This window comes from Pholis gunnellus (assembly GCF_910591455.1).
Source record: "Pholis gunnellus genome assembly, chromosome: 2".
Taxonomy (NCBI): Eukaryota; Metazoa; Chordata; class Actinopteri; order Perciformes; family Pholidae; genus Pholis; species Pholis gunnellus.
In genome coordinates this window covers 3,768,261-3,891,216 of record NC_136536.1, presented here as the reverse complement: position 1 = coordinate 3,891,216, position 122,956 = coordinate 3,768,261, and the positions used below count along the sequence as shown (strand labels likewise).

Here is a 122,956-nt window from a genome sequence, read left to right as displayed (position 1 = left end):
TAAGCAGAGCTTTTATCCAATCAGATCTCTCCCCTATGCTGTCTCTAAGTAAAACAAATCTGCCCGAGGCCTTCAGAATTACAAGTGAATCTCTTTGCAGTTTAAGTGAATGGGGACGATATTGTTGATTGTCACAGTCTTCAACCAATCAGATCTTTAGTTTGACATGTTGGGCGTGTTCTTTGACTTGTCAGAGCTTCTAGCTGACCTACAAGTACGTCATCATTAACGTGCAGCTTGATTGGTCAGTGGGCTAGCGTGACTGTTGTGAAACTAGCCAGCAGAACTTTGTAGTAGTAAGAGTTAAAGTTTAAAGATATGTAAGACGTTTTTACGTGATATTACATTTTTAGCATTTTGGCACATTTGGCGATGACAATCCCAATATCTGCTGCCTCTGTCGAGCGGACATTTTCAGCCCTCAAACGCATTGAAACGTATTCAAGAAATACAACTGGGGAGAGTCGTCTTCACTGGCGTCCATGAACCGAGAAGGACTTCTTACTGGAACTGAACCGCACCGATGTTCTGTACAACCGCGTCATTAAACTCTTTGTAATCAAAGAAAGGAGGATGGACTTTGTCTTTAAATAGTGAACAGCAGCTTTGGTAAGTGAACTGCTTTTGTTTTTTTACATCTGCATGTAAAACAAACATTTATGCATGCAATGCACACAAGGAGTTAAATACAAACACGCCGCACTATATTTGTGCATCCTGCTTTTGGAAGCTGTGAGAGACCGGTGGCTGATGGTGGTGGTTGATGCATCTGTTGTAATATTAGACTCTAATTATAGTAAAAAAAAGATAATTAAAATGGTTGGAAGACGCTGAGTTAAAGAGGATTGGGGATGTTGTGTCAGTCTTAGAAGCATTTTTAAACACACAGCTGAACCTACAAACTGCCAGATCACTGCTGTCTGCTGCATGTGTTTTGTGCAGTGTGTGTTTTCATCATGCAGTGGACAAAAGAAGGCCAAAGATTTTATTTTTACATTTTTACCAAGGTTGCCTGGAGAACTAGATCAATGGTGTAATTCATTTTTTATTAAAATATCATTTATTTTTAATTTATTTGTTCACGTCATGACATTTTTATATTGTTATCTGTTATCTGTGTCGGCCTCAATGCTGGGCCATGGCTGTGTTTGGCACATATTTAGATGTATACCTGGATATTCGAATCTGGATGCCAAAGTTGTCTCAGGTTTTGGGCGTGTGGACTCCAATTAGTAGCTTTGTGTTAGCTGAACCTGGCTGATTGACTCGTCTGGCATGGTTTAAGGAATCAGGAATACTGGATTTAAGTCAATTCTGCTACCTGGCTTCATGTGCACATCATATTAGAAAGATTCAGGTTGAAAATGGACAGCGGCCCTTGAACAGAGCACCGAAACTCAACAGTGTGACAAAAGCCAACATGCTGGGTTCAAGCCTGACCCGGGTGTTTACCCAACTATCTGACACGCTCTAGTTTACAACCCCCCAAAATCTGTGTGGCTGCTTAGCATATGAATATTGAGATATGATAAAAGGAGTTTGGAGAGGGCTGATGAATATGTGTGTGCTTTGAAGCGGTTGTTGTGCGATCGTGTGCAGATGAGAGCGTAGGAGGTGTTGTGTGTGCGAGTGTGTGTGTGTGTGTGTGTGTGTGTGTGTGTGTGTGTTTCTGGAAGTGTTTGCTGATGAGGGTGACATTTGTGCTCACAGTTAGAGGTTAAACCACCAGCATCTGGGGCTTCTTTCTGTAAACCCTCAAACATCAATCTAGGAGAGGTAAAAACCCAGCTCAGGTCCACACTATAGTCAGTATGTGTGTGTGTGTGTGTGTGTGTGTGTGTGTGTGCGCGTGTGTGTGTGTGTCAAAGGGAGGACACCGCTCTCCACACACTCCATGCACCATGGATTCATCGCCTTAGCAACCAGTCGATTGAAAGATGATGAATCATGCCAAAGAAGGCTAATTTCTTTGCAGTTGTCAAACATGAACAATGGGTGGTAAGAAGGAGTCACGGAAACGTCACCACAGACAGAATGTTGTGTGTGTGTGTGTGTGTGTGTGTGTGTGTGTGTGTGTGTGTGTGTGTGTGTGTGTGTGTGTGTGTGTGTGTGTGTGTGTGTGTGAGAACTTGAAAGATGACCATAAAGAGACAGAGGAGAATCAAGGCTAAACGGAGGATAATCAGAGAAGGAAAGAGAGGAGAGCGACTTGCTGCGTTCTGTAAATACTATAAGATCCTCATCAGCTTGTCGAGGAGGCTTTTCTTTTCTTTTTAAATTTCTCACCACACACACATGTTTAAAAGAAATACACGTCCACTCTTTTTGAAGAGGTCTATTACATGAAGATTTCCGCTGCTGCAGATTTGATTGCACACCAGGGATTTATAGCTATGCACAAATGCAAACGCACATCCAAGCAGAAACCTGCCTCAGACGCGCTGACGAACCAGTCTGACAAACACCCCCCCCCCCCTGATGATTCCAGGTGAGAGTGGATCTGATTTCCTGCTGGTCTCCATCGAATAGAGCCGGGACTAAAACATCTGACCTCATCTTCTCTGTACTTCGGAGGTGACTGAACGGGGCCCGGATGCTATTCCTGACAAATAGCAGCCTTTGAAAGGAGGGGAGGGTCTCCATCTGCGTACAGTACCTCCTGCTGAGAGCGCTGACACAGTCCCCCTCCACACAATAACAGCAGCGATGGTCTAAAAGACATTCGAGAGAAGCACTGCTGTCGCCGACAGTGTGAATAATGTGGCTTGGCACCTTCAAAATACCGCCCCGGCCTGCAAACGGTGCTACTAATTCAGCAACCAGAAGCAAATATTGCTCCAGTCGACTGCTGTAAGAAAACCAACAGTGATGCTGAACGTGAACGATCACAGTGAAGCTTAACAGCTCCCACTGCTGGCCAACATCCAGAAAGCATGTGCAGCTCCAGTAACATCCGGTGGACTGCCTTGTTTGTGTGACGCTTTGATTGGTTCACTGTCCTGTTTTCTGCTTTGAAGTGCAGGGTCTTCTAGTAGGGCTAGCAACACGTATATAATAATAATAATAATCTACCATATCCACAAACCAATAATCATCAACAGAGCACTTTGTTATTAATGCTGAAACTTTGGGGTTCAGATTACCTTATTGTCCAGTAGATTTCCATACAATAGAAATGTGGCTTTGGGACTATAAAACAACAGGCAACGGCATACAACATGAGACATCTACTCTCTTTTATGAATCACAGGGCAGCAGTGCTGTTACTCATCCCCCTCAACATACTCTACTCAGACACAAATAACCCTCACACACACACTTACACACAAACAGCTGCTCAACATAAATCACCTTAATACACAGAACAGAACTTCTGTACATCATTCTCCGTAAAATTACACAAACTGACCTAATTGTTGAGAGCAACAGTATGAACGGAATTAGTAAGCGACACCTTTTTGTTTATGTTATTATTGTGTCTTTTGTGTATCGTCGACACCCGTCAGTGCTGTTTCTGACATTCAGCTCGCGCTCATTAATCTCAGTAATTTATCAGGCAAAACTGCCCCAGATGCTGGCTGTAGCTCATTAATTTAGGATTTGTTTTGTGAGGAATTGCTGGTTTTCTTTGCCTCATGTCATAGAAAATAGAATAATTTAGATCATTGAACTGTAATTTTGACAAAAAAGAAATGTGGTTTTTGGGAATTGTTTGGGAGTTTTTTTTTTATAGACTTTTACCATCAGATTAGCGCTGTATTCTTATTATTGACAATTATTCCCTGATCAATAATTTTGTCTATGAGACGTCAGAAAATGGTAAAAATTGCCCCTTTAGACTTCCTCACAGACCAAGAGGATGTTCAGTTGTCTTGTCTTGTCCAACCAACAGTCCAAAACCCAAATATATTAAAGTTTACTGTCTTTTAAGAAGACATCAACCCTGAAGTGTGGGCCATTGAATGTTTGTCACTTTTGCTTCAAATATTCCTAAAACGATAACTTCATCGTCAAAATAGTTGACATCATTTACCTTTGATCGACTACAGATCACATGACTAATCATGGCGGCTCTACAACATATTGATCAATAAAGAAATACATTGTTAGTTATAGTCCCAAACCAAATGGCATCAAAGATTATTTTAAGCTTTGACAAGAGTTTTCACTGTTTGGACGGTGAAAACTCAAAAGGAATCTTGACATCCGCGACACCGGCCGATGTTATTTTTTGCTGTTCTGGGTCCGATGATGTACAACCCTCGGTGTGAAATGCACGTGGGAGCTGGTGGTGTGGAATGTGCCGATGTCGTGGTCACAGTGTTCCCTCTTCTCTACCGGTCACTCAGCAAGAGAGTTCCTGTGGGTAGAGTGAGAGAGCATCACACTCTCTGCCCACACGTTTGTCCTCTGAAGCCCACAGTCATCCTCGTGTGCACAAAAAGACAGGAAGTCAGGAACCAAAGCTGTGGCTGTGGAACAAGTTTTATTTGTAGTGTGAAAGGTTACCGTGAAGTCACCGCCGATGTCTAAATGTAGTCGGGACTGATGACCTCACAATATGAAACACTTGAATGCCAGCTGTCCCGAGACAGGTTGAACTATAGACAGTGATGAGACTAGAATGTAAGAGGAAGATTAAGTTTAGTAACATAACAGTGAAGCTAAAAGTCCTCTTGTTGTGTTTGCTGCTTGTGCTTTTCCTCTCTGCACTGCTAGTAGACGTAGCCGCCATCAGAGCGCCGCTGATTCGGTGATTAAACACATTTCGTTCCTTATAAATTCTCACACTCAACGTCAAGTCCAGGGTTTTACTTTGAAGATGGCCAAAGTTTTAAGTAAGTTTATAGTTTAGAAGTTCAACGTTCTAGGCAAACAATAAAACATGATTGAGAAGAAAGACTTTACTTCCAGTGATGGAAGTGGTATTTAGATCCTTAGTACAGCAATGTAAACGACGTGCATTCAAAGTTTACTTAAGTAAAAGTACATACTATAGTATTGTCAGCTAAATATACGTACATTATTAAAGGTGAAAGTCCAGTAGTAATTCTGTGACTGATGTGACACTGTTGTTGGTCAAGTGTTCAACAGCGTTAAACAATGTTGAGTATATTTAAATTTCAAATTTCTGTCTGAAAAATGACAAAAACTACAGCTTGAAAGTAAAAGTATAGCACAAGTCCCTACAAACTGTACTGAAGTGCTGTACTTTTGTACTTTACACTACTGTTTGTTTCTGTACTGATAGAGGGAATGACGGTTCATTTACAAATCCAGTCAAGATTAAAACAGCAACTTGGAATGCTGAAAGCCAAGGTGTTGCTGAGGAAAAACCCCATCAAATTCTTAAGAGGGGTTTCAGATTCATCTCTGGAAACCTGGTTAAAAATGAATTAATGAATTTTTGGTTGCAAAGAAAATATCCCCTCGGATTTGTGTACAAGTGTACTTATTGTGGCTTCCTGAAGAGGGCAGCAAAACACCTACAGAGCAGAGTAAAGCAGAGCGGAGAGGCTTTGCAGCTTAGCAACAGGTCCTGATCTCTTCAAAAAAATAAAATCATTAAAAGTGTCATAGTACAGTATGCCATAAAAATATTTCTAATATGTCATAGAAAATGACATACGATGTTAAGGTTTAAAAAAGTCATAGTATAGTATGTTATAAAAGTCTACTATATAGCAGGACCCTGGTCTGGCCTCCTGCCGTGGTTCTGTCATATACATTGAATGTGTTGTAACTCTGTTATGCTGTTCATTCTGTACACATGACATCTGCTGCACTTCTGTCCATCCTGGGAGAGGGATCCCTCCTCTGTTGCTCTCCCACAGGTCTCTCCCTCTTTTCTCCCCGTTAAAGGGGTCTTTTGGGGGAGTTCTTCCTGTTCCGATGTGAGGGTTCCGGGACAGAGGATGTCGCATGTGTACAGATTGTAAAGCCCTCTGAGGCAAATTTGTAATTTAGGCTATACAAAATTAAATTGAATTGAATAGTATGTCATAAAAAGTGTTATCGTATATAGTATGCTATAAAAAAGTCATAAGAAATGTCATTTGACACGTGAGCTTCTTTAATATTTCATAATGAGCTTATTTAATGGGCTGTAATGGCAACATTATTCCTTTCAGACAGATAGACAGACACAGGCATACAGACAGACATATATACAGACAGACAGATATATTAACAGGCAAACAGACAGACACAGGCAGATAGATATATAGACAGTCAAACAGATAGACGCAGACATACAGCTAAACATACATCTTTAAGCTAGCTAGCATCATTGTGTCTGAAGTAAACGTTGTTAAACAAGCCTTCAGTTGGTATTAACTTAGTATTATTTAACCAGTCACATAATTACAACGTGCTGTGACAACGTCTCCGTGTTCATTAGACACGAGCCACGTTTTTAACGTGGTTTCACCACCAGACCTCTGGGAAGGGTTGACCTAGTACAGTAGAAACAAGTAGCTTCAGTTAGCTAGCTAGCGCGCTCTTCACTTCCTGGTCTGCATCTGAATTTCGCGCGTCATAATAGTCACGTGATTGCAAACAAGCCAATCAAGGCCTCTCTACGTGTCTCGAGTTACAGGATGTCAGAGTGAGTAGTTCAGACGTTAGAGGAGATACATCATATAATATTGAGCTCCATGGAGTTAAACAGAGTTACAATTAGATTTTTCATATTTTTCCAAAAGTATAAAAGTGATCAAAACAGAATTTGTTAATATTAATGTAAAAAAAAAAGCATTTTGCTCAAAACATTTTGCTTAGCAACACCTTCATTGTTTTTGTAAAAAACTGTCTTAATCAATGTAACGTGCCTAAACTGTGCCAACATACCATCATATATTACCTTCATTATGTTCAGGCTCTATTTCCACAATAAATACATATTTTGATATATTTAAATTAGCTTTTTAGGGGTGGGGCGGATATCACAGCACTATAAAAGCAATTTTGAACTAAATCTCAGCAAAAGGTGAAATGAAATCCCTGAGATTACGGAGGTATGGCATCTGTCTCACATGCTTAGTTGTTCTCCACCAGAGAGCACAGTTTACTCAGAAAGCAACACACGTCCCTTTACTGGAGCCCTGCAATCAGGTGTAGATGATGGATGGATGTATTTAATCCCCAAAAGCAGCTTAGTTTTTGGGATGAAGTCTTTTTACTCAGCTGCAAAGAGCAAGTTCACAGCAGGCGTTTTATCAGTGTGCTGTGAGACAGAAAAACGGCTGCTTGATGACATCGCCTTTGGGCTCTAGAAAGAAATGACGTTTTTAGAAGCCAAATAATTAATCGATTAATCAAGAATATATTCAAGAACGTAATCAATTATGAATGTAATGGTAAGTTTCAGCTCTATGTGAGATTTAATCAATTCAAGTAAATTGTAAAAATGCAAAAAAGCCTATAACACATGGGTTTAATTAATAGCCTTATTTATATTATAATACTTGTAGAGTAACTTTGTTCTTCCAACACGCCCACCTGACACTACTGCTAACCACTAAAACACCTCAATAGTTAATAGTACAATAGTAAACAAGTTTTTACTGAAGTAATAAAAACGCCAAACACACACAGCGGCTGTTTCACATTTCTCCAGCACAGAGGAACAAACACTTCAAGTGTCCAGCGTGCCGATTATTAATACAGGGAGAATTAATAAAGCTAATTTACAAAGCATTAGAGCACATGGTTTAATTGACAACTACTATTGTATATATTCATAAATTGACATTGACACATTGACACCATAATAGAAGCCCAGTTGAATGACGCTCATAATTCATGAACAACATGTTGAAAAGCGTATCATCTGAAGACAGCAACATCCTGCAGAGCGAGAGTGACCCTCTGCCACATTAATACCATTACAGGCCTGTGAGAGTAACATAAGCCCCAAATCTCTTTAATACAACACCCATTAGGAAAGTGCTGAGCTCTTTACCAACAGCTAAGATTGCTCGGCACTCAGCAACGCCACTGCTTCATGCTCCACTTTCAAAACAGTACGAGAGAATGTGACCTCTTGCTGCATTTTAATACATCGGGATGTGCTTTGACCCATTTTCAAGGTCTGTTATCTGCTGCTGTCTCGGCCAGAAAGCTATTTTAAAATCTATAAATAAACTAAATGCAATATATACAGTATTATATAAAGTATATACAATAAAATGCCTGTGTTTCAGTACTGATTTTAATGTATGTGTGTTCTCTTTTAACATGTGTCGACATTTACTAAACAATCATCGAAGGATTAGGGTGTGACATGAGTCATTCTTTGGTGTAAGAGTTAAACTGTAAATAAGAAATCTAAAAAATAAAAACCTGATGAAATAAAGAGTTGCAACTATAGTTCATTGGCAGAAAATGAATCAGTGACTATTTTAATTGCTTTATCACTTTTCAAGCAAAAGACGTTTTTTTTTTACTACTTTGTCTTTGTCATACATGACCATACATTTAATTTATTTAGGTTTTTCAGACAAAACAAGCAAATTGAAGACATCCCTGTGGGTCCATTAATCAAGAAAATAATAATTTTACTTTTGTAATGCACCTGTGATCACCCTCACTAAAGTAGTCTATAATACACATTTATTTTCAGATATTTAACAAAATGTTTTTGGGATTATATTAAAACCACATGACGTTTAGATGAATTTGTCGTAAGAATAAAGATTACACCTGATTTTAGAGTTTTAACTTTATCTTATATTATTGAGTAAATTCAGTGTTAGATTAGGTTTCAAGTCATGAAATTAATTTATATTAATTCACCACCTTTTCTTGCTGCGCTGTATTCTGGGGCGTCTCGCCTCAGAAGATACTTTGAACCGGTCACGAGTCCATTGAACAGCTAAAACAGATCGACTCTAATGTTTAAATTCACACCTGTAAATGAGCAAATCAGCGGCTAAGGAGTTGGCATTAAAGTCCCACAGATAAGAGGAACCATGCTCCTGTGCACAGAAACCTCAACATTATCTAGTGCTCACAAAAAGATGAATTATTATTTTACGTGAGGTGTCCACGGCTCGAACATGAGCAGGTGTAACCTTAATATCTTGATGAGTGATCAGTTATGTTTGCAGTGGTGGCTGGATTAGATATTAACCGTGGCCTAAATCACTTTGTGCTGACGGATTTGGAAAGTGATAATCCAAGGTGTGCCTTTAAAAGCCGGGCCGCGGCCACCTGGGTCCATTTGTAGCAGGGTCCCCCTTTCATCGCTCCGAAACAGCCAGAAGAAACCAAACCGACAGGGCTGATCCCAACCGCCGGCTGCAACCATGAACGGCACAGAGGGACCCTACTTCTACATCCCTATGGTGAACACCACCGGCATTGTCCGGAGTCCTTATGAATACCCTCAGTACTACCTTGTCAACCCGGCGGCCTACGCCGCCCTGGGTGCCTACATGTTTCTGCTCATCCTCGTAGGCTTCCCCGTCAACTTCCTCACCCTGTACGTCACCCTCGAACACAAGAAGCTGCGGACCCCTCTAAACTACATCCTGCTGAACCTGGCGGTGGCCAACCTCTTCATGGTGCTGGGAGGGTTCACCACGACGATGTACACCTCCATGCACGGCTACTTCGTGCTGGGTCGCCTCGGTTGCAACGTGGAAGGATTCTTTGCAACCCTGGGCGGTGAGATCGCCCTCTGGTCGCTGGTCGTTCTGGCCATCGAGAGGTGGGTGGTCGTCTGCAAGCCCATCAGCAACTTCCGCTTCAGCGAGGATCACGCTATCATGGGTCTGGCCTTCACCTGGGTCATGGCCTCGGCTTGCGCCGTGCCCCCTCTCGTTGGCTGGTCTCGTTACATCCCCGAGGGCATGCAGTGCTCATGCGGAATCGACTACTACACGCGTGCGGAGGGTTTCAACAACGAGTCCTTCGTTATCTACATGTTCACCTGCCACTTCCTTATCCCGCTGGTTGTCATTTTCTTCTGCTACGGACGCCTGCTCTGCGCTGTCAAGGAGGCCGCCGCCGCCCAGCAGGAGTCCGAGACCACACAGAGGGCCGAGAGGGAGGTCAGCCGCATGGTGGTGATCATGGTCATCGCCTTCCTGGTGTGTTGGGTGCCCTACGCCAGCGTGGCCTGGTGGATCTTCTGTAACCAGGGATCCGAGTTCGGACCGGTCTTAATGACCATCCCGGCCTTCTTTGCCAAGAGTTCGTCCATCTACAACCCGATGATCTACATCTGCATGAACAAGCAGTTCCGCCACTGCATGATCACCACCTTGTGCTGCGGGAAGAATCCTTTTGAGGAGGAGGAGGGAGCGTCCTCCACGAAGACCGAGGCCTCCTCCGTCTCCACCAGCTCCGTGTCTCCTGCGTAAAAGAGGCCGTCCAACACCGGCTCGCCGATCCACCAATCCAGAGAAGAAGACTTCTGCTCCCCCCGACTGACGGCTAACGTCTACAGAAATAACTTTTTGTACTTTTACAAACGTGGTGGTTCAACCTAAAGACAGTTGCAGGAAATGTCAGCCCATTACAGAGTTGCTCCTGTATGTACAGAATATCCAACTTAAAAAGATATGTGTTTTTTTTTTCTTTTCGTTTTTTTTCTGAGAGGAAAGGGATAAAAAAATTAAAAAAAGTTAATCTTTTACAGTTGGATCCTATATGATACTGGCTTATTTTTGAATGTAGAGGCATGTAATCAAGGCAACGTAAAATAAAACGCACTTTGCAAATGACTCATCCTGTTTATGTTTTACTTACAATTTGGGTGGCAAAGATCATATGACTGTAGTATATTTAATCAAATGAATAAAAGAAAATGACTTATTCATAATGCATTTATGTCTTGACTCTATTTCTACTTTAGAGCTATTTTTAAAGCGGCTGCTGCTCCTTCGGCTGCAGAACTTTACGGTACAGACACTTAAAACAAAGTGTCATTAAATACGTTTTCATTGCTACTGTAATCTCATTTCTATCATAGGTCACCTTGGACTTATAACTTGTCCTACCTCAGGGATTATGACATTATTAAGCAGGGATGAATGACATAACACCAACTCTATCTGATGACGAATATTAATCACATTAATTAAAGGTTAACACAGCCAAAGACTTAACGGTGTTATCAAGAGACACCTTGAAGGAAAGGTCATAGAATGGGAACAGTGTGTGTTACTGACTCTCCTCTCATATCACACACACACCTTTAAATGAAGCTGCTGTCAAACGAAGAATTGGTAATGCTGTTTTCAGCATTGATAAGCATTTAAATATTTAATTAATGGTTTATAACACACTTTAATGTAGTTGTGTACTTATTTATTCAAGGAGCAAAACATTGGGAGCTTTTTGATTGCCTCTTAATGAATGTTCTGATTGTTAAATACGTCTCCTTAAATGTATCTATAACTCGCTGGACAACAATAAGTGAGGGTTATAATTTAAAAAAATGTTTTAATATGAGAACTTATAATTGTTTGTGAAAACTTTACATGAACTAACACTTAAAATGTCCTTAAAGCTGCTTCACAACTACATTATAATGTGTTATAAACATGTATTTAATGTTTTTATATTGCTTATAAATGCTGAACAGGGAGCCTTAAAGTAACGTGTTACCAGCCATGATTGATGACAAATACTGTAAATTAATGAAACACTTCTAAATAGATTTTCAGGAAACGGATTCAGTTAAAATGCACCAATGCAGTAATACTACTGATAATGAATAGTGACTCTACTGTAATCTCATGTATCTCTATGAACACTTGAGACCTGCAGGCTCACAGCTGTACGTTTACGTGACGGTGAGTTGTATCTGACCGACAGGAACTCGTTGTGTCCTCCGCTCTGAGTTGTGCAGTGTACGTACAGTACGAGAGAAAAACAAAAAAACACCCCCAAGATCTCTCCCATAATGACCTTCGTGCGTAGCTATAGCAACCACCTCACCAGCGGCTCTTTCATGGAATACAGATAAAGTCACCGAGCAGTCAATTCAATGACTCGCTGCTTTAATTCAGCTCTGAAACAGAACAAAGTCACGCTCTAAAGTCTTTAATGAAGGTATTTGGAGAATATTGGAACGATGGAAATCACACACACAGGATATTATTTAGCTTTAAATAACTTAAACAGTTCTACAGTGAATCATGTTTACTATTTTACTGCTAGTTTTTTCTTTTACACAGTTCTATTTCCGTGCTACTGTTGTGGATTGGAGCGTGTGAATCATCGTACAGCCGTTATTAGAGGCAGCACATGTTCCTCGGGTGTCGTTCTTCAGTAAAACAAAGTCCCTGAAGCTGCATATTTAAAACGTAGCGTGACCACGACTGACACGCGACGGTGATTTGATCAAAACGATTGAACAAAACCACAAAGGGGCCTCTCCAGAGACGCCAGCGAGTAACGGCCGTGCAGAAATATATGAAATCCTTTTGAATTTGTATGGAAAACTTTATTTGATAATAAAAATAGCATTCACAGACTTCTTTTGATAGCTACATATACATTGTAATCCATCTCAAGGAAAGAAGCTGGATAAGTCCACATCTACTTGTACTTAGACTAATGTTATGTATAGCTTCATGGGTCAAATAAAGCTATGAACAATGTAGTATTTATATATGCATAGTTTTATAAAAAAGATTGGCCCATATACATGTACTGCTTTTATCAACACAGAGACAGCATTATGTCCGGAGCACATTGCAAGAAATAATGCTTGAAGAACACAGACTGCATACAAGTGCTTTATAATACAAAGGCAGGCTAACCATCGAGAGAGATTCAAACCATCAAACAGTTTCTGATTGACCAAATACAGTCTTTCATTTTTAAAATGTCTTTACATACCTGATCCAGAGTAAATCAACATATTTCCCATAAATCATCAGGTCCATTTCAGAGATATAAACACAATATCACATTCCTCACTGCTGAGGTTCTTCATAAATTTCTCTTTTGTACAAGAAAAAGGCAACATTTTATTCCTCGACAGGTTCCTAATAGTTACATTGGAAAAAAAGAAAGAAAAATCTTTACAGGTGATGGCCAACAGGTTAACTTCTTAAATGTGTTTTCTTTTTCTTTTTCTGTTTTGTTAATACAGTACCATGGCGACAACAGTGATCAAACAATGCATTTGTTGTGGTTTTTTATCCAATATATTTTAGTTCTTCAATGAAACATAAAACAGAGAATACACACAAAACACATCATAAAGCAGCAGTCAGACTCCAGTGGCGTGACGGCATGGCTCAGCATGGCAGATTACCGGGACTCTAAGTTTATCACCGCGTCGGCTCTTTGTGTCGTCGTCAACACGAGGACGGGGCCAACGATCACTGTGCATGTTCCTTATCCTTTATTCTCACTCAGACCAGAGAAAGTGGTTCAACTACACTTAAATTTACACATGCATCTTGCACAGGGAAAATTTACACTTCTTTTTTTTGGGGGGGGGGGGGGGGGGGGGGTATCTGAAAAATCATATTTTATGGCAGCTTCACGCTGGTATTGTGGCGTAATGCAGACTCGTCAAGAGCAACACATTTAGATAACTCTCATTTTCCCGCTACAGAGAATCTACCAGAACAGTTTTGCCTGAAGTGAAGTGAGTCAGGTTCTTTTTTTCTGCTACGTCAGCACACGCTGAGCAACAAAAGTTGAGATATAATTTTATAATCCCACTCCAAAAAGGAGGAATCAATAACACCGCTGCCAATTTTCCTCAGCCGGTTGTCTGATCTCCCTTTTTCTTAATTTCGGTCGTGCGGGAGCGTAATTCAGGCTAAAGGACGGTGAGCTGCCACACATGTGAGGGTACAGCATGCTCTTCCCGGGTACAGTGTGCTCTTCTTCCCTTCAGCCTTCCGAGGAATGAAGCTTGCTCAAGATATGTGCCAAATTGAAAAAATAAATAAATAGTGAGCAAATGCAACAAAAAAGTCATATATTATTTATAGAATTATCACTCTACTTTCACCATCAGATGTTAAATTTAGATTCTTTTTTTTTTTTTTTACGTGAATTTCACAGCTCTTGCGACCCATCGGTGTCTTGTGCTATAGTTTGTTCAGTGAAGCAATTCAGGAATGGAACAAAAAAAAAAAAAAAAAAACAAGTTGAAAACAAGCTTAGAAGATACCACAACTGGAAACGTGTTTCATTTCACCTCTGAGGGAACAAATATTTAGATTCAGCAGATGCCTACAAAAAGCAAATATCACTGATTTCATATGCAGGCACATACAATACCTTTACAACAGTACAACAACCTCTTGTTATGTTCAAAATAACTATAACAATGACAAAACAACCAGTATGAACTGATAGAAGGATTGTACTCCTGCTGTTTTATGAATCTCTGGATGGGATCACAAGTAGTTAAGTCAATCAAAAAAATCAATCAATAAACCGGTCGACCAAATAAAGCACAAGAGTTAGTATCCTCAGAAGTCCAATTCCAGTGTATTGTACATAGTTTGCACAGATAGAGGAGAGAGTGGCGAGGCGGGTCTCCGCTCTAGATGCTGAGGTCTTTGGGGCTTTCTTTGTACAGCCTTCTCTTGGGCTCAGGGAGCTGGTTTGGGCCGCGGCCCACTGCGTTATTGTTATGGCCCGTGTTGTTGTAGGCGGCGTTGTTGTGCGCAGCGTTGTTCTTCATCATGCCGTAGTAATCCATCAGTCGGGGTGCCGCTGCGTAGTTCGGCTCGTCCCGGCTGTAGTTGCTGTCGGGGGAAGAGTCCCGCTCCGCTCGGTACCGCCGCTCCGGAGTCCCGTTCACCGAGTATCGCTCTTCCCCCCTCTCTGAGGAAGAGTCTCTCAGGAGGTTGCCGTTCTTCGTGGCTCTGTCGCACGCGCGGCCCCTGGAGAGGGACGAGGAATCCCCGTTCTTGTTGGTGCGCTCGGGGGTTGTGGCCTCCCTGACCCGCCCAGCCGCCTGCGAGTCCTTGAGGAGCCGCCGCTCGTGGAACTTGCGCTCGGGCGTGACCGCGAGGAACCCGCCGTCGTCGGGCTCCCTCTCGGGCGTGCGGTCCCGGTGCGCCCGCTCCGCCCTGCGGTCCATCGACTTGGCCCGCCGACGGTCCGGAGACGGGGCCCGCTTTCGCGTTGGGGAGCGGTCGAGGGAGCCGCGGCGCTGCTGACGAAACCTCCCGTCCAAAGTGGAGCTGCTGCCCGAGGGCTCTCGCCCCCGGAGCTTCTCGGCAGCGGCGGCCTTCTTCCCCGAGCTGTCTTTCCTCAGAGTCTTTAGGAGTTTAGAGATGCCGCTCTCCGACTCGGACTTCTTGACTTTGCGGCCTCGGCTCTTCTTGTTGCCACCGCTGCTGCTGCTGTTGATACTGTTGTCTGGAGACTGCTGTCTGGGGGTGCTTTGACTGTGATTGTTATTCCAGGTGTGATGATGGTGGGGGTTAAATTGCCGGCCTTGGTAGTCCATCTGATCTGACCCAGCCCTGTCCCTGTCTCGGCCACGCGCAGCCTCCTCCTGGCGTGATGGTTTGTGAAGGTCTGGTGGATAACTGGACTCCAATGAGGTGTGATATCGGCTGTTAGGCGGCAGCGTTCTCACTTCCGGAGTGTTTTGTGCCCCGGGTGTGGGAGGGTGCCCGTCACTGCTGCCGTCTGCAGGAGAGGAGAAAGGAAGAGAATCTCGTTGACTAGAAATACCTCATGAGAGCGATCGGGGTTGAGGAACACTCGTACGTCAATCACATGAGACATTTATTGTGCTCAGCAGGCATGAGCTTTCCTTGTTGGTTCATGTGAGCTCTTGCTTCGAACATGACAGAAAGTCAATGCAGAGATTTATGGAAAACCATGCAAACATGTGCTTATTTTAATATACTTTGTACATCTGCCTAGAAACAATCAGGCTAATCTTAAATGATCTATGAACGTAAAATGCATTGAAGTGATAAATCACTTCAACGTGTTTTCTCTAGAGGCCGAGGCACAACGTGATGTCAGCAACAACAGCGGGGGCAACACATCGGCAAGTGGAGGGCGGGGATTATCAATGGCACAGCAGGCACCTAGGAAATCATTCAAAACAAAATGGTGAACAACTCAGTGTGCATCGCTGGGAAAGAACAGCCTCAGAGCAAAAAAACAAAAAAAAAAACAAGAGTGGTTTGGCTGCCAAATTAGATACAGGTTGCTATGGTAGCAGCATGGGAGGTGGCATTAAATTAGTCCCAGGAAAAAGAAATATCTGGTGCTGGGGCTGGCGGAGCGGGAGGGTTTGTGCATGTACGGATTCACGGAAGTTAAATTAAGTTTGATAAATTCAGGCATGACAAGACACAAAAGCATGCACAACTATGTAAACACACCAGTCGGGATTCAGGTCGGGATGAGCTGGAAGGAAGGGTGGATAACAAAAATAAAAAGATGGCGGGGGAGAGTGGATTGGGACAGACTTTTGGCTACAAACCGTGGTCTGATTTTGGCCCATTAGGTAGAAACAGGGCTCTCCCATCTTGTCATTCCTCATTGTACCAACAGCGAGATGAGGAGCCATCATCGCTGGAGAGAGGAGGAAGAGCCCAGCAACGAGAGACAAGTCAGAGAGAGAGAGAGGGAGAGAGAGAGAGAGAGAGGGAGAGAGAGGGAGGAATAGAGAGGAGAAAACAGATAAAACAGACAAGAGGCTGTTTTACAGTGCGTCTCAATAGAGAGAAGAAGGGGTTTTGTTGTGAAAGACAAGAAATATTACACTTGACACAGTATCACAAATCCATCTGAGAAGGGAATAGAAAATGAAATCCCGGAAAATAATGCCGACAAATACAACAATGTGACTCAATCTGTGAGAGGAATAATCCATCAGCAGAGCACACGGCTCTTGGGAGGGAATATTACTTCAGCTGTAAAACATCTGAGCTACGGATCCTATAAGAGTACGAAAATCACTGAACAAGCTTTTGTGGCAACCGTTCCCTCATTGATCGATAAAAGTTGACAGCTCAATCTTGTGAAGAAAATACGAGGATCACTTTAAAGTCACGGATCAGAAAATCATTTACAGTAATAAAAATCTATTTAAAAAAAAAAAAGAGTAAATGTCCCAGTGGTGCACTGAGCAGATAAGAGGCTTTATTCTAGTATAAAGCTGGAATAATAAGATCTCAACGCTGGCTGTTATTTACAGGAAGTGGACAACAACATGGCGACGTGTTTACGTACCATATTCAGGTACGGATCCATCTCCCCGTTTGAGGACGAGCCGCGCCCACCGACCGCCGTTCTTGATCAGTTCGATGGCACGCGAATGCTTCATGTTCTTTGTGCTCTCACCGTTAATCTCCAGGATCTCATCTCCCACCTGAAAACAGAAGAGAGGCCGACGTTGTTGATGGCGGTCTTTTCATTTAAAAAAATAAACGTCTCAAATTCAGCTTTTTATGGTTTCGTACCCTCATCTTGCCACATCTGACAGCGGCCCCATCCTCCGCTAGTCTCAACACATACAGGTCCATGCTGTACTCCCGTCCTCCTCTCAGGCTGAAGCCAAAACCTTTACTGTCCCGCTCGAGGTCCACGGAGTAGAACTCGGCATCCTGTGAGACACGAAGAGAAAAGTCACCGGGAGACCGGAGAGGAGAGACTAATCCATGGTGCACAAGGGGAGTCAAAAGGTGAGTCCAAAACTTCAGGACTAATCAAGCCGCGTCCCACGAAAACTCCACAAAATGTCAATGGCAGTACAATACCCTGGAATGCATGAATAATTAATGCCACATGAATCAGCGAGCAGAGTGCAGATCACTAAGCAAGGGCACGAGAAGGGCTGTACCCAAAAAAAGTACCATGACTCATCAAAAACACCCTCCCAACAGAAGTATGGCCTCTTCCAAAATGGGCTTTATTAGCTCCACCAGGAGGATCATGTGATTGTGTGTGGAGAACTTTTACTTCAAGATAAACAAAAGAGACTTTTTACATTCTTTAAACGAGCGAGCGAGAGATAGTGAGCTAGAAGTGTGTGAACAGTTTAGGCTATTTGTTGGAGAAATACTGCTCCTCTGCTGAGTAGCTTCTCTGGTGGAAACTCTGTAATTAACGTACTGATGTACAACCCAGACGATCGATAACTGTGGAGTGAAAGCATCCATTCTTACCTGTGCTGTCTGACTGTGCATGGGCGGAGGGGGAGGAGCTCCTTTTGACTTTGAGTTATTCCTTTAAAAACAGAGAAACTCACATGAATACACATGGTGCTGTATTCAAGAATATATTCCACAAAGACCTTTGCGTTTGTGCTTTGTTTTGCGTCATCACTTACCGGGACTCTGTGGTCTGCTGAGGTGTGTGTGTGGTGGTGATGGTAGCTATCTTCTCAGCATTAGTCAGCAGAGAAGCATTGGAAGATTCTGCAAAAAAGACAAAAAGACAAATTAACATAAAAAAGAAAGAAACAACCGAGCTAAAATGAAGTGACTGCTTTTGTTGAATGCATTTGCCCACAGCTGGTGGTGATGTGGCTGTCCAGAAGAGCCCACTGAACCCGCTCACAGGCTACTCTGTTAGCCCTGATGCTAACGGCCTGTGATGTTGTCATTTGCTGGCCTCAACTAAATGAAAGGAGAAAAACTGACTTGCGTCATCTTATTTTTCAGGAGGGAGAAAGAAAAAAACAAGGCCGACTGCCTTTTAATGCCTTTCTTCAACTCCATCTTCTCACCAGCAGGAAAACTGCAGCACGCATTAGTTTCCTCTGATGCTGGCAGGTGTACAGCTCTCTCAGCTTTTTTCTCACTCTCTCCTCATCAATCCGAGAAACATGACTTCCTCACGGCCACCTCTCTCTCTTTCTGAAGCGACACACATCTTTCGTGATATTTGAGGATGAGGTGGACCAGTAAATGCCATCGTTCACATATAACAAGGCCAGGAAACGTTGCCTGTACACACACACACAAACCTGCGAGTTAGTGGACACGAGTGTGGGGGAGTTTGCTCCCCCACCTCTCTCACGCCTAAGTATTAACTGAGCTTCACTTTCTGTCTCAATGGAGGGCATTACATGACAACGTGTTTTCATTGGCTGCCCAGTCAGCCAGTAATAAGCACCCTTGTTGCATCCCCGTGACATATTTCACCCAAAATTATGGAGATTTAGGTCGCAAACTGCTTGTGCTGCGATATTACGGAGGTTTATTTTCCTTTCCTACACTAAGCTGAAGAGATTAACACCAACAGGAAGCGCTTGATTAAATATGAGCAGTAAAAAGTAAAAAGCAAAAAGAAAAGAGAAAACTTGTAGAAGTGCTACAGTAGCTTCTGGAGGTATAACCTTCGCCTCACTCCTACTCAATGACTCACTCTCCGAGACGCCAGAGTTCACACCCTTGATGAGAAGTGCCAGTCAGGAGCAGCGGTGCCTTTTTCCTTCCCACCACAGCCATGAATAAGTCACATCATCATGCTGCATTATGCACCAGCCCACTGAGGCCGCAAGCCCAAAAAAGGCCTTACCATCACCTGGGATGATCCTGAGCGAGACCGTGTTCCCGGCTTCCTTGATCAGGTTGACGATGTCCGAGTGGGACTTGTTGGTGATGGAGCAGCAGTTGACGGACAAGATCCGGTCGCCCACCTTCAGCTTCCCGCAGCGGTCCGCCGGGCTGCCCTCGATGATGCGTCCTATTTTGTGGGGCATGGCCACACAAGCATTCCCAGCTTTTGTGTTAGTTTGTGTGTTAAAAATAGTGTGCGGCGATTATTTTTTATTTTTTATTGTGTTGATTGGGTGTATTGATTTGTATTATAAAGAAGAAGAAAAAAGGAAAAGAAAGAAAGAAAACGGGGAGAAAAGAGACGAAAAAAGAAAAAAGGTTAATTATCCCAAATCACCACGTTTCCCATTCAACCACAGAAAACCTGTAGCAATCAGCACACATGCAACAACAATAGACGCCTCAGAGACTTCATGGGAAAACGCATAATCTGTCTTCTTCCTCCATCGTCTGACGTATCAATCAATGGGCCCGTGAGTCACACGCCGCTGGTCAGCGTCCACAGCGGCTAATGTTTGGCAACCTATCAATACGCCGGTCGCAGCGTCATCAACACACCTGCCTGCCAGCGATCGATGAGCACACAAAACGCTGCAGCGGCGTACGGCGTTCAGGTAATTGAGCCGTGGGATCTTCACCAGCTCCGGAAAAAAATAACAAGCATTCCTAAAGAGGCGGTTTGATGTACAGTAGCTTTATACGTGGAGCTACTCATGTGGTCAAAGAATGCACTGCAAAGAAATACGACCTGCGCCTGAGTGACAGTGTTCAATACTGCACATCGTGTAGAAACAGAAGCTCTGAACAGACTCTGGAGCTCTCCCTCCCTCCCTTCATCTCTGCTCCCCCCCCCCTCCTCCCCATTTTCCCTCCAGTATTTTCTGCAACATCCATATTTATTACACCACCTCGCCTCACCGCTTCACCCTCCCTCGGTCTTTTGATTGAAAAATGTGCTTGTATCCTGTCACTCTAGCTAAATAATGAGATGTGGGATAACACGGGGGGTGTGGCGCGAAGCACCCAGGATTTAATATCCAATCTGCGAAACACAACCTCAACAGGTCATAGTAGGAGGGGGGGGGGGGGGACATGGCTGATCTATGATGTACGTGAGATTGAATTAGCAGAAACTGCTTTATTCTTATTTCTTTTTCGTTGTAATACATATTCTTCCTCAGATTCTAGCTCGTGTCCCACACGGTTGGAGCCCATTAGGAGAGTGAGCGTGGGATGCCGATCCCAGCATCAGCACATGAAAGCACCGAGGCCATTCATCTCCTCGTCCCGAGAGGAGCGGTGACGGAGCAGAGCGGTGAAGCAGCATGCGAAAAAAAACAACACCTCCAAAGGACTACGAGACGTTTAGGACAAGGTTGTTGACTCGCACTCTCGCTGGTGTCCCTATAAATAACACTTTCATGCTTGCATTTTGCAGAGCAAACACCATTAGCCCATGGGATCAATGAAACTTCCTCCTGGCTAACGTCGCCTTCATTCTTGTGCTTCGCCCCGTGACACACCACAGTACATCATCATAATGGCTAACTATTCGGGGGACCTTGGCGTGACATTGGCGGTGGAAATTCATCACTCGGAGGTTAACGCCAAATTTGTTCGAGGAGGACATCTACAATTCCTCATCAGCGCCTGAGCGGCTTTAATACATGCAATTCTGCTGCTTTGCCGCGATACGTAACTGGTATAGACAGCGAATGGAGTGAGCCGAGTAGACTTCAATTACACGCTGAATGGATTGGTGAGGGCAGCTGTGAGGCATGAATCGGTCATGATGGTGTTTGTGATGAAGCTGCAGGCGGCGCCGATCCTGAGGGACGGCGCTCCGCAGACGAGGAGATTTCTTTATCTTAACGCTCTTGATAGAAGGTCCGTGACCTCGTTCTGTGGCATTAAGTGAACTTCTGTCAAACGCCACGCGCAAGAATTATTCATGTAGTCAATGAAACTCAATGAGGAGTATATTCTTTGTATTGTAATCCTGCCAGGAGACGGCATAAGTCATTTTACCCGGTGGTTCATTTATACTCTTTGTGGACGTCTCTGCTGGAGGAATGCTCAGGTGACATACACTAAAGAAAACACACTTATTAATATGATATTCCATATCTGCCAATGGATCTCATCATTCGGATTGGGAAAGTCTGGATTTGAGCACAAACTTAAATGATCAATTTCGATTGTTGTTTTGTTTCTAGTGGTTCAAGTAATTGAATCAACTATAATGTAGACATTTTGTTGTAAACAGCAGGGTAGTACTGAAACTGATACAATAATGCGTTTCTACTATTATATATACTTTCATATAAGACAGTGTGATTGTGTAACAGGTATTAGGTTTTATTCTATGTGCTATTAAACAGTCTTCGTCACTTCTGAACCCTGCAGAAACACAACAGGGCTGTAGTTTAAATGATCTTTAGTAAAGCATTATTGCCGGTGCCATGCAGTAACCTCTGAGGAATATTGCTCCGTTTTAAAGTCGTTGTGCATGCCGCTCACATTGGGAGAGTAAACTAATCACAGAGAGAAATAAGGATCTTCAGAACGTGACACGCACCACCGCAGATTACAAACGCACAAACAATCAAACTGTTGAGTCGGATTAAAGTCTAAATTGTCAGCCTATAGTAAACAAAATCAACTCTTGATGTCAAACTGAATAGAAGTCCCCGTCAGTCTCAACTAGCACCCGGCTCCGGCTCTACTTACCGAAGGTGGTGCCGGCGTCGGGTCTGGAAACGGACGACACGATGACGAAACCGAAGCCCTCGTTCTCTCCGCGCTGGATCTCCACGTCGTACGGCTGCAGGGAGGCGGGCACCACCGTGCTCCCGCTGCCGCCGCCGCCGCCGCTGCCGATGCCGCTGGTGGATCCGCTGCCGGAGCTGACGGTGTTGAGAGAGTTCTGGCTCCCCTGCGGGGTCCGCTTGCCCTCCGTCAGGCTGGGCGCCTGGGTGCTGCTGTGGTGGGAGGAGGCCGGCGACGGGGGGACGTCACCTTCTCCTTTTGACCCTTTTGCGGATGAAGAAAACAGACGGGTTAGAAAAGCATTTCATTAACCTCAGATTCAAGTCTGGAACCTTTGTCTGCATCATGTTTATACAACGTGACAACGTGCAATGTACACATGTTTTATGTGAAGCTCTGGTCACCTCCGTATCCGGGGGACTTGCGTCTGACGGTGAGGTTGACGTGACCCTGTTTGGCGGCCTGCTGCATCAGCTGCACCACCAGCTGGTGAGACTTGCCCACCACCGCCGTGCCGTCCACACAGATGAGCTCGTCGCCCGACCGCAGGCGTCCGTCCTCGTCCGCCGCCCCGTACTTCACTATGTGGCCGATGTAGATCTGGAGAAGGAGAGCGCACACAACGCGAGATGTTAACAGATCGCTGGTGTTTGTTAAGGCGCGGCACTAACAGGCAAACACATTGTGTTATGCACTGATCAGTTTTGCTTTTATAACACGTCGTCTTCCAGATTAGTGGAAAGAAAACATCCAAAATACACATTAAGGTGTTTATTTTACCGCTTTGTCTATTTGTGTCTGTAGATTTCTCCTAAATTCCCCAAAAGTTACCCTAAGATAATGCCTCATTTGCATATTTAACATAACATTTGAGAGAACAATTATCTTAATATCAGTAATGAAGTGGTGAAGTTTCATGGTGAAATCTATGAGTTCATGTTTTGACCCTCTTCACCTGTAGAGTCTCTAAATGTCTGTAGTTTAACTAAACGTCTCTTTAAAGGACGTTTTCTCTAAATGAGTTTGTTCTCAGACTCTGATCCAGAAATCTCCACTTCAGCAGCTCTTACATCAAACTTTACACGTTCATTCCTCTCTGTGTGCTGAAGCTTTGAGGGGTTTGTTCATATATTATTCACAGCCTGATTTATACAACATGTTATTACTGAAGACATGGAGAGACTTGGCTGTTTTTTCAGTATTTTCTGATCTGAAGATTTAAACATATTTCATAGATTCTCTCTGTAAAGATCTTTGACTCTAATATGTCAACAAAATGAAAGAAGAATTTGGAACCTGAGTGTACCAGTGTTCAGATCTCTGTTCTGGAAACGTATGAAAATTAGCGCATATTTCATAAGATAATGCCCCATTTGCATATTCAAATTAAATATTTCAGAAAAATTGTGATACCAAAACATATTTGTCTTAATGTAAGTAATCAACTGGGGAAGTTTCATGTTGATATCTATTAGTTACATTTTTTGTAGCGTTTCCCTTTAATAAACAACGCTGTAATTCATTGTTTCAAATATCAACACGGTGACGTGAATCCAGTAGCTTTTATGATTAGGATACAGTACTACGGCTAATTACGCTGCAGTAAATTAAACCACCAGTCTGGAGAGCTCAAAGACTCATAGTGTCTCATCTCCCTCTGATTTTAAATGAATCCGTGCAACGTTACACTCTCCTCTTGCATTACTTCAAGGTGTTTGTGACTGACGTTCGGAGAAACCAAGAAGGCCGACGCAGCCAATCGGGGGCTCGTGTGCTTTAGGCATCGTGTGGGTGTTCACACACAGCTCCGACAGAAACAAGCGCACAACTACCACGCCAACACCTCTTGGCACAAACAACAAGTACTAACTCCTGTGGGGTAGACCTGAAGCCTGCTGCCATTTTATTTCCCTCTATTCCTCAATAACTGCCTTCCACTCTCCCTCTTGCTCCACTCCTTTTAAGACAAATATATGGCGCACAACCAGAGGGATTGTGGGTAAGACCTTGGCTTCTCTTAACAAGCTGTCTATAAGATCCTCCAGAGAGCAACAGCTCCAGTTAGACAGCTACGCTGGTTTAAAGGCAGACGAAACACAGAAGTAAGAGGAAAAAGGGAAGACGGAGAAAGCGAACGAAAAGCTCTTATAGAACTGGGAGGAATACTAAGAGCAAGGACAAAGCCTTCAGAGGTTTATTGATTCATTATCAGCAAAAGTATGAATGGGGCGTACAAGTGTACACTTAAATATATGAAATTATCAAATGATGTGATAAAGTATTGATGGACAGGTGGAGGTGGAGGGATACTTACAGGTTCCCCGGGCTCATTTCCTCCCAGGATACGGAAGCCGAAGCCGGTATCCTTCCGCCAAAGGAAGATGTCCTGCTCCTGGCAATCTGGCACTGAAACACACAAGAGAAACAGTGAACGGGGACTCCATAGAGATCAACCGGCAAATCTGCCAAAGACCTGCAGGCTCCGCTCAGTGTGGACTGATTATAGCATCTATGTAGGCTAATCACCGAATGCTTGTTCCTCTAAAATCAACAAGTTTCTGTCTCCCGTTTTGCCTCGATACCACAAACCCACGTCCCAGCTGTGTGATCGCTGATCAATAAAGTGTTTGCTTGTTTTCTGTACGTCTGCTCCTTCCCCGGCTACGGCGCTGCCTCGGTGAGCAGATTGGCTCCAGACTGCTGTTTTGAAGCCTAGAGTTTGGCGATGTGGCCAACGTGTGTTCCCGCTCGCCTGTAGACCACAAATAGTCTGCAAAGTCCAGGACGCAACCTCCGAGTCTAATAAGTGAAGCCAATGCTGAAATGTCTTAAACCTGCACTTTCTCTAATGTCCACCAGGGGGCGACTCCTCTGGTTGTATAGAAGTCTATGAGAAAATGACTCTACTTCTCTCTTGATTTATTACCTCAGTAAACATTGTAAACATGAGTTTATGGTCTCAATCTCTAGTTTCAAGTCTTCTTCAACGCTTCTTATATACAGTCTTGCCGAGACCTCCGTAGACGTATTATTAGCCACCAATTATAACTAAACCTTTTCTTTCGCACATGGATCTGCACGCACACAACTCACCACACATTTGCACCTCGCCGTGGACCGAGCAGACTGTGGAGGAGGACACAGGCAATTTGGTGTCAGTCTGTTCAACCCAGAGGGCCAGTCGGCACAGGCCGTCTCTTTCTCGCACCGCCTGCTGTCTACACGGCTGCCACGCAAGGACACTAGTGAACGCATTAGCTTCTCCTCTTCCCCTGATAACGTGCTTTAATGTAACTGTTTAAACTGGTAAATACCCTCCTCTGATACGTGACCATGGGACTGGTGTCAACCGACAGTAAAGGATGCATCTTCAAGCAACAGGTGACAAGAAGCTTTCAGGGAGGCTAAATTCCCCCCAAACTCACTTTTCAGTCCCACCGTCCTGCCACTGAAGAGAGCTTGACGGCCGTTTAACTTGGTGAACCCAAGAGCTTCTTTTGACCAAACCTGAGATGGCGATTGCTGGAATAGTGGAAATGGCTAACCAAGACCCCTTTGATGAGTTTTATTTTGTTTCTGTGTTTTACAATCAGCGAGGTAAAAATGACTGTTTTTCCTCGATGGAGTCTGGAAGCTTTAAAGGGAGCAAAATGCTGTTTCGTTTCATATCTAAATTGTGAATTTAAGAATTTATTTCGACAAAACCAGAGTTGGTGAAAGAGCTATCAAGACGACTTTTTTGTGATTTTAAATTTTTTTCCTCGTAGTTTAAACTAAGTGTGTTTTATAATAAGCGAAGTAAAATTCTGTTCTGTTAAAAAGGCCTGCACGTTTCCGTCAATGTCTTTTGCTCTGAGGATTGTGAAATAAATTGAAATTACTTGAAATTGTAATGTACTGAACTATTAAAAATAAAGTTATATAAAAATAAGGCTGTTCTGTGTGCTCTCGCCTCTAGGACTTGGAAGGACCCGTCGTCCCAAGGAAGCATCCTTGACTTTGAGAAACACCCAGAGAATCGGGTCCTCTTTGTCATTCATTGTCTCTTTCTTTTCGTTTCATTGTGTCTCCCCCCTCCTCCCCTAGCAGACTCAAAAAAAAAAGGAAAAGAAAGGCTGCAGATCCTTCAGGGCTTTTCGAACAGATATACCAATCAGCGGCAGTTTAAAGCAGCCCAGTTAATATTTAATCAGCAGCAGTCCTAGATTCTACAGGCAGCCATGATTGTTAACCAACACTGCGAAGAGCGCAAGCGAGGCTGGCAACAATCACAACGTGTGACAAGCTAACACAGCAAAACCTGCAATATATCAGCACCCCTCTAAAACCACAACAACACAGAGATGTATTTCACATAAACAGACCTATTGTCCCTTTAAATATCACCACCGGTCCAAGTACAGGAGGTCTGAAAGATGTAATTCAGCCAGAACAGTCGAGTGAACCCGTTATTTTGACACCCTTACAGTGCTTCTCCTATGAATAATGCAAGAATAGGCCATGACTGCAAATGATATGGAGGAGTCTTACAGAGAGGCTGCCTACTTTCTGGTGCTCCACTTTTTTTGCATTTTTGGATAGTCTGTTTTTCCCCCCAGTGACTAAACTGGGAGTGAGACAAGCTGTTTGGCTGCTGATAATGTAAAAGGTGAAATGTTGTCTCTTGACATGGTGACGTGCACTAAAGGGCACACATGCCATTCTCTCTTTTATTGTACGTGACGGTTCTTTTCAGTCGGGAGGAAGGCAAGAACACACACACACACACACACACACACACACACACACACACACACACAGACACACACACACACACACACACACACACACACACACACACACACACACACACACACACACACACACACACACACACACACACACACACACACCAGCGAACACTTGTGTGTTTTCAAGGACGCTTTCCTCTCGGAGGCAGCTTTTGTCACAGGATCGGTTGTGACTCAGGAAGCACAGGGATGTTTAGCAAACACACAAAAAGGGGCTTTAACTGACACAAACGCACAAAGACAGAGATGTGCCCCGTGGTGGCCACGCTGTACACGCAGCTGTGATTCTTCTTTTACTCTCTGCATCTTCTCCACAACTCCAGAAACACGTTCACTAAAGCACTCTGGAGTAAATCAACTGGAGACGTCTTTTAAAGGGTCTAACTATCCAACCAGTGGACAGAATCATTTAAATAAAAATCGGCACAGCAGTTCTGTTGAATCCTATTTTTCCTGACCTCCATGTCTAATCCCAAAGTCTTACAGTAAACCTTTTACAGCATTAAACTCAAAACGATTTTACAAAATGCAGAAGAAATGACAGAATAAGACATAATAGATACTAGTAAGTACACACGGCTAAGATGATGAAAAACACATTTATTTAAAGGAATAAATCTACATTTTGGAAAGCTGGATCATTTGATTCTTGTTTGCAGAGAGTTAGATGGATCGATGACCAATTCTAGCTGGTTAGCTTAGCTTAGCATAAAGACTGTAAACAGCTAGCCTGGCTCTGTCCGAAACACAACATAACCCGCCCACCAGCATCGCTAAAGGAAGAAATAGTCTGCACATAACGCTTGGTTAAAATGTGAAAACTACAAACAAACAAAGACAAGATGTAGAGTGTTGATTAGCAAGCTTCAGAGGTGCTGGTTGGTGGGATTTGTTGCTTTGGATAAAGCCAGGTTTTTGCTCTTTATGCTAAGCTAAGCTAACTTACTGTACGTGTCTTGATGTTGTTGTTGTGTTGTTATCGTATAAGTACTCTCTTACTGTCTGTAATTGTGTTTCTTTAGATGACAGAGATGTTATTCTCGTTTCCCTGCCCAGGGACTACAGATGTAAATTAGCTCAAAGCTAACTCTGGTACAGCTAAGAAGCTCTGCACTGTCCCTGTCAAATAAATAAATAAATCAATAAATAAATGAATGAATAATTAAACTGGCTGCTAGCTGTAGCTTTTCATATTTAAAGTGCAAACATGAGAGTGGTATCTATCTTTGCTTCCAACTCTCTGGCAGAAAACTCCTTTAAATCACGACTTTGAGTGAAGCTTTTCTTTTTTCTTTTTAGCTTTTATCTTGAATCTAAGCCATCGATCGTCTCCTGCCAGATGACCTCGGGCCATATTCACACTTATAGAGGGTCATAAAGTTCTGTAAATGTCACTAGAGGATAAACCGTCTTAAACTCTAAAGTCAGCAAAACTTTAAACTTCCGTAAATTAAGAACTGGATTCCACTCACGTCGGCTCTCGTACATGCTCCTGGACTGCGCCCAGATCTTAAAGGGGTCTGGCTTCTTCTGGAGGGTGAGGGTGCCATCTGCAGGGTCCTGAGGGGGCAGGCCTGGCAGAGGCTGGGTAGGGGCAGCAGGAGTGGGAGCCACAGCCTCGCTGGGCATGGCAGAGGGCGGGTGGCCGGGAGAATCGGTGTGGGCGCTGCGATGGCTGCACACACTGTGCTGGGAGCTGCTCTGGCTGTCTTTCCTCTCTAACTGGTGCTGGGAGGAAAAAAAGACAGAGTGAGAGGTGTGTGTGTGTGTGTGTGTGTGTGTGTGTGCTAAAGGATGGGGGTGGATATAAGCAGAAGACAGGGAGGTATAGGGCAGAGAGAGAGAGAGGAGGTGAGTCAGAGTTATAGGTGGGAAAGAGTGTCGATGGAGGACAAAGAGAGAAAGAAAAGAAAAGCGTCCAATGTCATCGTTTTTCGACATCGCAGTGGAATATCTCTCTCTCTCTCTCTCTCTCTCTCTCGCTCTCTCTCTCTCTCTCTCTCTCGCTCTCTCTCTCTAAAAACTGCTGCTGGAGTGAGGAGCGATGACTTGGTTTCCATGGTTGCGAGACAAAGACGGATTGATATGTGAGGGAATTTCAATGAACAGAGATATTGCCTTTTATGAATACAATGATTCTTTGTATATTGCAGAAGGTCCTGAGCTTGCATAGAATCACGGTCGGTCTCAATTGAAACAGGAATGTGTAAAATCTGGCATGAAAGCAAATTCGTAAAATCTCAGCAGCAGGGACGAGTCCTCGTGGGTCGGATTACGTATCGTGAGTGTGTTGTGCTACGCAGCTGGCTGGAATTTGCTTAAAATAATCGGCTTGTTTTTAAATGTGAAGTAAAATATGTCTCCCGAATTAAAATAATCGGTGTTAATCTTGTGAATTGAGCCTCGGTCTGGCGACACGGGGGGCTCCGGCTAAAAAAACGTAGAAATCCAGTCCAGCCAACTGTTGCAGTTCCTTTGTGACACAAAGCAACGCACCCCACATCAACGATTTGTTTGTTGTTCTAATGCTTAGAGAACATATAGAGCACCATGATTGTTTTGTATGTGCCTGTTATTGTGCTGCTGGACACCTTAATGTTTCTGCAGGGACGCAGCGAGCCGACTTCTGGGTATCGACCGAATTAATAAGCTGTACGCCTCACTGTGAGGAAGTGACTGGGTTCATTCCTTTGTGTGTGAGGCGACATCAAGCTTCACCTAAACACTGCTTTCCTTTACTTTGTAAAACACAACGTAACAAATGAAGTAACACTGAAGCTCAACAGTTTGGGGGTCGCCTGTTTCGTTACAGTCGGGCGGCTGAGAGGACGAATCTGGATTTTTCAATTGTTTTTAATGCTTTAAAGGTCGTAGAAAGTCCTCTTTTCAAACGGATGCTGTTTTGAATGACGGGTTTGCAAAAATAAAAAAACGTCTTCAAAATATCTAGGGCCGTAGTGCATGCACCGATGTGGCTCATTGATGCTCGAGGGTCACTATTGGTTTGTCTTAAGGGTATCTGTTCTCTAGCATAGAACACTGTGGGGATATCCACTAAACGCAAGTTTTAAATAATTCAACTCTTCTTCCTTTTCAACATTTTTCAAATGTAAATAATTAATTTGTCTGAATTATAATCTTTTTGTCTCCGTTGACTCCAAACGGCAGCGTATATATAAAAGGTACTGAACTGTTATTTATAAAGATAACGGTCGCCCCATCGCCACCGATACCCGATCCAGCTACTTGAGTCAGTATCGTATCGTATCGGTATCGGTGCATCTCCAGTTTTCTGTAATCTTTGTTTTCTGATTACTGCACCCACAGAATGTAAATATAACCACGTTATCGCTCGCAGATGCACATTACAAAAGACTTTACAGCTTTATGAAAAATGAGCCGAAGGAGAAAATGCAATTACTGACAAGGGCCAATATGACAACTGAATCGTTTTTTTTGATCTGATATGAATAATAAACCCCCGTGCATGAAATGGTAGAGAAGTCATCAGCGGCAGTCTCTCGCTCATCACACACTGCGCGACAGACGGAGGGTCAAATATTCCAGTAATGCCTCTTTAATGAGGACAACAGCCATGCAAAAATGGACTTCTGGAGACTTCTTTAATGGGTTGAGGCAGCGCAATCTCTCTTGCATATGGGAGTTAACTGTGAGCATTTATTTAGAGTCTGAACTGGAGGCAAGACGGTTGTTCCCGGCTGACACGAAGTCTCCTGCAGCGTGACATTTCACTGACATAACCCAGAGAGAGGGAGGGGAAAGTGGCTTTTTCCTCACTGGAAAGCTAATCCAAAGTGACAGTCGGGCAGTGCCACTATCGGTCCCCCCCCTCGACCCCCCCTGACGGCGCCCGGCCCTCCTCCAATCCTCCGTGACATGTGACCTGAATAGGTAACACCCACAGCCCTGACTGATACCATTTAAAACTAATCCCAATGCCAACATCCTGGCCAGCTTGCGGGGCTTTTCATGCCGATCAAGAGACATCGTGACGAGCTTTTTCCCTTCCTCTCAAGTTGTGGGAATTGAACCCGTCACTGGCCTTGGATGAGCCTAACCGGAGGAAAACCTCCTCATAGGTGACGGTATACATTTAAAGCTGCTTCTGAGCTTGTATGGATTTTATTATCAGGTTGAGATGAGTCGTAAAAAGGAGGAGGCGTTTGCTCTTTAAACTCCTGAATAACTGCACCGTCCCTTCAGAGACCCCCAGCGCTGCTCACAGAGCCGGTCTTTCCCTCCCTCCTTCTTTCCCGTCCTCTTTTATTCGTCACACATTGCAATCTGTTGCAATCTCTCCTCCAGCTTCCCCCGATCTCCCTCTGCTCTTTGCCTCCAGCTCGCTCATGTCGTCATCGCCCCCCTTTTCTCCCTGTCTGTTAGCTTCAGTGCATCTTCTGTATCTTTAGGCTGTCATAGTGATTCACTGTTGTGGGACAAACTATATCTCTCCGCTGGTCTTCCCTTCTCTCATCCCACATCCTTTTTTTGTTCTCCCCCATATATATCTTTGCTTCGTGCCTCTCTCCCGTCTCTCCCCTCAGCTCTGTGGCTTTTAGCCCTCCCTAACAGCTGGTCACTGTTACACCGTTAATCAGTCAGAGGGTGGCAGCGTGGCGGGATGTCGAGAGAAGGAGAAAGGATTTTAAACAAAAGCGAAATGACAACACAGAGGCAACAAAAGCAGGAGGAGGAAAGCAATAAAAGACCCCAAAAGAAAAGTCAGAAACGAGAAAGAAGTGAAGAGGAAAGGTGGAATCTCTGCATGCAGAACAGTAGAAGCAAGAGTTGGATATCAAGTCTCTCGCCTTCTGTTCTTTAAATAGCGCTCCTTTAACACTCAGTAGAGCTGACATGCACACGGATATAAAAAGAGTACTCACCACCAGCTTTGGACTCCTCTTGGCTGGCACCACTCCTGCAAAACATCGGCAGAGAGACAGAGAGAGCATTAATGACCTGCGGTGCTCTCCCCTTGTCCCCCCCCCAAAAACCCAAACAAAAAACAACTAAAAACCCCTCCAGGACAAACGGATGGACCCCTGGTTCCTGCTGCAGAGCAAGAGCGCAACTGGCCCCGGCTTGCTCTCCTCTTCCTCCTCTTCCACCTCTTCCTCCTCCTCCTCCTCCTCCTCCTCTCTGTTGCTCTCTCCCTCTCTCCGAGCAACACACTGCGCTAGGCTGCTCGCTAATCTAAGTGATCTCCCCCCCCCCCCCTGTGCCGTGTGTGCCGCTCTCACCCCGCGCTATTAGCAGAGGAGCAGCTGATCTATCTGCATTAGACAGGCTGACTTATGCTGCAGCATCCCTGGACTGCTGGTCAAAGCTACAGGGATGCTGCTCCCACCCTCCCCAACCTCTCCCCCCCCTACCCACCCACTCCCCCTCCTCCAGTCTACTTCCCAGCACAAGCGCTCCAGCAGAATCTCAACTATCAGCCACTGAGCAGGAGCCCAGCAGCCCGAGCGTCGTATCAAAGGGAAGCCTGAGCTTCTGCCTTACTATGCACATCTGAGTAACCACGGAGCTGTTTCCTCTCCTCTACACTCCTCTGCTTTGCTCAAGGCGCACATTGAGAAGCTGATCTTCTCTCTCTCTGCCCCCCCCCCCCCCCCCCCCCCCCCCCCCCCCCCCCCCCCACACACCTCCTCTTCCTCCCTCCACCATGACTTTCTCTCCCTCTATCTCTCTCTTATATATATAAACACTAGTTACCACACTGTAGAGAGTCACCGAGATCAATCTCATTTGTGCTCATGAAATATTAATACTTGGAGCCAGTTGTCGGGGGAGAGGATTCACAGTGTAGGGAATCATCTACACTCCCTCCTTTTAACCGCTTTCTTTTCCCCTCAAAGCCCAACGACTCAATCAACATGTAGGTTCCTCTACCTGAGACACATTCACACAAACCTATTCAGACTTTGTTCACACACACACACACACACACACACACACACACACACACACACACACACACACACACACACACACACACACACACACACACACACACACACACACACACACACACAGTTTCCCCCCGCTTTCCAAGAAAACTCCCTTTTCCCCTCCCGGACTCGCTCCGTTCTTCGTGCCGCTATAACTATATACGGCAAAGTATGCCGAGAGACAAAAATAGAACAAATGAATGCACGAAACGACATTGGGACAAAGAGTTGCCGTTGCCAAGGCGATCAACTAGTTCTGTATGCGGCGGCGGAGCCGTCGACTTTGTTAAATAGGTGAGGGTGTGAGGAGCCGACGCCGGATCTGTGATCCATTCACTCTCCTTCATGGGGAACGATGACAACACGTTCTTCATGTATCGTGACGGAACGACGTCAACAACATGCAAGCATCCATCTTAGGCTCTCTCTGCTGCATTGGCAAAAAAAAATCATTAAATGTTAAAACTCTCTGTTGCTGCAAAGCCCCTCACTCTACACGATTCATAATTCATCCTCCCTGTTTTACCTCCCTCTCTCTCTCTCCCTCCCTCCCTCAGATTATGGGGTGCCAGTTACCGGAGGAAGTGGAACATCCCAGCTGCTGACGTGCTGATGAATGTTTTCGTGTGTGTGTGTGTGTGTGTGTGTGTGACCCAGGTAGGACACACATCAGGTAATGTTTCCCATTACAACAGCAGCATATATGAGCCAGGAACCCTCAAACACACAAGAGTGAGTGAGGTCAATAAATACTTTTCCCTTTGAAACAACCTCCAAAAATCCTCAAACTGTCAACGAGGTCAGCATAATTAGCATCAAGCGTATAAAAATTGAATTTAACTACGGCCATATGGTTAACAAATTTGGCCACGGAGCCGAAGGACAATAAAGATTCGAGGAACGTAGTGACCCCCAACTTCACATTCACCCGCTGAAGCTGTGTCAGCTGGAAACAGCTGATTTACATGCATCTTCACGCATGATGCAGCTTTTTTTTTTTTTTTTAAATCTGCCTAATTTTCTTCTGGCATGGCGACACTGATGCATACGTGTAACTCAGCCTTGATCCAATCTGGCTGGATGTAGCATTTATGAGCAGCTGCAGCCGGGTGAAAGAAATATGGGAATCGCATGTTCCCGTGCACACACGCGACGGCGTAGAAAGCCCCCACGAACGCATGCGTGCTATACATATGTAATATCGGCACGTGCAGGTATGGAAAGAGCTGAGAATTTATTTATGCACGGAGCAAAAGAGGAGTATGAAGGCACGCATGTAGCATTTACATTATGCACCGGGGCCAGATCCCCAAAAACAGAACACCGCTGAGTTTATCATTACTGAGGAAACCTTCTAGCAGCCTGACTAAGACTGTGTGCATTATCAACCAAATGAGAGGCGGAAGTAAACAGATTTACAGTAGACAGTGAGGCACGCCTGTAGTAACTAGCAGCGGTACAAAGAGATATGCTAATAAGGAAATTATTGAACGGCTCTGAAGAAGGCGGGCGGATGTAGGGCCTCAAAGACGGCCTGGTTTTATCAACCGGCGATATGAACACACGCCACGTGGTGTTTCCTGCTCAATAGGTTGTATGATTTGTGTGTAAAAGCAAGAACTGGTGATAAAGGAGTGGGTCACACCCTCGCATCACTTAATTACTTTAAAAAATGTCCTCGCCGTCTGAAAAAAACATCAAGGTTTAAGGTTGTCATTGCGCAAAGAAATGCAGTTTTTAATCCTTCTCTGCTCCACAAGAAAAGCACAAAAATAGCAAAACTGTATTATATGTGGAGGATGACTTTAAGAGTCTCACAGCTTCAGGAGAGAAGCTGCTCTGAAGTCTGGTGGTACGGCAGCTGATACTCGTGTCTCTTGCCAGACGGCAGCAGCCTGTGGCTGGGTGGGTATTGTCCTTTAATACCATTTGGACTCTCGTCACCAATATCACTGATGGCTCGGTAGATGGCCACCAATGATGTTCTGGGCGGGTTTAATCCCTCCTGTCCTGGGCCGTGCGCATCTCACGCCAGTTTGTAAATGCTTCGGGTCATTATTGCTCATCTGTAAACGTGAATAAGAACCTGGGCACGGAAAGTCGTCTACGAGCTTTTGTGTCACCGGGATGGAGATACGTGAGGACCACGTCAGGTCGTTTGAGATGCAAACAGCAGTTAACGACAAGAAAATGCAGAAAAATGTGTGTTTGTGCATAGTTGCGTGGGTAAGAATGTGTGTACTGGGGCGGTCATTCTTTCATCCAACAGCACTGAAAAAGAAAAGAAAAGCTGGAGCTTTTCAAACTGAATGTGTGTGTGTGTGTGTGTGTGTGTCTCACTATGCTGTTGAAGCTGTGTGGCCTTGGTGGGTCTTTGCAGAGCCCACACAGAGCGAGTCCTTCCTCCAGGTTTTCTGTGTGCAACATGAGTAATGCTGTCTTCTGATGAGCCGAACCTGTGAGCATCGTGTGAGTGCTCCGCTCATGAGATCGTCCTATTCCACCGGCAGTCACCTTCTCTACATCTACTTTAAATTAAACTGTCTCGCTGCTGCTCCTCGCCGCCTCTTATTATCACATTTCATTCCTCTACACTTTATAGCCCCTATCTCTGTCTTTTCATTTTCTCTCCTCCTCCTCTCAGGGGACAGGAGCCGCTGTGCACGATTGTCATGGCAACAACGGTGGGAAGACAAGATGGAGGAGTAATAGCTTGGCCTCCTTTACGGGAGAAGATCCTGTGTGTGAAAACGCCAGATGTTATCTTTATACTAGCAAAACTTAAAGCAATAATAGACGTTTCTAACAGCTTTAGTTTTAAAAAAAAGACATATTTTCAAGTCTTGAACCTTGCAGAATGTGTCCAGTGTTAATAAATGTAGACATTGTTTAGATTATTCAAATATTATATACATGCCCCTTTGTGCTTGTAGACACATTTTAACAACTGTCACACAGTCCTTCAGCAGCTGCTTCCCTCATAACCACAACAGACTATTTTACCTCTTGTTTTTTTCCAATCGCACAAATCACATGTTGCCGTTCATCTCTTGTTCGACGACCGCAGAATTTAAACTACTTGTTCGGGCAAATCCAAAAACAACCAAATGTGTCTCTGTTGTTCTGCCATCGCAGGGAGAATATTAAGGTGAAAATGCACTACAGCTTTCTGCAAATGCTCGGTGACAAAACACATTTGAATTTTCTTCTTTTTTTTTTTTAAGCTTCTGAACTCGCTGTGAGATTAGCCAGGAGCAGAGTACTCTGACACTGTTCCCTTCAGAGCAACGCTGCATGCTGGGATAAACCGGCGTAGTATTTCAAGATGTGCGTTTCTCTCTCTTTGTCATGCACATGTTTTTTAATGCTACAAGGAGTTTTATAATATTTTGCATATATGTAACTTCTGCGACACAACTCGATCTACTGCGAAAAGATCATAGATAATTTAACATGTCTCGAGACGAAAAACCATCCCTGAGGAGAATCCCTGTGTGATGTTGTGTTTGTTTGACCGTGTGCTTTGTGCCATCTCTTAAAAACTCTGCTGAGTCAAACAGCGCAGAATTGATGAGTCACAGATGATACAGATTAAAGCTTCTTCTTCTCCTCCAGCTGAAGTCCACCTTCTTCCTCCTCTTCCTCTCCTCTGCTTCACACTTCTCTAAACCAATCCCCTCGTACACGCTCCCCTCGCTGAACTTCCAGTGCTGTTCAGCAAATCTCTCCACTAATCCTCCTCCTCCACTTTCCTCAAAACATGATCCCCGGCCCTCCTATTCCTCATCCTCTACGCTGTCTCTTCTTATCGGCCTTTCCCCCCCGCTCCTCCTCTTAGCTCCCATAATTGTTGTTTGTGAGCGATTATGCGCTAGCTGCTAGCGATCACTTGAAAGGTTACCGCATCATTCTCAGACAAGACAGCCGAGAACACGCAGCCGTTACTACGGAGTACAGCTGCAACTAATTATTATTTCTACAGTTGATTAATCCGTGATGTATATTTTGGATTCATCACTTATTAAGTTGTTTAGTCTAACAAATGCCCCAGAACCCAAGATGGCGTCTTTAAAATGCTTGTTTTGTGTGAACAATGGTCCAAAACCAAAAAGATGTTCAATTCAAAAAGAAACAAATCCTCACATCTGAGCGGCTGCATGGTCACACCGATCGGTTGAGGTTTGTTAGATGAATGTCCGGTGAATTTGTAGCACAACAATGTAAAAAAGTGAAACAGATCATCCATCTGCGGCGCCCTTATGTTTTGAAAATATGGTTCTGAAATGTTTTCTTCTTTGCCAAAGTTGCACAAACTTGTTTTGGTTCGTGTGAGCTCAATATGATGCGAGAATCGTGTCTTTGGCCATCGAAGCCATATCTAAAGAAAAATACATGTTCGATTGTACCAAGACAAGTCATGTGTGTGTATGTGTGATATTGTTTTTGTGTTGCACTATTTCAAATTTAAAGCAAACTAGTTTGAAAATAATGAACTTGGCTACAGTGAGTAGAAGAAGAAGAGGTTGTGAACCGCAACAGAACGTGTCGGCTTGGCCATCAAACCATCTACAGTATGAGAGAAAGATGGAGAGAGGTCTTCGGGAATTTGTTTAAAATTGGGAAAGTTTTTTAATCATTCTTTCATGTCAACTACTATTGGCAGCATTTCATGTTGCCTGGAGACAAAGACAATATGAATACATAGCCGTCAGCGTAAAGTGCTGATCAGTCATGAATCTATTTGGCTGAAGAGTTTCCATCTCACATTTAGTGCATCGACTCTTTTTCGCGAGAAGCAAAAGCCAAACCAAGCGAGCGTAGAAGCTTTTGAGTTTCATCTAATTTAGCTGTTTCCATTCAGCTTTAATAATGCGATCCCTTTTAAAATGCTCATAACAATATGTGAATGGAAACACGGCTATTGAGATAATAGCTTAACTACCGACCCGCCTCTCATCGCCTGGTCTCTCACCTGAGCTCAGGATAATGACAGGCCGGTGTCAAAGCTAACAGAGATGATCTGTTCGCCTTGCCTGCCTCGGTGACCGCTCGTGGCCTCCTTGCCCACTTATCCTCTCCTTTGTTTCCTCACAGTCTTGCTCTCGCTCTCTTTGAACCTCTTGCTCTCCGCTCTGGTAGCAGGAACACCGCCCTGCATCCATATCAGCCTCTCTCTCTCTCTCTCTCTCTCTCTCTCTCTCTCTCACACAGGCCCATAATGATGCTGACATTTAACACGATACAGCGGCGTTATTCCAGCAGCGGAGCACAAGGTGAACTCATTAGAGGGCATAACTGATGTATTCCAAACCTGCCACTAATAAAGATGTGGATCAGCCGTCATGGACGGCAGTTTAACAACAGTAAGGACCGGACACGGATGACGGGCCTCCAATGTCATTCTGTGTTTGCGGAAAAAAAAACCTTGCATGCCGGCAAACAATTTTTTTGTTTTGACATTTCAATGAGAAAAACTATCTCTGGGTCATTCCGGGCAGCCAGCGTAGTGTGATGGAAAATAATGGGGCAGGGTATCAGTGAACAGGATGACTGATTCCAGCACTAAAAAAAATCCACATCAACACAGCGCGGCTACATTAGCGAACATAAAAACCAACCGTATGCTACATTTTCCAATCAAAATCAATGAAACATTCAATCATTTTCTGTTTCCATGAGCGCAGGCTCTGATCTCTTCTCATTTGATCATTTCCAGGTACCGATTTTTGAAAATAAAACTAGTATTTTCAAAATAAAACACACCCAGAGCAGAAAATAAACAAAGCACACCCTTCACGACACCCTTTTATGATTTATGCAACGTGGGACGACGGCAGACGTGAAGTGTGACAAAGTCTCAGAGGTCCAACTCAGCAGCGTCCGTATTCATAACATTTACGAGTCCCTGACCTGATGCCCCCCCCCGCCCCCCCCCCCCCTCATTCATCCATCTCGCCTCCCACTCCTTCCCACACTGCTCATCGACCGCCATGCTAACTCAGCCCATCGTCTCTTTGCCTCTCCTCCTCGTTTTATCCCGTCCAGTCAGAACATTTTCAACCCGCCACCCACTCTCTTCCTCGCTTTTCTCTCCTGCCTTCTCATTATGTCACTTTTTTTTTTTCTCCCTGTGCCAACTATTCGAGCTGGTGTCTGTTCAGCAGACAGCAGCTCACTCTCACGCACATCCATTTTTGCGGCAAAACTTTCGTTCCTGCATCTATAAATCCAAAAATATGTGACATCAAGATGTAACACGTACCTCTTTGCACCAGCATGGTGACCTCACTGCCTCTAGGACATTTGCTCAGCAGGTCCACCACCTGATTGTGGCTCATATTCTGGACGTTTCTCTTGTTGACCTCCATTAGAATATCCCCCTCCTTTAGGCCACGGCAGCGCGGGTAGTCCACTATCTGCTTGACCCTCTGCCCTCCTCCAGTCAGGCTGTCTGCGATCGTGAAGCCGAATCCCTTGTCGCCCTTCTCCATGTGGATGGTGATCAGCTCCGGCTGGGTGGCTATGGACGAGGCCAGGTTGACCACGTCGCTGGAGTAGCCGTGCGAGCCGTTGGACGCCGCCTCGGCCGAGGGGCTGTGCGGCCGCAGGTCCCTCATGCCGTTAACGGGTCTGCCCTTGTTGGAAGGCGAGTTAAACGCCTCCTGTCCGTTGACGATGATCGGCTCCTTGTCCAAGATCGCCACCGAGGTCACCAAGCTGGTGTTGGGGTCGTCGGGGTCAAAGGGCAGCGGGTAGCCGCGGCACAGAGCCAAGTCCACCATGGAACCGATGGGGATGGACTGGAAGATCTTCACCACCTGAGCGTGGGTGTAGCCCAACACGATGGTGTCATTCACACTGACGATCACGTCACCTGCACCAAAGAATCAGACCGTTAGTGATGCCATCACTGACACAATTAACAGCTACGCCCTCTCAGAAATAAGGGTTCTAAATGGGTTCTTCCTGAAGGGCTGAGGTTCTACCCAGAACCATTTGCTTCTGAAGAACCCTTTTTTGAAGAAGGTTTTTCAAGGGTTCTTTGTGAGACTAAGAGTTCAACTAAGAACCCTTTTCATCCAGAGAACCCTTTTTGGAAGAAAGAGCTTTTCAAGGAAAAACTGTGATCGTGAACCAAACCCGGCTCTTTAGAGTTCTACGTGAAACCCAATGAATATAAACGGGTTCTCGGTAGAACTCCCTGAGAGGGTTCTAGATGAGACCCTTGGAATGTAAAAGGGATCTCGGTAGAACCCCACGGTTGGATTATTGTCCCTTAGAAGATGGACATTTTCTGGATAGAACCTTTAGATAGGGTTCTGGACGGAACCATTACACCAAAGAAGGGTTCTTTGTAGAATCGTGCATACTGGGTTCTGGGTAGAACCTTTGACAGGTGGTTCTAGGTACAACCCTTTATGTTGGCAACTAGGTAGAACCCTCTGAACGGGTTCCAGGTGAAACATTTACAAAAGGTTCTACCTTTAAGGACGATTCAAGGAACCCTATATGGTTCTAGTTAGCGCCTGTATTTCTAAGATTGTGGTGTTTGAAGTAAATAAATCAGGTCTAAACAACACTGCTGTACTAAAAATACTGTTAGTGATGTTTAGTATTTAGTTGTTTAGGATTCTTCTATTATTCAATGCAGTGAAACAAGAACATTAAAGTTCTGTAAGAGGCGACCAAACAGGCCGTTCTGTGCCTGAAAACTAGTTCAACGGGAAAATCTCATCTTGTGCATGTTTTTGTTCATTTTCCTTACAACGCTCTATTCCTCATTGTTTAACGTCACCAGTCTTTGCATTATGGGTAATTCCCTTAAGCGTGGTTTGTAGAGTTTCAAAATAAATCCACAAGGGAGTCAAAGTCTGAGTGCATCAGAAGGGGACACTGGGACTGGGCTCATAATTAAACCTGAGATGGATGTAGTGGAGGAAGTGTGTTGAATGAAAACAGTGCCCCCTGTGGACAGTGACGGTGTACTGCACCTGTCTCCATCTTGCCATCCACGGCTGCAGGCCCGTCCAGCACCAGACTTTTGATCTGTAGGAACTCATCTGGCTCGTCGCCTCCGACCACAGTGAAGCCGAAGCCGCGGTGACTCTTCTTCAGCTTGGTGTTGATGAAGGTTCCTTTCAGCTCTGCTGGGTTTCTCGTGAAGAAAGGCTTCCCTCCTGCGGAGCAAAACGGAGACACAACTCTAATATTTACATCCATCAACATATTCAACGATCCTGGATAATGTTTAGTTGTAATTCTGTCTCTCAATTCACTACTTTGCAGAACGCATTCTTATGCATGTGGACAAATCTGCAAGGTGAGACAACGACTGATTCCTTAAACTTCACGGCTATGAAACAGTGTATTAGTTTGTTCGTTGGACAGTTTGACATGTGTCTGACAACATTTGCTCTGCATGCATTCGTTTGTCACGTCCACATATTATAGTAATGTTCACAAATCGTTTGCGCTGTCCTTTTTTAAACGTCACTTCAAAAGACTGTGAGGAAATTTAGTAGACATGAAATATGTTTTGTTCCCAGAAAATGGAGAATTGTGAGCAAACGTTTCTTTATCATCTGAGCCGTGTGATACATCTTTGAGCCTCCAGCAGTAGTAATGCAGTATACACAGTGTCTATGAAGCATTTACGTTTGGCTCCTGCAGGGAGTGGAGGTAGAGTTGGTGGGCCCTGCGGGTCCCTGTAGGTCTCCAGGTGGTTCGGAGCGTAGTTTGCTAACGGAGTCGCCGCCGACGAGTGCTCCTCTATCCACTCTGTGAGGACACAATCGCACAGACACCGTCGACACGCGCTCAGCACCAAAAAGTGTATTTACATGCCACACGCGTGCACACGTAGAAACACGTAACAGACAACACGCGTACAGACACACTCAGCTTTAAGCACACACACTGCACATACTTGCCATCTGATTCATTTTTACACTTCAGTTGTAATCTGCTCCTCATTTACATCAGCTGCTACTTGTGTCATTTGTTGAATGGGAGATACTTTTGTGAGTGTTGCAATGTAAAATATATATATTAGATCTAAGCAAAAAAATGTGGTTTGCAGTTTAAACAGTTAAAACAAACCCCCCCCCCCCCCCCCACCCCGCCCCACCCCGCCAGACAACTGCGCCCGTATGTCCAGAGGTTTTCAACACAGGGCAAACATCTGTATATGAATGGATAGAGGAGAGTGTCAGTATTTCAGGAATGAAAGTACAAAACATGGTGAAGGGAAGATCTGAGCGATAGTACAGACAAAAAGATATTCATAATTTAACATGAAAATGATATTAAGGCGAGACACCCCGAGGCAAAAGCACAGTTTTATGCACTGATCAATTCTGAGGTTTTGGGTTATACTGCTTCCATGACAGGTCTTCTTTCAGACTCGTGGAAAGAAAATATTTTACTACTTTGTCTTTTTGCGTCTGTAGATTTCTCCTAAACTCACCAAAAGTTTCCATTAGATAATGCATCGTTTGCATATTTAAACGTAATGTTAATTGTCTTAATGTCAGTAATGAACTGGTGAAGTTTCATGGTGATATCTATTCACCTGTAGAGTCTTCAAAATGTCTTTAATTGAACTAAACGTCTCTTTAAAGGACGTTTTCTCTAAATGAGTTTGTTCTCAGACTGATCCAGAAATCTCCACTTCTTACACCAAACTTTACACGTTCATTCCTCTCTATGTTCTGAAGCTTTGAGGGGTTTGTTCATATATTATTCATAGCCTGATTTATACAACATGTTATTACTAAAGACATGGAGAAACGTGTTTTGTTTAATGGCTGTTGACAGTATTTTCTGATTAATGGAGTGATACAAAGAGATATACAAAATACGTCAACCAAAACCAAACAACCATTTTGAACCTGGCTTTATCCAATGTTCAAACTTCTGAAAACTTGTAATACAAAAGATGATTGTCTAAATGTATGTAATCAACTGGAACAATTTAATGTTGATATCTAGTAGTTATTTTATTTGACTTAATTCACCTGCAGTGTCTCCCCTTAGTGGATGTTTGTACTCCTCTTAATATTCTTCGTCTTACTTCTGTTTGGGGGATGATCATAATCTGTGTTCACATTTTATTGCCATATTAACGGTTCCTGTTTGCAATGCACCCGTGGGATGTACGGACGACTATCACTGGATTACTTTGATACTAAAGAAAACTTTATTATTTAGATTTATGGACCTTTATTTTGGGATGATACCCTAAGTGTGTGTAAGTCACACTGACTCCTAGAATGTGAGTATCTGTGTGTTCAGATTTAACAGGCTTTTGACACAAATTGCGTGTTTTAAAATCCCTTAATTGCATTCGTGAGCTGCATGTTACGCTGTTACTGCATGTTACACCTCATGCATTATCTGCATGAGGTGACTCACCGTTTGAAAACCTCTGGGCTAAAGTTAAAAAATCTCTTGCTAGCCTTTTGTTATGGTAAAGCATATAAAATGATCAAATACAGAATGACTTTCAAATTAAAACCTAAACACCAAAAGACGACACCAGGGCTTGGGCCAGCTCTTATTTTGGTAAAACATTGTCCCCAAATTAGCTTTTTTTAGTGAATAACAATGTTTGTTTTTGTTCTTTTCATCGTGTCTCGACATAAAAAACGAAAGTCAAGAGCGGTCTGGCCACAAACCCTGGAGAGCACTGGACGAAGTAGAAAGGACATGACACTCTCACAGACATGAAGAAAGAAAGAAATGGTGCCGTGCCAGGGCAGGAAACGAACCTCGAATATACCGCTCACCTTCTGGAGGCTGCGGCTGCTGCTGCTCCAGGATCTTCCGACGCCGCGCCTCCACCACTGGGTTCTCGTACTGGGTCTTCCTGTTTATGTGACTGAGACAGTGAGAGGGAGGAGACACAATGTAATCGGGGTAAAGATTAATTTGCACACAACAAAAAAAAAAGAGAGAAGAAGTTACATTGTAGCAGGGCTCAACATAGACGCAAAGAAAAATCCATTGAAGTCGGAGAGCTAGCTAACGTTAGCTGTGTCAATGTGTATTGGGTGAAGGTACAATAAAACGTTACCGTGATGTGTTCAAATATTATCTTGTAAAATGAATAAGAATCATTTATTTATCATAAGAGACATTAGAGAGGGAACTACGACCTGTTTGAACTCTAAGCAGCTTATAATACATTATTAAAACTGCTAATGACCCCACAAAATGTTGATTCAAAGCAAATTAAATTAAATAATTTATTTCCTAATCCTAATGTTTTAATGCAAATAACCACTATAGATGACAATAAAGTAAAAGGATAATATTTAGAATGTTTTGACCTTCTTTTAAATCCAATTGTCTTGATTTTATTTATCAGTTAATAAGCCAATATTTTCCATTTCGGACAAGTAAGTTTGACAAATCTGGCAAGTAAAACATCTGGCTGAGAGAGCGTAGTGTCAAGCACTGTAGTTACAGTATATAAAAGCTCATCAAAACGGCTCTTATTAATGCCTGACAGAGTCTTTCATTTGGAGAATTTGTGTCAATAAGGTGATTAACTTACTCTACATAGTACACGCCGTACACCGGGTCTTCTATCCGTTCCCATCCTGGAGGCAGCTCTGAAACACAGAAGGCAACATAACATTAAAAAGAGATTGATACTTTCACCTCGCTCATTAGCGGCTCTGAGTGAGATAGTTTGTTGGATTGACTCCAAAACATTCAGTGCAGCAAACACGGTTAATAAACTACAGTTACAGAAGGTTTAGTGCAGATCTCATTTAACATCTGGGATTATGGCACCGAGGCACTTGGCCCATGACTTATTTTTTTTAATGTTTTTCTCTACAGTCCTGAATAAGAGTTTGTTTTGCTGGGTTATATTCGTGAACATGGGGGCTTGCTGTCTTTATGTCTCCCATAAATGCCAAAATAAATATATAATTACATTAACCGCAGAGCTTTCTGACCATTTCTATTTTATTTTGAAAAATATCTGTTTCTACATGCCAAGGAGACATTAAGTTCTCCATTTAAATGTATTATTTTTATTGCAATAGTAAACTTAAAATGTTTGAAACCCAAATTGGCTCACTGTCGGGTACGGAGGATTCTGCCAGTAGCACTTATGTTTGATGAATATCTACTAACAGTCATGCCTAAATGATGACGGGTTCACTCTCGGCCCTCGACCACCTTTATTATAATCATCACAACTAAAACATCTACAACACTGTGCATCATCATCATCATCATCATCAACACACAAGTGAAGACTGAACATGTAAAACACATCTGTATTTGTCTGCTTCTAGTAATTCTAGTAATAATTTAAATATTAGCAGATTATTCCACTGAACTCAACGTTGCCTCTCTCTGTTTACACACTGTTTACACATTACACACACACACACACACACACAACCACACTCCATGGGAACAGACGAACAGACGAGGCCTATTAAACTGACACATCCCCATTAAGAAGTTGGCACCTCCTCCTCCTCCTCCTCCTCACTGTATCTGATTTCGGACAAAGACATTACCGCCTTGTGTTACTCGGGGGTTTTCCCCAAGTCCAGTAAACACTTTTATAACAGACTTGTATTTCACAATCGATAATCACAGACTGGCTGTATCTGAGCAGCCAGGGATAATAAAGGCGCTGGTTTGAGACGGAGCTCTCGTTCCATGACGGGGTTTTTGTTTGGGCTGCCTGCAAACTGGGACGTCTGTGAAGCAACTCCAAGAACATGCATCAACCCCAGAGTGACGTAGTTCAAATGTGTGCATTGGCTGCATGAACTGTGAGGAACACCAGCAAATTAAACTGGAAAGCTGCTCTCAGTAGAGTGCAGATCTCTGCCAGGTGTGTCTGCAACGACCACTGCTGTATTCTGTGATTGAATGAACACAACCCATAATCTAACATCTCCGTCTAGACCGCAAATCTACCAGAACGGTCTCATCTAGTGTCGATGACATGGCGACCAGCTCCATATGTAAATAGTTAAAGATCATTCTAAGGTAACAAAAACACAATGATTCTTATTTTCAGGTAATTATACACGAAAGATTATTATTAATGTATTCCATTTCTGCCAATAGATCTCCCTCAATGCTACAAACTGTTCCTTTAAAGGCAGAACTATGATCAAAAACGTGACTAAATCACACACAGCACAGTCTATATACCTCACAGTAGGGATTAATACTGTGAGGCTGGAGTTCTACAGGGAAACATTTGAAAAGTAGAAATAAGAAAAACAACTGCTGGTGAAATTAAAGTCACATTGGACACAGCTTTTAAAATAACGATGGTCAGGTTTTCATTTCTCATCTCTAAACATAAACAATCTAAGTTCTGTAGGAATCTGGAGAAAATCTATTCTGCTTTAAAGTTACAGTGTTTACAGTAAGCAAAGCAGACAAATACACATTCGTTTACTTTAGTTTCATGAAAACACACGTGTTTATCCTTGAGCTCTGAGAAACATATTCAATCCATTTCTTGTGTTTCTCTGAAAGCTGCACTGTTTACATTGGCTTCTTCTTCTTCTTTCAGTCATTTTGCTGTTAAAGCACATTAACGACACTGACTTTTGAAATGCGCCAAAGAAGCTGCAATTTCAAACAAACACTAACAGAAGAAATCATTTTAGCGATTTTTAGTGCAGAATATCAGAAAGACGTCATAACTGTGTCATTTAATCTAAGAAACCTAATTTGTTTTTGCCTTCCTCTTCTTCTTCTTCCTCGAAATCTGCCTTCCCATGAATGAAAATAAAAAGTTGCACATAGGTCCAGTCCGACGCCAAACTCATAGTCCTGATGGTGGCGCTACAGCAACCGTAAGACAATCAGAAGAAATCAGTCGCATGTGTTGGAACCAACATGACGGCGCTCATGAGGAGAATGTTCAGATGCTTTGAGCCGGCAGGAATTATTAAGTCCATCACAAACTGTAAAACTAATCAAACAGATCTTCTCATATATTTTAGCATCTTCAGATTGTCCTCCACAAAGTATTTGAATGATCAGACATTGAGCCCACGCTGCATCGAAATGTTTTACTGTAAACAGCTACTGCAACATCTGGCTAAATAGATCTCCTGCTGACAACATGTTGATGTCCTGGGAGACGTAGTCTGGTGAATTTGACAATTCCATCAGTATTTAGAATTCTATCCTGATATAAACTATGGCACTTAATGAGAGCCGAGCATCTTTAAACATCAGCGTTTCTCTTATGAATCTTAATAAAACGAAATTGAAACGTCTCATTGTTGACACGAGTTTGACGACATTGTGCTGTGTGAGTCTGAGACACAAGATTTCAAGGTTTAATGTTAATTCTACCTCTTCCGCCTCAAAATGAGATGACTCACTGCTGCACAACAGCTTTAATCATCCTTTGTTTGAAACACAATCTAAAAATAAATCTTACCTAGGTCCGTCTCCAGCTCCTCCGTATGTATCCCTTCTTCTCCAAAATGAAAGCAAAGCAGGATGGAACAAAGAAAACAAAATGAAGAATAGAAGAGGGGGATGGATAGCAGAGGAGAGGTGGGTCGGGAGGAATCCAGAGCAAATAAAGAATGAGGTGACAGTCCAGAGGAGAAAAAAGGCAAATAGGAAAACAGAAACCCCTTAGTGTCACAAACTTTACACCAACAGGATAAAAAACAACATGTAAACAAACCGGAGCGTGCAGAGACGACGCAGTGTGCCACTTTGAATTTCACCACTTGATGGTGCAATTCTACAATCTGTGTTCTGAATTCTGAACAACTCAACTTGTCATTTGGAATTTATCAAACGTGGGAATTATTTGTCATGTTTTTATGCGACAATAGCTGTGAAAGAACAACGAACAATCCACAGGACGTGTAACAAATCTTGTGCTGCAATAAATACCTCCCTGGAAGATGTTCCTCTCAGTAAACGAGAGGAAGTCATGAGACCACCGACCGATTCCTAAAACGCTACGCAGAAGCGTGAACGTCCACCTTTATTGAGTAATTGAGGTGTAGAAGCTTACCATCGTCGTCACACTCCTCCAGCGGCCGGGAGGCTTTGTCTCTACACCGAGGATCCATCCATGATGTGGTCTTTGTGTTGTGGCTGAAGAGGAAACAAGACAAGACAACAGGAGTAATTCAACACAGGCCGCCAGAACCGACACGATAAAAGCGCAGCAGGGCCGCGCGAATGCATCAATAAGAATTAGAAAGTAAACCGCGTCAGCAAGTTTACAGACAGGACAGAAGGCGCCCGCTGCAAAGAGAGAAACGAGCACAACGGAGCCACACAGGCAGGATATCAAACAATAAAACCACCCTGACTTCTCCCTCTATCGCTAAACAAGAACATACTGTAAATCAGTGATAGCAGAAATGAACATACAAGCTCTGAAAACACACAGCCATGTCCGGGTGGTGTGCCTTTGCCGTGCTGCGGAGAGGACAGAGAGGTGGAGGTAGTCAGGTGATCAGGATGTGATCTCCTTTAGAGATCGGGACATGCAGGGATTAACAGGAAAGCAGTGGCACCCAGAGGGCTGGGCAGGTTGGCTGGGGAGGCCTAAAAACCAAATCATGGGGGGAAGACAAGCCACTGGACGAACAAAAGGGATAATTGTGCAGGTAAAATACATTAAAAAAAACACCAAATGAGCTACGGTGAGAAATGCTTAGTGCGTAAGAGAGCGGATCAAACTGTGGGGATGTTGCAGCTTGTTGATACATACTCTATGTAGTAAAGCTCTCCGCTCTCGGTGTAGGCCATCTCCCAGTTTTCAGGCATCGGGCCCTGCGGCTCCTCCGGAGAGACCTGCGGCTCCGCGAGGGTCTGCTGCCCGCTCTCGGCGGTGGAGGTGGCCGCATTGTTCAGACCGCAGGATGGAGCATTGTCACGCGCGGGGTACGGCCGGAGGGTGCCGCCGCGGCTCTCGTCCTGGTCGTTAGGGTTACCTGTGCACAACAAAGGAGAGGGGAAGAGACTACGCACTAAAGATCCTGGGTAACACAACGGGCACGACACGGGAAACGACAAGAACAAAAAAAAACAAAAAACAAAAAAACACAGTTTATATCTCGTGCATGCGATAAGAGAACAGATGAAAGAAGCAGACATGCTCACTCTGGATAACACTTATTCAACTTTCCCCCCCCCCCCCCCTTATCTTAAGTTTGGCTCCCACACATTTCTAGTGTACTGAGAGGGCCCCAGGAATATGCTAATTCTTTCGGCAACAAAACTCTTTTTGACCCCCACCCTGTTTTTTTTTTTTTTTACCTCTCGACCCATAAGCCTCTTTCACCTAAAGCTGGCTCAACCAACCCCCAACCCCCCAAAAAAAATCGCTCCACATTTCTGGCCCAACGTCCTCCACCACTTCCGTCAAATGCTAATTCAACACTCTGGCAGCCTGGCATCGGGGACACAGAGCGGGCATAGATTTCACAGCAAGAGAGGAAAAAGAAACCATCTATTGCTAAAATAAACCAGGGGAGCTTTTAAAAGGAGGGAAGGAAATACATGGACGGACGCTTCGGCATAAAAAAAATCTCATATTGTCTCCTATTTACCTTTTTTATACATAAATTATGGAGCATAACATGCAGGTGAAAATTCTGCAAAGATGTGCTGAGAAATCCCCTGAGACTGAAATAGTAACACGTGATGGACATGAACACATTCAGGTAGGAGAGGATGTGAGGCCTCTGTAGCGGGGGAGAAAATGAGTGCAGCCTGTAATCTTCTACCCCCCCCCCCCCCCACACACACACACACACACACACAACACACACACACACACACACGCACACTGCACCCCTCCTCGCAGGCAGATGGCAGTGTCTGGAGGCTGACAGGAAAAAAAGGAATCAGCATCACAAAGACATGATGTAACCGCCAGACACCCAGCGCCGTACAGAACGGAGGAGAGCATCACAAACATACACACACACACACTATCTCGGGCACACGTCATGCAAACGCAGACACTCCTGCACGAGCCTCGACACACCACAAAATGCATAAAGAGCAGCAGAGAGCGGCGGAAAAAAAACCTCCAAGGAGGCTGCAGCGACGCCCCTCACCTGTAAAACTGTTGTTCATTTCCGTGGCCTGGTCGTCATCGTCGTCGTCAGCAGGCACTACGCGGGCGTTTTGCATGTCATTGTAGGACTTGGTGCGCTTTGGGGTGGACTGCTGGGAGCCTGCATCACTGAGAATCACTGTCCCACTGATGGGCTGCCTTGGCGGCTTGGGGGTCCCATAATAGTTACCTAGGCAACAAGGAGGACATTAGCATGCTTGAGAGAGAAACGCAGAAGGAGAAAACCGAGACAGGGAGAGGAAGCCGGGGATGGTAAAAAAACAACAACACAAAAACAGGCAGAGCGGGGGGGACAGAAAGGTATAGCAGGCAAACGCTGAGAGGAGAATACGTAAAGCTGGATCACAATGTGACCACGATTCGTGGAAATGAGCAGCTGGTGGGAAAAGCAGAGCAGTTCTAGTTTGTGTTTGAGGCTGCGGAGCTGTATTGTCTGGGCTATGAAAGCATACTGAGCAGAAACAATGGACCAACACCCGGCTTGTTTCAGCAGCTTTTTTACTCTGACTGAAACTGTTTTTGTCAAACAGTTTCTGGTTGGTAAGAATCATGTATCCATTCATTCTTTGTAAATATGAGAGAAAGAGGCCCCCATGGTGACCCTCGGGGTCTAATGCATAGCGTGTCAGCATTAAAGGAATAGTTCAGCATTTTGGGGAATACGCTTCCTTGCTTTCAGGTCAAGAGTTATAAGGCACCAGGGGTGTGACCAATAAACACAAAAATACTAAATTCTAGCCTGCAAATATTTTTCATCAAAACTGTTCATACCGACGGAGATAGTCAGAAGACCAACAACCAGGATCCCAACAACCCTGATCAGTGTCCACTAGCCCTGCCCCTAAAGGATACCATGGGACCATAATTTACTAAATGAACATCATGCTGTATTGAAGAAGACTTGAAACTAGAGATTGAGACCATAAACTCATGTTTACAATGTTTACTGAGGTAATAAATCAAGAGAGAAGTAGAGTCATTTTCTCATAGACTTCTATACAACCAGAGGAGTCGCCCCCTGGTGGTCATTAGAGAGAATGCAAGTTTAAGGCACTTCTGCGTTGGCTTCACTTTTCAGAACCGGAGGTTGCCGCCTGGTACGAACATGAAAATGATATCGATCTTCTCTTCTAACTCTCAGCAAGAAAGCAAATCATTATCATATTTTCCCAAATGCCGAATTCATGCTTGACCAGTTTGAATCCAGCCATGGATGTTGTTGCAAGTCATCTCCCCTCATTTCCTGTCAACTCTCTACCGGTTACTATCAAATAAGAAATCTGACATTTAAGAGGCTGAAAGATTGACATTACATATGATCACAGATGCTTCAGTATATAATCATGTATCCATAAAAACTCTGGGGTTGGTTATAAATCAATAATCTTGTCTTCCTGTGGTTGTCTGGACGGCCACAGACTCCCGTGGACAGGTATTTGACATTGTCTGCGTGAAAGAGAGGATCGTGCCAACACACAGCAGAACCGGTGCCAAGCAGATTAATGTCGCACAATCACACACACACGCGCACACGTGCACACACACACACACACACACACACATTAGACTTAGCCCTGCACAACACACATGCTCTCGAACAAACACACAATGCACAAACACACATCCACCCACACACGGATGTTTACACACCGAGGTTTGTGTTGGTACGAGACTTAGCGCTGCACAACACTGTTCTAATCAGAGTTAGAGGGGCAGATGTGGAGTGACCGGCTGTCTCCTGAATCCCCCCCCCCCCATCATGCACTGTCTAATCTGAATCAACTGAGCGCACATATGAATGTAGGAAAACACAAATGCTGCTACGCTCATTGTATCTGTGGAGAATCGGCACACCTGCGCCATCATGAGTGTCAGTTATCATCATCCTCACCGTCATATGTTCCTATTTCCAGTAGTGTGCCACTGTCCTCAAGTTCTTGGAAGTCCTCCACAGACAGGAAGTTGTAATCCACCCCTGGGACCTCTCCGTCTCGAGGGGGGCGGGTCGTACCTAGGGACAGGAAGAAACAAACAAATAAAAGTTAAGGTGGCTGCCCGCAACCCGTTTAAATTCAAGCCATGTTGCTTGCAGTTAACTGGAGGTGAAATCCAATTTTTCCTCCTGAAACAACAACATGCTCAATCCACTTCAATAAGCCTATCATTAGTGTTGCAACGCGGTCAACATCCCAACACTCATTCAGCTTTGTTGAGACGATGGCCGTCCACGGGGGAAGTGGGAAAATGAGAGAGTTCTGAAATCAAGAGGGTGTGATTGTAATTCAGCGCGGTGATTGGAAGGACTTATGTCAGGAAATGATATTGACGTTCAGGTTTTCTCTGCCTCGCGGGAAACTGCTGCCCTCTAAGTCAGACGATAAAACAAAGGTCGCCATAAGGAACAGTGTTGATTCTGTTATCAATCCGTCAATTTCTTCAAGGTGAGTCTGGGATTGTAAAACACACTAAAATTATAGTCTTATAGTCGCTTTAGTTAAAGGTGCAGTGTGTAGAATTTGGAGATATCTTGTGGTGATGGTTGCAGATTGAAACCAACCGAATATTCCTCCACTCACTCACATTTTGCAATCTGCAATCGGTGGCCTTCAGGTAATATAGATATGCGAAAGGCTCTCTCACGAGCCACTGTTTGGTTTGTCCATTCTGGGCTACTGTAGAAAAACATGGTGGACTCCGTGAAGAGGACCCGCTCCATGTGAAGATATAAAAGGCAAATTTTAAGCGAACAAATACACAATTCTTAGTTGCCGGTGATTAAAACACATCGTTGTGAATACTTTATTCCATTTCTGCTAATAGATCATCCCTTCTAAATCCTTCACACTGTGCCCTTCAGCTGTTAGTGATTGTTAAAGCTGCATTGTCCCTGTTATGACTGCAATGATGAACAGCTACACCAACTGCATTCTTTGGTGTAGTTTAACTGTTTAATTACAGTACAATAAAAGCTTTTCAGTCTGAGGCAACACAAACCAAGACTGGTTCCTTTGTGGCACAACTCTGTATGTTTGACATCATTCTGAAAGAACATTACATGGGAGGTCTGATTAGACTCTCAAGCGAAGCTTTTGTTTCAAATTCAGTTATAAATTTAAAGCAACGTTAAAATTGTCCTTGCTGGCCTTACTGCCCGGAGCCTGATCCCCTACTGGAGTTTATGACTAGTGGTCTGTGGTGTTTTCGCTTTGTAGTGGGAACACTTTGTAGAAGGATGCTGACACCAGACAATGGAGACGGAGGCTATTGTGTCTCCGTCTTTACAAAAAGGGGAGGTGAGGTGACAGATGGTTGATGGAGACATCTTAGCACACTAACGACGAGTGAAGGTGATGGGCATTGTCTTTAGTCGAGGTATTGGACGAAATAGGATTCTGACCGGACGATAAGGTCACAATGTGAAATGTCAGCGGATCATCAAAGTGATTACAATTCCTCCTGAGGAGACATAAATATCATGGAAATCCATCCAATAGTGGTCGAGACATTTCAGTCAAAACCACGAACCTGCTGCCAGTGCTCAAGGAAAAGCGTTACCAAATTTACCAAACCATAAATGAATAAATTCTGCCAATCCACTCAAGTAAATGTTGAGATCATTTACAGGACAAGTGAAAAGATTGACCTCCTGGTGGCACGGAAGGAAAAGTCAGGGGATCATCAAAGACCCTCAGGTTCATCCTCAGGGTACCATTAATGTCTACGCCAGATTTCATGGCAATCCTTAGAAAAGGATTTATATTTCACCAAAAGCGTCAACCTGTTAGTGGCACTTGAGGATAATCCAGGGGATCACAAACGACATTATGATTCATCCTCTGGGGAACATGACTGCTTCTACAAAATACACATTTCAGTCTGAACCAAAGTGGTGGACTTACGTTAGCATCACTATAAATAAAACGCTAATCACTTTTTGAAGGCTGAAATTACAGTTAATCACTCAACTTTAACGTCACCACTGTGTGCTATTCTAGACGAGGGAGAAAGCTCATGTTTGACACGAGACTCTTTCTTGTTGGAGTGTTTACCTGAGCCTCTACAATATCCAAGCTCACACTCTGCATCCCTCAGGGCACGTCCAGCCCACAAACACCTGATAATAAGCAAATGTTTAACGTGCACGGCTCAGTCCTACACCAGCACTGCAAATGGCACATTCTCTCCATCGCTTTTCTCTTCCTGCCATTTTGAAAATGATTCTCAAGCTGAACTGATGAAGGAGGAGGCAATTTAGTTGCCCAGACGTATAGTGCTCAGAATGTGAGGAACAAAACAACAACAACAACCATAAAAATGATGATATAATCATCTAACTGACCGTTTACAGCAGCAGCACACAAGCAAAATTGCTGCTTTGTATTCGCCTCGGAGGATCAGGAGGAGATGAAAGGGAAGTTGTCTGGGAGTTTGAGTCATAGGACGAGTTGGTCCCACGGTGGGAGACGTTTCTGAGGCTCAGCGTGTTCTAATGACGCTGTCTGCTGAGCGAGGAATGAAGCTGTTATTCAGGCTATTCCCCACAGTGGAGGGCTCTGATAGGGCGACTAAATCTGGTGAGCCTATATTACAGAATACTGACGGCCTCTTTCAACTTCTGTTATGTGTTACGTTATTGTATGATTGGCATTTTTTTAACCCAGATGATGATTTGAGCGGTACTGCGGTCAAATTTGCACAATTTCTTCATCAAAGAACGACTCTGTAACCATTTGACGATTCAACTTCCTCATGTGCTTCTGGGTTACGTAACTTGATCTCCTGTTTGTGATCTGCTTCTCTGTGAAATAGTGCAGAATTTAAATGCAATATTTTCGGTGCAGGAGGACGTCACTCTTGTTGCTTACAACATGCCCAAAGATACAGTACTGTATGTCCCAATCATAGACTGCCTATAAGAACGTAGTCACCGTGACTGGTTGGTTTGTGGACTATTGGTTTTGAAGCCTCACGTTCTGCATTTGGGCTGCCGCCATCTTGTTTTTTGGCCGTCGCCATCTTGTATTTTTTGCAACTAGAAGTGGCACAAGAGGGTGGAGCTAAGTAGAACTGAATGCTGACATTTTTAGGCAACAGGAAATGCTACAAGTTAACTTTCCTGAACTGAAAACACACCGTGAAAGGGTTAACACTTTATAAGATGGAAACACGGACAAATCCAAGACCGGATAACGACGTGGTCAATCTCAAGGAAGCCCCGCCCTAAAGCATTCCCTGCTTTATAGTCTATTTGACTCTAAATGGGACCATAATAGCTATTAAGACCATAAACTCATGTTTACAATGTTTACTGAGGTAATAAATAAATCATAAATTGCTGCCTGGTCCTGATGCAGTGGGAACCACAAACAGAATCTTACATTCTTACTGGAAAATTATAAAAGCAAGAAAACAAGATTATCATGATACAGCAATTTAACAATACTGCTTCCCAAATCGAAAAGTATGTTTTATTACATATTCTATAGTAAGCATATATATCATAGAAGTTTTATTTTCCGAGGCACTACCCTAATCTTGTAAAACCACACGCCATGGTAGAAAGGAACACAGAAATCTTCTTTGGTCTCTTGAGTGTTTTATAGCTAATCCCAAACAAGATCAGAATCTCTTCCTCTGACTAAGAAAAAACAACAAAAAAGAAAATAGTAATCCAACGATTCAACATCCATCTACCAACTGATCTAAAACCGGTAACAACCAGGGGTGCGTCTAAAAGGGTGGCACCACCCCCACTGCCACCTCATCTTAATACATCCTTGAATCGACCCTGATAACAGCCAGCAATGCATTATACATAAACAAGCACAATTAGCAACAAGTAGAGTGGGTCCAACTCGATGCCCTGATAGCTAAGAGCTGTGGGACCACACAAAAAACCTTCACACACACACAAATGAGCTTGATATGACCATCACATTTATACAGTATATAATAGTCAGCTATCGGTGGAGCCAGCAGTGGCAGCGTTAGTGTAAACATATAGATTAAGACACATTCAACTGTAGGTATTGGCAATATAGACCATGGTCTCATGGCATCTATATCGTAATATCAACATTTTCTAGGGTTGCAATAATTAAATCAATTGAAAAGAAGAAAATTGATACACCCACAGATATTAAAGTGTAGACAGAAGACAAATCTATATTGTGTCACGGTATTGTGTTATATCGCCCACCTTTTCGCAGAAAATCTTTTATATAGTTACTGAGATAAACATTAAATGATAAGAAGCAATGGCGTCGTTTTAGAAAAGGCTATATGTTATCTCAGGAGATATTGTTCGGAGATGATTCCTGTTGAATACCCGGCAGCTTGTCTTCAGTTGGACTCACGGGAGAAAGAGTCTGAATGCTCTCAGTGTACGACGGCAACAGTGAGTTCAGGCTCATCTCCTGACTATCATTGTGGATAGTCTCTATTTTGTCTGGTCAGAGAAACAATGACTGCCCCGTACTCAGCCGTGACCCCGGCTCTGATGAACTAACTTCCACTGACAGTCATCAATGGGCTCCATTGTTTCCCTGTGAGAAACCAGCCAGCACATGCATGAATGGGGGGGGAAACTGAAACACAAGCACATTTGGAAAAAACTTCAGTTTTGAAATACCACCAAACTAAGCAGAGAGCAATCTTTGTTCAGGGAGAAGTTGGATGCTTATTTTATTCAGAGAGCATACAAAATGCATGCGTTTTTTCCGTTTGAGTTGTTGTACTGGAACGGAAAACCAGAATAAAGCTTTTATAGAGGCTCGGAACAGAGGGTGGCCAAAATAACCTGGAAAATACTTGAAATTCAATACAATACAAACCACCTCTTAAAAATAGCCAAAGAGCCGAGGAGACATCTCTCACTTCAAAAAACGAAACATCATAAGCTTCAATTATTGCAGCGCTATTGCATCGGATTCAATTATTTGTTAGCACTCCCTGTATTTCTTCTTCTTTGGTTTTCTCCGAACAGACACATCTCAGAAAAAAAAAAATCGTAAAAGCTTCATAAAGTCAACGTCCATACATCTCTAAAAATAATTATACTAATTAATCACAACTGAAAGATCGTTTGACTGATATTTCTTTGAACTGCGGTGAAATTAAAATCTCCGTGTTCTGCTGTCTACTTTGTTTTGCTTTCAGAAAATCCAATGTGACAGGCTCGACCCTACTTCTGCAGGCATCAAATATGCTCTTGAAAACGCCACTCTTGCACACTGCATCTCAAGTTTAATGGTGTCAGTGGGTATGATTATTCACTACAGGAAAGGAGCCACGTCTCTCATCCGTTTTACTGATGGAATTTTAAATCAGCACTTACACTGACTTCAATGGACCCAACCGAAAAGATGCTGCACACTTTCTAAGCAACGACATCGTACAAAATTGCATGTTCACTTTAGGTGTTTAGCACCATGGGTAATTTTATGTGGCTGTAAGAAATGGCGCAAGCTTGCATGAGTGTGTATGTGTGGGTACAGTGGGTATTAATTCTGAATGTTTCCTAACTATTTCAATGTATGTGTGCTGGAATTTCAATGTTTGGTAAGAGACAAGAAAATTGGTGCATGTTAAGAACTTACATGTCCCAATGTAGAGTACATCATGCATAAATAACACAACAAATAACACACAGAGGGGTACAATTATATAACAGTGACAGATGCCGCTCCGACTGGTTTTATGACAGCTTGTAACAGACAGAGCTCCTTCCTCAGTAACACAAACACACTCATCCTGCCGAGGCTGAAGCTGTGTGTTCACTGCTGGTTGGAGTATTTGTCTTAAACCCGCCAAACGTTGTCACCAGAGCAGCGTGTAGTAAAACCTGATGACTTTACAGTTTCAGAGAATATTTACTGTATTTAAATTCTCTGTTTAACTTAACAGTCACGTCATTCGATAACAGTGATACTTGTTGACTCTACGTTAACATTTCGTATCTGTTGCACTTAAAGCAAATATGTATTTAGATAAGATTGTCAATATGACTCTGATGTCTGTAAATATGAAGCTAAAGTCAGCTTACTATACCATTTTACAGCCGACATCATGATTACGTCACGGTGTAAATGTAATCGACACATCGAAAATGTCCCTTTGCTTTGATGTTGGATGCCAAAATTAATATTGCATATATCTTGAGATGATGAAGCTTAGCCTACAGCTAACCTCCTCAGCTGTCACGGCTAAATTATTGATAAAAGTTACATATAGGCTAAGCTATTAGAGAGTTTCAGTGTAGCATGAAAGGGTGGTGGAATTTGTATTCTTTCTAGCTGACGGCTGGCTAGCTAGCTAGCTTGCTAATCCCGCCATGCTTTAATGCTACACTGGTTACAGAAAATGATCTGAACAAAATTGGCACTTATTTGGCAACATCAATGTGCTTTTTTTACACTTTAAGAACAGTGTGTGGAATGAGCATTAAGTTGTTACATTTTACTCCTTTAGCGGCTGGCTAGTCAGTTAGCTACCTTGCTAATTCCTCCATGCTTTCATGCTACAGTGGTTATAGAATATGAGCCCAATAGCAGGCTGATGGCCAGCGGATACGGTCTCTCTGCCTCCTCACTGAGACTACTTCGCCAGGAGGTGAGCAAGCGGGAGCTACGGAGGTTAGCTAGATATATATAGCCAGCTGTGGAGATGGACAAGCTAGCTAACTAGCCAGCCGTCCTGTCTGGATCTGCTCTCCTCCTGAGAAAGTGGTCAACCAGCAGCGTAAGGGTCGGCTAATACGGTCCTATTGGTTAATGTTAACTTAACAAGTAACACTTGCGGCCCCCGGAGAATGTGTGACTGTACCTAATGAGAGAAACTCAGATTTCTTTTTTCCAGCCACTATAAAAAACAGTCAAACAAAAACTCGCAAGCCATTGTTAACTAATATGTTCAGAGAATTATTCTTCCTCCACCTTTGCTCTGCCCACAAAAGCCCGTCATCATGTTCACTTACAGATTAGTTTAGTCATGTTGCTTTAAAATGTCTATACCTCAATAACTCATTTGTGTGAAATGGTAAGAGAACAGTAGAAGTTGAAATAATCAATTTACTTATAGATCATTTCAGAACCGGTTTAAACTTGAGGCACCTTTTGAGCGCTTGAGTGGGAGCACTGAACAATTTCACCTGGGAGTTTAATCAAGACTCTTCAAGTGTCCCCGTCAGTAAAACATGATCACAAAATATAACTTCTTCAAGGATACTTCGGCTTTAAAGGAGTTGTTAAACCATGCACATCCAAATCTCGACACGACAGTGGTTGAAAGAAGACTAGAAACTGCAAGAACAAAATAGTTCAGGCTGCTCCCAAGGTGTGGAGTTTCAAAATAAAACGCCTCAGGTGTAGCAGATGAATGTGTGTGAATTCCACTTGTATGCAACAGGTTCCATCGTCTGTACGAACCAAAACCATTAACAAGCCACACATTCGTGCTAAATGCATACATGTTTATGTTTAGCAGGTATGTTTGCCATGTTAACCATCTTAGTTTATCATGCAGGTAAAATCGCTAATTATTAATGTCATTAGTTTTGCAAGTGTGTCGTCATTGGAGTAGTCAAGTATTTGACAAATTGAAATTCGTCCTGTTTGGAAAATGCATGTCTGCACAGAATTTCATGGCAATCCATTAAATAGGTAGTTGAGATATTTCAGTCCGGATTAAAATGGTGGAACGACAGACGGATCAACAACTTCATCCTCAGCGCCATGCTGCTAGCCTGGCTAAAAAACAGGAATTACTATTTATAGAAAACAGCACTACTGCAATTTGACTACAACGATTTTCAATAAATAAACTGCCAACATTCCTACCAGAAGGTTAAGAGTCATGTGTGTTTTGAAGTAAAATCAGCTTCAGGGATTTTGTAGAAACTCATAAATACTTTGTGTGACCAAATAGCAACCCGTCGTCCCTTAACAACAAAGACAGCCGTGCTGTTGTTGAACATTCATGCAGCTATTGGCTTGCGTAGTGCAGTAGTACAAAGTGTGTATATATTCACTGAAAAATGAGTCTACCCTCGGAGATTTAGCTGTGCTGTTTATGCCAAGGTTACAAACCTTTTAATCTCTCTGGCTGTATTAGGCTGCTGTTGCAGGCGATGTTGCATCCATAATATGGCTTTCAAAATAAAATTCACCAGCATTATATCCACAGCTCCCCTTTACTTTTTATTGTGTAATGCATTAATACACCCCTCCCATTATCTGTCTTGATTCATGCTTTTTATCTCCTTTATTGCCTGCTGTACAAGCTCTCCACCTCACCATTAATTTCTCCTCCTTTTTCATATTCATTTCTCACCACAAGGAAGTTTAATGTCTCTATACCCATCTTCCTGTTTTTGAAGGTTTCTGTAGTCGGACACAGCAGTGGTTTCTAGGTTAGATCCCTGCTTCGTTCACGAGTTTAGAAACCAAACACACTGCATCCAATCAGCATCAATCTCTCTCTTAGCGACGACGTCACCCAGCAGCTCCAGTCCATCCCCGCAGGGGAGAAAAAAGGGAGGAAATTCGGGGCTGTTGTGAGAGGGGCGGCATCTGCCGAACGGAGGAACGGCAGAAAGAGGGAGTAGGTGGAGGACGACGATGGCGGTGCAGCCACATGACACACAGGGAGGAAAAAAACAATTTGCCTAATGGGCACGTGAAACACCTCGCATTCTCACCCCGTCTCCAACAACCGTCACGCCGCCGAGAAGCCAAAACGCAAACACACTCTTGCACCTCTGTGCTGGTCCTCCTCACATCTCCACTCTCATCTTGTCCCGGGCATCTTGTTATTGAGCGAGTAGCATCTCGCTTTGTTTCTCACCAGGGTGAAGCTGGGTGTGTGCGTGAGAGAGGTATTGATCCAAGCGCTGCTTGAAAAAAAAAAAAAAAAGGATAAAAGGAGTCCAGGCAAGCGTGTCCTCTCATCCGTCACGTCATCGACATTGTCTCTGGTGCACGCAACGCAAAGCGAGGCGGTGTAGTCGATTAACTGATTGGTTGATGGACACACAATTAATCAACTTTTTGTCTGTTTTTTAGTGCCGCGGCGAATTATTATTTTTAATTGTTGATTAATCTGTCAATCATTCTTTCAATCAATCAATTGATTATTGAGTTTATGAAGAAAACAGAAAAAAACATGCCTGTCCGAGTTTCTCAAAGACCATGATGTCATTTCAACCGGCTTTTTTTTTGTCTGACGAAGATATATAATGTAAAATTCTACAATTTCTACAACAAGAAAACATGAAATTGCAAATGAATGTAATGTCATTTAACTAAGCGTTGCAGCTCTAATCTGTTTTACACCATTAACTTGCATCTTTGAATGTGTTCATTTTGGTTGTGGTGAATTGTAAAGGCCATTTTTTCACCATTTCTGATCGACAAAACAAAGAGAAGATCCATCAAAGATATAATCCAGAGATTGATCGATACTAAAGACTAATAATTAGCTGCAGCACTAGAACATTCAGGAAGTGGAAACTATGTTAACAACAACCTAGAGAAAATTCAGTGCTGCTTTTGTGACGGTATGCTGTCCAAATATCAGAGTTATTAACTAACGTTGGACAGTTTCTTAAATCATATTTTACTTGGTTGTTGTAAGGTAGTGCATTGTATTGTAAGGTGTGTTTTCTGCCTCCCTGTATAGAAAGTGGAAGGGCAAAAAAAAGCCAAATCATTGCATATGAGAAGTGTTGCAAGTCTGCTTAATTTCACCCCCCACTGTACTCTGCGCTAGATTTTACCTGCAGTGTATGGCATTACATTTACAGTAAACACACACCGGTATGAACGTCCACACTGACAGAACCACACACACACACACACACAGATAAAGGAGAGAAGAAGTGTGCAAACACATATACAGTGTATTCAGAGTGTGGACTATAAATAACAGTTTGTGGAAGCCAGTTTCTGTCCTCACTGGCAGTTCATAAAAAGCTGTGGAGCAGGGGACATGTGTCCCTGAAGTGGCCTGGATGAGCGCCTGCTATGACCCACATCCTGTCTCCTAATACTGGGCCACTCACTCACTGCTACCCAACACGCATCATAAACTGCAGGAGCATCCGAGCTGTCCTAAGTCGTTAATTACAGACCTTGGAGAAATGTTATCACCTGACAGTAGATACTCGGTGGACGCTTGTTTACAGTCATTTTCACACGAACTGGCTTAAACTGCAATGTAGCCGAAAAACTCCGATCAAAACTCCGAAAAAGGTGACAGTTCATCCACACATGAACGTCTTTGAAAACACAAAGGCAGGATTTCCTCGGGATCTTTAACTTAAGGCCCACTTCTGATTGTTACAAAAATATCCAAGGACCACATTCCCCGCTAATTGAGAAACAAAACATGACAAGAAGAAGGGGGAGAAATAATACTTATTATGCCTTTGTGAGCTGTAACGATCAATACATATTCTGCCTTTACCTTCACCCATTGCTACCTGCCATTATGAATCCGAATTTAATGTATTTAGGGTCATATTTCCACACCACATGCTTTAGAGCTTTTACTGGCGCAGAGTTCTCTACTGATGACGAGTGATTAGGATGTTTGTATTCAAACGTAACTGGACGTTGAAGTTTTTTATTTAACCGCTTTCATTTATGTGAATTTATGAGCACATTAACATAACTAGCTGTGCAAATTACAAAGACATTATTTAATAAATGTAATCTAACCATTTGGCAGTACCTACTAAATAGTGCCAACTAAATAGTGCTCTGAGGTCCACTAGTGGTCCCGGGCCCAGCAGTACTAAAGGTTTGTAAGAGCAGAAGCATAGTCTGTATATCAGAAGTGAACGCAGTCACCGTGAACATCACAGATTGGTTCGTGGACTACGGTTTTGAAGCCTCAAGTTCGGCATTATGGCCGAAGACATCTTGTTTTTTTGCAACCAGAATTGAAACCCGAGGGCGGAGCTAAATACCATTTTAATAACAAAGTTACTATTAAGTTTCATGAAGTGAAAACACACCGTGAAAGGGTTAAAGTTCAGAGACAACTCCCAGTTTGGACAACGCCGTGGTGGCAACCTGTCAATCACAAAGCAGCCCCTCCTTAAAGCATCCTCTGCTTTATGGTCTGTGTGACTCTAAATGGACCATCATTTACTAAATGAACATCATGCTGTATTGAAGAAGACTTGAAACTAGAGATTGAGACCATAAACTCATGTTTACAATGTTTACTGAGGTAATAAATCAAGAGAGAAGTAGAGTCATTTTCTCATAGACTTCTATACAACCAGAGGAGTTGCCCCCTGATGGACATTAGAAAGAATGCAAGTTTTTTTTGCAACTTCAGCATTGGCTTCACTTTTCAGACCTGCAGGTTGCCGTCTGATAAGAAGGTTAACACGCCGCAAAGAAATCCACTTCAAGTGCAGCATAGCAGGGACGTCTCTCAGCGAGGTACTACAGAAGGCAGCAAAACATACTGATGTGACTAAGATGGCCTTACTATCAGCAGACCTTAATCAACTTACTACATGATGGCATCAATGTCCTGACACTCAAGTCCTGACACAAAAGAACACGTGCACTTCTCTCTTGATCACTTACAAACAGATATAAACACTTGTTTTGATCAGTTTTGTCAAGAAGGTATTTTTGTGTTTTTCAAATTGAAGTAAAACCTCACTTCCACCTGCACCAAAACATGTACAGTTAATAGAAAGCGAAGTTCCTTCATCTTATCCACATGGACTCAGAGAGAATATGGAGGAGTTTGCATTTCCTGAATGTTTTTTAACGCTTCTGCTTCTGTAAAAGAGTTGCATTAGTGTCAAACATTTAGAGGCCATTTTATCTAGCTTCAGAGAAAAGCAGATTCTGAGGCCATCTGGCTACTGAATCTTTTACAATACACAGAGCTCAACCTTCACTGTTTTATCAGCCAAAAGAAAATTCATATTTTCCCTCATATATTGCTCCACATCAATTGGCCCTTTTCCATCACAAATACTGAGCTAAAGAAGATCCACTGAAATGCTGGTCCACTGAGTATTTGGACAAAAATCAAACACAAATGGACTTTTTACGTCGTTGAAAATGCAAAACTGTGTCCTTGAATGTACACTGGAAAATACAAATATCCTGTTTATGCATGAAGCAAAGTTGCACTGCAGCCATTTCTGGTGGGCTGACGCAAGCCATGTGAGTTTGTACTGAGAGGGAAGCTGTTATCTGTGGAGGCTGACTAAATATTTCATTCATGTAGCTGAGTGAATGTTTGTATGGTCTAAAAGTGGCTCGAGCCTGTCAGAGATATCCACATGCAACATTCTGCTCTTCTCTTGGGTAAAAGAAAATCTTACGAACGCTCAAGAGCAATCTCACCAAAATAAGAAGAAACATCTCGTTGTCACAGTCCAAGGCTGTGAAGGCCGACCAGTCGGCGTGCTGACGTTTCGCAGTCTCATTTCGCCGCATGTTAGAACAAGATTCCAGAGAGGGGTATTTACTGACGTATTTCATATCCTAGAACACGTTAAACTCTCTTAAGCTTGTGTTAACCACAGACCTTATTTCAGTCATCTAAAGAAAAATACGGATGACTTGATTATCACGTGAAAAAAGCAACAGTCCCTCTTTTTTGTGTATCTAATTTTGTGCACATTTTGTGCTTTGTTAGCTAAGCACCTAATTGGCTGATGAAGTAAGAACAACGGACTTTACTTAATCCTCACAGACTAACAATAACCTAAACCCGGATGCTATTTCTGGCCTGAAAACACTAGGATGTCAGCAGACAGCGTTTCATAGTATTGTTACACTCGACACTCATTTGCTCCTGACAGAATATAGTCACTTGATAGCACCGGATTGCTATTGTGTGGCAATTTGGAGCATGCTTCACAGGACGAAAATACAAACGTTTTCGTAGTATTTTATATTTTTCTGAAAGCTTAGGTTCTTCTCTCTGGCTCTCTACATTTTACATTTCCATCTTGTATTGTGCAGACAAACAAACACGTGAAGTGCAGGATGTCAGTCTAAAGGTGATATTTCTCTCTCGGTCTCTCTCTTGATGTCCTGTTCTGACCCTGAGTCAGTTTGGTTCACGGTTATTTGAGGCCAATCTAACCTGAACTCCTCAGATATTTACTCCTCCATCAGAGACACAAACTGCTTAAAATGATGTCCGTGATAAAGACCATGAAAGCTCATTTTGTGTGTATATATAAAATCACAACAAACACGCATACAGTATGCACACACGACCAAAACCACAAAGCCAGGTGAAAAAAGAAAAGCGTCCCCCTGTGTATTAACAATAGCCGGTGGGGCTGACAGCACTCTGACATCTGATACCCTCAATCGCCTTCCTGCTGTTGTTGGTCTGGGGAGCTTCCACTCACTGTCTAACACAGACATACACACACTCGCAGACACACACACACACACACACACACACACACACACCGGTTCAGCCAAACATCTGCTGTTTTTAACCCCTGCTGGTTGCGAGTGCGACCGCCACGGGGGATGGGGCAAGAACCTCCAACTGACCTGGGGACTGTAAACTGAGCAGGGAAACATTAATTCCTAACAATGCTATAATAATGTCTAAGTGACTGTTTGAATTTAAAGTAAAAAGATAAATTCACATCAAACTTTTAGATTCTTAAATAAACGACACCTCACCACCTGCGTTTGTCCCGTCCGCGTCACCAGAAGTTGCAGCTACAGCATTAAAAAACGGGGCGTGTTTCCAGCACAAACACGCTCGGTGTTGATGGGGAAGTGTGTGTTATGAAAACAGAGGCTGAGAGGTGACGTGAGGAAGAAATTGCATGCACATATCTGAGAGCAGACAGAGCAGGAAGGGGGGGGGCAGAGAAGAGGCAACAGTCACACAGGGAGTTAGCGGGCAACTCTCTGGGGCCTCTAAGCCAATTACCGGAGCAGCATTGATTGAGGCAGCACTTTAAGGCCTCGTCCACACAAGTAGTCCCTTAATACACTGGTCAGACGATGGGAGCGTCTCAACCACAAACTACGGATACGTGGCCATTTGCATCCATTATGGTGTCGGCGGGACAAATCTTTCTAGCGATGCTAATAGGACTAATACGGAATATTTGGTCCGGGGTTCAACTTATTACATTTATGTGTCACTCCATCTTCCTGCCTTTAAGGCTTTGGAAGTCTGCAGCTGCTGAGACGGACAGGTACTGGACTTCTTCCCTCAGTCCGGATCGGCTGACCCCCCCGGAGACCAAGGTGAGTATTGGGTCCCGAGTGCCGTGGCTTGTGTTCAATCAGCACTTCCATCCCCCGTTGAAGGGTTCGCCGGGCCATAATGATTTATGAGGGGGAACGGAGACGGGAATCAATGTAGCGGAGGCCCTCAGATTAATGATTAAGCAAATAGCAGCCCCGCTCCAGATCCTATCGGGGGCCAAGGTGCTGCTCAGAGCGCGCCATGCTGTAGTGATTTCAATTAACTAGCGTGGGGTTTTGGGGGAAGCTTCAGCAGCAGAGCCACAATGCTTCTTCTGGTCTCGCACGATGAAACACAAGCAGCCTGCGAAAGTCACAATAAAACGAGAACAAGTTATATCTGCAGTGCTGCAAAAAGAGGGTCGCGCTTACGCTCGTCAAGACTGTTTTTTACTGTACCAGCAGGAAATGTGTTTGAAGTTTGTATTGTGGTTTACTTTTCTTCGAGCTGACAGTTGAAATCTTGTATTTTGTATCGGCAAAAATATGTTATGACTGTTTGGGTTTACAGATGCACCGATACTGATATTATATATCGTTTGTCTCAAATTGGGAATCGGTGACGATGGGCCGATCTGGTATCGGATACCATCATTTCAATAAACAGCAATTTAGCACATTTATATCAATGTACAGCTTATTCATTAGGCACTGCTACTGGATCAGTACTCGATATCGACCGATAGTCAATGCCAATATAGTCAATATATCGGTGACAGTAACAGGACTGAAAAAGTCTTACAGGTTCATCCCGACTTGGGTTTCAGATCAATAGTTCATTTGTTTAAAAAGGCCACAATTAACTCTGCGGATTATGTTCTCAACCGACTGATAAATCATTTCGTTATGTAGAAGTTATGTCTTCCAGCGTCTGACTTGGACCAAATGTTTCAGTCTTCAGTCACATAAGACAAAAAGCTGCAGATCATTACAGCTGATTAGGTGGAACTCATTAATATTCGGGGACGTTTACTTGAAAAATGACAAAACCGTTGCAGATCGACGATCGATTAATCGACTAATCGTTTCCGCTCTTCAGTAGAATATCATGCTCATGTTTCTCAAAGTAAAGTATGAAAAAACATCTCAAACAAAAGCCAGCCCTACATTTTATGTAAAGACTAACTTTTTTTATTTTTTAAATCAAAGACTCTACTTCATTGAGGTTCCTCGCTGTGATTGTTTGAATAAAGGGATGATGCAGCTCCCCATTAAAGAGCAGAAGGACAGAGAGGACAGACACACAATACCGCTGCCGCCCAACACAACGGGCCATTCTTTTCAGCTCGCGCCACAACACTCCTCGCAGCTGAGTCCCAGCCGCTATTCTCCTGCTGTTCCCCCTGCTCCCTCCCCATCGCTCCCCTTTCAATATGGGGGAGAAGAATGGGAAAGGAGGGAGGGGGGGGGGCTGAAAATGTATAGTGGGCACATACAATCTGAAGCGTCACTAGCTGGAAATCTTGTATAAAAAAAAAATGGCACAAAAGACAACAGTTTATTGGAGAAAACTGCGATGGAGAAAAAAAAAAGGGGGGGGGGGGGGGGGGGGGGGCTTTCATTCAGAGAGTAAAGCTGAGAGGAGGGAGATAAAATGAGGGGAAGATGTAGCAGACAAACGTATTATGCACACACACACACATCCGTCCATCAGCACAGACACATGGTACTGCACATCAGTTAATTAATACCACAATCTGCACCAGAACCGAGTCTCACAGTCTCTCTTTCTTTCAAAGAAAAGAAAAATCCACCTGCCTCTGTGTGTCTATTCCACCCCCCCCCCCCCCCCCCTACAATCTAATCCCAGAAGCCAGGGCATCATTCCCAGGAGAAGAAGTAAATGTCACAGATTTACCTCTACACCGCCACTGCTGCCAATGCTGCTGCTGCTGCTGCTGCTGCTTGTTTTCCTCCCTGTTCGTTATTCCACAGAAATATTCAAAAAGATAGATCCAAGTGGGCTGAATTCTGCTCTCCCTCTCCGCACCAAACCATCCATGGATCACCCGGTTGTCTGTGAGCGAGTGCTAGCTCCCCCAGCCTGTGAGCTCATTCAGGCAGGCAGCTATGTAGGCAGCTGCCGTTTTTCTTCAAAGCTCCACAAGCAGAGCAAATTAGAGGTCCAGCCCAGCTTAGAAGCTAAGCCATTGTGAGCTATTCACACTCCAGTTCCTGTCTGAGGCCAATGGCTGCAGCCCCCCCTCATACTCCCGCCCACTCTCCCTCCCTCCCTCCCTCCCTCTTCCTCATGCTCTCTCTCTCTCTTCCCTTCTCCTGCTATCTTAGCCATAAATATAGACGCTTGACATTACCTAACACATGGTGCCTCCTGATAAACAGCCAGCTTCAGGCAGGTCTCGTGACTGGGAAAACCTCTCCAGGGGTGAATGCCGGGTTAAGGAAGGGTGCAGAGGGCAGCAGGGCAAGGACGTAGGATGTAGGATTCAGGGTGTAGAAGAAGATGGGAGGAGGGTACTGTAGCATGTAGAGTAAAAGATGCTGTTGTTACCAGCTCTTTGGGGTTTTTCGTTCAGTAAGAAGCGGATGTAGTCACCGTGACGTCACCTGTTGGTTACTACACTTTTGAAACCTTGAGTTCGGCATTTCGGCCGTCGCCATCTTTTTTTTTTGCCACCAGAGGTGACACGGTAGGGTGGAGCTAAGTACAACGGAACGCTGATTAAGCCATTTTTAGATGACCAAAATTTTATTTTCATGGACTGAAAACATGGACAACGCTGTGGTAGCCCCGCCCTAAAGCATCCCCTGATTTATGGTCTGTTTGACTCTAAATGGACCATCATTTACTAAATGAACATCATGCTGTATTGAAGAAGACTTGAAACTAGAGATTGACATCATAAACTCATGTTTACAATGTTTACTGAGGTAATAAATCAAGAGAGAAGTAGAGTCATTTTCTCATAGACTTCTATACAACCAGAGGAGTCGCCCCCTGATGGACATTAGAGAGAATGCAAATTTAAGTCACTTCCTTCCTTGGCTTCACTTTTCAGAACTGGAGGTTGCCGCCCAGTTTAGTTGCAGGCTCTATTTATTTACTATGCTTTGACTTAATTGATTTAGGATCTTGGGAGATTAAGGGCCCAACGGCAGACCAAAGGAAAGCTTGCACCTGGCAGCACAGGCCTGTACCTGCATGGACATGGACTGCTGCCCAGGCAGCCTGACCACAAACCCCTAGAGCTGCCCTGAGGGAAGAGGACTGCAGATATCTGCTTGGATTCACATGGTCCAATCTTAGCCACATGTCCTCATTGTACCACAGCTAAAAAAAATAAATAACAGCAGCTTTACTGGCGGTTCTGAAGTGAATTAACAAAACGTGTTGAATGCTACATTTTGTACCTTGATGTAACCGTTGCATGTGTTACCTTAAATACAGTTTAAGCAATATGTCTGAGATTGATTCTTTGTGTTTTGAGTATTTACATCAACCTTTGTTGGTAAATATTAGGCTAGTTAGGTCATTGTTTGCAGTGTGACTATTTTTACTAGTGAGTAGTTGAAGGACAAGGTCGGACATGTTTTTGTTGGATTAACAAAGCAGTTCAGTTCATAGCTTGCCAACAGAACATCATTTTGCATAACTTTGCAATGTCTAACAAGCTTCACGCAGCATTTACTGGTGTGGTGCTTAATCAGATTTTGCAGATACTGGTATATCTGTAAAATGTGAATATTACCCGTCTACAGTTTTATAATCGGTCAACCTGTGGAGTAGAAATCACACAGCTGGATTTCTTTGTTTAGGGGTATCTTTTGACATTTTGTAAATGACACTTTCACGTAAGAGAGAGAGATCAAAAGCACTGTAGTGTAAATACAGGGAATATGAAGCTTCAGCCAGCAGATTAGCCTAGCTTAGCATAACGACTGGAAGCAGGAGGAAACAGCTAGCATGGCTCTAAAGGTTGCCTACCTCAAACCTTAAAAGCACATGTCGTGAACACGTTATATCTTTCTTTGTTTCATCTGTACAAAAAATGAAGAGTAAAAACAATGCGTTACAGTAGTTTTTACTAGCAGAAAACAGATGCAACGTATTAAGCAGCTTCCTCTTCTCCTGTAAGCTAAGCTAACCATCTGCTTGCTGTGATTGCATATTCCACATTTTATCTTAAGTGTGTCATGTAGTGTGGGACTTGCACTGGTCTGTTCTTGGTCTGGACTTGGTCTCAACCCCTCAAAGTCTTGGTCTTGGTTTTTGGGGGTCTTGACTACAGCAATGGCAAAATAGCAGCGGAATGTAGGGATGGCGAGTAAAATATTCATGTAACAAATGTCATTTACAACACACTGCTCAGCTATTCTAACAGCCACATATTAAAACGACAAGCAGAAACTGCATAAGACACACTGTAAATGCTCTAATCATGATGTAGATTGGTAAGTTTGCTATAGATAAACACCAAATAAAGCCCTGGGATAATCAAAGCGCACTCCTCCACGGGAGTAAATATGCTCAAAACACAACCGATACTGAGAGCAGCCGCATGAAGAGAAACTTATCCGACTTCAGATCCATCTGCTCGGAGGCATTGAGGCTCACAAAAACACTCGAGAGCTACAGCACATGTGCTAGCTAGCCGCCACAGCAGATCCACAACCAAACCATCACAAGACACTCGCACACAGATCAGTCTTGTAGAGGACGACAGAGAATCTTTGTTCAGTCGGTGAATCAGCAGTTCATTCTCCTCGATCTCGACCGAGGTTATCGTCGTCGCAAATCACGACCACAAAAATAGACACACTAGCCGGCCGTGTGAAATATATGATCTGTAAATAGTAGAGAGCCACACCTGTGTTCATCAACAATCCCAAGCTCTGTGTTTGCTCCATGTGGACGGGACTCCCAGCTCTGGACGAAGCAGGAGAGGACTGCAGTCCCTCCTCAGCCGTACGGCGAGGACTACATGAGGCCTTTCATGTGGGACACCACGGTGGCTCATTAATCAGGGGCTGATCACTTTAAATTGACTCTGGGGTTGATCCTGTCACATCACATCTCTACTTGAGCATTCACTTGATCAAAAGGACAATTGTCTTACATGAGCTTGGGGCGAGGAAACATGACGGAGTATTTTGAATAACAATAATATAACTGTGAGCTAAAACTTTGGATTGACAATCAGAACGGAGAGCAGACTCTTGTTCTAAACTCAAGGAGCGGAAACAGGGGTTGTGTTGTTGTAATGGTCTCTTCTTGAGATGCCTTTGAAAGGGGCCTGGAGGAGATTGTCAATAACAAAAACAACGTCAGAGATCCACAGCCTCCACCTTCCACCCACTGGACCAACTGCACTAAAACAAGAAGGAAGACCTGCAGCCCTTTTGGCCTGTATCTGTAAAATATGCTAAATTTGGCAATAAAAACCACCAACACATGCATTAAACATAAGCCTCACACACACACTATAGTCCACACTCACACACACACACACACCTGTCTTCATACACCATTACTATGCAATAAAACACACATTTCACCAGCTCCCTTAATGAGCTTTAAGGGCCAGTCGTCGTTTCCCCGAGTGCACCATTGCACGTTTACGCAGCAGATATTTCGGTTGCAATGAACAAAAACTACGAGCCGTGCGTATACGTGAAAAGCAGGCGGACAGAAGCCGGGGCCCCCGCTCATGCGTTGCGAGAATGAATGGCCGTCATTAGCATGAGGCTCCCCGGCAGCACCCTGCAATGCAGCGACACACACACACACACAAGCACACACACACACAATGGCGAGTGCCACGCTTCCCCCCCAGAGAAGCCCTTTTGTTTGAGCAGCATCTGGACCTGACCTCCATGCATTCGAGGCTGATGACCCCCCTCTCAGCTCCTCATCTCCTCTCCTATCCTAACCTCCCCGTAAAAGCTCGCTCTGCCTCTACAGCACCCCCCCCCTCCTTCTCTTCCTCCTCCTCCTTCCCTTTACCCTGTCCGTTCTTCACACACAGATACCCCCCTCCTCCCTCCCTCCCTCGCTCCTCTAGCTAAAGGAGAGCAGCCATCTCTTGCTCCTTGAAAAGAAGGTCTGTGTACTAGTGGGCCTTACACAAAGCCTGCAGGGTGAATTAGAAAACCAAAGAGGAAAAAGCACCAGGGCTACTGGCCATCTGTCCCTCTGGGTTGGACGTGCCTGCTCCGAGTGGGCCAGCCCCCCCCCGCATAACTCCCACCTCTACCCCCACCTCCCCCTGATTCCCTTAGCCTATATACACAGCATCAGCCACAAACATACACGCTCTCTGCCATGCATACATCACGGGCTTCGGATGGCGGATGGTTGGTGAGAGTGGGGGGGGGGGGGGGGGGGGGGAGAGAATAAGAAGCTGCCACTTGCCTGGATGCAGAGCGAAGCCCCCGGAGCCAGGAAATCAAGCCGTAATCCCTTTTCTTTGTGCGAGCGGCAAACAGAGAAATTTGTCTCCAACAATGATTTTCCCCGAGATCGGCAGTGGAGTGGAAAACAAGGAAGCGAGGGAGTGAAGGACAGCGAGGAGGGGAGGGAGATAGAGCAAGAGAGAGAGAGAGAGAGAGAGAGAGAGGATGAGATGGAGGGTGAGAGCAGCAGAGGCAGGGAGACAGCGGGAGCAGCTAGAGTGTGACAGAGGAAGGCAGCAGTCACCGCCGAGCCACAGGGACGCTGACACTCACTGGAGGACTCGAAGTGAAGAGAGAGGAGGACGACAGAGCAGAGAGGGGGGAGAGAGAGAGGGAGAGATCAGGTGGGGGGAGGGAGGGAGGGAGGATTGGTTCGCCCCGTGGCTACAAACGCTGGGATAACGCCGAAGATAACCCCTCGTCCCCTTTCGAAGCAGCAGCTGTAGACGTGAGGAAGGACACGAATCCCACGAGAGAGAGAGAGAGAGAGAGACTTCTCTATCAATAGTGACATTTGCCGCACATGATAACAATGGCCATCTGTAGCAGCGGAGCAATGAAGGAGAGAGGGGAGGAGAGTGGGTTGACAGAGGGGAGGAGAGAGGGGGAGGAAGGGTCCTATAAACACACATTCACACACAGAGAGAGGGGAAAAAAACACCTCGACCAGTGGTGGAGGGAAAGGCACCTGTTCGAGTCAAGCAAGAGGGAGCAACACATGTGTTAGGGAGAGAAGGGGGGGAGGAGACGTGAGGGAGGGAGAGAGACAAAGGAAACAGAGGGCCGAGAAGTGTGGCTTTTATTTGACTGCTTTTGGTCTTTCTGCCTCGTCATGCCAAGAACAACATTTGCATGTGTGTGTGAGAGAGAGAGAGACAATAAACAGGAGGTGGCAGCGATAGTAGGTCAACAAGAAAGAGAGAGAGAGAGGGAGGGAGGGAGGGACAGGAAGACAGAAAGAGAGACAGAGAGAGTATAAACATTTCAGTGTTGTTAGACCGAACTGCCTTGTTGTGGCCCCGGTTTTGCCCAACACACTCACGTTTATCGCCACTTGAAAGTGAATATTAAGCAGGATGAGTCTCATCGTTGTTACTGTCAACAAACTCCACAAAAAACCTACTTATTATCGTAGCCAAAGCCTGATATGTCCTGTTCCCCCGCGCCATACATCGTTTCAAAAACAGAAACACATCGGAGGGCCACACTGTTTCATCAACATGCAACGTGGGCGCTGTAGTTTATTTTAAGTCAATCCCACATCCACCATTCTGCTGTAAACATGTAATAAAACTCCAAATTCATTTCTGAAAACAGTCCCTGACAAACACTTTCAACTCCTTTGTGACTTTAGTGTTCATGTCTTCATGTAGAAACGTGTTTGTTTTGGTCTTTTCATGGAATTTGTTGACGTTGGAACGTTTTCATTGGCCAGTTTTGAGGGGCGGGACTTAGCGAAGGGTCAGTTGCTTATACATATTTATACAGTATCTCTCCAAACCCGTAGTCTCAGCAGTGTGTGAGAACACAGTCGGCAGGATTTCAAGTAGTCTACATTCATATTGTTCATGCAGCTACTTGCCCCACAGCTAACTGTTGTTATGAATGAATAGCGCTTGTTTGCATTTGTAAGCTTTAAAGCCTCAGTGGTGGGAGATCTTTTGGTTGAGTTGTAGCAAAATGTATAATATTAACATGAATGTAATTAACATCAATGTTTCTTTTTTAAATATCACAGTTATCTTCAAAATCGGTATCTCGCAACAACCCTATGTGGTTTTTTCATCCCAGGTTTTGGCCGTAGTTATTGAACAATTAACTTCCGTGAACTGAAAACACACGGTGAAAGCTGATAGACGTTAAACTGCCAGACCGGACAACGCCCTGGTAGTGACATGTCAATCACAAAGTAGCCCCGCCCCTAAAGGATACCACGGGACCATCATTTACTAAATGAACATCATGCTGTATTGAAGAAGACTTGAAACTAGAGATTGAGACCATAAACTCATGTTTACATTGTTTACTGAGGTAATAAATCAAGAGAGAAGTAGAGTCATTTTCTCATAGACTTCTATACAATCAGACTCCAGCGTTGGTTTTGGCCAACCTGTTTTGGATTGTGAGCTAGAACCTTTTCTCCGTGGATTTCTCTCATGTGAAGGACCTTTAGAGGCATGACGAGGTGAAAGTATCCAGCATGGAACGTTTATTCTGAACATTTTAGAGGCATTACTGTAAGAGGTAAATGTATCCAGTATTACACAAGTGGTGAAATTAAGGGTAAAAACATGTAATCCGTTTAATCTGGTGACCCTCCGTCAGCCTCACAAAACCGCCGTACAACATATTCAGCGTTTATTATTTTGTCTATGTTCAATTTTTGACGTCAACGCTGTGTGCGAGGAAGCCTTTCCATCGCGCTGCGATCTTTGCGAGAGAGCCCAACATGTTCATCACATAATCAGGCAGGAATCTATTTTCAATATATCAGAACATCATAATCCAAGGCCGGGCACTGGGAGGGAGGGGGGGGGGGGGGGGGGGGGGGGGGCTCAGCGGAGAGAGAGGCGGATTTACCGGTCACATGGCTGAGCGCAAGAGACAGACAGACAGCCAGAGATTGGACAGAGAGTGAATAAGCGAAGAAAAATACAGTAATCTAGTCTAGGGAGCCACATTTTTTTAGGGAGCGACGCAATAGACAAGATAGAAAGAGGAGGAGGCGGAATCATGATCCCTCTCTTGATTAAATCATGTCTATGCATATGTGTGATAATCAAATTAATTCCTCAGGGGGGAAACTCTCCCTCTCTCTCTCTCTCTCTGTAATCACATCCAGTGTTCTGCTTTTAAAACACTTTAAGGCTTCGAGCTCTTGTGGTCACCACAACTCAAGCAGAAGTTGTTGTAACACAAACATGACAGTAGGATAAGGAATGAACCGAGCAGAGCTGGACCGGGTCGCCCCAACGGACCCATCCGACCGGTCCGTGACGTAACCGACCGAGCCCAGCTGTGGAGGCTGGCTCGGTGCCGGGTGTTTGGCTCGAGCCACACGTTTTTGTATATTTCACAGTTTATGCGAGACAGCTGCAGGAGAGGGTGATCTTGTGCGGTCAAGACACACGCGGCTTTAATGGACTGTGATACAAAACGCACAGGCAAAATGTGCATTTGTTTTGTCTTTTCAGAGCTGGTGAGGATTTATTTGTTAAACGATGAAAGGGAAATAAAGTGTAACGGCATGATTTGTGGTTGGAGTGGAAGGGACGGATGAGATTAAGAGGAGATGAAAGAAATGAGAAAGAAGCCAAAAGAAAGTGGGTCATTGGGGTAAAGATGAAGAAATGATGCTAAAGACTGGTTAAAGTCATCAGCCAGATGTCCTGGTTTAAGCGTCCAGCACCACATTATCATCACAACTGGTATATATATATATATATATATATATATATATATATATATATATATATATATATATATATATATTCTTTCTACTCACAAGGCACAGCGTGGCGATACAGATTGGCCCGGATGGTCTTCTGCAGCTCGTGGTCGGGGGAGGACTTCTGAAACCTCAGGCTCAGGTAGTGCTTCAGGTCCTTGTTGAGCTTGTGACCTGGAAAACAGCCGACGGACAAAAAACAGCTCAAGTAAACAAGCCGGCCACGTCAAGAAACCTGCTCGTCTCTTTTCGCTGTTTACGTGCTGTCATTTGACCAACAGTGAAGTCGTGAAAGGCCGTGACATTTCAGAAGTACAAATGCTCCTGGACACTACAAGAACACGCCGTGTTGATCTTCCTGAGTGGGTTTGGAAAAACAGAGTTTCTCAAGTAAATAACTACATTTGTTTAGGATTGTGTTGACACGTAAATATAATGCAGTTAAAGAATGCAATCAAATTCAAACATATATTTAAAGTCCATGTGATGCAACAAGACTAACGTCACTATATTATTTATTTTAATTGTATTTAATCTTAATTTAATCAGGCTGTCTCATTGAACAAGAAACATTCGCAATCATCAAAACAGAAACAACACAACTACACATTATACAGGAATTAAAGACAATTACAAAAATCAGACAATAAAGCCTTAAAATCTCCAATTTACCGTGTGATACAGAGAACAATGATGAATCCCAAATGATATTGTTTGTGATCAAGTGTAATGCATCAATGCTCACTGTGATAATGCAAACATGCGGATGTTAAGCAAGTATAGGTTTAGCATGTTAGTTCAGTTTGTTAGCGTGCGAACATTTGCTGATTAGCATTAAACCAACACGTTCTCATCCCAACCCGTCACATACTGACCGTTGGCGTCACTTTCTAGCGCACCGGGTAGCGCAACGAGTCAAACGACGCTCCACTACGGTCGCAGGAAACACGTGTTTGACGTTGTGAATCGAGAACACTTGCTGAGGTTTAGGCTAAAAAAAAACGAACTATTGTTTGGTTTCGAAAAAACATCAAGGTTGGGCATCAAATATGTACGTGAACTAAGTAAAACATAAACAACGTAAGTACGGAAAACAGTGAAACGTTTCACTAAATAATTTATCCTGAGGGGCACATGAATGTCGGTACCAATAGTTGTAAAGACGTTTCACTCAAACATCAAACGTGAACCTCGTGGTGGCGCTAGAAGAGAGTCGGTGAATCGTCAAAATCATTTGGATTCATCGTCTGTGCACCATGCATGTATGTTACAAAACGTCACGGTAATCCACCAAATCTTGTTGAGATGTTTGTCTATTATCCAAAATCACCAACCTACTGCTGTCGCTAGAGGTAAAGTCAGGGGATTCCCAAAGTCATTTGGGTTCATCCTCTGGGAATGATGAATGTCTGTATTTCATGCCAATCCATCAAACAGCTTTTGAGATATTTCAATGGATCAACCGACGAGACTGAACATTAGAGCTTCAATTTACTGGATTTCATAGATTTAAACTTTTCTATTCGATGGCAATGCGAGAAATTCTACAAAAATAACATATCGACAGTATGAGTATCGCCGAGGAAGATGCCCGGTATGTAACAGGGTGGTTCATTTAGAGATCCGGGTTTGGGGTAATTGATTAAAAGGGTCTCTGATTGGCTGGACTTCCCAGGCCTACTCAGCATCCATCCAATCAGAGGTGCTGATGCTGCTGGCCGAGTCTGGACACGGCCCCGGTCGCTCACAATGGGGCCAGATGGTCGGAGCTCGCTCTCACGCCAGGGTCTCATTTAGGGCCATTTAATGATCTCCAAATATATCATCCATGTCTGGGAGAGCTGGCAAGCAGGTCTTGGGGGGGGAGGTGCCATGGCCTCCTGTCGGCCTCCGATCACAGAGGAGGAGTCTCTCTTGGCTCGCTGCTTTGAGACGGTCAGTGTGGTGACTGGAGAGGTAGAGTTTACTTTAGAACCAATAGGAAATATAATATGGTTTAAAGTCACAGTGAAACAGCACTTAATTAAGGCGCCTTTAGCTTTAGTGTGAGAAAGAAATCCAACACTAAAGAGTGGGTGTGGCTTTGCAAAATACGCAGTGATATGGTGTTATAGAAGACTGTCATGCGTCCGCCCACACATGGGTATAACTTCATTTATAAATCAATCCTTGGACCGTCGCCCACTTACATGTCATGTAAACAGTGCAGCCATAGCCTACGCTCCCAGGGCTTCATCACTGTCTCCGTCTGGACAGAATTTGGTAAAAAAAAAAGGCCTCCTACTGTGCCCCCTCAACCTGGAACAGGCTACAGCAGGAAGTGAAGCTGTCCAATGTGATTCCCCCCCAAGGGGAGTTAAACTACTTTTAAGAACTCTGGAAAGAACTTCTGTCTTTAAACTAGCACTTGGTTTAAAAAAAAAAAAAGGAACAAATAATAAATCATACCTCAACCACATTCTTTTGGAAATGTAAACAATGCTTTTTTCCAGCTGACATCCAAACACAAACCTGCTAATATCATATTTCTCTGCTTCAATGACTAATAGACAACAGTAAGTGCTAGCAGCGATAACAGCAGGACTTATATCATCATAAAGATACAGGGACACAGAACTAGTTATGATTTTTCACAACAGAAGTTCCCATATTTGGAATGCGGAGGAGTGACGTCTCTGGCAGAGACCTGTCAATCACAGTAAGCCCCGCCCTAAAGCATCCACTGCTTTATGGTCTGTTTGACTCTAAATGGACCATCATTTACTAAATGAACATCATGCTGTATTGAAGAAGACTTGAAACTAGAGATTGAGACCATAAACTCATGTTTACAATGTTTACTGAGGTAATAAATCAAGAGAGAAGTAGAGTCATTTTCTCATAGACTTCTATACAATCAGAGGAGTCGCCCCCTGGTGGACACTAGAGAGAATGCAGCTTTAACACACTTCAGCTTTGGCTTCACTTTTCAGAACCAGAGGTCGCCTGGTTTTGGCCTACTTTTTTGTCGTGGATTTGTCTTGTGTGAAGGACTCCCAACAGTTATTAAGCTAAGCTAAGCTTAAGGCTGCTTGCTTCAGCTTCCTATTCACTGTACAGATTAGATAGTGGTATCAATCATCCCATCTATCTCTCTGCAAGAAAGCAAATGAGCATATATCCCCTGAATGTCAAACTATTCCTTTGAGGTTAGATCAATAGAGGATTGCCTCCCATGTCAGCGGTCAGCGCTGTGGTCGAGGTTTCGGGAATCAGGAGGGAAAAATCACACTAAACCATGCAGGAAGGAGGCAGGAAGTGCTCGCCGCCTGAGAGGAAGTGCTGCTCGTGAGGCACCGGGAGTCAGGGACAAGGACAGGCAGCTCAGACGCGTCCGTGTGGCAGCTGAGAAAAGTGAAAAAAAAGGGTCTTAAAGCATCCGTCATCGGCCCCCGAGGTGTGGCCCTGTGGTGACATCATCATCTGTCAGCTTCACATCCCCCCCCCCATGGACATTACTATAAATACTGACTGAAGCATGCAGCACTGATAATGTGGAGCACAGAGAGCAGCACACATCTAAAATGATGATCAAATATTCAATCGGAAGCCTGAGGGAACCACAACTGAATGCTTCCGGATACATTTGTCACACATACATTTTCACCGCGTTGATAATAATATTAATAATCACATTTAAGGTGTGAATCCCATTCATAAACACAGCTACGCTAACATTAGCATAGCCATGAATCTGATTCTGCTGTTTGTATTTTCTACCCAGAAGTAGAGACCCTGGTTGGTAGTCTACCTTGCTGTATTTTTCCGTTCCTCTACACACACACACACACACACATACACACACACACACACACACACACACACACACACACACACACCACTGTGTAATTCAGTGCAAGCAAAGCACAGTCAGGTAATTGTTACCTAGCAACCAGCCAGTGCTGACGACCATCATTACGGTCCCTGCTAGGCAAGCAGCAGTCAGATTGTAAAAGGAAAACACACACACACACACACACACACACCAACACAAGCGTTTCCTTCAACCCATCCTCTGCTGCTCCACTTCCTCGTCTGTGGTGATCTGATTTATATAAACAGCTCTTCGTCAAAATGATGAAATACGCCACACATACATTAGTGTTTTGCATTCAGCGTCGTGTCAGTTTTGCTGGCTCAGATGCTTTTCCCCGAGATAAGGGCCGCTGGCTGTCAGGGACAACAACCCCCCCCCCCCCCCCCCCCCCCCCCCTGCTAGCAGAGGGCGGGCCGCCCAGGTGTCATGCTCCATCAATGAGAAAGTCATCAAATATTCAATATTTATGAGGATTAAAGCCGTGTGGATCAGAGATTACAATCACACCACTGTGTGTGTGTGTGTGTGTGTGTGTGTGCTCGTTTGCTTAGTTTCTCCCCAGATTTTTATTCACAAATGTTGTTTCGCTGAACAAATAACCAGATTTTATGCTGCTGTATGTCAAATTGGAGAAACAAAACCACGAAATGCGTTCCTCTCAGATAGCGGATTGTTGGTTCGATGTGAAACATTTCAGCGGTGTCACAGTTTGAGATGTTTTCCAGCTCAGAGAAAACGGCCTTGGAAATGTGCTCCAATTTTTGAGTGCAGCTTTAGAAAAGTATTACATGGTATTTGAGATTTTGGAATAAGACAATAGCTTTTTTTTTTTTCTTGACCCATTTAGAGTGTTTTCCCAGCAGCATGTAACAAAAGGAAAAACAAAAGCTTTGGAATCCAACAAAAAACCACCAGATGTGGTGAGAAAACAGGAGATATTATCCCCACAACCACACAAGTGTTCCTCGGATTTGGAACAAAACAATCCAGCATGAAGAGGGCTGAACGGAGATCCTTGTCTCGTATAGAATAAGACGATTCTGGGAATGTGCTGAACACACTGAGTCCGCTAATCCGCTGTCTGTTTCTCCTGAATACAGCCTGAACTGTGCAGATATCTTTATAACATGGTCTTATAGTAAGAGATTAAACCTGTTAATACAGGTTCACATTTGATAGAAATGCAATAGACTCCACACAAATATATTCAACCACAGTGTATTCATAAGTCTTTCTAGTAAATAGTCTAAATTTATAATAAAATAATAATTTCCTCCACAGAGCCACAATGTTAGAGTTGAAACAATTAGCCGATGAGCCAATCGACAGAAAAACAAAAGCAAAAGTGCCACAAATTCACAATTTCCAGCGACTAAAATGTGAATGTTTGCACGTTTTCATAGCTTTCTACGTCTTTTGGTGTTGGACTGCAGGTCAGACAGAACAATCTTTTTAAATAAGTCATCTTGGCCTCTGGGAAACTGTCATTGTTCATGATTTTCTGCCATTTTATAGACCGAAAGCTGAGAAACTAAAATTCGGCTGCAGCCCTGAAAGACGCATGCGTTGTTCTTCCTGCCAGTGAAAACACTGAACACAACTAACACAACCAGTCTGCCTCTGCATGATAAGATGGATCATTTGCGAGCTGGGAGGGGATATTCTTGATTCTCCATAACAATGAAATCACTCCATCAGGGATAATCTGAGGCAGCAGAGACGTTGGCGCGCTGCGAGATGTTTCCCGGGAGCTGAAGATGTTTTGCCGGTAGAAACGCTGCGTGTGTGTGCGGCGGTGATCGGTGCTTTTTTTCAACCGGGGATGAGGCGGAGCAGAGACGTGTGTGAGGATGTGTGAGGCCCTCCTGTCGCTTTACAGATAGACAGAGAGTGAGACAGAGAGACGGGTTTAACCCAAATAAGAGTGGATTATACACATCCTCCGTGCCTCCAGTCGGCATTACATAACCTTAAAGGTGCAGTGTGGTGGATGTGGTGGCATCGGGCGGAAATGCTTTTTTTCTATTTTTGCAAAGTTTCAAGTCTTTGAGTTGGAGTCCAAGTCTCTTATGGTCGTAATAACGCTACATTTTAATATCATACGGGTGGAGCCTTCAAATAGGCCCAGTGGCTTTTCGGCCTCTTCCTGTAATGTGATTTTATTCTGTTACTCTGTTATGTTTGTGTTTTTTTTCGTGTAATTTTCTATATGAACTATGGAATTCAAAGCATGAACTGTATTATCATCACTCCGTTATCTATTAGCTTACAGTATCCGCATTGATTAGCTCTTTAAACTGGCTTTCTCGATGCAATATGGAAAAAAAACACACAAAAACGTTCCTTTAAAGCACATAACTATGTTTTGGATATAGACTAACGTCACGCAGGGTGACAGGAACATACTGCCAACATTTTTAGGCAATAACAGTAACCTGTTCTTCAGTAAGAGTTCAACCGTATCGTGTAATTAAGTGTGCAACCAATTTAAACGTCCCCCGTCGAATATCGAGTTTGGTTTGTCCGTTCTGGGCTACTGTAGAAACATGAACCTGTTCCATATTTAGATATAAATAACTCATTCTATAGGTAACAAAAATTCTTATCATTTTCAGGTGGTTACACACTGAAGAATACATACTTAATAATATCATACTTAATGTCTGCCAATAAACCCCCTTTAAATGCTGCACACTGCTCCTTTAATCTAGTTGCATCCCTGTCTCATTTTGGGGAATGTGTGTGTGTGTGTGTGTGTGTGTGTGTGTGTGTGTGTGTGTGTGTGTGTGTGTGTGTGTGTGTGTGTGTGTGTGTGTGTGTGTGTGTGTGTGTGTGTGTGCAGGTTCTCATCCGAAGAGATATCGATTCACACGTTTGCATATATTTCTGTGCACATGAAAAGAACGTTTTAAAGATATACAATCTTAATCTGAGGCTCCTTTTTCAAAAGGTTTGGATGCTTTTTTTATCTCACGCCACATGAGATAAGAAGAAGAAGTGGCATTTGGAGAGGATTCCACACAAATCCGTGCATTGAAACATAGCGGGCAGACAGCAGCGGGGACACAAACATATGGCCGTGGCCGCTTAAAACATCAGCAGAAGTCTGCCAAGCAGCTGCAGCCTATAGTGCCACAGAACAGCTGTCATCACTACAAGTCGCGGCTACTACCTGTCAATCACACGGCAGGATGTTTACCGTTTCACAACACAGGGCTACACATCCACACGGTTCGTCGTGGTGTTTTTGATCATTTGTACGTATTAAATCAGCAGCTAGAGAGTGCATATTAATGTGTGTGTGTGTGTGTGTGTGTGTGTGTGTGTGTGTGTGTGTGTGTGTGTGAGGCTCTGTTCAGCTGCTGATTGGGATTCATCCTCCGTCCTCCAGCTCAACACTGCCCTCTGTGTCTCCCGAGTCTCACACATGAAAGTCAGCCTCACAAAGACACCCGTTGCCACAGCAACCCAGGGCCGGCCGGGGCGGAACGAGTTGAGCCACCGTTGTGGTTATTATGGGCTGCTGCCCCCCAGTGGTGGATCTCAACTCTATGGAGGTATGAGACCCACACATGTGACTTCAAAGATGTGATTATTAATGTTAATGTGCTGGAGTTCAGCTAAATGAGTTCTGAGAACATTTACTCAACCAGCGTCATCACTAACTTTATCTCTCACTTCAGATTTCAGAGGGAAATGTAGTTTCTACTCTTTACTACATTTTTCAGTTATTTTAAGACTTAAGACTTCACTTGTATTTTTAATGGTATTGCTGATTCTATTCAAATAAACAAGTGAAATGTTAGTTATCAAACACACGAGCTGACAGCCAACATCGACTAAGCTGCGACGAATCCAAGGGTCTCGTTAAATATCATCGTTTTCCTTTAAGAAACGTATAGATGTGCAGGTCTATACTGGCCACAGCAGGAAACGACTTGAATGATAGTGTTGTACAGAAGATACTCTACAATGGGTGAGTGACGAATTAAGTTTATTATTTTAAACAAACTATGGCTGGGAGATAATTTAATATAATAATCTACAGTCTCTTCAATTTAATATAATGGTAATTAAATCATATATCGAGATTAAGGACGGGATAAATAACACAAATTCAGAGATATCATGGCAAACAATTTTGTCATCTAAATTGCTAATAACAGGCACCTACAAACTCAAATTAATCAGAAATACGGCTCATTTTGCACTTATTTAAAATGTGTCAGGTAATTAATTCAGAAGTATACAATAATGGGCTTTATCATGTGGTTATTTACTGCTTATTTATTGATTTACCAGACATGCTGTATTGTGATATGTATCATTATCGTGATATGAAATTACCTTTATATCGAGACAGAAGATTTTGGCCTTATCGCCCCGCCGGCCCGAAGACAAACTAGTTTTATGGCTCACCAAAGACAAATCACACAGTTCTTGAGTTACTGACTGATGCAAGAGAGGGAAACTACAGTACAGTAATAATCTGTGTGTCAATGCAGCACACACACACACACACACACACACCTACACACACACACACACACACACACACACGTTGACAAGGAGCTCTTGTCTTGTGTGTCAGGCTCGTCTTCTTCGTGTGTTTTCTCTCTCCCCTGGAAGTCGCCGCTGGCACAGATTAGGTGTTAAATGACATGCAGGTTGCCCTTATGTGTGAGGAGAGCAGACAATTGGGACACACACACACACACACACACACACACACATTGTCCGACCTAATGAAACACCACCTGTAGTGATGACAGAGAGGATTGCGGTGCGAGACAAGACGCCCCTCCAGAGGGTGTCGGACTGTGGTGACCGTGTGTAGGTGTTCAGCCATGAAACAACCAGGCGTTAGTCTCTGCAGACTTCATGCAACTGGTGGGACAAGCTTTGAAGAAATAGTTCAACATTTGGGAAATTAACTTATGTGCTTTGTTTATACACTCAATATGACGCCAGTAGCCGCTGTTTGTCATTTTCTGGAACCAGTGGAGCCTTAAAATCATAAAAAATAAATGTTATTCCCAAAAATGTCCAAACTGCTCCTCTACTGCTATAACTGAGCAGACACAACCTCCACATGCAGAGCACTGCTGCACAGAGAGAGATCTCAGAAGCAGTGGTCAGCCTGTTGTCTGTTATCACATGTTGATAAAGTCGGCTCCACTCTGTCTGCGTCCTTCTATCTGGTGTGGTGCTGTGGCACAAGAGGAGCAACAAACTAAACACAATTACAGACTCAAAATCACACTCTGATTGTCTATTACAGTCTTATTTTCTATGAAGCCATCTTTAAATTGCCCTCTTCGTCGTCGTCCCAAGCCATCCCAGGCCTGACTGAGAGAAGGCATTTCCTCCAGAGGACAAATAATATTGCATTTCCTCCGGGCCGATTCCAAATAATGGCCACAGAGTAGGAACTGGAAATGCTGGTTCTTAAACAGTAAATTCCATTGTTTCAGAGGCTTCCTGTGGGTCTCAGGACATCCCGTCAGTCAACACTGGACTCTCCAGTTACAGATGAGAGCCTTTAACTCTACATTATACAAGGGGAGGGGGGCCGTCGGAGAGAGGGGAACGTCGGGAGAGATGCAACGGACAAAACTAATCAAGTACTCCTGCTCTCGGTGACGGGTTCCACTCTCTCGGCTCTCTTGGCGTGATAGAGGAGCTGCAATCTCCAGCTATTACACGGCCATTACAGCTGAGAGCTAATGACAGCTGGTACAGAAGATACATGATGATAATGACATGAAACATGGGACACACTTATTTTTGTTCTCATGTTAATTAAACACGTACACACTGTCTTCTCTTCTTCTCTCACGCAGATATTGAAGCTAGTGCGTTCTTTTTGGACCACGCCGTCTCGCTGCGGCCTTTTATGAGCCCTGCAATCAGCGTGGCAAGAAAAAACAAGAATCACAAGAGAGGTCCGCCGTAAAAGCTCTGGACCGGTCCTCCTTCTATAATTACCTCCACAAGCAGCCACACCCAGAGCTGCTTTCATGTTATTCCCAGAACATAGCAGTGTTCAGTGAGCAACCACATCATATCATCACATTTCGCATCTGTATTGTTTTTATAAGCTTTTCGGACTGAATTCCTAATTTTATCAACAGACGTACAAAGTGCATGTTCTTTAAATGTGTGTGTCCCAAAGCGTGTTTGGGACACGGTTGACAGTATGTCCAGGGTGTGTCAGTGCCCCGTGACATCTCTGTTAAGTGACCGTGCTTCTGTCCACGAGGTGCAACAGTCATCAGCATTTGTTCTATTTTATTTGTTTTTTGGTTCTTTCGTGTTGATTTTGGCGGTCCCTGTGGACAAACGCGGTAGTGTTTCCGAGCACCAGAGTCCCCTTTAGAAAACCTCTTGTTCTACTACAGCGGGTGGGGGGGGGGGGGGCTGACAGTCTGCTCGGCGCAGTCCTGGTTCTGGTTCTTCCGGGCCATTACCTCCAGCGGACCGAGCAATAAGGCCTGGGTCTCCCTGCAGCGTGGTGTCAGTGTTGGCTCCCAGCGTGGCCCTGCAGGGCCGCATGGTGAAGCTCTGCTCCTGGAGGAGGAGACGCTGCTGCTGGGAGCTGAGCTCTCCCCTCGTCCCGCCAGAGACGGGTCCATGTCTGTCCACGATGGGCAGTCTGAGCTGGAGGAGTTTCTGGTGAACCTGATGATTTCTTGTCCTATTTTCTAACATTCCTTCGATCAGTCGATTAATAAGAATAATCGTTAATTGCAGCTCTAAACATATATTATAAAGGGCCAGGTTGCATCCTCTGGTTATATACAGAAACGTATGGATGGTTCATGTGAGGAGGCAGGTGGGCCAGTTCTGATCCAGTTCTCCAGTGCTGTGCTGCTGAGTCAGAGTCAGCAGTGCATGATGGGAGAACTGGTATGAAGGAGGAGTCACACACACACACACACACACACACACACACACACACCGAGGCGAGCAGAGGCGGTGTGTTCCGCTCCAGTGCGCTGCATCTGTTCGTTGCTAAATATAACCAGAGGAACCCGGGCCGACCGCTCCCTCTGCTCTGTGTTAGCAGCTGAGTAGGCCGAAGGATGGAGGAAGAAAAAAAGAAAAGAAAGGGAGGCAGGGAGGAGAGAGAGAGAGAGAGAGAGAAAGGTTGGTGCGCTTGTAGAAGCTTGAGGGAAAAAGGTTGAGAGGAGGGTCAATCTTAAACCATGTGGGCTCCATCTCAGATAAACAGAGATACTGCGTATAAATTCTGGGCGTAAATATATTTTAACACAGACTAAACACGGAAACTATTCCTGTCAAATACTGGAATACCAATTTCAACAGACTCCAGATGGCAGGATCTCTATTATTATCCCCTGGGTTCGCTTTTAGAGTAAAAAAGGAAAAACACTTATTCGTGCCGTGTTTGTAAAGAGAAATGCACACAATGCAGCTATTTTAATGCGTCCATTGTATGGTTTTTTTTTTTTTCTCCCGTGGGCCACACGTGTAAAAACACCGCTTCCTCCCTGTCGCTGATGGAAAGCATCAAGCTTCAGTTGGTATGTGAGCATGCCATCAGTTCTAACTGGCTGCCTCTGTTAAATGTCATTGCCTGCCTGGTCGTCACACACAAAGGGCCCCTCTGTGATTAAAGTCCCCCTCTTTCACAGGAGCCGATGACCACGGGCAATGAGACGGAGATGAGATACACGTCCCCATCCTTCCCTTCCCTTTTCCTCCCTCCTTCCCCTCCTTCCCCTCCCTCCCCTCGGCTGCAGCAGCAGACTGGAGCACATCACACCGCAGGGACGAGCGTGTCATCACCAGCCGGCTAATATGATGAAACTCACAATAAAAAAAAAAAACAAGACAAGAAATTACCACATTAGGCTTCAGTTACAGCGTGTTTGCATCTGGATGAAGGAGTGGAGAACAGGAGAAGCCTTTCCATCGAGTGTAATGAGCGCCAGTTTGTACCTTGAGGGTTGTAATTGAAGGGGCACAAACAAACCAGTGGGTTGACATGAAGGGGAGACTAAGACTCAGTCCCATTTCTTATTTTTACCCTTTTTACAAGGGGTAGTGGTTGAAGTGGGACAACCCTTCAAGACCCGGATCAGCAGTCGTTGATGGCGTTTACGTAAACGGACGTGACAGAATAGCGTTGGCCTGTCGGCTAGCTACCCGTGCTCCTACCCTACCAGAAGAGCGGTATCAAGTCAGGCTGTTCGGATCGAGCGTTAGTAGCTGTACCTACAACAAATGATGTGCTGTAATTCGTAGATATCCCACAAAATCATTGCTGCGTATGCTGTCAATGTAATCACGAACAAAAAAAAGTAAAAAAGGCCGCAAAAGTCCACACAGGACAGACGGGAGTGGCGGTGGATGGGATACCGATTCATTTGAATCGAGAAGTCAACGTTTATTTATTCGTGACGTAACTTGCGTACTTATTTGAGCAACTTTGATACTAATTTTAAACCTTTATTGACGAAGAAACTACTTACGTTCATTGTGTTTACTGAGGTAATAAATTCAGTGAGAAGTAGAGTCATTTTTATCAGAGACTTCTATACAATCAGAGGAGTCGCCCCCTGGTGGACATTAGAGAGAATGCAAGTTTAAGGCACTTCAGCATTGGGTTCATTCTTCAGTATCGGAGGTTTGTCGCTTGGACGGGACAACCAGTGACCAATATATCTGACTTGTCTGTTGTGTTAAAGCTAATATGAATTAACATATATTAAACCTTTATATGCAGAGCTGTGTGCAGAGCTGACCCCCACAGGAGGGTTCATTAAATGCATCTGTCATGTGAATTTCCTCAGTTAGTTATTAAATGGATGCTGCTAGAATTTTGTGCTGAGAGGAAGCACTATTTCAGAAGCGCCAGCTGGGCATGTTTGTTAGAAGATTGAGCTAATATGCTAAAGAAAAAAACAGAACCAGAAAGTGAGGCAACAATGCTGAGAATTTACAGAGTTGAAGTAAGAAGAATCCAGAATGACTCTCGTCTTAAGTCTTTATCAAAAGTGTCAGAGAGCAGAGATAGGACTCAGCAGACTGACAGCTGAGAGATCATGATGCTGCAAACCTTCATAGGTTAAGAGAGAACGGCGCATCGCACAATTATAAATAAATATAACATATTCCGTCAACGTAATCCACCAAATCACACTTCAGGATATTCTCTTACTTATGATTAAATTTGGATTGACGAAAACTGGTTTATTAAAAACAGGGTCTGCAGAAGTAAAGCTCGCCGTGATAAACGGGTAATTCACTTTCACTTTCCTCCTTCAAATAAGGAGGAAGATGTTTTGTTTGATGTTTAGTTCTAGATTCATGTATCGATTCAGGTAGCCTATCAGTCACTGTGAGTTTGATGATCAGCTCCAGATTCATCAGGGTTATTGGCTGATTAATCTTCTTTCGGGCTTTTTCTGCTCCAAAATATCGTTACTATAACGGCCTTTAAAAATCGCGTGTCTTCTATTAATCATTAAGTAAAAGGAAACAGTTTTAATCAAACCCGTAAAGAACCCAATCAATCAATCGAACAGGATGTGAACAGCAAAAAGCTTCTCAAACTCCACATGCCGCCCACTCTTTCTGACTGAAGGTGATGCAACAAGATTGATCCGTCGGTGAATCTAGGTGACAATATACCAGATGGTCTCTTTTCTAGTAAGCGCTGCGTGTGCACAGAAGCATGCACAAATGTACAACCAACCTCAACCAAAAAAAAAAAAGGGAAACCGCTGAATCTGCATTTCAACCAGAGACACAATGATAAAATGTAAAAAGTAATTTTCTCCAAAACGTTTCATTGTGCGATTAAAAAGACATTTCAAGAGACACAAACCCTGTGGGGCGTCTACGATCAGCTCATCGAGGCTGAACTGGAGCATTCAGTTATAACTGCTTCGCACTAAAAGGTGAATATGTGTCTGTGTGCGATGTTAAGACTGCTTAAACGTCCACGTCTACGTCAAACCATCAAATATTTGACCTTCCGACTTCACAGCCGGACAACGCCGAACCCGGAGGTGACTGCGAGACATTTGAGATGAAACTATGAAAGGAGATAAGCAACAGGCGATGGAGACAGAGCGAGAGAGAAAAGGTTAAAAACTGCAGTTTCACTACGCTGTTGAGCCACGTGAGCTAAAAGACGGAGAGGCTTCCACCAAAACATAGAACAGTTTACTGTCACTATTACAAGAATCATTTAAAACAGAGCTGATACCATCAATCGATTCGGATCCGCAGAAAATTAGTCAAAATCAATTTTTATATTTGTTGAATTAACAACTATCTAAAATGATTTCATTCATAAAACTTTACAACCACAAACTAGAGACCTAGGACTTTCAAAGGATGTGTGGCTTTCCTGGCTGTATTGTCAATAACGGGTTTTCTGAGCAGTTTCCAGAACAGCGGCGCTATCCATCCAGAAAAAGCAATTCTTGAGGATCTGTGTTACAAATGGTATCAATCAACCCCCAAAAATGGTAATGGCCATCATATAGTAGCCTACTTCCGTCATAATGTTCCAAACCTTTTTACACATTCAAATTAGTTAATTATTTTTCTGATTTGTGACTGAAATGGATCTTCAGGTTCCCAGCTTCCTCTTCTATGTGCTTCTATCTACTGTTGACCTATGTTCTCCTCCTAAGGATCCCCTGTCCCTCCTAAAAGAAAAGACAACATTGGGTCTGTGTGGGTCTCTAAGGGTTAAAAACAACTACAACTAAATACATATTTATCTGGATCAGACATTTTTACATAATCCCACTCACCATGAATGTGTTCAGATCACTAAAATGAGATTGAGCACTGCTCCCCACTCAATGCACTTCTGTATAATTGTGGCTTTAATGAGGCACTGATTCATGTGACATAACATGTCAAGTCCTTGTCCTCTAACATCTCTCTTAATGAGAGCCTGTTGTCACGAAGTTGGCGAACATCATTATTATGCAGATTTATAACGGGATCTGATGGCACAACATAAACAGTCGAGTGTTCCCATTCAAGTCCAATAAAAGGAGCCAGATTCTCATCTAGTGTTTCTTCTTTTGTCGCTCCTCCTAAAGTCAAGCTTATTGTCATATAAATGAGTAAAACCCGATGAGTAACCCCTTCCTTCCCACGTCCTTCACACTAATGACAAAGAAGTCCACCAGAGCTGGAGATGACAATAGGATTGGACAACTTCCAGTGCCAGGCGCATTCAAGCCGGTGATGAGTTCAAGGCCTAAAAGAAGGAAGGATGTGTACTAACTGAGGCTAAAAACAGTAAAGACCTTGTGTCTTTTAAAGAAGCGTTTCCTGGTAAAACTATGCAAGAAAGTAAACCAGAGCTGTGTAGAATCCACAGGTTTCCTTTCTTATGTGTGTGCTATTATTTGAACATGCTGATGATATTTTAGAGCCTAAAACTATTCGTCAATTCATTGATAGACACAAAATTAAATCAGTAATTATATTGGCAAATTAATAATAATTACATAACAGCTGCACTTTAAAGAGAAACAGCACTGCGCCCATCGCTCATATCCTGTAAATAAACTCCTGCACACTCTCCAACTTGCAAAAATACATTTATTCTTGGGCTGCACAATTAATTGAAATTTTTTCGAAATCGCAATATGGCCTTCTGCAATTTGTAAGTCGCAGGAGACACAAAATGTGTTAAAAGCAAAATGTGTGTCCATTTTAGATTAAAGGTTCCATTATTGTAAAAAGTGAGATTTGAATGTCTCCTTTAAATCCTGTCTTAGCCTACACGTCATATTCTACTGTCTTAATACTGCCGCTTGAATCCGGATTCGGCCCGCGGATCGGGAGTTTGACACCCCTGGATTAGAGGAAGAATCTAAGACGACAAAACCAAAAACTATTTACGTGGCTCGATACCACAAAGAGGTGAGTGAGGAAAAGTTTCTTCTGTCGTTATTTGGGTGAACCAACCTTTTAAAAGTTGTATAATCCATAACTTTGGAGTTGCAAACAGGGACAGTTCTTGGGAACTTTCTCTAAACCTGAAAACTTGTTTTGAAATCTCAAGGTTGCTCGGAGCCCCTGACATTGAATATGTGAGCATTGGCTGCCAACAAGCGTCACAACCGGCGAGGTACGGCGTCACAAATCAAAGACAACGGTTACCAAAAACTGTTTCCTTGAACGCAGCAATATGGAGGGTTTTTGCAGAGCGGTCCCTGGCTGCAAATCCATCAGCAGGGGCTGAAAAACGTCAGGCCGCGAGGACTAAATGTTCAGCTTGTGAGCAGAGCGTCGCCGCTCTGCAGGAAATCCATCTCCCCAAAGTGGTTGATGGTTATTAGACTCAAAAAGACGCTGCGACTCGTGTATCATCATAGCCTTAGCTTTAGCTTTTCTCACTGTGTTTAATTTGTCTCCATTTGTTTTTACCCCAAACTAACGACCGTTCAACCCAAATTACAGTCCTGTCCTCGCTCTAACCCCGCCTGACCCGCTCAGCTCAAAGTATTTGTCTTGTCAGTGCACCCGACTCCCCCCATCGCCTCACCTCACCCATCAGCGCAGCCAGATGCTGCCAACTTCCGACGAACAGCTGCAGCCCAAGGTCAGTCCCTCCCTCGGACGGACTGAGGCTTGCAAAGAATCCTCGACCCGTAGAATCTGCACTGTTTGAGTTAAATTTATATTTACCTTTTATCATCTGGCCTGTTTTTAAAAAAATACGCCTTCTTGTCTCTAGCTCTTTGCGTTTAAAACGGCTATCTGAAGACGTTTCAGTCAGATTATGGCATCCGCAGTGACGGGCTTCCTGATGAAACAGCCTCAGCTACCATATATAACCTCACGCTGGAGCTCTATATTGAGAACAGAGACGGACATAAAAAAAGATTCGAGTACAGTTTTTCCTGCCGAGCGCTCAATGAGATCTGAGTCACTTTCAGGTCACGTTTACGAAAAGCAGCGTTAACGCCGGATGAGACGGAGAGCGAGACGCACAAGTTAAGTGTTCAAAGTCGACACCAACAGCTGAAAGAAACTGTTTCCGTCGTCGTGTTGCTTTGTCAAGAGTCTAAATTTACTCTGGAGACAGTGATTCAGAGGGTCCCAGCTGGAAGAAAAACAGCAAGTGATTTGATAGTTGGAGGCATGTGTCAGATTGTGGTAGATTTGTATGTGAAAGCAGGCCAAAGGACTGGAGGGAAATATTGTTTTTCTTTTTTTTTTAAGAATGCTCATGTGATATCTTTGTTTGGTCATGACCAGAAATGAATATCTTTGGCGTCAAACTATCTTGGCAGCAATCAATGCAGCAGAGCATAATCTAACTCTGAGAGAATAACTAAAACTGTCACCCGGCAGGATTGATCAGCCTGTGGTGTCAGTCAACAGAGAAATGTCTTATGGGTATTATGCAGATGAGTTCCAGATGCACACGCAGCTGTTTGCGGGCGACACATCAATCAGACTGCGTGAAGCTAAACACCTGAACTCTGAGGTGGTGTTTGTTTTGTATATTAAAGCTTTTTTTAATTATACTAACACAGTATCTACAATCTTTGAGCACCTTTGAGAAGCTGCAGGGCCTCTCACACCACGACAGAGACGGTCAGACGGGACAGCAACTGGTCCGCTTCCTTGTTACGAGACCCTGTGACTAACTGAAACCACAACACCGGAACCGTCTTCAAGCCTTTTGACACTAATGAGAATATCAGATGGGTGGAAGCCGGTTCCTGCAAAGCTGCTTCAATTTAGATGAGACGTCCTTCCACCTGCCACAAGACGCAGATATACGACTGAGGACGGAGGAGACGGTGTGGACGCTGGGACACACAACACCAGAGAGTTTGAACCTTCTCTAACCGGTTTGAAGTCGTCAGGGGTGTAATTTAACTTTTTCACCTTTTAAAACGGGGAGGCGGGGGGGGGGAATAACTCGGGGATTAGGGTCATGGGAAGACGGGTTGGGCTCCTCTGAACCTCTGAGATCAAAGCTGACTTTCTGACTCCTTGTTGTGTCGGGGAAGTTTCAGATAATGGGATGGGATTTTCCCATGCCCTTTCAGAATAAAAGCATCTCTGAATGTAATGTTGAATTATTATCATCAGCAGGTTTCTCATTTATTCTACTCGCACATATTTACTGCAAATAATGTCAATAAAGTATGTTTTAACATTTATGTTATAAACTATTTGAAACAATTAAACAATTTGAACTACTTCAAATCAAAACACCTCACAGCAGTTCCTCCTCAGTCCTTTATGATCCACTTTCATCATAGGACACCGTTCTACCACTAGAGGGCTCAGTGCATATTGGCAACAGCTTCACCTGACACATTAATGCAATATAGCAACCACCCCCAGCTGTTTGGTGTGAAGAAATAAAACTGATGTTATAAAGCAGTGATCCAACATATCGCCATTCAAGGAGGTGTCGGGCTTCCCACTCTGCCAGGAAACGTCCTCTGCTGCACAGGAAGTGATCCGTTTCATTTATTTATTTTCCTTTTAAGAGAAAACGACGGCGGTTTGTTTTGGATAAACATTTCATGACACAGAAAGTCCACCAGACTAATTATAAGAAGCTACAGTCACTGAATGTCACTTTATTTATGCCGTTGGCTCAACATGCTCTGACTGAATCTCACGAAATATAAAACATGTTTTTCATTTATCTGACTAAACATAGAAAATACTGTATCTTCCACAAAAGTACTGCAATGGTGGATACATTTTGAAATAGTGCACGAATGCTGTTTTACAAGTGAGCTTTTAGAGCATAATGAAAATCTATGCAGCTAATATTCATCTTTTAGCGTTTAGTTGAATGTTTAATCTATAAAATGTCAAAAAATAGTGAGAAGAAGCCCAGGATGTCGTTTTCAAACTACTTGTTTTGGTCAAAGAGACAAAAGACAAAGAAAATTGCTTCATCATTTCTCATTTTTCAAGCAAAGAACTTGAAAAAAACACTTTCCGTTTCCCGCTTCTGAATTGTGAGCTCTGGTAATATCCCAGAATACTGAATTTCAGTGTGTTTGGACTGAAAACTAGACGACAACTTGGACCGAGGGATGAATATCCCGGATGAATTTCACTATTATTTGACATTTAATAGACTAAATGATTAATGGAAAATATAATTAGGACAATCATTACCTGTGGCCCTCTCCAGTCTAATACAAATGAAATTTAATGCTATTGAATGATGGGATAAACAGACTTGTTTCCTGCTTTACTATCTAACTGCAAGTATTTTTACTTCATCCAGGACTGTAAGGTGCAGGTTTTCCAAACCAAACAAAAGTCTGGACTTTGTTTACAGAAGTATGATATCTGAGTTCTTTGAGGATATTCCAGGAAAAGTACTTGACATGGAAACATTTCTCCGTCCCCTTGTTCCTCCTCCTCCTCCTCCTCCTCCTCCTCCTCCTCCTCCTCCTCCTCACTCTGTTGCTGTTGTAACAAAGTGTGACCCATTAGGACGACAATGCCTGGAACAGAAGAGGGACTGTGCAAGTCTGAGCGAGTTAATCTCTCAACCCGGTAACTCATTAAACATTAACCAGCAGCGTCCTGCCAATAGAAAGCCTTCACACACGACCATTCCAGTGTTACTGCACCACTTACTTTGCTTTAAAACGGATAGGTCTCCATTTGTTTCACTGCATACATTCAGAAGCCTTCAGATTAAACAGCAGTGTAAATATTAGCGTCGGGATATCAGGCCATAGTGCACGAAGCGTTCCATACGTTGGGGAGCGGAGGGTCGGGTCAGACCTCTCAAGAGCTTACCAGCAGCCTGAATCTCTGGAGATTGGCGGCGATCGGTGGAGGAGGGGAGAGACGGAGAGATCAGCAGCAAGAGAAATCCTCTGAGGATCATCTGCAGACCTGAACAACACCCCGATTTTTATTCACGAAAGAATGATGCTACGCTTAGCGCTGCAGCGATTAATCAATGATATGTCCACTTTTAAATTCAATAATCGATGACTCAGTTTTTTAAGAGAAATTTCTCGGATTCAAGGCTCTTTAATGTGAAACACATCGTGTATTTGATGACATCGTATGATTGACAATTTTTCCCATTTGCTGACATACAGACAAACAATTAATCGAAAAAAATAAAAGACAGATTAAAGGACCAGATTTAGGAGGATTTCTTTGGGCAGAAATGGAATTTAATATTCATAACAATGTTTTCATTAATGGATAATAACCTGAAATGAAGAATCCTTGTCTTTTCGTTAGCTTAGAATTAGCGGTTTAGAACCGCATAGGGAGTGGGTCCTCTTCACAGAGTCCGCTGTGTTGCATCGCCATGTTTCTACGGTAGCCCAGAACGGACAAACCAAACTCTAGAGAAAGCCTTTTGCGTCTTCACGGCAACTGAAGGCCACCGTAGTTCTCAGAAGTCTGCAACCCCTACTAATAGATGCCACTGAATCCTACACACCGCTCCTTTATTCAAACAAGGAAAATAGCAGCTCTAGTTGTGTTAATTATATTAAGTGTAGCAGCATAACTGAGCAAACAGCTACATGAGCACGGACTATTCCTTTAAAGACGTATTTTCGGCCTCAGCTTGTGAAATCCAGCATGATGACAGAGGACCTTTGGGAAAATTAGAGCGTTTCTCACACTATGCTATTTGCATCTTCAGGACGGTGTAATTACTGGTCCTGACAACCACAACAAAACCAAAGACACAGACTAAAAGTAGAACTATGATTCATGTGTAGAAAATGGAGCCTGTAATGCTGCGTAATCCCTTCCAGATGTGTGAATCTAGTAGGAGCGCAGCTTAAATGTCAATTTATCTCCGCTATATGAGACTCTCTCTTGCAGTGTGTGTGTGTGGTGGACTTAGTAGGAGTGTGTGTGTAGGTCACCGCACGTGCAGAATCCATGCAGCGAGCTCTTGAAGCTGTATCACAGTATACGGTAGTTTTCTTTCTGGATGAACCTGCCAGTCTCTGAGGCTAATGGTGATGTTCCCGATAGGGATCTTTGTCTCTTGTTTCAGTTATACTTCACATAAAGTTCTGCACTATAGTTATTCTTTGTGAGACAATACGTCTTGTAACTTTTGTTTACACCATTTATCTCTAAGCATGAGAAACAGTTTGTTCCTAATCTCCTGAATATCACAAAGTAATCTGTCCTGGAAAAAACATGACAAATCGTTCATATTAAACAAAGATTTCATTGCACATAAAAATGGCCGCCACTCTGACCACCCTGCTACGTTGATTTGATCGGTAATGTTGGTTCTACTTCTATTCTGTTTCTATGAGTTGGGACTTAAAATGTCTAACTGCCAGCTGAAGAGCAGAAGCAGCTCTCCTGCCTTATACCAAAAACCTGTATGGATAATGGGTTCTGTTTTATTTATGTTTTCGTTTCATTTTGCCGTTTGTGTCACCTGAGAGCGGTCTTTTCATGCGAGTGTACAATAAAATAACATATTCAGTGAAGTGCAATATCAGGTTGATCTTCCTTTAGAACATCGATTAAAGAGTCTCTCTTACAAAAAAGGCAGTTACTACTTTTATCAACATCAATCGCTCGCAGCTATTCATGCACAACAAAGCAATAAAAAGCCAAATACAGACGAGAGAACTCTTATTTTTCATGATTCATGACGTCGTTCATTATGCCAATCAAACATTTGTACAGTATCTTATCGTTGTGAGGTCGTAGGTCTTCTTGTTTACCTGTTCAACATAATATAATGTGACGTGGAAATGGCAGTCAAAACGATAACTTCTCACGATTTATAGATAAAGCCTGTTGTGATTTGTAATGTTTTAAAAGTGGGTTCCAAGAAAAAAGGTTTGGGAAACACTGCTGCTGCCTGTTTGCTGCTGTCGCTCAGCTTCATGGTGAATATGTCTCAGTGTTGGACTCTGCATGTGAACTACAAAAGAGAAAAACGTGCTGCACTTTAGAAACCCTGAGGGCTCTCCATGCCTATTACTGATAATGTAAGGAGGACTACCTCTTCATGTGCTAACTGTACAGACATGGCTTTACTCTCCTCCATCACCGGGGAATTCTTATAAAGCTGATGTTATTACAAAAATGTAAGCTCTTCTTAAAATGCTAAATGATGAGATATACACTGACCACATTCTGGGACTACCTGTAACACAAATAAATCGTTTTTAACACAAACACACACACTAAACTTCCATTTCATCCATTTTAGTTACACTTAAGCAAAATAATGTGAATAATCGCTGTTTTTCTGAACCTTCTATAATCATAAACTGAATATCTTTTTGTGTTTTGGACGTTTGATCAGACAAAGCACCCTCTGAGACTGTTTTTCAGACCGCAGGATTAAATGATTGATGATTGAGAAAATAATAAGCAGATGAATCAATGATTAAAATATGCGTTCGTTGCAGCCCTACAGTGCCGACACAATACCTGAATTTGAAAAATATGAAAAATATAAGCACATTTTTAAAACACCGTTACATGGCTACAGTTAGCTGAGTGGAAATTATAAGATTGAATGCCTCTGCCTGCTGTAATACCTCACAAGCATTCCATCCACAGCTCTGATGGTTGTATCTTGTTACCCGTCTGGTCTGCGTTTCATTCCAACCTCATTGTTACAGCACCTGAGGCAAAGTCTCTGAATTCCAGCTGTTTGTTCAGGCTTAAATGACACAAGCTGCTTCTGTGTGGCGTCACTGCTCCTTCGCTGGTATGCTGCCATTGTTAGCAATGTATGCGAGTCACTCCACCGAGACCAAAGATAAAATTCCAATGTATAAACCTTAATAAAAAAATTAAAAAAACATATGCAACACATGCAAACAAGGCGATTTAAACAGTTCCTTTGAAGACATCCACACCAGAGTTTCTCAGTGTCTGTGTTTGTGCCAAATAAGGTTGAACATATGAAAAGATAAGAACATACAAACCACTGCTAAGACACAGAGCTCGTGAAGGGACGGTGGATGTGGAAGGAAAAGTGAAAAGCAGAGGGTCCAGAGAGGAAGAGAGATAACCGCAGCATTCATGTCACAAGCGTTTGACAGGCCTTTCAGGGATATACTTATGCAGCCGGTTGCACTAAATCAAGACTGACAAAATCTTCATACTTAAGAAAATATAAGAGACTTGCATTCTGGGACGAGCGCATCACAGACGAGATCTGTGTCTACAAAGCTGTCACATCCTCTGGATGTGTGTAAGCCTTCACAACGCACAAATACCAGAGACACAACGTGAGAGACACGACTTAATACAATCTTTACATAACAGAGTCCGTCTCATCATGGAACTAGTTATTAGAATAGAAAAAAGTACAAATCAAAGTGTTAACTAGAACCATATAGTCATAGGAGAACCCCATTTGGTTTCTGAGGTTAGAGCCCAACATAAAGGGTTATACCTAGAACCATCTGTAAAAGGTTCCACCCAGTACGCCCTATGAGGAATTCTACAGTGAACCTTTCTATGGAATAATGGTTCCACCGAGAACTCTCTCTGGAGGTTTTATCAAGAACCTTTCCACCTTCTAAGGATGTTAACAAGAACTCCCAGAAATAAAGGTGCTAACTAGAACCGTATTGAGTTCCTCACCTTGTACTCATAGGAGAACCCCTTTTGGTTACTGGTAGAACCTTTTATAAAAGATCCCATTTGGAACCTTTTCCCAGGTTTATACCTAGAACCCAAAATACAGGGTTATACCTAGACAGAAAAACCTTCTATGGTGTAGTGGTTCCACCCAAAACCCTCTCAGAAGGTTTCATCCAGAACCTTTCCACCGACTAAGGGTGTCAACAAGAACTCCTAGGAATAAAAGGTGCCAACTAGAACCGTATTGAGTTATTTCCCTTGTCCTCATAGGATAACGTTTTTTGCTTTCAGGTAGAACCTTTTATAAAAGGTTCCACGTGGAACCCTTATACCTAGAACCCAACATAAAGGGTTATACCCAGAACCATCTGTGAAAGGTTACACCCACAACCCCCTATGTGGGGTTCTACAGAAAAGCCTTCCATGGAGTAATGGCTTCAACCGGAACCCTCTCTGGAGGTTTTATCCCAAACCTCAACAATCCTTGAAGAACTCAGTCTTTCAAAAAGGGTTCTTTAAATGAAAAGGGTCCTTTATGAAATCTCACAAAGAACCCTTGAAAACCCTTTCTTCAAAAAATGGTTCTTCAGAAGCAAATGGTTCTTTCGGTTCTCCTGAAAGGGTGAGGTTTCTGGTTTACTTTGATTTCATGACATAGGTTAGTCCCAAACGAGCGACTCTTTCTCTCAATTGGCCTTGCAAGATAATGGATAACAATAGATGCCGTTTTCTGCCATTTTCAACCATGAAATGCCAATTTTTATTTTATTTAAAAAAGGAACAATAACAACAATATTTACACCATGTGTTTCATCACAGTACAGTCATATCATTTAGTTTATAGCTTATGTGTGCAGTTACTCCTTAAACAGATGACTCACTATCCCGCCCTGTCATCGCGGAGTTATCCGAGAGGAGGGATGAAACAGGAGCACAATGGAGGATTTGATGTGTAAAAGTCCGGATGTTTCACCGGGGTGTACCAGTGAACTCCTGGCTCCACCTCTCAGGAATGCCTGGCATCCAGCGAGCTGCCCTGAATCCCTCTGGCTTGGTTCAATTGAAGGGGAGATCTAAGGCGACCAGGGGCCTTTTGTCACGGAGATCCGCCAGACACCCGGCCAAACCCACCTATGATCAGAGCACCATAAACCGCCAGACCTTTTGGTCCTCGAGGGGTTTTCTGGTTGAACTAAAAAGGTATAAACTCAAATGCCAAGAAGACCGTCCAAGTTGTAAAACAAAGTGTAGTTCACACCTGTTTTATTACTCATTTCAGTCTCACATGCATGAACTGAAATTAGCCTCTACTATAAACCAACAAGTATCATTCTAAGAACGTTTCTATGACCTGATGCACAACCTTTGCACCTTGACAGGCACACCACTGTTATCAGATGCTCAATAAAATACAGTCAAGACAGAAGACAACAAAACCTTTCACCTGTGAGCTGGATTCAACCGATGATAACAGATAAGAGCCACACTGCTGGGTCAAAGTCAAAGTATGTCTGAAAATACTTCACATGGGCCTCTGTAAACAAAGTACAATTAATATTGTTACATTTGAAGTGAACATAGCTGGTGGGGAGAAAGGAGAACATGTTGCTCTTAGTGTATTTGTGTTTTAATGTGTACTTTGTGAGTTTGTTTTTCGGTTGGAATAAGCCAGAGGGTTTCAAACTGGGTGCAAAGGGATAAAGATATCACATGAGGTATTCTAAAAACAATAAATGTATCAAGGGAATTATCACATCATTATGTTTTAGCTTTTCCTCTGAAGCTAAACGTTTGGTCGTCTTAAAAGGTCTTGTTCAGCGTTCGGTTTTACTTTGCTCCACCCTCTCGTGTAACTTCTAGTTGCAGAATAACAAAACCCAAGATGCGACGGCCAAAATGCCAAACTCAAGGCTTTAAAACAGCAGTCCACAAACCAATGGGTGATGCCACAACGACTACGCCCACTTCTTAAATACAGTCAACGGATAAAACATCTTGACCAAAAAGTCAAAGCACAGGTCAAATACAGTCCTCCAAAAGATGGTTTCTGTTATTCTAGGTAGTTCTTATCAAGCTGACGTATTGTCACGCTCGTGATTGGCTTGGGTTGGTGTGTGGGGGCGGGACCTCATTACTCCTCAGGAAGTTAAAATCTCAAGATGGCAGCTCCCATGTCTGGGATATATTGGCCCAATCCCAATGCCCCCTAAACCCTTAAACCCTGAACCCTCAAGGACTTACTGACGTCACCTGGTAAGTGGTTGAGTGTGAGAGACTGTGAGGGCTTGAAATGGTGTAAATAGGAATGGGACAGCACTTTGCTGCAACATATCACGTTAACATGAAAACGAACAAAAATAAGATGTGTAATTGTGTGTATTTATTTTTATATTATTTACTCCCTGATTTGAACGTCTTCCAGGCTCTTTCCTCACAAAATGAGAAGTAATTTCATAAAATCTATTTACTCGTTTTTGTCAAAACAGCTTCAATGACAAAATCAAATATTTGATGGATAAATAAATAAATATCTCCTTATTTCAAGTTTATTTTTTGTTCCATCTTTAATGTTTCTGTGTAAATGTATTACTCCGGGCTGAACACACGTGAGCCGTCCTCTTCGTTTACCTTTTTTTTTTTACACATCCATGCGTCCACTGGTTACCCCGTGTTTAACGTCACATTGCAATGATTTGTGGGTAATTTCCTTCGGCTAAGTCAGCATACTATGGTTCATAAAGGGCTCAAAATGTCTGCGAGAGAGCCCTCAAACACTCGATGATTTGACAGTGGGACATCCCTAAACACTCAGACTTCACGCGAGCGTGGGACATTGGGATTGGGCCTTTGGCGTCACTTATGTACAGTTTGAGGAAGTGGAGGCCTGTCATCCATCTATATACATATGAAGTCTATGGTGTAAACAAGTAAACAGACCAGAATGACACATGTAACCATGGTAACTATACACAACAAAGATGGCGACAGCCTAAAAATGCTTAGAGGACAGAAAAATAAAAAGAATGCAGTACAAAAATGACAAAAATATTTAGGTTTTTTTTTGAGTAAAACAAAAATGAAATATTATAAACCATAATTAAATTTCGTCAAAAGACTAAAACTAAACTTAAATCAAAGTCAGCACAGATTCTAGTGTGTCTTTTGCTGTGTAATTAACACACCTGTCATTTAAGAGCTTAATAAAAGCCCAGACTCAAAAACCGGCGGAGTGTAACAGTCCACCGTTCCACCACAGGAACCGACTTCATTCAGGTGGTTTTCTTTCGGCATTCCTCAGTGGGAGCAGCACACCTGTGGGTGGGGGGGGGGGGGGGGGGGCTGGAGTATAACTAACACAGCGACAACCTGTCGACCTGCACACAGCGACAGCACCGAGCTCAGCACCGAGCTCACGAGGCCTCCCGTAATGTGACCCACAGCTCTTTGGACGGGAGAGGAGATCCGATCCATCTTTTTCTTTTTCGGTTGTGCATGGGAGCCCAACAGACTGTGAGGCACAATGGAGGTCTTGTGCGCTACTCCGATAGAAGAGTGTCCCCCTCCTTTAATTACAGAAAAGGAGAATCTGCTGACTTACGTGAGAAAGTAATGACAAAGCCATGTCTACAGTCAGGGTGTCGCAGCAGTCTGTGCTTTGAAAGTGTTTCCACAGGAGTTCAGAATAATTAGAAAACCGTTAATGGATATTAAACATCTCCCATGGTGCAACGCTGGTCCGATCGCATGTCAAACAAACGCCTGTTCGGCAAACACAGAGCGGCGTTAGTGCTGAGCTCTTGTCCCGGGGGGGTCGAGACTTCGGCTCCAGAGGTCAAGCGTTCACTGTGCCGCCACTAATGGACACACAGTACATTAGAAAGACAATGATGCCACACTGAAACTAAACCGCCGTTATATAACACAGTTAATGATTTCCCCGGAGAAGAATCACAGCAAGCTTTGTCAAATATTTCATGCGTTAGCGAGGGGGAGGAGGGGGCGGGGGGCGGGGGGAAGGGGGGGGGGGGGGGGGGGGGTAACGTGACTGAGCATGTGTGGAAAGGCATTTGAGGTGAAATATACAAATGCATCTGACTTGAAATTAAAACAAATATATATATATATATATATATATTTCAATATTCGCTCAGGCATCACAGAACATCCGGATTTGGCCGACAGGAAGAACAACAAAAACCATGCACAGTACACTGGAGACTCAGGGAGAGAAAGCGGCTGCATCGCGCTCCCTCCAGCCGTCTCTCAGACAGATGCAGATGCAGCAGACCGTGGGCAATGGGTCAAGCTCATCACAACACGCAGGGGGCACTTCCAGAAATAACCCCATCTGCCCATGAGTGGTGACCCGCTCTCACTGACAAAGAACCCCCCCCCCCTCAAAAACAACACTACTTTACGGGAAGAAGTAGAGCTGGAACGATTAGTTGACAAATCAATTGGGCTTTTCAAGCAGAAATAGTGAAATACTGCGACACAATCTCAGTTTCCGGCTTCTCAAATAGCAAAAGTTTCTGCTTCTCTTTGTCATATTTCATAGCGAACTGATTGTCTTTTAGACATAATAAGACATTTCAGGAAGTCACCTCTGCATTTTTCACTCTCAGTGCCAATCAAGCAATGAAAACTATAGATAGTGAAAATATTTGTTAGTTGCAACTCGAGAAAGAGAAGCCCTGTGATGTTTTAAACTGCGGACACGAGCAGATAAAACAACCAGCCAATATAGGCGACAGTGGCTAAAGGCAGGGTTGGTAATCTTGAAAAAACTAGCAAGCGTACGCTACATTTTAGAAATCATCCAACCCAGCCAAGCCCCCAAAAAAAACAGCACAGTGTTGCCAACACTTTTCCAATGAAAGTAGGAAACAGCTGACACAGCCCTTCCCTTCAGGCCTCCCCCTAAGCCACTCCCCCAAAATTATCATTATGAACGTAAACAACAAACATGGCTACTGTCAGTACTCACAACTGTTAAGTTACATTACAGTCATTTATCCAAAGCGACTTACAATTCAGATTCCATCACATTCATACACCGCAGCGATATTGGGGTTTAGTGTCTTGTTCAAGGACACATCGACATGCGACAGCGGAGCCGGAACCAGGGATCGAACCGCCGATCCTCTGATTGAAGGACGGCCCTGCTCTCCACAGTCGCCCCAATTAAAAATTGCTATTAAAATCCTGCGTCAGCCAATGATGCCGGATTATTTTCTGTTTTTTTAGTCATAACATTTGATTCACGTAATGAGGATTTCAACAAAAAAAATCCCCAAAATGTTTTTGAGGAAGAGAACCATTCCTGCCTTTAACCTTTAGTTAGGGTCGGAGAAAATCAAATATCACAATATCTTTTGACCAAATACCTCGATACTGCCGCGATATTGCAGCGTTGTTGCTTTCACTAAATATGTACACAATGAGATTATGACTTAAGTGAGTGTAAATGACATCACTTTACTGTAATGTAGAATTTAAAAGCAGGAAGAGACAACACTTATGCCCTTTATGATTGCCAAAATCTAAGATGATATGCTATCTCATATCACGATAGCAATATATATATATATAAAAAGGTTATATCACTAAACCTCTTTGAGGCTCAACATATATGATATTCTAATTCCTTTCTTTAAATTCTGACATTAGCGGTTTAAACGGGCTGATCCATTTCTTAGGAAGCAAGTACATCAACCAAACACAGAAACACGAGGATTGCATCCCTGAGGTGCCAGACGACCTTCACCAAGTATAAAAAGAATCTCATAATAAACCATACTTGAGAACAAAAATACACAACATCAATAAACTATTAAATATTATAACATAGATTTCATATAGATTTCCATTATTCATCTCCCTGTTAAAGGTGTTTCCTGTACAGATGCGAGGAGTCCTGGGACGGAGGATGTTGTCAGATTGTAAAGCCCTCTGAGGCAAATTTGTGATTTGTGATTTTGGGCGACAAAAAAAAAATTGAATTGAATTATTCTCGATATATTTGCCAGCCCTCTAGCCTTAGGCATACAAAGTAAGGTAAATAAAGTTTTAGATGTCAGAAAACTGGCAGCAGACAGACCGTGTGTTACGGCCTCTGTAAATGGCCTAATCTGTGACCCCGCAGGTCTGACCCCGGAGTGGCTTTGGCGACGTTGAGGACTGAATGGAGGCAGGAGGACTGTCAGGGCGGCTTCACGTCAAAGCCTGAGAACTCCGGGCTGATGTGGAAAAGCAGATGAGCAGCACGGTGCTCTCCTCTGCCCTACTTCACACACACACCACCATTATGTGCCCATTTAATGGAAATTATGAAACAACTTCCCCTGGGACTCTTTAGTGCATGAGTGTTAATGTCTCTCTCACACACACACACACACACACACACACACACACACACACACACAAGCAAGGGAAGGAGCCCTTGTTTGTTTCGTGAGTTGAGACAAAAGGAAGAAAACTTTTTCAAAAATGTTATTTAATTTACATCCTCACAAGTTAATTTTCATTTAAGTGACGTATCCCATCGTGTTTTGAGGTCCTTGGTTAGATGAAAATTTAAATTGGTTTTCAATGTAATCAGGTCGAGAGCGAAACAAAGCAGATTTCAGTCCTGTGTTTTGAATTATAGTTGTGTTTACCTTTTCTTTACATGTGGACTACAAACTCTGGATTTATAAGGATAATGTTCTCAAAAAGATAAACACATATTCTGTTCTATTTGCGTTTCAAAAGGCTGAGCCCTTTCTTCACACATTACATATTTACATGAGCCGTTAAAGACGACCTCTGACAACATTATGAAGAGAGACATATCAAAATAGAAACTCAATATTTAAATCTTACACTTACAACAAATGTTTATTTGCCATTTTCTTTATTAAATGGTAAATGGACTGTACTTGTATAGCACTGATGGCAGGTGACACCAAGACACCTGCCTATCAGATTCCATCACATTCATACAACGTAGGCACAGATACGGGAGCAATTTTGGGGTTAAGTGTCTTGCTCAATGACACATCGACATGCGACTAGCGGAGCCGGGGATCGAACCGCCGATCCCCTGCTCTCCACTTAGCCACAGTTAATTTTGTTTATTTTATTGAATTGCCGAATTAAGTTATTGACTTGGGAAAGAACTCAACAACAGTAGAATTTTGAAAGTTTAAACTTCCAGTTGTGTGTTTTCTCCTCTGCCATTGTTTCCGGTTTGCTGGTGCGAGTTGCATTCTGGGATATTTGGCGGTCCCAAGTACGGACACGGGCGGAGCAAGTCACATCCGGGCATTTGAACCGTGCTCGGCTAGATGCAGACTTTTGAATTGGAACACTACTTGGGCTGATACTGATGACGTTTCACAAGTCCACAAGAACACAAACACAAGAACGCATATTGAGAAAGGCCAAATGAGTTTCTTTCGTGAAAATGATCAGTTACTTTCTTACTTATACTTGAGGAAATATGGCAGCCTAGTAGCTAAATCCACCCTTTCTAACCTTATCTGAAGAGGAGAGATTCAAATGAACTGAGTTGTGAAGGAATTTAGATGATACATATGAAATAACAGCAGAGAGCCTTTGTAACATCGATGCAGAAATATGTCCCGAGGAAGATGAGCAGATGTCTGTTTCTTTAAACTAGAAAAGTCACAAGCTAAGAACAACTCTATACTACAGCTGAAGTTTGGTTATGAATATTATTTGACTTTATTAAAAGCTAAGTTCAATGGGGATATCATGTCAATCCAATTAGCAGGAGGTTACTTTGTCATTGATGATGAAACAGTGTAAAAGTTTATTTATGAGTTGCTAGCACTATTCAACTCAGTCATGTAACCCCCAAATAAGATTTACTTGTAATTGACGATAGGAAGCCCATTAGTTGTGTTAAAAAGTTTTGTAAACTCAATTATAGATGAAAATCTATCTGGATTTATGAGTAAAAAATATAAATAGAATAGAATAGAATAGGATTTGTTCTTGATCTTATTGATTGATTTTTTTGTATCGTCTTTAAAAATTTGGAGCAAACTTCCATGTCACCAATTAGGAACTACAGTGGAATACACACGCACACACACACACAAACACACACGCACACACAGTACTGGTGACCTTTGTAGTTTATCCTACCTTGACGCACAGTTTTCAACCTGACGGGACCCTTGCAGCACTTCATCACAGTTAAAATGTCATAGAGGGGTAATCCAGACACAGGCAGCCCCTCCACCTCCAGGAGCAGCTCCCCCTCGCACAGTCTACTGTCCCGGTAAACCACAGCATCCTCCTCCTCAACTTGCCCGACGTACGGAAACTCTCCGTTCTCGGCTCCGCCGCGCAGATCCACGTTCAGCTCCCCGCGCGCGTCCCTGGCGACCAGGCACTCGTTTACTTTGGTGATCCAGTGGTTCTTCCTCTGGAGCACTTTTGACATGGTGACTCAGGTCCATAAAAGCCGAAACCCCCGTTAGTTCCGCGGAATGGTGCAAAAACCAGCCGATGCATAGCAAAGAAATAGTCCCAACGGGCAGAAAACTTCAGGGTGTCTGGGTGTCACTCCGAGTGGGAACATTCTCACCCTTCTGCTGAGCCAAGGCATGCTTGCCCGGCCAGCGCGTGCGAATATCCCGGTGGGTCAAAATCCAGATTGTTGTCGCTTCTGTTGTTGTTTCCGCATCTTTATGTGCACGAGCTCCAGTTCCTTGCTAAATCCGTGCTCATATACATTTAAATACCTTTTTTTCTCCTCACTAATCTTCTAATTTGGCCTCGTGCTCTGTCGAGTATTTCCCCCCTTTTTTTAAAACTTTCCAGGACAAAAAAACAACAACAACAAAACATTCACCTATCCCGTGAGCAGGTTGGGCTGTTCACGCGACCAGCGGCTCCTTTAAGCAGGTAACGCGACAAGTTCATCTCATCTGCTCGTGCGCTGTGGATGGAGCAATAGTAGGAAAGGGGGGGGAGCGCATGCGTCCAGCTGCTACTCCCTGAGTGAAAATCCTCATCGACCCCACACCTACTGGCTCCGGCTCCTCCCCGCACGGATTACAGCGAATCTCCGTGTCTAATCCCCCCCCCCCCCCCCCCCCCCCCCCCCCCAGGAGCTCCGGCATTTAGACTTTATTCATAAATAATGGAGCCAGAAGCACAGAGAGAGACACCAGATTATCTTTGGAGGCAACGGAGCTGCAGGTTTAGATGAGGTTGTTGGTTCAAACCTCCAAACCGGCAGCATGCTAATTAGACACCAGAGGAGACGTAAACTGTATTCAGTCTTACTTGTGATATATATTTATTTATTTATTTATTTATTTATGGGAGAAGTGGCAAGTTCAGAGCAAATGTTTCAGGACTGAGGAACAAACTGAAACTCTAATTAATGAATCATTAATATTATTAGCACAATGGACATGAATTATTTACTTGTTGTTCAAGGTCTATATGAATCTATATATATATATATATATACATATATATGTATATATATATATATATATATATATATATATTGAATATAATATTCCTAACTATGTTTTCATTGGTGTACAATCATCCGAAAGTAAGAATCGTTATGTTATCCTTAGCTTAGAAAAAGCCATTTATATATGTATATAGGGAGCTTAGTATACAGCACCCTAGAACGGACACTGGCTCTAGCAGGAGCTGTTTGCTCGTAGTATTGATTAGCCCCAACATTTTTATTGGTACTTCTAAATGTTTTGAAAAGTTGACATTTTGTAGGTCAAATAAGTTCTCCTCCAGCAGCCCTAAAAAAAAGAAGCCAAACCACTTGACAGTGAAGGGAACTCTTGTCAGTGAAACAACAATAATGCAGATATGTGTGGCATCTGTAGTTTGGAGAAGAGCGAGGAGGGATCAGGTGAGAAACACATGCCTCTGCGGGACAAAAACAGGCTCTCTGTGTTTCCTGTTGAGATAAAGTACACAGTAACTGGCACTCTACCACAGGCTGCGAGGGCAGTGGCCTGAATAGCAGTGCATGAAAGGCAGCTTTCCATCCCATTTCATGGGTGAGTGTTCATGTTGACTCAATTGTGCCACTTTTACATCTCCTGCTTGTCATATAGAAGGTATTGGTCTCCTGGAGCTACAATATGGCCGTTGTTCTATATTTTATATAGAACATGACACACGTCCAGCTCCGACGGGCTCCGACTGGTGAGGTGTTTTTAACAAACGGCCCTTTGATCAAATCACCATCTGATGACTTGACTCCACACGTCAACTCTTCACCTGTAGTTACCCGCGTTGTCTTAGTCCTATGTCACATCTAGCCTTTTGAAATCTACGCACTCATTGTATTGGTGTAGAATATTTTCCTCCATTTTAAACTGTCTGAAACAAGCCTCTGATGTGACTTTTTCACATTTAGTTTTGTGGAGGATTTCGTCTTATCACTTACGAGTATCACTACTTTTTTTTTACATTTTAAGATAAGATAAGAGACACTTTATTGTCCCCAAGGGGGGATCTTGCTTGGGCAATATTGCTGCACTTAGCTGCAATCAGCTCAAAACAATACATAGCTAACAAGACGTAGCAGTGGTCAACGTATACAATGGTTTGTATGTTCTAACTAAAAAGTTCCTCCTGATTTTTTTATGTGTTTTCAGCAACATTTGTTAATTTACGCACGTTACATGTATACAGGTTTTTTTAAAATAAACTTCCGTCTGCACGGGACAACAACTTAGTTAGGTTTAGGCAACAAAACTACTTAGTTAGGTTTATCATAACCATAGTCCACAAAACAATGGGTGACGTCAAGGTGACTACCTCTACTTCTTAAGTTCGTTATATGCTTTGGACATTGCTAACTGTATCCCCCTATTTCCTGTCTGTATGCTAAGCTAAGCTAACCGGCTGCTGTGAGAGTGGTATTGATCATCCCATCCAACTCTCAGCAACAAAGCAGATTAACGTATTTCCTAAAATATCAAAGTATCCATTTGAACAGATGCAACAGGGACATGTCGATCACGCCAGTCAGGTTTTGATAAAAAAAATCTGTATATACTCCGAAATACATGGGAAAGTCAGGTTTGTTATATATATTGTTTAATATATATTTTGGCTAAGATTAAGACTAACAAACACTCCACTCCCTGTTCACCGTGGGGACTCTAAAACAAGTTTTATGGATTTGTAAAAGAAACAGTTTGTTCTTTTACAAAAATAGAAAGTACACAGAAACACAATGTTTACCTCTGTTAGGACAAATGGGAAAAGCCTGACTTTGAGTGGTACATAAAGGCGAGCCTGCTGCAACAACTGGTGAAATAATGAATGCTAAATCCCTCAGAATAGTGTGTCAGAGGCCGTGTTTAGTTTTATGAGTGACAGTAATTGGTTGCCAAACCTTCGGGAATGTCATGAGTCCACAATCAATGCACCCTAATCAAACATTAACCAGCAAGTCAAACACTGCATCGATCCGTCTCGGCTGGTCGGAGAATAAAAGATACTGCATCAAAGCATCGTTCGCTGGCGACGACAAAGAGACTCAAGGGGTTTCACTGAATCACAACATTCACTTAGCAGAATACACGCTTACTGATGAACATGTTCGTGCTTCATGAATCAGAATACAGCACAAACACCAAGAAAAGAGAAATGAAACAGTATTTTATTTTTCATTTAACATGTTCTTCTTTCATTCTCCGTGCATATATGGTGACTGAATCACTCGTCCAATGCATGAAATGTTTACCAAATCTTAAACTGCCTGACTACCTATTAATAAACTGGAGTCTGAAATAACATTCCTGGAGAAGTACGGTCAAGTATAGGACATATTCTACGCTCCAGTGGTTGTATTGGGACAAATGACCTCATGGCAATGGTACATCTGATATTATAGGCAAGAGTATTCCCTGTTTAATAATCATCCTATTTCAAAATGATGATTCTTTGCTCAGATTATCATCGCTACAACAAAAAGTGCATCACAGCAGCACAAATAGAAATGTAAAAGCTCGGAAGAACACTCACATGTTATCTCACAGACAGTGAGGTTACTTGCATGGTTGGATATCATCACATTTGAAGCTACTATGCTGAACCGGTTGTTGTTTATTTCAGAGCAACATTAACATTTGTTTGTAGTCTTGTCTGATATTCACTCTCTCTTAGCTGTTTGGTCTCTACCAGCTCCTGAAGGGAAACATTGATCTCTTTTTCTGCCGAATCCTCCGTTACATTCATCAGTTAGTTGCTAAATGTGTCTGTCTGCTGTTTGGTGCTTGTTCTTCAGAGCCATAAAAACACTATGAGAGCGGTGAGAGTGCAGCCGGACAGATAGACCATAATTTGAAACTCGCTATAAAACTCTGTAAAGCCGAGGGGAGCTGCAGGTTCATCACTACGAGCGGCCCCTTTCACAATGTCACATTGTTTTCATGTTGTACTTTTTATACATTCTTAATAAGAATAAATATATTGGTTGTAGAGTGGTGCAGGAATGAGTCCTAAAATCTGGAAATGAGTCAGCATTTCTGCACTTTTGCTTCACAAAGTAAATGTTTTTTTAACGTGTTTTTGGTTAGACGTCTAAAATAAAGTGGTTAACACACGCTTAAGAGATTTTAACGTTTTGTTCAATGATATAAAATACATCAGTACAATGCCCCTCTTGGGAATGTTTTTATGTATCTTAAAAAAGGCGTTTGCTAACAAGAGGCTAAATGAGACGACTAGTCATGTGACCGTGGTGAAGTTTGTTTATAGCCTAACTTTAGCATTTTAATTCCTAATTCATGCTTAAAAAAAACATATAAGTGGTGTTCGTTTGCGAAGATTATCTCCCTGAAGTATCACATCTGTGTTTGCCGCACAGCTTATTTTCTGCAATAATCCAAAAGCCAGTGGAGAAACCCCATCGGCTTTTTGTGGAGAGAACCAGTGCGATGCTAACTTCCTTTTTGGCCTAAAATGCGTCCTCCCTGCAGCAGTTTAAAGTAAATATCACGGTGAAGTCCAGTCAGCCAGCTTTGTGTGTGTGTGTGTGTGTGTGTGTGTGTGCAGGCTGATGCCTTCAGTTACCGTCTTGTGCATGTGAGAGAGATTAGTGTGACGCAGTTGAACAGCTGGTCAGTGGAGTTTAGAAAGAATTATTTCTGTTCCACATGAAAAAAATGCCCACATGCCCCGACGTTGCATTGTACACACTGTGTTCTTCATATTGCCGCACATCTGTGATGAGTGCAGTGAAGATCGAGTGTAAAAGCAGTGTTTCAATCCGGCGGGAAGTATTCGTTCATAACCACACAACCTGAGAAGGCTTAGAAACCACTCCGGGGGGGGCACAGTGTGTGTGCTGTGTAAAACACACGAGAAACAGACTCATGTACACCTGCGATGGATCACATGGCTGGAGGGTTTGTTAAATAATGCAGCAGTTACCGGCTGAATCCTCATATTCCAGATGTCTCTCAGGAAACAAGGTTGAAATCTTCTCTTTTAAAGAAACCTTAATGGATGCAGCGAGCAGCGGTTACATTTTAACGAGCACAAACCTCCCAGTTTGTTTGGATACGTAAACAACATTTTGCTCATGTGGTGAAAATGAGCAGAAAATGAGCAGAAAATGTGGCATGAAGGAAACACATAAAGTGCTCCTTAGGAGGAAAATGGTAATCGGGAATGTCCTGTCAAAATGTCTGCCTAAGAGAAGAACAAGGAGAGTGGGTTGGTGGGTGGGGGGGGGATGAAGAGCTGAGGGAAGATATGGAAACATGGAATCGACTCAAACAGCCTCAGAACGACAGAAAATTAAATATCGCAGCGTGGGAACCGTTTGTGACGATCATTTTGACCACTCATTCAAAACTAGGGCGTCGGTGAGGTCATAAGTCATAGAAAGCAGGAGGAGGGACGGGGGGGGGGGCATGATGACAAAGCGACGGGAGTTGTCATGCAGTGGATGTTGCACTCTGGACCATCCACCCCCCCCCCCCCCTCCCTTACGTAAGACACACGCTTGGCTGCGGGCGTAGAAAACAAGGCCTGTCCCCATGCACTGAGCCTTCCCCTTCACTGGGTCTTAACCATGCAGTACACAACAGGGGCAGACAGTGAGCAATATTGAATTATTCAGGCACAGAGAACATTGCAGCAGCGATGGGAACGGGGCTGAGTTGACTCTGGTCGGGAAAGCAAAGCGATAAGGATTTAAAAAAAAGGCGAAGTTGGTTCTTCATTCCCAGAGTGTTTCTCTGTGTGTGTGTGCTGTTTGTTGTGAAAATGATTGTCGTGGTGTTCATTTTGCATGTCTGCACACCAGTGATACAAGGTCCCTGTAAAAATGTCATTTTATGATCTAATGTTGCAAAAAGCTTGCAAAATCCTCACTGTAAAATAAATAATGTCCTTATTAAATGTCCTGGTAATGTTTTTTCATTTCTGTTTTACAAGGTTTCAATGTTTCACTGTCTGTTTTTACAGCGTTTTAAATTGTTTGAGTGTTTGAGTGGTTTTTCCTTACAGTGTGTTTGTTTTTTAGTGTTTCAATGTGTTCAACAGTGTTTTACAATGTTTCAGTGTTTTCTCAGAGTGAAAGTAACAGATTGAGGCAATTGTACTTTATTTGGTGATCCTCGTAGCCACAGACGATCACTTGAATTGTCAGCTGACTCTGGAGTTCGCCTTCCACCGCTCTCATGAGCGTCATTTCCAGATGCAGCAGGCAGAGCTCAAAGGAGAGTGAACATTGGACTTTAATAACCAAATGCACAGAAATGGTTCCGTAGAAAAGCTGCTCGTTGTGTACAGTCATGATTAGCTACAGTTGAGAGAGCGGATTGTTTTAACAAGTAGCCAGTTTACAAGCTAATTCTAAACCAATAAAAGGCTAAATCATCTTCAGACGGTAGCCGGTGGGTTCCAAGAATGCATTTCAGTCAATGCTTTTTTTGCCTCTTTTGCTCTCCACACAGACTGCTTACCTGCATTCAAACAAAGCCTGCTCAAACACGATTGGTCGATACTGCAAGCGGAAACCAGAAAGCATCAGATACCAAAATCTTGTCCCGTTGCCTATAAATTCTAAACATAATCTGTTTAAAAGAGATTACGTAGACACAAAAAACATGGGGAAGTTTAGAGAGTTACTATTCAAATGTAAAACAATGACCTCACATTCTATAAAGTAGATTTATAACGCCGCTTACAGGTTGTTGCATCATTATTAATAATCCAAAACTCCTATTTTTTTCAACTTATACAACATTTGATGAAGTGTGATATTGGGTTCTGAGTGCACACACAAACACATTCTCTGCTGCCCCGGCAACACACAAGATCTTACCCTGACGTGTTTTATTAGCAGCCACGAGATCCACATCACACAGCCCTCATGCTCCGTTTAAAAATATTTCACTGAACAAGATAATGTGGTTTTCTTCCACCTCGACTTTTCAGTACAGTAGCTCACAGCTCAGACGAGTCTCAGTCGGTGAAGTGGACAAAAAGTGTTTTGTCTTCACATCACATAATAAAGTTTGTGTTCAGGATGAGAGAGGTGCTGACCGCGGGGAAAACACGAGTGTACGAATGTAATAGTTGCACACTCGTAGCCACGGTGCAAAAGATATTTAATAATTTACCAACGTTTTGACAGAAGCAGCTCCACAGGACTGAGGCTACATCCACACTACCACGTTTCCATTTTTAAACGCAGATCTTTTGCAATCTTTATGCCTGGCGACCGCACTACTCCGGAGCTTTAATCCGCCCCAAAATGGAGGGTTTGAAAACGCTACTGACCCCGTGTCAGTTTGAAAACTACTGGGTTAAGTCGTAGTGTGGACGGGAGGGAACGGTGACGTAGACTAGCCTTGATTAGCCACGCCGCCGGAATGAAATAATACAACTACAGCCTTGATTATCGATCGACTACCAGAGGTATTACAGGCATTGCTGACCTGTCAATACTAGCAGCTGTTGTGCAGTTAAATTCTGCATTTTACAATGTTACTACCGTCTACCTGCGGAGGAAGCAGCTGTTATTGGAGCGATTAGCGAGCGACGTTATCAGACATACGGGGCGGACGTCTGAAGTCACGGAGGACTTACCTTTTCTTATTAATGCTTATTCAGTTCTGCACAACTATTGTGAAGTTAACAAAGAAACTGTAAACGAACAAAAGCATAAATGCGCTCCACTATGACAGGATTGTGGGAGGAGCATATAACCGCCTCACTCTTCAGGTATTTACAAATTACATTTAATGGGATGGTTTGATCAAGAAAGAATAACACAGTACAGTCATCAACAAAGTCTACAGACAAGAGTGCAGAATGCTGCTTATAACACAGAGCATGGGGACAGATATCATGAATGTAATTTTAGGAAAAAACACAATACCTCAGATTCCAATTAGATTCCTGGAAAGGAGACCTATTGCTAGACAGAACATCTCAAATACACACAATAAGAATATTTATATTAATAACTTGGGATGTAGACAAAGTTAAGGACAGACATAGATAACTTTTTGTTCACACAAATAAAATTCCTTATTCGGTTCGTCACATAAATGGCTCCTTTTACACCACAATTCAACCCGTTCTGCAGGACAGAAATGTAAGTTAAGGAGCAGTATGTCGACTGAAATAATTCACACTTCCACATTTCCTTTTGTAATCTGTCCATGAAATCTCATGGGGTTTGAATGACAAAATAAAAGGGACATTTCTGCCTTTGAGGCAAACACGATTCACCTGATGCCGACTGACAGAGTCACAACGGAAGGATATGATAGGATTTATATTTAGAAAATGCAGAGAAGTGAAAAAACAATTCAATTAACCAGAGCAGCTGATCTGTACCGACTCGTGAGTTTCTATTTAGGCTACTTGCTTTCACCAACACGAGGCTGTAGCTGCATCTGAGATCGATAGCTGAGATCTTTCATAACAGGCATCAAAAAGGTGTTTCCTTTGTTCTCTCCCACCGAACATCACATATTATCCACATAAACATCCTCCTGAGACAGACAACAATGTAATTCATTCTAATTTAAAGATTTTGTTACATAATTAGACACTTGGAACATGACAAAAACATAAATGCTCTTTGAATGTTTATTTTGCCTAAACTCCATCCTCTCAAGCGCTTTGTTCTTCTCATCAGGAGGAGATAATATGGAGCCATTGTCTTTCCTTTTTTTTTGCTTTTATTTGCTTCTAAATAGAGCATCTGTTTGTTTTACGTTCACAGTAATGCTTTTTATCATCGCTTATGTCTATGATATGCACTCAAAAGTGTTTTATGGCCCAATTATTATAATCACTGCTGGCGGATATCTGCATTCTACAGAGTGTATCATTTTAGTTTCTTCAGTTTTTATGTAATAAGCTGTTTCCATACGCAAACCTTGCAGTTATGATCATAACTTAATTGCCCTTTTTTTTCTACATTTGCTAATATAAACACCTGGTAACAGACTGGACTTTTGGGTAAAAATGCAATTTAGCGGAAGAGAAGCTTTCTTATCAAGAGGGAGTGAGACTGCAGCTGAAATATCAAAACACCCACTAAAGTCAAACTACATAAACAGAAGACCGAGGAGAGAGAAACAGATGATGATATGCAGCAAAAGTTACAATCTTTGAGCTGAAAATAGATTTAACATCAGTGTGTTTTATAAAATGAAAAGCACTCAAAGATGTGAGGATTGGACTGATATGAATCGTTTATTTTTCAACTGATTTCGAAGTTTGCTCTCAGCTAAAGTGAGTCTTAATATTTGTTAGTTAGTTTTTTCTTTGGGTGAGAGTTTACACAACTCAGATATTCCTCATCACTGATAAAAATCACTGTGTAATCGACCAGCCTAAAGGACTGATTTGTCATTTGGAGTTTCCTTGCCAAGAGTTAGATAAGATTAATACCATTGTCATATCTGTCTATTAAATATGCAGCTACAGCAAGGAGCAGTTAGCGTAGCTTAGCATAAAGACTGCATAAAGCTGCAAGAAGCAATTCCGGGAGCCAAGCGATCGTCCTTTGTTTTGAACGTTTTGAACGGGCTCTGGTTCTGATCTAAAGAAAGAAACACAACAGAAAGTAAACTCTCCTCCTATTTTTATGAAAATGTACCATCAAATATTTGTTGTATGTACTACTGCACTGTATTTATACTTTGTGCACAAAAACAGTACAAACTTTAATTCAGAAAAGAATCTGCTCAGCACTCATAACTAACTAAAGAAGTTCTATCTTATTTGTTTAATCCCTACATGCTGAGTCTAAGGTGACTTTTACTCTGTTTCTACTCTTCCTTCTATGATTAACAATGTTTTGCCACTTTTTTCATTCATCACTTTTGTTTTCTGGTGAGTAACCTTGAGCACATGACGGATGTTTGAGGAAAATTCGGGCAACATAGTTCAAACTGCTTTGCCGGGAAATGCAGTGCAAAGCAACAAAAGCATTTTTTGACAAAAATGAATGAAAAACAACGAAGGTCTCCAAGACAACAGAGATCACAACAATAGATGTGATACAATCAGACGTTTCCTTGAGATGAGTCAGCCCGTTATTGGGAAGACTACAGAGAGGATGTTTGGTGGGTGTGAGGATATGGACGCTTGTTGTTCAGGAAGTCACGAAGCTAAGCAATTAGAGGAGGATGCCTTTTTTTTTTTTAATAAGGATGTCCTGTCATGTGATCGAGGTCTGACCGCTTTGAAAGAGCTGACTCTTATTTTAAATTACCTTCGTTCCCTGCCACACATATAGGTATTATTAGATACAGGATTGGTGCATTCAATGAATTTACTTCAACAGGGGGACAAAGCAAAGAAACCTGCACTCTGTCGATCACTTGTTCACATTTAATTAAAGAGCTTTCATTCTGGTATTTTGGGAGTTTTGACTTTGAACCTCTTCACACCAATCAATCAAGATGTTATGGCGTCCAAGACCTTTGTTGAAGTTTTGTACCAACAGTGGATAAGAACATGTTGCAAAGACGTGCTCACCTATAAAGTCATTATAACCGCAAAGATGAATTTCTTATTGTTTTGGTTTTATTTACTCTTGAGAGGAGTATCCAGATTACACGTATCCAGATTCTATATTTCAGGAAATACCACAATGTAAAAATAATCAAGTCCTGCATTCAAACCTCTACTTAAGTTAAAATTCAATACTATTATCTCTAAAATGTAGCAACAGTAAAACAAAAAAGAGGGCTTCTCATTGTGCAGAATGGCCCCTGTCATGGTGTAGTTATAAGTTGGAGTTAATTATAACATAATTCTAACACTTTATAAACTGTTGTACTGGTAAATCTGTAACGTATTCTATCAAATGTTAATAGGTTTTCTTATGTAACAACCTAATCTGTAAATATAGCAGCTTTAATAATGTAACAGATCAGGGAAACAAAGTAACAAAGTAACTGCACCAAACTGAATTTTGGTCTAAAATGTGCATTTATTTGTTTGTTGTACCACTAACACTCGACCACAGAGGGTTCTAATAAAACAAAATGTGATATCATAACACAGGAGGCCACATTTGGACCACAGACTCGATAGGCCATAAGACCAGTTAATGTTTTTTTTTAAAAGCAGCACATTGCCCCACTCATTAAAAACACATATTTCACAGGATGATGTAATTTAAACAAAGCAACACACTTTTTAACTGCCGGATCGTTCTGTAAGCCCTGGAATGAGTGGTCTTGTTTTTGATATTAGCCAGACTTTGATGCTGGCCACAGAGCAGTTGGCTTCACTTTGTACTGTGGCTTTGCTCGCCCCTTTATTGAATCATTTTGGCTCCACTGCTGGATGTCTTTATCAGTCTTTATCAGCTGGCTGGAGTTTGTCCTTATCTTGTGATGCTGTGCCTCACTGGATTTCACTGCACATGCTGTTTTATTGCGTGTGTGATAGATAACCTTTAAATCCTGTTAGTTGATGCTGGCTAGCAAGTTTTGATGGCTTATTTATTTTTTTTATAAGGGCAAAAGAAAATTTCTCTCAATATGCATCACTATCCAGGGCCACGAGTGTTAATCAACGGAACCATGTTAGCTGACCACTACACTGATCGCAGATTACTTGCTGGCTAGCTAGCGAGCTAGTCTCTGCTGCTCCCGCCTGCTCTCCTCCAAGCAAAGTAATCTCCTCGTGTCAAAGAGTGAGACAGAGGGACATTTTCTGTTACCGGTGTAGCATTAAAGCATGGTGGAATTAGCAAGGTAGCTAGCTTACTAGCGAGCCACTAAATGAGTAAAATTCAACAACTTAATGCTTCATCCACACATTGCTATCGCCAGATAGGTGACAACTTTGTTCGGATCCATTTCAGTAATCAGTGTTGCATGAAAGCACAGCGGAATTAGCAAACTAGCTAAGTAGCCGTCCGTCCGCTAGTTAGCTTGCTAACCCCACCATGCTTTCATGCTGCAGTCATTACAGAAAATGAGCCAAACAGCGGGCCATCTGTTCATGTCTGTAGTAGTTTGACCTATTAGCAACATTTTCTCTCCATCTCAGAAACACTTCGTTGACAATATAGCTCGCTAGAGCCTCGAATCACAGTTTATAATCTCAAATGTATGCTACATCGACTCTGTCAGCCAACGACACAGCAAGACGACATTTTCAATGTGTGACTTTTGTTTTGCCTCCAGCTAACACCGTGACGTCATCATGACGTCGGTTGTAAAAGGGTCTGTTTGTAGGGTGAGAGAACCATATAGCCAGACGTGTAGTCACAGAAGAAACCTTAGAAAACTGTATTCATGAATAGGAAATGACACAGCTCGTCAACAAGAGATGTTGGAGACGAACACTCAGAGCTCCAGTAATAAGGGCATCCACATGTACACTATCGTGTGACTGCGGGCCTGCTGTTATTAAATATTCATGGGTGCATGTGATGGATTGGCACACTTTGTTGCGTCTCAAACCCTGAGCGGCAAAACAACTGCGGTTGCCATGGTTTATCGTGTGTTCACCAGATGTTTTCTTGTCTTTTGTGGAGCACCTGTTTCCTAATGGAGCTCCCTGGGAATCGGAGTGCATCTTCACAGGACACAAACCAGATATTTTCACATGTTATCTCTCTCCTAGATAAGCCGCAGATTACACACATGCACTCACCAGGTTTTGTAACGTAACGCGATAGGCAAATACAGATCTGGGTAACCTAATTTAACTGGACATAATCTTTAATCATTGTCTTTTCAATGCATTTCATTTACTTATTCTGGATGTACAGACTTATTTCATTAGATTAACTCCTTTTGTAGACCCGATGGTGAATGTGGTAGCTTTTATTTCAGTGCATAAGATAATCACTTCATTTAATTATTATTATTATTATTATTATAGTAATTATATGGGATATTAATGATGTGCAGCCTGTTTGAAGAGAGGTTGGATAGTAATGATCGGCCTTTTTCACAGAGGACATTTTGACATGCTAGAGGAGGACAAACACGTGTAAATAATAATATGAATGATTGCTCAATCTCGATCAGCCGTTGCAGTCTCAGAGTCCTGGTGTTGTGCATGCTGGCTCACTGTCATGGCTCACTAAATAGAACAAAGCCATCGTAAATGTTATTAGCAACAACTGTGCTTTTTACTACTATCACATGCTGTGGGAAAGGCTTATTTATTAAATTAATTAGATTTTTGTTTTATTTTTATTTATGTTATTCTAATAAATAAAAATGAAAAATAAATAAATAAATATAGATAGTGTTTATTTATTTGTTCATTATATATATATATATATATATATATATATATATATATATATATATATATATATACATATATATATATATTTATTTATTATGATTTTTGTTCTATGCAAACCAGTTTACAACAATTTATTTTAAATGTACTGCAACTTTTTGCAACAAAAAACTAAACAAATTCAAGTAATTCATATTAATAGGAATTAATATGATAGAATGCATGATTTGATGCTGTAATGGTTCACTTTTAACACACTCAAGTCGTTGAGCGAATGAAAAAAACAAAACACGCCATGAGAACCCACTTGCTCTCGGCTCGTATGGTCATGCAATCACATACGCTTGCATGTAGGCACACAAGTACGCCTCTACAAAGATGTGCACACACGCTTGCATGAGATGTGGTACGGACTGACTCAGGTGAACTCTGGTTTGCTCTCAGCTCTGCTCTGATGTGTTTTAAGGCCAATGCTTCTCTCTGCTGGTCAGGAGTGATACAGCATGTTAATTCCCCAAAAAACTATACAAAAAAAAAGCCAAAGAAGGCATCAAACAACCAAAATGAAAACAATGATTTATTCTGAGAAATAGCTCTATTACGCACATTCCTCTTGGAGACGGATAGCAGCTGTTTGCAGATGCAATATGCTTTTACTACATCCTTTGGTCTCAATTTCTACATATTTCACCCCCTGTTGTGAAGACTGTCTCACATATTGTCTCCAGATGGAATCACATTCTCATCTCAAATCTGGAGTTTGTTGCCTTCCTTTTCAAAGACAAAACTGACAATAGAATTAGCAAGACCAAATTATTGTTCTCTGGTTTTTGTCCCCATAATTGTATAAATCAGCAGCAGTATTCAGCATTTTGTGGCTCACACCGGCTGGTTTGGATTTAAAGTTGAGTGAGTTTCAAGATTGAGTGATACCTTCCCTTAAGTCTCATTTCCTGCAAACAAACGCTGCTCTGCTTTCTATCTTTCTTATCGGATCGACAGCTCACAACCAACAATATCCTCTGCCTCTGAGGTTTGTCTGAGTCTCCATTACGGTTTGGTCTGTTGTACCTTTATCAACAGCTTACTTTTTTTTAAATCACATTTTACTTTAGTTTGTTTCAATGACCATAAATGCATCACTTCTGAAGATTTATGGACAGCTGATTTGCAGAGTTTTGATTTGAAATGTGAGCCTCTGAGGAAATATGAATGACCCTAAAAATCACATGAAGCTGAAATAAATCATTTTTTCAGGATTTCTACATTTCCCATGCACACCCTTGGAGTGGACTCACTGGAAAGGTGGAAGGCCAGGCCGGAGTGACGCATGGGTCCGTAACGGCAGTGTGGGAAAGAGACTTTGACCTAGCAGGTCAAGAGTCAGATGTCTGTGAGATTGTCCCTAAAATGTACTGTCA

At 43.0% G+C, this 122,956-nt stretch overlaps 2 protein-coding genes across 2 annotated transcripts; one reads left to right on the top strand and one right to left on the bottom strand.

The window, feature by feature from the left end:
- Positions 1–9,308: 9,308 nt before the first annotated feature.
- LOC306711648 (rhodopsin) lies at positions 9,309–10,367 on the top strand (the record flags this gene model as incomplete). The annotated part of the gene is made up of 1 exon (XM_079180664.1): positions 9,309–10,367. The coding sequence occupies one exon, from the start codon at positions 9,309–9,311 to the stop codon at positions 10,365–10,367; it is 1,059 nt and encodes a 352-aa protein (XP_079036790.1).
- A 3,821-nt stretch (positions 10,368–14,188) lies between these two features.
- On the bottom strand, positions 14,189–108,222 carry LOC306709579 (membrane-associated guanylate kinase, WW and PDZ domain-containing protein 1-like; the record flags this gene model as incomplete). Its single annotated transcript, XM_079177772.1, is given in 23 exon segments — positions 14,189–15,627; positions 17,191–17,329; positions 17,421–17,611; positions 18,217–18,292; positions 18,295–18,377; positions 19,483–19,686; positions 22,254–22,556; positions 22,697–22,892; positions 24,607–24,698; positions 28,555–28,810; positions 31,990–32,021; positions 39,317–39,928; positions 41,046–41,231; positions 41,710–41,832; positions 43,842–43,933; positions 44,612–44,669; positions 47,498–47,533; positions 48,092–48,174; positions 48,800–49,067; positions 50,154–50,342; positions 52,065–52,184; positions 76,358–76,474; positions 107,922–108,222. Coding segments are annotated over 23 exon segments (4,857 nt in total). The 3' UTR covers positions 14,189–14,527.
- Between the last annotated feature and the right edge of the window lie 14,734 nt (positions 108,223–122,956).